The sequence below is a fragment of the Elgaria multicarinata genome, chromosome 2 (assembly GCF_023053635.1).
Source record: "Elgaria multicarinata webbii isolate HBS135686 ecotype San Diego chromosome 2, rElgMul1.1.pri, whole genome shotgun sequence".
NCBI lineage: Eukaryota > Metazoa > Chordata > Lepidosauria > Squamata > Anguidae > Elgaria > Elgaria multicarinata.
In genome coordinates, this window is record NC_086172.1 from 83,335,726 (window position 1) to 83,474,422 (window position 138,697).

At 42.1% G+C, this 138,697-nt stretch overlaps 7 protein-coding genes and 1 long non-coding RNA gene across 11 annotated transcripts; 3 read left to right on the forward strand and 5 right to left on the reverse strand.

The window, feature by feature from the left end:
• Window positions 1–1,064: 1,064 nt before the first annotated feature.
• LOC134393671 (secretoglobin family 1D member 2-like) lies at window positions 1,065–3,842 on the reverse strand. The gene is made up of 3 exons (XM_063118733.1): window positions 3,585–3,842; window positions 1,713–1,897; window positions 1,065–1,117 (listed from the first exon to the last, which is right to left on the reverse strand). Exons 1-3 carry the CDS (start codon window positions 3,637–3,639, stop codon window positions 1,088–1,090), a joined length of 270 nt encoding a protein of 89 aa, XP_062974803.1. The 5' UTR covers window positions 3,640–3,842; the 3' UTR covers window positions 1,065–1,087.
• A 34,825-nt stretch (window positions 3,843–38,667) lies between these two features.
• CIMAP1A (ciliary microtubule associated protein 1A) lies at window positions 38,668–49,416 on the forward strand. Its single transcript, XM_063118734.1, has 6 exons — window positions 38,668–38,776; window positions 39,341–39,538; window positions 41,259–41,360; window positions 42,385–42,506; window positions 45,052–45,189; window positions 49,327–49,416. Exons 1-6 carry the CDS (start codon window positions 38,668–38,670, stop codon window positions 49,414–49,416), a joined length of 759 nt encoding a protein of 252 aa, XP_062974804.1.
• Window positions 49,417–51,761: 2,345 nt separating this feature from the next.
• BET1L (Bet1 golgi vesicular membrane trafficking protein like) lies at window positions 51,762–55,347 on the reverse strand. Its single transcript, XM_063117029.1, has 4 exons — window positions 55,245–55,347; window positions 54,227–54,318; window positions 53,866–53,922; window positions 51,762–52,707 (listed from the first exon to the last, which is right to left on the reverse strand). Exons 1-4 carry the CDS (start codon window positions 55,261–55,263, stop codon window positions 52,540–52,542), a joined length of 336 nt encoding a protein of 111 aa, XP_062973099.1. The 5' UTR covers window positions 55,264–55,347; the 3' UTR covers window positions 51,762–52,539.
• A 2,089-nt stretch (window positions 55,348–57,436) lies between these two features.
• RIC8A (RIC8 guanine nucleotide exchange factor A) lies at window positions 57,437–82,157 on the forward strand. The gene is made up of 11 exons (XM_063117030.1): window positions 57,437–57,883; window positions 61,147–61,333; window positions 65,390–65,437; window positions 69,226–69,840; window positions 70,924–71,018; window positions 71,497–71,647; window positions 73,030–73,125; window positions 74,679–74,823; window positions 76,065–76,209; window positions 77,921–78,040; window positions 80,881–82,157. The coding sequence occupies exons 2-11, from the start codon at window positions 61,250–61,252 to the stop codon at window positions 81,014–81,016; spliced, it is 1,635 nt and encodes a 544-aa protein (XP_062973100.1). The 5' UTR covers window positions 57,437–57,883; window positions 61,147–61,249; the 3' UTR covers window positions 81,017–82,157.
• SIRT3 (sirtuin 3) lies at window positions 79,031–97,492 on the reverse strand. Of its 4 annotated transcripts, none has more exons than XR_010025049.1 (10): window positions 97,475–97,492; window positions 95,598–95,692; window positions 94,606–94,789; window positions 91,064–91,261; window positions 89,308–89,540; window positions 89,035–89,135; window positions 88,663–88,824; window positions 87,805–88,014; window positions 80,436–80,589; window positions 79,031–79,298 (listed from the first exon to the last, which is right to left on the reverse strand). XR_010025049.1 is itself a non-coding variant. In XM_063117031.1 (9 exons), exons 1-9 carry the CDS (start codon window positions 97,480–97,482, stop codon window positions 87,350–87,352), a joined length of 1,215 nt encoding a protein of 404 aa, XP_062973101.1. In that variant the 5' UTR covers window positions 97,483–97,492; the 3' UTR covers window positions 86,548–87,349. The 4 variants fall into 4 exon arrangements, 1 of the variants encoding a protein (XP_062973101.1); XR_010025048.1 differs by having other exon boundaries at window positions 91,064–91,264; XM_063117031.1 differs by lacking the exons at window positions 79,031–79,298; window positions 80,436–80,589 and adding an exon at window positions 86,548–87,370 and having other exon boundaries at window positions 91,064–91,264.
• A 2,309-nt stretch (window positions 97,493–99,801) lies between these two features.
• On the forward strand, window positions 99,802–111,771 carry PSMD13 (proteasome 26S subunit, non-ATPase 13). Its single transcript, XM_063117032.1, has 13 exons — window positions 99,802–99,979; window positions 102,157–102,235; window positions 103,787–103,821; window positions 103,924–103,979; window positions 104,825–104,868; window positions 105,099–105,185; window positions 106,712–106,883; window positions 107,738–107,817; window positions 107,904–108,029; window positions 108,777–108,839; window positions 109,492–109,572; window positions 109,892–110,008; window positions 110,936–111,771. The coding sequence occupies exons 1-13, from the start codon at window positions 99,885–99,887 to the stop codon at window positions 111,029–111,031; spliced, it is 1,131 nt and encodes a 376-aa protein (XP_062973102.1). The 5' UTR covers window positions 99,802–99,884; the 3' UTR covers window positions 111,032–111,771.
• A 4,112-nt stretch (window positions 111,772–115,883) lies between these two features.
• On the reverse strand, window positions 115,884–120,455 carry LOC134393673 (uncharacterized). Its single transcript, XR_010025093.1, has 2 exons — window positions 120,026–120,455; window positions 115,884–116,124 (listed from the first exon to the last, which is right to left on the reverse strand). It is a non-coding gene; the product is annotated as an uncharacterized LOC134393673 (long non-coding RNA).
• Window positions 120,456–121,365: 910 nt separating this feature from the next.
• LOC134392592 (veficolin-1-like) lies at window positions 121,366–134,919 on the reverse strand. Its single transcript, XM_063117033.1, has 9 exons — window positions 134,690–134,919; window positions 133,114–133,251; window positions 132,396–132,458; window positions 130,861–130,905; window positions 127,983–128,116; window positions 127,771–127,900; window positions 126,233–126,367; window positions 124,336–124,586; window positions 121,366–122,325 (listed from the first exon to the last, which is right to left on the reverse strand). Exons 1-8 carry the CDS (start codon window positions 134,802–134,804, stop codon window positions 124,336–124,338), a joined length of 1,011 nt encoding a protein of 336 aa, XP_062973103.1. The 5' UTR covers window positions 134,805–134,919; the 3' UTR covers window positions 121,366–122,325.
• Window positions 134,920–138,697: the final 3,778 nt, after the last annotated feature.

Below are 138,697 nucleotides of genomic sequence, written 5' to 3' on the forward strand. Positions count from 1 at the left end.
CTTTAAAATCGTTTCTCCCCACTGGCCAAGTCTTTCTTTTTTCTTTTTTAAACTCACATCAAGTAAAAGGGCACTGCCATGGCCCTTTAAGTCAAAGCTAGTGTGGCATGGTACCTTCATAGGAATGGGAAATCATTAAATCATCATCAACATCATCATCAAAACTGAAGTTGGTTCAGTTGGGATGGGCCATATATCAACCTACAGAAGCAAGTTAAGAACATAAGAAGTGCCCTAATGCTGGATCAGACCAAGAGTCCATCTTGTCCAACACACTGTTCACACAGTTGTTATTCTTTTATCTCTGTACTCCCTGCAGGGGTAAAACTACCCAGGCATATAAAATACATTAGTTCACTTAAAACTAGTTGCCTTCATTTCCCTTTTAAATGCCCTGCCCATAACAAAGCTCTATGATGATGATGATGATGATGATGATGATGATGATGATGATGATGATGGATCATCATTTCTAAAGTTGATATAGTGGTTTTAAATGGATGTGAATTTTGCATTTTTTTGTGGTTTGTAATTTTTGTATGTTGTTTTTAAATGTTTTATCTTATGTGAACCACACAGAGAGCTTCGGTTATGGGGCGTTATATATATGCAATAATAATGATGATGATGATGATGATGATGTCCATCTTGTCAGTAAAGCCCTAGATGGACCAGTGATTGGACTCAGTATAAGGCACCTTAGTTTCTCCCTGTTCTGGTAGGCAGAATTCTCTTACTCTCTGGCTTGATACTTTAGTGCACATGTGGGCCACCAGCAGCATGCTCTACCACACCCACATTTTCCCAGCTTGGGGAGGCGGGAGAAATGGATTACTGTTTCCTCATTGTTATAATAAAGGGGAACCATAAAAAGCCATTGATTTGTGTTTTCTTTATTATGTATACAGTACGTGAATTGAAAGAAGCATTTGCTCATTCAAGATCTTGAAGAAGATAATTTTGAAAAGTGATAACCCTTGAAGGAAATGATGTGATATATTTCTGCAGAATGAAGATCACCGAAAGGGAATCACACCCAACCAACAGCTGAAATTATCAATGTGGTTGATTCCTTGAAGCTTCAGGGTCATGCTGCACACTTTGTCATGATATTTCTCTGGAACAAAGATCACCAATAGACAAGTATGAGTTGTATTATCCCAGTAAATATAAAGGGCTGGATAAATACGTAAACGCTATGCATAAGTCATGTCTTCTTGTGTCAGGAACTGGATATATTCCCTCAACTCTAATATGAGGGTGCTTCACCCTGCAAGCCTGAACTGAGGTCTGATAAAGGCCCCATGGAATCCTGGGAGGAAGAAGCTGGTTTAGCCTTGAGAAGGGAAGATTAAGGGGAGACATGGGAGCTGTCTCCAAACATCTGACAAGTTCTCATGCGTATGATGGATAAGGCTTGTTCTTTATTGCTCTAGAGGTCAGAACTAGAACTAGTTGGGTGGAAATGGCAAGGAAGCAGTTTTCAGCTAAACATTAGGAGGAACTTCCCAAAGGTAAGAGTTCTACAACTCAGGAGATAGTGGGCTCTCCTACGTTGGACCAGATGGCCACCAAAGTCCCACCCACTTCCTAAATTCTGAGATTTTATTCTTTGAAATCCTTAAACAATGGAAATACAGGGGTGAATTCGCCTTGAGTAGACCCCAGAATGTGATCTAAGTGTTGGGGTGTATGGCGGTAAAATGAATTACCATCAGTTCGGCATTTGCCAGCCGATCCTCCACTGAAAGTCCAGCTGCGCATTGCTTCATCATAGAAGCTGATCTTCTCATGCTGGGAGTGGTTGCAAAGGGAGCAATTGCGTTCATGTACTCATCATGTGTGGCAAAAAGGAACTTTGTGTAAATTTCAGTGAGAAGAGGGCAGGCATCAGCAGCTGTAATGCAAAGGTTTGAAATAAGAGGTCAGCAGCAACAGAAGATCCATATACATAACTACCTAGGGTGCAATATATATCTTTTTTCCTTTTCCTGAGATTTTGAGTGAGAATATCTGAGGTGTAGTCATAAAGTGATCAGGCTCTGGATAAGATAAACCCACTTCTCCCAGCCTGGTTCCCTCCAGATATGTTGGACTATCAAGCTATGCTGGCTGGAGATTCTTGGAGATGTAGTCCAACCCATTACATGCCAAAACAGGATTAGCCTTAGGATGTTGCAAACTATGCTCCTACACACACACATACACTACTAATTGCAACCCCAACTGCTACTACTAGGACTCTTATTGGAACCTTCTGGTTAAAGTAGAGGTGCAGACTTCAGGCACATGGGCTGAAGACAGTCTTCCAGGGCCCCCAGGCTGGACTCCCAGATGTCTCCAGACAGCCCCGTCCCCTTTCCCTCAACCACTGATTGTTTTGGTGCTTTTCTAGCTCTGTGCAGTTTTTTTCCTACTGTAAAAGATTGAAACGCCTTAGTTATTGGCAATAAGAACTTCAAGCTAAAATATGCCGGTATTTCCATTTATTTGCCGCACCCCTCTTTTGCCCACCACTGGAGTGCCATCCTCAAGAGCTCCTCCAAAATGGAATTTGGTCCTGAGGCTGAACAAGGGTCAATGCCCGTAGGTAAAAAAAAGCTCCCCAGGCAAGAAACCTGCAACATTTCAGAAGAATAGCTGCAGATGCTACAGTGTTATGACATTTGAAAACCAGTTGAAGGCTTTTTCATAGTGAAGCATGGAGGCATGAGAAGAACGGCCGTCTCACAGTCCCATCCTTGTCCTCCTATAAAACACAGTGTTTGCAGCCAGTAGTAGAATGTGCTCTAGGAGCAGGTGCACCTGTACATCATTCCCTCTTCCCTCACCTTTCATCAGCTTTTTAATAAAGCAAAAGATGCTCCTTGGAGACATAAAAAGCTCCATACGACAAGCATTTTATTGCATGCTCATTACTGGGCACTCATGGAGTTTGCTCAGGTCCCTCACATGACATCTGCCTCCCCTGTGCCTTCCAACCCTTCTGGCCTTCCTTGTGTGACCAAAAAAAAACCCCAAAACCCTCATTAAGTCTGACGTTTTTTTAAACTCTCAATTGCTGCTCTCCTGCTGTGTGCAGGAGAAGCAGGGCCATTAGAGCAACGGACTCAATGGGCCTCCTGCTCGTTGTGTACTTCCTCTTTTGAAAAGAGGAAGTAACTTGAGGAAGGAAAACACAGGTGGAGAAGTGAGGTAGGGAGCATGTTAACACCCGGTGTGATGGAGCTTAAAGTCTCTGGGTGTGCATCATATTCAAAACACAAGCCATTCGCAAAGCTGAATTCTGAAGCAGCTTCCACTGCGATGGCTTTGAAAGAAAGCCTGTTTTGCCTTGTCGCCTAACAAAACCAGAACCCAGTGGTCAATTATCCTTGGGCTTTGGATGTTGTATGAATGCAATACACATACTTTATTATTACTAGCTAGTCTGAGCAGCATTTGAGAGTTACAAATGATAGGCATTTGAATTTAACATTGAATACTAACTTACCTACTTCTCAAGCTATTTATATGGAGGGGTATAGACTTACCCACACATGAGCCAGTGACTTCAGAAAATAACATTCATTTAAGCAACTCACCTGAATAGCAGCAAAGCATCAGGGTGACTAGCAGAAGGACAGTTGTCAGTTTCATAGTGGTGATGGTTGTTTATTGCGTACCAGATAGCAACAGGCAATGGACTCCCTTTGGAACCTTGCAGACCGAGCTTAAATATATATAGGATGCTACTGGTTGTGATCCGCCCCATTGAGTCTGTGCCAGGTTTTATGACTTATTCAGAAATTTCTTCAGAAAAGTTCTGTTTGCCCAAGAAGTGGATCTCAAGAAGAGGAAGTAAACAAGTACAAATATAACTCTGTTGATATTTCTGGAGAATGGATTGGCCCAAAGAATTTAGATATCCTAGTTCCTGTTCTGCAGAAACATAAAATAATGAGAAGTAATATCGTGCAAATAAGGTAAGTAATATGTACTCAGGTGCATTGATTCATACACTTAAAGGAGGACATTGTTGTTTTAGAAATACATGTCACTTTAAATACTATTTTGTGCTTTGATAGCTGTGCTGATAGCCTATGCTACAGGGCAACATGTATGTCCCATACTATATAGTAATAATAATAAATGCACTACATTGGCCCTCTGGCTGTAAAGCAGGTAGGCCTTCTGGATTTTCTGTCAGCCTTTGAGAACACCTGTAGCTCCTTTCCCCCTTTCCATGTAGTGGGAGAAGCTTCAAACTGCATCAGCAAACCCAAGGGACTAGAAGAATCTGCAAACCAATGGTTAACCTGCTTCTGTGAGTTGGCATGTGGTCCACCCAATTGAACCAGCTGCAGTTTTGATGGTGATGACTGTCAATGAGTAATGATTTCCCATTCTTATGAAGGGACCATGCCATAGTAGTTTTGAATTAAATGGCCTGAGAGTTCCCTTTTACTTCATGTGTGTTGTAAAAAAATAATAATCTTCCACTGGGGAGGAAAGATTTTAAAAGAAAAGAAGGAAGGAGACTGTTCAATAAGCAGAAAAAGAAAAACTGGAATGAATTGCAGAATAGCTGGGTTTCCTAGCACCATTGAGATTGTTGACAGTGTCAGTAATGAAAAATGTCAAAGCAAGTTTTGAAAATAATCTGTTTTTGATATTTTAAATAAACCATCATGATAATTATAGGAATTTTCCCAGGTTAAAAATTAAGGACTTTTTAATTTATTTGCTGAGGTCTAGAAATTGTGAGAGAGAATTCAGAGAGTTGTATTGGATATATGTCAATTGAGAGTAGAATGAGGTTATTTTTAGGACTGAAGTAGATGGATTGATCAAGTGATGAAGAGAGGATTGCAGTGGCAGCTGGTGTTCACTGGCACAGGTGGGGCAGAGATCAGGGCATACATACACTCATATATACATATTATTCACATACACATACACACACTGCAGTCAGTCTCTGTCTCTTACACACCCACACACCATTCTCTCTTTCTCACTCTCTCACAGAGACTGCATCAGTGCTGCATGGGGAGTACAAAACCAAGTGATCTGGACAGGGAGAAAGGGGCAGCTGTATCACTCTCCTTCTTCCTTTCCTGATCACTTGGACATCTGACTCTTCCTCTCTTTCCTTTTTCCTCTCCTCTCCAAAAAAAAAAATCAACTAAGGGCAAGAAGTTGGAAAATAATACAGTGTGCCGTGTTCTTCGGCCTGCCTGTTTCTCTTCATCCTCCTGAAATGATCTCTCTGAGTCTGAGGTCATAGCTAGACTGGGCAATATCCCGGGGATCGCCCTGGGATCATCCCTGTGCATTCACGTGACGCACAGGGCATCCTGGGAGCATGGAGGGGTGATCCCTCCATTTCCCCGGGATTTTGCCCTACCCTTCTAGCCCAGTTTTTCCACAGTCCCAGGCTGATCCCAAGATCACGGAACGTGTGGCTGGGTGTCGTGAGTTGTCCTGGCTCCTTGTGAGTGACCGTGAGGAGCCAGGCGTGGGGTGGGGGTGGGGGTGGGGGGAGGTTTTTTTTAAAAAAAAAATACGATTTTTGCATAAGCCCTTGTGTGCTCCTTCTCATTTAAAAAAATAAATTCAAAATAGTGACCGCGATGTCACGCGCCGCGTGTAGACTAGGGCAACAATCTCGTGATCATAAAATTGCGAGATCATCGCCCTACTACCCCCCTTGTCTAGCTGAGGCCTGAGTCACTCCCTCTTCCTCAAATGACTTGTGACACGCAGGGAGAGGTAGGTGATGATACTCCTGCTGCTGGGACCAGCTCTCGCAGGCATTTTGTCAACTTCCTTCCTCCTGCCTGATGCTCTCCCAATGGCCACGTTTGTCATATGATGTGGTGTGCAATCGAATGGCCGTGTCCAGGGCATCTTCAGTGATACCCATTACAAAGCCCTGATGAAGGCAGGTGCCTCCTCTTCTGATCCAAGAGAGTGCTGGATTCTGCCAGATTCAGGCATTCTGATTCTGTGTAAACATGTGACCAGATGGAGCATGCTAGCCCCTCGCCCGCCATCCTTACTGTTGGCCAAAACCATCCAAAGAGCTTCCTGGCTGAGCAGGGATTTGAAAATGGGTCTCCCCACCTCTAGGCTGACACTTTATGCCCTACTCAGATTGGCTCAGAGAATGATATTGAGAAGGCAACTGATGATGTAGTTCTATCCAAACCCACAAGCCACTTAAAATTCTTTCCAAAGTCTTTCCATTTTATACGCTATAAATGGGTTTTGGGGAACTTATATTGGGTTCATTCTTTGACCTGTAAAGTTCTATAGGGTCCAGCACATGAAATAATGTATTCTGTGGTATCGTCATACTATTATTGCAAACTAATTTAAGCAGCATGATACCCTTAGCTTGCAAATGTTGGGTATTTCGGAAGAGTGTAGAATAATGAATTGCCCTGTTGTGAATATATTTTATATGGAGGAGTGATCCTTATCACAAACAAATCAGGGAATTCAGAAAGCAACGTTTCTCTGTATAACGTGGTAAACAACTTATCTGAATAGTAGCAGATTATCAGAGTGACTAGCAGAAGGGCAGTTATTAGCTTCATGGTAGAGGTGGTTTTCTACTGTGTATCAGATGGCAAGAGGGCATAACCTTTTTTTGTGTGTGTGGAAACTTACAGACAAAATCTAACTATATACATGGGTGGTTACTGGTTACGTTCCAACTATAAGTGTCAATGCCAGGAGACATCAATTCTTCAAAATGCAATCCAGGCTTTGTTTGGCCATGAAGAAGAAAATCTTTGCAAGTTCTTGTTTCTTGGTAATGGAATCACCCAAATGGTTTAGATTCACTTATCTGTGTAATCCACAAACCCAAGATAAAGAGAAAAGATACTTTGCAGACAAAGCAAATAATGACTGGGTTCAGACAACACGATAACAAATCATAGTTTATATAGTCAACAGTTGGCTGTTTAACCCTCCATGGGTTATCGTGTCGTGGGGAGTTTTTTAACCACTGATTGGTTATTTGGACTCCATCTCACAGGCCTTCTGGTTGGGTCCTGCTATAGCCTTCTCCTCTATGCACTGAGGAAGGATTCTCCCTTAAGGCCTGGCCTCACGCCACAGAAAATTACTCTCCAGTGGCACCTCGCCTGGAATTCAAGCGGCTACCTCATATTTGCCGCTCTGCTTTCAGTGCACTCCTGCTCTAGTTCTAGGACCTCAGGGCTTCTCTAAATGAACGATTTATAGCATACTCGTACAAGTTTGTTGTCATTTTGATGATGTTGTGAACCTCCTGCACATCTCCCGCTCCTTCCCCTGGTTATTTCGTTACAAAAACCAAACCTAGCTTATTTATTTATTTATTTATTTAATAAATCAAAGCACAAAATATCAGCTATCAAAGCACAAAATAATATTAAATGTGTTAATTATTTTGAAATAATTATGTCCTCCTGTAAGTGCATGGATAAATGCACCTGAATACATATTATTTACCTTATCTGCAAATTCTCAGTTCCCATTATTTATGTTTCTACAGAACAGGAACTAGGTTATCTGAATTCTTTGGGCTACTCCATTCTCTAAAAATAGCAACAGAATTATATTTGTACTTGCTTCCTTCTTCCTCCTGAGATATGCTTCAAAGGCAAACAGAACTTTTCTGAAGAAATTTCTGAAGAAATCATTACACACACACACACACACACACACACACACACACACACACATATATATATATATATATATATATATATATATATATATATACACGCTCGGTCCATGAGCTTCCAAAGGGAGTCCATTGCCTGTTGCTATCTGGTACGCAATAAACAACCATCACCACTATGAAACTGACAACTGCCCTTCTGCTAGTCACCCTGATGCTTTGCTGTTATTCAGGTGAGTTGCTTAAATGAATGTTATTTTCTGAAGTCACTGGCTCATGTGTGGGTAAGTTTATAGCCCTCCATATAAATAGCTTGAGAAGCAGGTGAGTTAGTATTCAATGTTATCTTCAAATGCCGATCATTTGTAACTCTCAAATGCTGCTTAGACTAATTAGTAATAATAAGGTATGCGTATTGCATTCATATAACATCTAAAGCCCAAGGAGAATCAGACCACTGAGTTCTGGTTCTGTTAGGTGACAAGGCAAAACAGGCTTCCCTTCAAAGCCATTGCAACGGAAGCTGCTCCAGAATTCAGCTTTATTAATGGCTTGTGTTTCAAATACGATGCACACCCACAGACTTTTATCTCTCTAAGTCACATCTTTTGATTTCTTTAAAAGCTGATGAAAGGAGAGGGAAGAGGGAATTGGGTTGAATGATGTACAGGTCTACCTTCTGCTCCTAGAGCACATTGTACTACGGGCTCCAATCACTGTGCTTTATAGGAGGACAAGGATGGAATCATGAGATGGCCATTCTTCTCATGCCACCATGCTTCACTATGAAAAAGCCTTCACCTGGTTTTAATGCATCATAACACCATAGTCTTTCACCTGTGGTTCTGAAATGTTGCATCGAGATCTCCTTGGGAGATCTCTAGAATGTGTGCCATTTTCATACAAATTGAGCAGAAAAAAATTATCTGAATCACTTCCCCTCCCAAATCAGAGAAATCCCATTCTACATGAACGTTTCTTTCTGAAACGTTCCAGGTTTCTTATTTAGGACACCTCTGGGCTGCCCATAATTTTCAGAACAATGGTCCACAACACACATAGAAAGATGAACAAGTCCTCTTTTGGAGACCATCAAAATATACACGCTCTTGCACAAAGTCCCCTGTGGATATCCTTCTAAAATTTGGCTTGCTTAATCCTTTAACTAGGGGAAACTGCAACTGCAATTTCCATCCAATTCTGAAAATATATATATTTAAAACAGTTGGCAGTTCTCTTTCAAAATATATTAAAATATTAGCCATAAGATTGAGCTGTATTTAGCTCGTGAGACAGAGCTATATCATGAGTGGCCTTCTCAATATCATTCTCTGTGCCAATCTGAGTAGAGAATAAAGTGTCAGACTAGGAGTGAAGAGACCCACCTTGAAATCCCTGCTCAGCCATGAAGCTCTTTGGAAGGCCTTGGCCAACATAATCTCTCAGCTTAACCTCCTTCCAGGGTTATAGTGATGATAAAGTGTGAGTGAGTGAGTGTGTGTGAGAGAGAGAGACAGAGACAGAGACAGAGAAAGAAAGAGTGCCAAAGAAATATATTTATCCATAGGCAGTTATGTAAGTGCTGATGCTGCTGACCGCCTATTTCAAACCTTTGCATTCCAGCTGCTGATGCTTGCCGTGTTCTCTCTAATATTTACACCAAGTTCCTTTTTGGCTCACATCGTGACTATATGAGGGCGATTGCTCCCTTTGCAACCACTCCCAGCATGAGCAGATCAGCTTCTCAACTGAAGCAATGCGCACTTCGAATTCCAAAAAAAATTCGGAAAGCAAACGGAATACTGATGGTAATTCCTTTCACCTCCATACACCCCAACACTTAGATCCCAGTATGGGGTCTACTGAGGGCAAATTCACCCCTGTATTTCCATCATTTAAAGATTTCAAAGAATAAAATCTCAGAATTTAGGAAGTGCGTGGGACTTTGGTGGCCATCTGGTCCAAAATAGGAGAGCCCACTATCTCCTGAGTTGCAAAGCTCTTACCATTGGGAAGTTTCTCCTATAGCTGAAAACTGATTCCTTGCCATTTCCACCCAATCATATACATGAGAACTTGTCAGATACTTGGAGACAGCTACCACATGTCCCCTTAATTTTCTCTTCTCAAGGCTAAACCAGCCTCTTCCTCCCAGGATTCCAAGGTGTCCTAATCAGGCTTGCAGGGGAGGGTAAATCACCCTCATATTAGAGTTGAAGAAACACATCCAGTCCCTGACACAACAAGACATGACTTATGCATACAGTTTACATATTTATCCAGCCCTTTACATTTACTGGGATAATACAACTCATACTTGTCTATTGGGAATCTCTGTTCCAGAAAAATATCATGACAAGGTGTGTGGCACGACCCTGAAGCATCAAGGAATCAACCACATTGATCATTTCAGCTGTTGATTGGGTGTGATTTCCCCTTCGTTGATCTACATTCTGCAGAAATATGTCAGATCATTTCCTTCAAGGGTTATCGCTTTTCAAAATTATCTTCCTCTTCGAGATCTGTAATCAGCAAATGCGTTTTTGAATTTGCTTACTGTATACTTTATAAAGAAAAAGCAAACCAATGGGTTTTTATGATTGCCAGTGATATTAGCAGAGGAGAAACAGTGGTCCATTTCTCCCACTTCCCCAAGCTGGGAAAAACTGGTGGGGCCAGAGCAAGCCGCAGGTTGCCCACATGTCTACTAAAGCGTCAAACTAGAAAGTAAGAGAATTCTGCCTGCCAATATGGGGGGAAATGAAGGTGCCTTATACTGAGCCTGCTGCTTTATAATGGCTTATAATGGTATCGACAACTGAACACATTCCATATACTGTTTTCAAACTGATTTCAAAGTGTTATATCCTGTTTGGTGTAGATCTGGTCAGGGTGAACTGGCAGGTGCACGTGCTCTGCCATTAAGCTCCAGCCTTTCCTTCTCCCTCCAAACACACCTCAGTGCTGCAGACACACAATTTCAGCATAAATGGAAAGCAGACATTCTAACTGTTGGGCAACTTTTCTATTTCTTTTCCTTACACACATACACACATGGGAAACCTACAGCTGGGCCTTCTGCCCAGGTTATATAACCCTTTAGGAAAGCAATAAATACATTTTCCTCATTTCTTTCTTTCTTTCTAAATAAAAACAGGAGGGAGGAGGAAAGGAACGGGCCATTCCTCCCCCCCCCTTTTTTAAAAATGTTATTTGTATCTGTGGAACTCCGCAGATACAGATAGTAAAAATAAACTGGGGGGATGAACGAGGGAGCTAGAGGAGGATGTGAGGAGAGGGACTGGGCAAACCACGTCTCCTCCATCTGGCTGCCCTTTCCTCCCCGCCCACCCCTATTTCATTTTCTTTTTATTATCTGTATCTGCAGAGCTCCGCTCTGTTATAAAAAAATGTTATAAAAAAATAACATTTTTTTAAAAGGCAGGGAAGAATGGCCCCGTTCCACTCCCCTACCCCATTTTTTAAAAAAACTTTTCCAGAGGCACAGACCAGTCAGGGGGTGCCATGGGCTCCCCTGCCAAAAATGTCAGGGTAAGTGCTAACTTTTTTGGAGCAGAGTTTCCAGGGTTTGCCCCCAGATGGCTTCACAATGGCGGCTGTCATGTAGATGATGTGCCGCTACCACTGTGACCTTTTTGCATCGCACTTTGAGGACAACATCGCTTCTCTCCACAGCAAACTTGACACTGTTGTTAGTGCAGCTCCAGTTGAGGTGTCTGATGCCACCATCTGCCTGATTTTGTGGGATCAGTTCCAGTTATTGTGGCCTGATGATGTGGACAAGGTGCTTGCAGCAATGTGACCAACCATTTGCCCTCTCAATCCCTGTCCCTCCTGTCTTATAAAAGCAAACCGAGGGGGTTTGACTGGGTGGATCCAGGGGGTGACAAATGCCTCCCTCTGGGAAGGGGTGGTCCCTGCTGTCCTTAAGGAGGCAGTAGTGTGACCAATCCTGAAGAAACCCACCCTGGATCCATTGGTACTAGACAACTACCATCCATATAGACCAGTGGTTCCCAAAGTGGGCGGTATTGCCCCCTTGGGGGCGGTGGGATTGCATAGGGAGGCGTTAAGAGGCAAAGGGATGGCAGGGGGCGCTAACAGGCAAAGGGGGGCTCGAGGTGGTCTCTCCAGAAGGTCCTAAAACCCAGGGACCGAGCAGAAAAGAGCGGCAAATTCAGCTGCTCTCCGCACATGGCTCCTGCTCAGGAAGGACTTTCTCACTCACGCAGCCGCTCTCTCCTCCTATCTCAAGCCCACAGCGGCCCCACCAAAAGTAGGGGGTGGGGGAAGCACCCACAGGAGGCAGCAGAGCAGGAAACAGCGGCGAATTCAGCTGCTCTGCCCACTCTTCTCCTGCCTAGGAGGGCCCAGGGCTTCTTTCCTGCTGGAGCCACCACCGCCTGCACGCTCCCTCGGCCAGAGCTGCTCCCTTCTACAAGCTGCCCCGGCAGACCTCTCGCGATAGTTGCTGCACAAGGCGGGAGCAGCAGCCATGTGGCGGAGAGGAAGGAGCATGTGGAGGACGGTGGGCGGCAGAGCAGCTGCCAAGAACAGCAGTCAGCCGGCAGGCTGGATGGGGAGCAGGACTGTTTGTGCTGCTGCAAGGTATCACCAGGCTCCCTTCCCGTGTCAAGAGTTGCAGATTGGGGCCATCTTCCCTCTGAGCTGCTGCCCTCCTGTCGTAATCAGCCTGGCAGCTATTGTGAGGGTTGGGGAGAAGGGGGGTGGAGAGAGAGGGGGGGCTTGGAGGAAGGGGGGTTGGGAGAGAGAGAGACAGAGACAGAGACAGAGACAGAGAGATGCTGTGTGTCTGCGTGTGTGCTTCCAACCCCCCAAAAATCTGGACTACAACAGGATTGGGAGAGAAAAGAAAAGGGGGCGGGAGAGAGAATTGCAATTCCCCAGGTCCTTCCTGGCTAAAGAAGATTCAGCAGCACCTTTTCCCAGAATGTTTGCTGAAACAATTCCTATCTGCCCTTGCTTATTTCAGGGTATCCAACCCCCTTTTTTCAAGCGTTCTTTTGGTAAACATGGTATGTGTGTATCTTGTGTCACCATAAAAACAGAGCTGCAACACAATCCTAAGTATGTCTACTCAGAAGTAAGCCCCACTGAGATCAATAGAACTTACTCTGAGGTAAATGTGCATGGGATTCAGCCTGAAAACAAAGAGAGGGTGAAGAAAAGACAGGAGAAAATGAATTGTAGAAATAGAATAGCAAGGTAACTGTGGGATATTTAACCATATTTAAAGACAATAAGTACAGTAAAATTAGTGCCCCTCTACTTCAGTCCCAGCCAGATTTTCCATAGGAAAACTCTGTACCAGGTGGCAGATAATTATTTTAAAATTTTAATTAAAATACATTATCCTTTCCCAAAATGGTGCTTACTCCTAAGTAAGTGTGTTCCACTGAAGAAGGAAATCCTATTTGATTCCTGTATTCATGCTAGTGTGACATGATAAGTTAAAGGCACAATTTTATGCATGTTTAGACAGAAAAAAGTCCTTCAACTCCTAGAATCCCCTCTAAATGGGAAGCACCCGCCCCAGGCTTGCAGAGGGAGGGAGGGAAAAGAGAGCGAATGCCTCTGTTTGCAGCCAGCGTGGCAGGGCACACCAATTGGATTTTGAATAAAGTATTCAATTGTTACTGTTTTGAATTTTATTGTTATTATCTTCCTTGATGTGCCGTTGGTGTAGGGTAGGGGGGGTGCTGGGCATGAGTTTGTGGAACCAAGGGGGCGGTGACCTGAAAAAGTTTGGGAACCACTGATATAGACCCACCTCTAATTGGAGTCCATCAGTGTGGTAGCCTATGGAATTCCCTTCCTCTGGAGGTCAGGCAGGTTCCAACTTTGTATTCCTTTCAGTGCCTCCTTTTGGCACCTCCTTTTGGTTCATTTTGCTTCTTTTAAAATCTATTTTAAAGTGTTTTATTCTGTTTTAATTTTATCTTGAATATAAATATTGTAAATAAATAAATAAATAAATCCTGCAACTTTAACAGGGCTTCTCCTTCCGGATTCTTTATGGGATTAAGATCAGCTCTTTATACACACTTCCGCTCCTCCCCCCCTTGGGGTATTCCTTCATCTGCAAGTTCTATATATTTCATTATACAGCCACTAGATAACCTTGTGGTATAGCTTTTGATATAGTGCAACTTCCTCTTTACACGAAGAAATTCAACTTGCAATATTTAAATAGCTCATTAAAAATTGGGATGAAGGTCAGAAACGACGAGAGAGGCCCTGGAGCTTGAATGCATCATGTAAAGGACTTGCAAACCTCCATGGGCCAAACTAAATGTACTAATTATGTACAGCAGAGTTATGCATCATTCAGGCCACCAGGGGGCAGATCATGATCTCTTCCTTCTGTTACAAAATCCACCATTTAGCAATCCCTGTTGAATCCTTTTATCTCAGAGATCATTACGATGTTCCATAATTTCTCTAATCATTGTACCTTACTTAGTGGCTTCTGATATAGACTGGTGTCATTTGTATATATGGGAAACCTGGTGAAATTTCCTCTTCATCACAATAGTTAAAGCTGCAGGTGCCCTGCCCTCTTTTAAATCTGGTCACTCTAGTATAGCCCTGCAGCTTTAACTGTTGTTATGAAGAGGGAATTTCACTAGCTTCTCCTAATTATTATTATTATTATTATTATTATTATTATTATTATTATTTTATTTCTTGCCCACCTCTCCATTTTGATCCAGGTGGGGAACAGCAAGAAACGATAAAATACATAGCCTATGTGTCTTCAATTCTAAGATGCACTTTTTTCCCCATATAAACATCTCTAAAAATGGGGTGCGTCTTAGAATCGCAGGTGTGTCTTAGGGTTGTTGTTTTTTCTGTTGGTGGTACTGAAATTAATGTGTGTCTTACAATCGATGGCGTCTTACAATCGAAGAAATACAGTAATACTCAATTAAAACATAATACACATTGTTAAAAACATCCTAAAAACATCCTAAAAGCATTTTAAAAACATCTTAAAATTCCCCTGGATAGGCCTGCTGGAAGAGATCAGTCTTTATAGCTTTCTTGAATGCTAGTAGACTGTTAAGTTGACAAGTCTCCTCCAGCAGGCCATTCCACAGTTTGGGAGCAGCAGAAGAGAAGGTTCTCTGGGTAACAGTTGTTAATCTAGTTTTTGCTAGCTGAAGTAGATTTTTCCCAGAGGACCTGAGTGTGCGGGGCGGATTGTACGGGAGAAGGCGATCCTGCAGGTAGCCTGGACCCAACCAATGTAGGTTTTTAAAGGTGATAACCAACACTTTATACTTTGCTTGGAAACTGATTGGCAGCCAGTGAAGAGATTTTAAAACTGGTGTAATGTGTTCACCCCTAAGTGTACCGGTGACATCTGCTGAAATTTCCTTTTCTATGCAAAGGATACAGGAGCCCTGTCTTCCTTTTCATATGGTCACCCTAAATTACAGGAGTCCAGCAACTGGGGTGGCAACTGGGGTGGCAAGCTCCTAGTTTGGGGGTCCCCCCTTGTGGCCCCAGCACTGTGAAGCACCCTAAAAGTAACCCTACCAGAATTGTTCTCTGGATTCCCCAAGAACAGTCTCTGGGATTAATTGTGACAAAGTAGATTTCTCGTACATTCATAAATGAAACTGGAGTCCAGAAATGCAAGGCAATGAGTTTAATAAAACATGAAGTATGAAGGATTCAAGAACATTGCATGAAATTTCTCTAGGTTTTCATAAGCATAATGATTATTCCTTCCCAGGGAAGGTGAAATATTTTGATCGGTGAGAGTACAAAAGAAAAAAGAACGAATCACTGAGAATTATTTTTCATTAAGTGAAGTTGGTAATCAGTCTGTGAAATTGCTATGGCATCCTTCAATGACTAGAAACCGCAGAATCATGTGGACATCCACCCAATAGTATAGCCTGAAATAAAATGAAATGAAGGTCAGTAAAGAGTGCTGCAAGAAAAAGAAGCAGGTTAGGGGTTAGTTGGCTCTTGGAGAGCAAAAGGATCAAGCAGCAGCCTGCTTCCCTAACAGTATCAAATGGTATCATGAGGGACAGCAAAAATAAGCAGTGTCTTTGCTTTCTCCCTGTGGCTTGGCTCACTTGTCTGAACCATGGGAACTGACCATGATCTGGAGGGGATGGTGATATGTGCTATGGGTGTGAAATACTCTATGGAGAAGGCTGCCAAACAGCATCATCAGATGGGGGGGGGGAGGGATTTTTGTGTTTTCCTAGCATCGCTAAGGCTTCCTGCTGCTATCCCACAATAGTGCCAATTTCTTTACATGGGGAGAGAAAGAGGAAGCAGCAACAACCACATGGCCCATTTAGGGGCCGTTTTTATCATTCCACTTTTCTTGCACACAGCAGGAAATGGCGGCACCTTCTGTTTTAAAAATAAGGACAGATTAAAAGGAGTCTATTTTGCGATGGAAAAATGAGTGGAAGGAGCAAGAGGCACGTGAGAGGCGGATGATTTTGTCCAAAGGACACGCAAACATCCATAAGTGGGCAGACGGGAGCATGCGATAAAACGCTCATCTGACAACCCTTCATAGGCATTTGGATTCTATGGTCTTTATGTGAAAATTTTCTTTTTAAACTAACAGAGTGTGAGTAAAATTCTAATTGAAAGGTTCCTACTTTTATCATGGCTGTTGGATGTTAAGAGTTATTGCACTTTTAGGTCTTAGAATCATTTATTCTTTGTATTATACACCATTCTAGAATCTCATGTGATGAAGGGTAGTATATAATTTTTTAAGGCAAATAAATACAAATAGATTGATTGGATTTGGTGTTTGGTATGAATTGTGAATGCTCTTATTGTTTTGAAGTGCAAAACGCAAACAAGAAAAATGATAAAACATATACTTACCAGATATCGAAAGTAATCATTTCTATCCTTGTCTGTGAATTGCTGGACACAATCTCTCATCTTAATTGTTCCAGCCATCCCAGCTTTATTCTCTTTATGGCTTTCCAGAAGTTTCTGAAATTTTTCTTCTGGTAAAAACATTCCTGCACTGAGATATTTCCTAGCATGATCACACACAGTAGTAACTAGGAAGAAGCAAAACACAAAACAGAAGAGAGGATTAAAATACTTTAAACAGATATCATTTAAACTTTTAGCGCTATTTAAAATAAATAAATTATGATAAGAGCTTGGAAGCCATATTTCTCACTTGATCCAATTGCCACTTACACTAAAAGGAACCTGCAGGAAAGCGCTGACTTTCCACAAGAATTGAGAACATATTTAAGTGCTCCTTCTTATGTGTGCAAGGTTTCCAGGCCAGAGAGCGGCAGCCCTGACAGGAGGGAGCTACCACTGATGAGGACTGAATATGCAGTAAGGAACATTCTAATATTATGTTTCCTTTGTGACGCAGCAGCCAATGAAGTGCATTCTTGGACCTCCACATGGTTTATGTAAGGTAGCCCTGTAGCGAGCGTTTTACTGCACTCTCATTACTGGACACTCACGAATTAATCACTAGGGCTGTGCATCCCCTCCCCAAACCACTTCGGATCCTGATTCAGACCTTCCAGATCAGGCCCGAACCAGTTCGGGTTGATCTGAACCCCCCCACGATCTGCTCCAGAACTGGTTCCAGAGCAAGATCCGGAGGTCCGGATCGATATTCGGACACCATTTTGCCTCCCCTTCCCCACTAACTTGCCTCCGCAATTACAGATGCAGCAGTCTTGGCGGCTGGAAAAAAAGGATCCTGCAGTCACAATATCTGCTGTCAGATTTGTTTACAGTTGCTCTATTCACATCTTACATTTGGCCACAAGAGCCAATGCCAAAGGATAGGAGGTTCTGCTTGCATGGAGAATCAGATGGCCGAAGTGTCCTGGTTTGGGAGTTTATTTTGCAGAGATTCTACGGCATTTAATTTACAAATGCCCTCTCTGAAGACACTGCACTGAATTATGGTATTTTTGCTTCTTCAGCCTGTTTTGGCAGAGAGCCATACATGGACGTTCATCCCACGTACACTTTTGTTCTGGTTTACCCTTGAATTATCCCATTTCGGTTATATAGTGCTCTTATATCATATGAAAACTTGTAAACTTACACCTCTGCTGTAGCACATTGCGGAGATCCGTTGAGGTTCATGCACACATGTTGTTATCCCCATCCCCCAGATCTTCTTTGTACCTCATCCTACCATTTATTGGTTGTTTGAACTGGGGACAACTCCCCCTCGGACAACAGGGATTGGGATTTGCTTCTCTTGTTACTTAACACCAAAGTAGAACATTATGTAAGACTGCAGTCAACTCTTTTGCATGCTTACTCAGTAAATAAATCCCATTGAGTTCAATGGAATGCATTTCCAAATTAGAGCCCCTCAGATTGCAGTCTTAATTTTAGCAACTTTAAAAAGGAAAAAAAAAACAGGGTGGGTGGCTGGGGTGGGGGAGCGAAGCGAGGTAGGAAGTGGCCATCTCAACTCCCAGTGTACGGAGGAGGAGACTTCAAACGCAGCGCCAGGACCTCCAATGACAGAGAAATTGAGAGGTAAATCACAGTTAGTAAGAGGATTAAGCCATCCTTTCTCATGTGGGGGCTCCCAATAAAAACTGGACCCCCCATTGTTAAAAGGAAAAGGAAAAGGTGGGGAGATGCAGGATCCCCCCCACCATGGAGAATGTTTCCATCTCTGCTTCCCCCTGTTTGTGTCTCCTGCCATCCCCCACTCAGCTTCACATACTCAAAGGAATGGAAGTACGATCTGTGTCCTTCCTCCACCAACTCCCATTCAAATAAGAACAAGAGCAACACATGTTTTTCGGGAGACGAATCAATAAGGGAAGAGACACACAGCCTGTGTCTGTGATGTTGGGAGGAGCCCCACCCCCATGGAGACCAAGGAGGGGGTAGGGGAATGGGGCAAAGTAGGATGGAAAAGGACACACACAGAGACACACTGATTCAGAAGCAGCCAAAGGACTTTGCTTGAAACTGACAAGACATTTGGGTGAAACTGACCAACGTACAAACATGTTCATTTGCAGTGGAAAATGGTTAAAAGCACACACAGATCTAAAGAGTCTCTCCCCACACACAACTTCCTTACCTCCCTTGCTGTCCTGTCTGCTTGATTTGTATATATGTGGGTGAGGGTTGCTGCTGCTGCTTTTCACTTGTTCAACTGGGGGATTTAGCTCCTCCTGTTTCCCTGCCAGGAGGGAGCAGGGGAGTTCAGAAGCAGCAGGAGGAAAGGATTGGAATGTGCACACCCCTCTCCTTCATCAGCAATACTGCCCCTTGAAAATATGCCCACAGTACAGCACATTGAAAATGATGGATGAAAACACATGTTAAAATTTGAATGATGTGTTTTTGCATGCCAGGAAGAACGAGACTTTCTCCGCACCAAAATATTTCAGTCTAGAGGGGGGAAGAACCGCAATCACAGCAGGACACAGTCAATGTCATCCGAGTCCTTTACAGTCAAAGCAGACTATAACATCAGCGTCATTTGAGTCTTTTGTGTAGATTTCTCTGCAACAGCACAATATAAAGCTGGTGAGATGAAGCTAATGGTATAGGTAGTACTTACCAGAGGAGCAGTAACATGCTGGAAAGAGGAGCAGAAGGACAAGTGCCAGCTTCATGGTGGAGAATAACACTCCGTTAAGAGTGACAGTATGCAGCCAAAGTGTTTGGGATTCTGAGCTACAGAGCAGAGTTATATATACAGCAGGGAACAAGTGCTGCTCCGCCCCCAATATGACACAGGAGGACACATGACCTTATTCACATTTGTTCTCTGCCTTACATCTTGAAGGAAAGAAAAGAAGGATGAGAGAAGAAGCTTTCCCTTGGTTTATGTCTCTTGAAAATCTTGGTCTAGAATGGAGTCTGAAGGAGATGAGGGGGGCATTGCTTAAGATGTTACAAAACAAATGGATACTGCATGGGTCACGAATAGTGTGATTTATGCTGTAAAAAGTATCCTTGGAAAATAAAAGCTGTATGCACAATATACATCTTTACCTATAATCAGAAAGTATGTGTGCGTTATGTATGTACACTTTCAGATGAGTTAGAAACTTGAAATTTGACACAGTGAGAAGTCTGGCTGTACAATGTACCAGAAATATCTAAAAACATGAATTTTGGGTTTTTAAGTATTTTTAAAGAATTTAATAAAAACCTAGGTTTATCCCTACAACTCCCAACATACCTTGAGCAGAACTCCCAGCATGCCTTGTGTGGGAGGCCAGAGTTACCAGCCTTTGGCAGCCATTGTGAGTGTACAGACAGGTGGCTGCTGCATTCCTTTCACAACCTAGATCCTAAGGTTGTTTTTGAGTAGTCAACCCAATTCCGCATAAAAGGAAACAAGTCACATAAATAGGCTGCATCTATTTGCAGTGCCTCCTCCCACCCACCATGCATGGTTTTAAAATCATAACTAGATACAACAGTTATGACTCTGAGAAGCCGAACTCTGAACAATCTCAAAGGTACCCCATCCTGATATTGTTGTTTTCTCAGATGGTAATGACCAAGCTACCCATGAGTCAGCCGGCCAGCTTCCTCAAGGCCTACATTAAGATGACCATATTTGGGAAACCAAAAAGGAGGACAACATGGCCACCCTCAAGGAGGTCTCCATTTTTCCGGAGGTCTCTGGGGTTTTCCTGGTCCTCTGGTCACCCTAGCCTACCTACGGGCACCAATTGCACAGTGCAGTGTGGACTGGCTCAATCAGACTTCACTTCCCGTGAGCCTCAGTGGCAGGACTCCTATTGGGCAAGTGAAAGGAAGGTCAGGAGTTGTAGTTTTTGTTTTCTATGGGGAAAAGAAATATCATGGAGACAGTTTCAAGGCAGCCCTGGCCATGTGTTAAGGGAGAGAGAGAGAGAGAGAGAGAGAGAGAGAGAGAGAGAGAGAGAGAGAGAGAGAGAGAGAGAGAGAGAGAGAGAGGAAACTAATTTGTTTCAAAGTTCCCTCACAGGCCTAGGACTGGCCAACCTTGCAGGGTTGTCATGACGGTGTGAGAAGGGAAAAAATGAATTTAATTTGTTTAAAGCTTAACTCACAGGTCTAGCACTGGCCTGCTACTTTAAGATGATTACCTCTCAGACATATATCTTAGGGGGGCTGAGCAACACCGGGTATATCAGCTAGCGGTATATAAAATAAAAATAGTCAAAATAGTCAATGAAGTGTCATGCTTGCTGGAATGTTGTGTTTGGATGAGTAAAATCACCACTTATATATGAAGCTCACTCGGTAGTTTTTGGGAAATCAATCTCTTTCTCTCTCTCTCTCTCTCTCTCTCTGCATTACCCACCTCAACAGTGGAATGTCACTCTGAGTTTCTTTTAAGTGTATGGTATGTAGCTTATTTACCAAAACTATAGTGGACACCATGCCGAGCAGAGGTGCAAATACCGGGGTGTACAGTATGAAAGAGGACACCTGGCCATGCGAGGTGTGGTTAGATACTGTACGGTCATCAAAGGAGGGAATATGCTTCTTGAAAGAAGGCCCCAAAGGACAGGCTGGCAGTGGTCATTTGCCTTTTCATAATGTGACTCATTGGTGGCAAAAAATTAGCATTTATATAAGGGCATTGCTTCTTTTCCTTAAAAGTGAAACTGTGAGGATGGGAGGAATATATACTACATTTTGATTAAAATTGGATAGGGCTACCAGGATCTGGTTCATCTAGTACAGTCTAATCCTATGCAGGGATTCAGGTGGCATGCCTAACATTTGGTTCTCTTCTCCCCTTGCATCTTTAAACTATGAACTCTTGTGCTTGGACAAAGCTCTCAGTATGGCATCTCCCATCTTCCAAAATGCCTGTGACCACAGAGATCCATTTTCCATCATTTCTGTAATCCCTCTGCCTTACTTAGTGGTTTGCTGTACAGACTTCCACAGTTGTCCAAAAAGGTTCTAGCGCATCTGATCATATCCTTCTCTTAACCATGCAAATAAAGGACTAAAATAATTTGTTAGGCATTCTACAACATCCCCCACCCCCCACCCCAAAAATGAAGTTTCCCTTTCCAGGGCATTCTCCCATTTTTAGTATTATTTGTGAATGTATTACTTTGCTGCAGGTTGAGTTCTTGTTCAGTTCATCAGGAAGGAATGTGAACGGTCCGGACATAATTTTTGGTGCTCTTCCTCCCTTGCGTCTTTTAACTATGTACCTTCTCCCTGCACTAAGCACACAACTTGGCATCTCCTGTCTTCCTGAATAACCGTCTTTCTTATTTCCACTACTAAGAAAATAAATGATTTCCCATCGGCTGTAGGAAGCATGCCAACTACAAACTGCAACTGGACTCAGTTATCATATGACCTCCTATGGGAAAAACAACAACTGCAGACAACGGTTCACAGAAAAGGGATGGGCGGGGGGCTCCCTTGGCAGGCTGCTACCTTGAGAGTGCCCTCCTGAAAGGTAGCCAAGGAAAAGGCTTTCTCTCTCCCATGCCTGTTAGCTTTAACCACGTACCCTTAAAAATGCTACAATTAGAAACCGTTAATAATACGTAGCGTCAACAAACTACAGGCATCTATTACCAACTGGCTGCCAAAGCATGAATGAGGAAAAACACAAAACGAGCCCAAATCAACAGAGAAGAAGAAATGTCAATATATAATGTGCCTTGGGCTGCAAGCCTATACCCATTTATCTGGGGGTAACCTGACTGAACTCAATGGGACTTACTTCTCAGTAGCCATGATTGCACTGTAATTATTTTTAATGATTTAGAAGCACCATTTATATTAGTGATTCTTGCCAAAGTCAATCTATCTTAGACTGTTAATATAACCTAAGTCTATACTTATCATTTGGATCCAGCAACAGTTTCCCCTGTTATGCAGTAATCTGCCTTTCCCTATATTTTGCAAACCCTTTGCTCTTCGTTGTCTTTGCAATCTTATGGCATCTGATCTTTTGCAAAGTTTACACGATCTTGTTCTACAGTTCTTCCACAAAGGTCTCCTTGAACTAACAAGATTTTTAGCAGCACTCATTGAACTTCAAGCACAGTAGGAAACAGTAGGAATAGCTTAGATATTTTAAACAGGGTGACCATATGAAAAGGAGGACAGGGCTCCTGTAACTTTAAAGTTGCATAGAAAAGGGAATTTCAGCAAGTGTCATTTGAATGCATGTACCACCTGGTGAAATTTTGTCTTCATCATAACAATTAAAGCTGCAGAAGTCCTGCCCTCTTGACCAGATACAAAAGACAGGAGGGCACCTGCAGCTTTAACTATTGTGATGAAGAGGGAATTTCACCAGATGCTGTATGCATACAAATGACACCTACTGAAAATCCCTTTTCTCTACAACTGTTAAAGATACAGGAGCCCTGTCCTCCTTTTCATATGGTCACCCTATTTTAAAGTTAGTCTCTAAGTAACGCATAGTAAGAGGAGATGGAGCCCAATAACAAATTGGGCACACATGAGTGTTCAAGGCTTCACAGACAGTTTCCCTGTTCCAGGGAAGAGGGAGTATTTCATGCAGTTCACATTTTAATGCACTTTTACCTAGTTTCTGCAACTTTCGATCCACTTGTGAACTGAAACTCAGTTTGAATGGAGTGCTCCAATAAAAAAATGCATATATTAGGGAAAATTCTGTTCAAAATGGCATTAGATTAGGAAGGTTTTTTTGTGGGGGGGGGCAATGTTAGGCAAAAATGCATACAGAAATACACATATTTCAAGAAATGTGCACAGAAATGATGAATTTCATTTGAGACAAACTGAACTTAATATTAGTGATTGGTGAACTTACCCCAAGTGAGTTTGTTATAAACTAGAGCAGTGGTTCCCAAAGTGGGCAGTATCACCCCCTTGGAGTTGGTGGGATTGCATAGGGGGCATTAAGAGGTAAGGGGGCAGCAGGGGGCGCTAAGAGGCAAAGGGGCAGCAGGGGGGTGCTCGAGGTAGTCTGTTCTGAGAAGTGCCTCTCCAGAAGGTCTTAAAACCCAGGGACATTTTTATGGGAGAAGGTAGTTTGATCCCAAGCCATACAGGGGGAAAATCCACCCATGTATTAATACCGTTTAAGAAGAGTCCTTTTAACGGTGAATTGAAATGTTTCAAAAGCACCAAAATGCTAATGAAGAGACATACTCTGTTTGGTATGCCCCGCCACGCCGGCTGCAAAACAGAAGCGTTTGCTCTCTTTTCCCTCCCTCTCTCGGCAAGCCTGCGGTGGGTGCTTCCCACTTAAAGGGGCCAAATGAGCTACAAAATGACATTGAGTTGAAGCCAAAGTTTAAGAAATTGTACCAGGAGTTTTGGTTACAGAAGGAAATTTCTGATCGCTATCCTGCACTATGGGGAGTGGTTCAGAAGCTCCTGGTTGCATTTCCAACATCATATTTGGTGGAATGTGGTTTTAGTGTGGTCTGCCTACTTCTCTCCAAGCAAAGAAATCAACTCCAGATTACTAAACATGGTGATTTAAGACTCATGTTAAGTGACTTTAAACCAGACATTGGGAAACTGGTATCACTTCATCAAGCCCATCCATCACATTAAGAATTTACAGAATAGTGAGGTACTCTACCCTAGTTACTAAATGTGATATCTAATATTCTTGCTAAACGACTATCAGACTTTGAAAAGATGATATCACTGGATCAAGTTAATCAATTATGTTTAATTAAATAAACTAAAAAATGTAATTGGATTTTGAATAAATATTCAATTAATTGTTACTGTTTTGATTTTTATTGTTATTATCTTCCTTAGTGGGTCGTTGAAAACCACTATTCTGAATAATGATTTTTATAGGGTAGGGTAGGGGGCACTGGGCATTAGTTTGTGGAACCAAGGGGGCAGTTACTGAAAAAAGTTTGGGAACCACTGTACTAGAGTGACCCTATGAAAAGGAGAATAGGGCTTCTGTATCATTAACAGTTGTATTGAAAAGGGAATTTCAGCGGGTGTCTTTATTATGCATGCAGCACCTGGTGAAATTCCCTTTTCATAACAAAAGTTAAAGCTGCAGGAGTCCTGCCCTCTTTTGTTTTTAGTCACAATAGTATAGGTCCTGCAGCTTGAAAAATCCCACTCTCATCAATGCTATTATGTTCAATGAATCAGTGCCACCCTAGTGGCAGAATTATAGTGCTATGCCAGCTTTACACACTGGAGAAATCCCACCATACTGCATTATCTCCTTTACCAGAGAAAATCGTGAGAGACTTCCTGGAGGTTGACGGCATCTTGTAAAAGACCTGCAAATGGGTGGCCATTCACGAGTGTGTAATAAATCACTCATGTAGAAAAACTCTAATGTACAACATCACCACCAAAAAGGGCTTTTCTCCAGGAATTCCGTAGTGGGCTGTGCACAGGTCTACTGTAGTAAAGCCACTTTGACTACCATTTTTGATAGAAAGGTGAGGTAGTCAAATAAATAAGTAAATAAATAAATAAATAAATCTGATCCTCAACAGATATTGAGAGACAATGCCTTATATGGAAAAGTAAAAGTAAAGGCAGGAGGAAAAGGGAATTTCAGCAGGTGTCCTTTGTATGCATGCAGCACCTGGTGAAATTCCCTCTTCATCACAACAGCTAAAGCTGCAGGAGCCTGGCCCTCTTTTGTATCTGGTCACTGTATAAAAGAGGGCAGGGCTCCTGCAGCTTTAACTGTTGTATATCCGCCCCCTCCCAGGTACTAAGAGTGGTATTGCAGTGCCCCAATAACTCTGTGAAGTGGGTAATACAGAGGGAGAGATCGAGATTCCGGAGGCTTCATATCATATGTCAGCCAGCCTCATATGACAGTGATTTTACCCATCCTAATACAACACACCAGCAACCACCACACCTTATTGGTTCTCTTGCCTTTCTTAATCCTATGTATATTGTGCATAGATGCCCCCGGGGAAACACACATGGCCCTAAGTCCCTGAAGTTCTCTCTCTCTCTCTCTCTCTCTCTCTCTCTCTCTCTCTCTCTCACACACACACACACACACACACACACACACACACACACCAAATGTAGATTTAATTTCTTATGGGAAACTATTGGTGACCTTCGTAGTATCTACTCATTTTGCAACATGTGAAACTTCCTCCAGAACTTGTTCACATTCTATTCTAGATTACAATTTTCAAGAGACACAAACCAAGGGGACAATTCCTCTCTCAGCTTTCCAGATATAAGGAAGAGAACAAATGTGAATAAGATCATGTGCCCTCTATGTCCTGTTGTGGGTGGAGCAGCACCTGTTGCCTTCTGTATATATACCTGTGCTGTGCCACTCAGGATCCCAAACACGTTGGCTGCATATTGCAACTCAAGCTGACCGTTCTTCTCCACCATGAAGCTGGCCCTCGTCTTTCTGCTCCTCATTCCGGCATTTCACTGCTCCTTTGGTAAGTACTACCTATACCATGTATGGCTCTTTGCCAAAACACTTTGATGAAGCATTTGTAAAATAAATGCAGTCACATCTGAGCAAAATAAACTCCCAAGCCAGGACACTTGGGCCACTTGATACTCCAAGCAAGCAGAAAGTCTTTTCCTTAGGCATGGGCTCTTAAGGTCAAATGTAAGATGTGAATAGGGCAACTGCAAACAAATCTAGCAGCAGATTTTGTGCCTGCAGGGGCACTTATCTCCTATAAACTGATTCTGGGAGATACTGAGGCCTTAGCTAGACCTAAGGTTTATCCCAGGATCGTCCCGGGGTCATCAATGTTCATGTAAATGACACACAGGATATCTCAGGAGCAGGCAGGGACGACCCTGGGACAAACCTTAGGTCTAGCTAAGGCCACAGTGTCACCATTTCATTGAACGGGGCTCAGAAACTCACAGTGCTGATGCCCAAGGGAATGAAGCTGCAGAGGGTATTGAACCTTTGCCAGCTCTTAGGAAACATACTTGGGTTCAGAGGAGCCATTGGAGAGAAAGGAGTATGAATCGCAGGGGGACGTGTGTTCAGGAACAAGACATGGAGGACAACTTGCACAAATGTTAGTACTAATATTCAGGAATGATGAAAAAACTCCCTTCTTCTGGAGAATTTGGTATATCTTCCAGTGCTGAGATTAAGAGGGCAAAGACTCCTTCTGTGTCAGCACAAGCCAATTGAGGTTTACTCAGAAGTAAGTCCCATTGTGTTCAATGGGGCCTGCTCCTTGGTAAGTGTGTTTAGGATTGCACCCTGAATTGTTTTAGGGTATGTCTCGACAAGGGGAAAACCGCAGGATGGATCTGCACTGGCACTAGGTCAGCCACCATCACGGAGCTGTCCTGAGGCATTCCCTCAAAGCTCCGAATTTAAAAAGTTGGCTACTTACTGAGGCTTTTTCCTGTGAGCAAGGCGCAGATGCGCATTTACCGTCTGTTGCCTTGCTCCGGTGTTACGCCGGAGGCATGTCCCAGCCAAAAGTGACCCCTGATTGGTCGCCATGGCCGGACAGAAGGAGGGGGCGGACCAGGAAGCCAAGTGGCCGCTGGAATGCCTCTGTGTTTCTCTGGATTGGGCAGAAGGATGCCCACACCAGAGAAGCGTGTAAATGTAAAACAAAGCTAAAAGAAAGATTTTTTTTTTTAAAAAAAGTGGAGGACACGTGGGTGCGCCACAGCGCCCGTACAATGATGCAGAGTTGCGTGGCTGAAAGGTTATTTTTAAAGAAAGAAACTGGGGGGAATCGCTGCAGTGTTTGTTCAGTCCGATGACCTGCCCGGGGAGGAGGAGGGGGAAAACAGCAGGGAGAGGAACGGGGCACATGGGGCAGCAACGACCCCTCGTCCTCTTCCCGGTGAGGTTTGAAAAGTTGCATTTATGCTCCTTGCTGTGGGGATAACGTGAAGGAATGCAAATAGGGGGATTCGAGGGCTCATGGCACCAATGCGCCATTGTCAAGACATAGCCTTAGTAGTGCAACATCTTACTATTTACTGTGTAATCTGTACAGCACCATGTACATTGATGGTGCTATATAAATAAATAAATAAATAATAATAATAATAATAATAATAATAATAATAATAATAATAATAACATGCTCTAACAATCCCCAAACATGATCAGCGTGTTTAAGTGTATTGCATGAGAAGGCAGTGGACATCTGCTCTACAGTGGCTATCAAGGTTCTGCTGTGAATTTGGGTATTATAGTTTGGGCGAGTTTATACAGTATATTCCCCAACCAATGTGGCAGTCCAAGAAATCCCAGCCCCCTCTTCTTTTTGGCTGGTGCATCTCAGAGGAAGCATAATTTGTTAATATTCCTTACTGCATGCTCCGCCCCCAGTAAGTGTAGCTATCTACCATCACGGTTGCAGAACCTTGGCATAGAAATGCTGCACTCATAGCAAGGAGCTTTTAAACATCACACACTAATGTTCTCAATTCGCACGGGAAGTTAATGCTTTCCTGTAGACGTCTTTTAAATTAAGGAGAAGCTGGATCAGAGCTCATATATTTTGAAGTGAGTCATAGTGCTTCTAAACACTTATCGCATAATTATTTTTTAAAAAACCATTTTTTTAAAGTAACAAATTTAGTAACACCTGTTTGGTGTTTTTTGTTTTTTGTTTTTGCTTCTTCCTAGTTTCTGACCTATGTGAAAAAACTGACAAATATATGAGGATCGGACTTTTTGGAACAGATGGAGAACTTCGGGATTATGTTAGTCAATATACAAAGGACAAAGAACTGCTAGATGCTGTAATTAAGTTGAACACATGTGTAAGCCACTTGTCAAAGCAGGAAAAAATCAATTACTATGAAATGTCTGTAAGTATAAGTTTTGTCATTTGTCTTGCTTGCATTTTACGCTTCAAGACAATAAAAACATTCAGGGTTTATACCCCCTCCCCCACCCCAGACAATCTATTTTTATTTATTTACTTTAAAACGAATTCTACACTAAATGCCACGTCCTACATCTAGGAAAAACAAACCAAATGAACAGTTACAAGATGGGGGATACTTGGCTCAGCAATACTACAAATGAGACGGGTCTTGGGATTGTTGTAGATCAAAAGCTGAATATGGGTCAACAGTGTGATGTGGCTGCATGAAAGGCAAATGCTATTTTGGGCTGCATTAATAGAAGTGTAGCTTCCAAATTGCCCGAGGTACTGGTTCCCCTCTATTTGGCACTGGTTAGGCCTCATCTTGAGCATTGTGTCCAGTACTGGGCACCACACTTCAAGGAGGCGCAGACAAGCTGGAGCGTGTTCAGAGGAGGGCAACCAGGATTATGAGGGGTCTGGAAACAAAGCCCTATGAAGAGAGACTGAAAGAACTGGGCATGTTTAGCCTGGAGAAGAGAAGATTGAGGGGAGACATGATAGCACTCCTCAAATACTTAAAAGGTTGTCACACAGAGAAGGACCAGGATCTCTTCTCCATCATCCCAGAGAGCAGGACACGGAATAACAGGCTCAAGTTACAGGAAGCCAGATTCCAGCTGGACATCAAGAAAAACTTCCTAACTGTTAGAGCAGTACAACAATGGAACCAATTACCTAGGGAGGTTGTGGGCTCTCTCATACTAGAGGCATTGAAGAGGCAGCTGGACAACCATCTGTCAGGTATGCTTTAAGGTGGATTCCCTGCATTGAGCCAAGGGTTGGATTCGATGGGCTATAGGTCCCGTCCAACTTTTATGATTCTACCCTTCATCGCATGAGGTTCCAGAGTGGTGTACAATATAAAGAATAAATTATTTTAAAACCTAAAACAGTACAGTGAATCTAATATCCAATAGCCATGATAAAAGACAGAAATAAACATTTCATCTCAAATTTCTATTACACCCCGTTGGTTTAAACATAAGAATTTTAAGATGTTGTGATTGTTATTTTAATATTGTATTGGTTTTATATGCTCTTTTAACTAATTTTATGTATTATATTTTATTTAGTGTTGTTCCCCACCTCGATCCAGAAGGAGAGGCGGGTAATAAATAATAATAATAATAATAATAATAATAATAATATTTTAACACAGAGATCAAAGGTTATAGTATACAATCTGAAGGTCTGAAAAGGATTCAAGTACCTTGTCAATCCCCGTATACTCTGGTAGTTTTCTCCATACAGTATTCCACACTCATAGCACATATCACCACCCCTTCCAGATCAAAGTTTTCGTAGAATGGCTGCATCCATCATGGCTGCATTCAGACAAGTGAGCCAAGCCACAGAGGGAAGGCAAAGACACCGTTTATTTTCATTCATCCCTCATGAGACCATTTGATACTGTTGGGGAAGATACTGCTGATTGACCCATCAGGCTGATTGGGTATCAAATGCTCTCCAAGAGCCAAGTAACCCCTAACCTGCTTCTTTTTCTTTCAGCAGTCTTTACTGACCTTCATTTCATTTTATTTCAGATGAAGAGGATGGCCTACTGTGAAAGTCCCAAACTTTAAGCTATGACTTTTTACATGAAGCCACACTAATTTCACAGGCTGACTATGAACCTCAGTTGATGAAAACTAATTCTTACTTATGCATTCTTCTTTTTTCTCTTTTCTACTGTTTCATTGATCAAAAGTTACATCTTTCCTCTGAAGCAATAATCATTAAGCTAAAGAAAATGTAGAGAAATTTCATGCAGTGTTCTTTGATCATTCATACTTAATATTTCATTAAACTCATTGCTTTGCATTTCTGGACTCCAGCTTCATTTATGAATGTAAATTTATTTGAATTTGTTAACATTAATCTCAGAGACTGTTCTTGGGGATCCCCCCCAAAAAAATTATGTTGCTTTCAGATGAGACTTTTTTTCATGCAATTGCCCTGACTCATTCACAGAACTTTATTGGGGGGTGTAAACTCTCAGCTTTGTCCCCAATATTCAAACATTGACGAGAATGTCAACAAGGGGTTGCGAAAACCTATGTGCATACAGCTGGCTTTCCACGCCTTTGAGCTTCTTTAAATGAGCGTTTTACAGCACACTCATTACTGGTCACTCACGGATGTTCACGGGTTATTTTGATGATGCAGTGATCCTCCTGCGCATCTCCCACTCCATTTCCCAGTTTTAGTGATTTTAAAAAAGGTTCAGAAAACCCGACTCTTCTAAAAATGTCAGTATTTATTGATATTTCCTGCTGTGTGCAGGGGAAGTTGTGCTATGAAATGCCCACTAAAGGACGCTGACCCATTAAACCACATTGAAGCTGTACAAACCATGTGGTTGCTGCTCTCTTCCTCGTGTAATTACAGCTTGTTGCACAAGAGATGCAAAGGCAGAGCTATGGTAAGGGCACGTGATCCCCAACCACCACCCCATCTGAAGGCGCTCAGTATGAATTCTGCACAATTGCTGTTCCTGCTGGCATGGTGTGTTGATGCATACAGAACTGTGCGCATGCAAAGGACCCCTTGTTCTGCTCACTGCATGTGTCTTCTTGCAAGGTGCATAGATGTAAGGGGGAAGCACTTTTGTGAACTGCGCTTTGACAATAAAGGCTTTGCCAGGTTAATAAACAAAGCCAAGGAGGCAAGGCTATCAATGGTGGTTATTACTCATTATGGCTCTAAGCTACCTCCAGTATCAGAGGGAGTATGTCTTTGAATACCAGGTGCTGGGGAGCAACAGTGAGAGGATGCTACTGCACTCACGTCCGGCTTGTGGGCTTCCCATGGGTTTATACTTGGCCATTGTGGGCAATAGGATGCTGAATTAGGCAGGCTTTTGGTCTGAACCAGCAGGGCTCTTCTTATGATCACTGTGATTAGATCCTATGAAATCATCAAGAGCGTAGGTGGGGGAGGGTTAATATACTTCCTGAAGGAAAGCTCCCCAAAGCAGGCTGGCAGTGGGCATTTGCCTTTCCATAATGTGCCTCACTGATACAATACATTATACTTATATGAATACAAACCCTGTGAAAGTCATTGTTTCTCTACTACACTCTGATTAAATTTGGTAAGGTCCCCAGGGAGCCCTTTACATCTGCTCCACGATCTGGTTCATCTGGTATAAAGACTACCATTCGGGCAGAGAGTTTTGGCTATTGGGCGGTATAGAAATGCAATAAATCGATAAAAATAAATAAAATAAATTAAGGAAAAGACCCAGCACCCTTACCAGGGTTTCTTCTTCTATGATCTTTCCACATTTGCAACTGGCTCCTTTAGAGAGTGACCATGGGCTAATCTACACCTACAGTCCTTTTGCAACAGAGGAGGGATGACCACACTGGTTCCCTACTTCCACGATTGCTGCTTACAGGGCACCCGGGAAGGAAGTTTCCCGCAAGTAAAGGAGAGCTGTTGTGGGAGGATGTGTACCCCCTGATGGTGCTTCCACATTTGGATCAGGAGTGGGTGGGGATAGGCAGATGACGAGGCTACAGGGATTTTTTTTAATGACTCCTCAGAGATGCGCAGGAATGCAAATACACAGGTACACATGGGTGAAGTTTTGTGAATATGCGATGCTGCGCAGAAATATCTATGTGTAAAAAAAAACATGGTCGGCACCAAAACACGCTGATAACCAGTCAGAACATGAGCCAAAAATGGTGGATGGTCCACTCCCACACACCTCTGAAACCGCTAGACATGCCCCTGACAGCAGGATGGCTGTTCACCAAGTTGAAAACTCAGGCCAAACAGCATCAGCTTCGCAAAGTGGGGGGTGGGGGTGGCGTTACCCCACAATTGATTATATTGTATATAATCTGAATTAGTATGTCTGGTAAGTATGGAATGTTAGAACTGAGTGGGTGTGATTTATGATGTAATGGGGGGAGGCGTATATAAGGAGAGTGCCGGGAGTTTGTGAAGGAGTGCATTTGATGGGGAGTTGTTTATTTGTAGAGTAAGAAGAGTTTGGATTCTAGGAACTTAGGACTGGCGTAAAGAGAGTGAGATGGTTGGCGTGTAGAGAGTTTAGATTAGGCAGGATTGAAAGTATTATATTTTTATTTAAAGCTTTTAAATAACAATAAACTTATTATTATTTTGTTAGCTACCAAATACCACGTGTCAGCTTGGCATTATTTAACTGCCTTAGAGTTATTAAACAACCACACCAGATTATACCCACAGTATATTTAGAGCAGATCCTATATTAAACCTGTTTCCCTCATAGCTAGGGAAAAGGTTTTACTTAACCCTTCCTCAGGTTTTCAAGTGGTGGTGCTTGGCCTGAGAAGAGTTTATGCGACAGGCCTAGTGTAAGGGTCTGTTACGTCGCAGGGGCCACACCAGCTGCATACATCAGGACTGTAGCAAGAGAGCCAAAAAGACCATGACAAAACTGGTCAGCGATATTCCGAGAAAACTGAGGGGTAGGCTCGTGATCACCACACAAGTAGGCAAACATCACGTGGCCCAGAAGGGACAACTTTGGTATTATGCTGGAATAAATGGTGTAGACATAGCCCATGTGATATTGAGTTGAAAGCTTCCCTTCTCTACACTGAATGAAACAGTGCCATCTGGTGGAGGAATTATAGTGTAATGCCAGCTTTAAATACTTCCGGTTTCACATCATTAAGGTTTATTCCAGTTTATCTCCAATCTTTTTCAAAATGGCATAAATAGGAGAAAATGTTGGAGACGTCTTGGAGGTTGATGGCATCATGGAAAGGACCCACAAACTTCCATGAGTGGCCAACTATGAGCATGCAATAAATCATTGATGTAGAGAAGCTCTTACTTAGTGGTTTCCTGCACAAACTTCCATTGTTGTTCAAAAATGGAACTTTGCATCTTTAAACAATGTGCTCTTGTACTTGCAATAAGCTCCCAGCATGGCATCTCCTGTCTTGCCATATAACCACATAAATAGCACTGTGATTTGGAAGGCTTCAGTGGAGTCTGATTTGTCCTACCTTCCCACATCTTTCTTATTTCTGCTAATAAGAAAATACCACTCTCAGAAGCAGTATGCCTATATACCCCAGTTGCTGGGGAACATGGGCGGGAGGGTACTGTTGCACTCGTGTCTTGCTTGTAGGTTCCTGGCTGGCCACTGTGTAAATGAAGTGCTGGACTAGATGGTCTGATCCTGCATCGTCTTCTTGTGTTCTTGTGTACATTTCTTTCTCACTAGCTACAGGACAAGTTGTGCCAACTACAAAGTGCAACTGGACTCAGTAATCATAGGGTCACCTACTGAAAAAAAAGCTAATTTCAGGCAACAGTCCTCAAAACAGCACTTAGAGAATGAGTTGGCCAGCTGCCTCTGGAGACTGCCCTCCTGAAACATAGCCTTTAACCCGCTTCACATGATCACAGAGGGGGTAATTAGCCACACAGGTATGAACCAGAACCAAGATGACAAAGAGGAGCAGATTAGATGCTATCAGCATTTAGGTCCACTTACGACCCTATGCTTGTACTACTATTAACTGCCCTCTCACCAAAATACAATAAATTCAGTTGTTTTAAGCAATGTAAGGTGATGGTTTTATAACTGATTAAGAAAAGAAAACCAACTTCAGTTTGCAAGACAAAATGGTTATCATGAGATGTTTGGAACAGTTTTTGTTGGTAAAAACAGCACAAAGATGTTGAAGTTACACACAGCTCTTCATTGGGCAAAACTGAAAAATAACGCTTTGCTTATCTAGAATTATATAGTGATTTGTGCAATCCCATCAGATAGTCACAAAACCTAATCACAAAACATTTTGAATATCAAATAAAATAGAGGTCAGTTGCCTGCTCACCCACTGGAAGCAATTTGCTTAGGGGAATTAGCATGGTGGGGAGAATTGAACCCCCTCCTTTAATGCTGCTTTGCCAATCCACCTTGGCCCCCGTGGCTACTTTTAGCAAAAGAAAAAGAGGTTGGGAGATCCAATCAATGGCTCTCTCACTTAATGTATAGTCTGACCCTAATTCATGACATACAGCCCAGGTTCCCCAGCCTTACCTGGTGTTCTAGAACACCAAGATGTACTATGAAGGGCAATTGTTTGTTTCTATGACAATTTCATGAAGGTTCTTCTCAAGCCCACATGGAGGAGAGGGTAAATCTATGCAAATAGAGATGGGTCCTGCCTGGCCAGAATTCCATCTTCTCCTCAAACCATCCAGAGCCCTGTTGAAAGAAAACAAGGAAAGACCCTGCAGACAACGAGGTTACCCACATAAATTAAATCTCTCAAGGGAAAAGGAGGTGAATTAGCTCTCAATCATTTAAGAAATTCCCCATGCTTCCTCTGTTTCATATGGTATATTTATTTTCTCAGATCCCTCTGGAAGTGGATAGCAACTAGGAAATGGAAGTTGCTGGCAACTAGAATCAGAGCAGGTGCCCACATCAGAAACTGCAAGCTGTACCAGTTTTCAATGATGAATGTTCCCAGCTAAAATGTAATCTAAATGCATGGTCACTAGGAATTGGCCTGCCCTCCCTCATCCCCCATAAATACAGTCTCCCATCCCCCCCCCGCCACAACAGATGAGCAGACACCAGCCATGCCTTTTTCCCTTCACATTCACTATGTTGTTCTAGCATTTTGTTTCACTGTACATCTGAGGTTTTATTTGCAATGGAATTCTGTCTGTTTACAAGTGGGTCATCTATGAGGATTCATAGAGAGTGGTGATCTCACAGAGGCTGCATATCAAAGAGCAGAATCAGAGCAAGAGAACTCTAGCAACCAACAGATTTGTGGAAGAAAAGCACATCCATACAGCTGGAGGTCAGATATTTGAGACAAGGATAGCCCTGATGCTATTTTAGACAGATGCCAAAGCACTGCAAGTTCTCAGGACGACATTAAGCATTTTTGAACTACAGTGTAGCCGGGTTTTCCTGCCCTCCTCTTTCTATGTACTTTCTGTATCATGAACCTACCCTCCTTCAGGCAGGGCAAAAGAAAATGCAAAGGAATAGGACATGAAAGGCCCCTTCCCACTCTACTATTCTATAATTCTATGCTCTAGAGGGAGCCCTGCAATCTGCAAGTGAAATATTTACATATTTACTTAATTACATATTATGATATTAAGTTCAGTACCACTTGGATTCTTCTTTACTTTTTATTCTGCCTTAAAGTGTCAAGGGCTAAACTGGACAAGATGACAGAGTTCTGTAATTAGATCAATCTCTTTAATACTTGGCCAATAGCAGCCATAGAAGTTGGGGTAGATGATGACAGAGACATGGACCACTGTCGGGGGGGGGGCTTAATTCATTTTCCTGATGAAAATCACCCCATCACATAAACTGCTATCAGCTCTATTAGGAAAACTGTATGCATATCAATTCTCTGTTAATCTCAGCACTCGCAACAAACTACCGTTCTTAGGATTCTTTGAAAAATGCTGGAATTTAAACAGAAGAATGTATTATGGATTATATAGCGATTATTTTCCCCTCCCCCTTTCAGCCCCACCCCCGATTTGCTTCTGTAGGCCAGGGGAACCTCCAGAGCAGATTAGAGGCACACTGCAAGGAGAGGAGAGTACAGGGAAGTCCGATTAGATGAGCAGACCTCTGCTTATATGACAGTTAGGTCCAACCCATATTACACACACACACACACACACACGCCTATGTTAGAAGCACCTGTGAGTGGGTTGTAGGGCAGCACCGGCTAGCCCTGTCAACGTGCACAGCAAGCCCCGAACGGCTGCTGTGAGAAAGCCCTATGCACTGCCAGATGGACACATGTGAAGGGGATGCTAATTGGCCCTGATCTCCATCACATTGAAACAGCCTTAAGCGCATAGATGTCGACATGCATAAAAACATAAGCAGTGCCCTGCTGGATCAGACCGAGGGTCCATCTAGTCCAGCATTCAGAGTGCTGGACTAGATGGACACTCAGTTCACACAGTGGCCAACCAGCTGCTGACCAGGGACCAACAAAGTAGGACATGAGTACAACAGCACCCTCCCATTGATAGGCTTTTCCTCCAGGAATTTATCCAAGCCCCCTTTAAAGCCATCCAGATTGCTGACCATCACTACATCTTGTGATAGTGAATTCCATAATTTAACTATGCGCTGTGTGAAGAAGTCCTTCCTTTTATTTGTCCCGAATATCCCACTAATCAGCTTCATGGGATGACCCCGGGTTCTAGATTTTGAGAGAGAATAACGTGGCACAGCTGTCAAACACATGTTTGACATGAGGTGTGGCCATACCCCAATACTAGCAGTCAACATCCTCACTTGCTTTTAACATATGACGGAGTTCGTTTGATCACTGCCACCCCTGTTATTTTCTGGTGTGATGATTGTACATGCATGACTCTTATGTATGGTGACCATAGAAACTATACAACCTGTTCTATGGCCTTCTCCCAAAAGATCCACAAACCTGGCCACCTTTTTCTGTGAGCATCTGTTAATTTCATGCTTTGCTAAGGTACATGCTACCTTCAATATGTAGCAGGTAGCTGACCATCACCATTTGATTACCTTAGTGTAAGCATGTGGGGGGCTCCGATTGAGATCTGGACCACTGTGTGTGGGTAGGGGAGGATTAAGCTTTTCTACTCAGTCACTTCCCCACACAGCCCAAAATTACCCACTATAACCACCAACATGGGGACTAAAAAATAGAGGGAAACATTCTATTAGCACCAATGGTGCGTGAGCACTCCCATGAGCACATACATAGCGAAAAGACATATTAGAATGGGAGTGCACACAAGGCTTGGATATAGGCAGCACTAGAGGGACGGGATGGTAACACACATCCCAGTTGGTAACTTGTGTTTTCATGTTTCCCCTGACAATTTCTGGTTCCATGTAATTACTTGAAAGAAAGGCAGTGCCATGCAACTACTCAAGGTAAAAAGAAGTGGCAAGTAGCTATTTAAATGGACATTTCTGAAGGGGAAATGAAACATGTTCCCTATTATTATTCACTAGCAAACCTCTCCAAGCACCTGGAAATTATAACTGAATCATAGACAAGAAATTAAACTAAGGCTGCAGACTTAAGCATGCTTACTTGAAACTTAAATCCAATTAGATTGTAAGCCTATGCGGCAGAGTCTTGCTATTTACTGTTTTACTCTGTACAGCACCATGTACATTGATGGTGCTATATAAATAAATAAATAAATAAATAAATAAATAAATAAATAATAATAATAATAATAACAAGATCAACAGAACTCATTTCAGAAAAAAATTGTTTAAGATGGAAGGGTTAGTATGAAATATCCTGATATTTCTCTCCCAGAAATCTAACATGTAGCACAAATTTCTGCCATCCCCAAAATGCACATTGCCCCTTCTGTGCTTCCTTCCCCCCCACCTTCCCCCTCCCCAATACCACCTCTAGTTCTAGATATCAACTGTCATAGGGAAAGGGAAAGGGAGTATTGTATGGCAAGTGTAATTCTTTCATTCTTAGAACTTCTACCTCCAAAATAATTCAGACAATGAAGCTTTCTAGAGTTTTGCAATGCTAATTCCATGGTTTATTTAACCCAAGGTTAAAGCATCATTTATTGCCCTAACCAGGGTCTTCTGGCAGATGATTGCCCACTCCCTCCCTATATCCCAAATGCCTTTGCAGCACTGTAGTACTGGCATTTAGATTAGCTGTTTGTTTTTAAATCAATCTTGCCCACCAGGCCTCTGTAGCCTTGAGAAACAACCCATGAACAACCCATGGTTTTGGGTTCACATGTAATGACAACCATAGGTTAAACAACCCAGAGTTTACAACCCAACCATAAACCATGGGCTCTCTTTCTGCACTGTTTGTGGTTAACAACCAATGGGGTTTTTTTTTAACATGACTGAGTTTGCACATCTCAACAACTCATGGGTTAAATAAACCATGGGTTAGAATTACATGAGAACAAGGGCAATGTCTCAAATTTATGTTAAATAGCTAGACACAGATTCTGCCAGCCCAGTGCCAGCCATGAAAGAATCCAGTGTTTCACTGAAATACACAGGAGAACATACCCAGTCTTGCCATTTAAAGAATCCACTCTACATTTTTCATTTCTTAGGCTTTGGAATAGGCTCCCATCATGAGTAATGGAGGATGGGTGGGAACATGGAGGCCTCATCGTCCAAGAGGTCCAGTCATGGCCCAGTATTCCAGCCCTGGGCCCAAGTACTACATACAAGGAGCAACAGGTAAGTTGATTCAGTCATAACTTTAAAATATGTAGTAGTCAAATGAATCTGTCTTATATCAACTCTCATAAGCAGGTGAAACATCTCTACTTTGGGAACAACCTTCTGAAAAGATATCTTGCACAAATCTTATTGAAATGAATGCAAGAGCTCTTGTATATTACTACTTCTCATTACGAATTTTGGAAATGGTACAGATTATGCTACTTCTTTTCTGATTAAAGTAGAATCCTACAGTTGTAGGGTGAAGATAAAAGTACAGCTTTGTAAACTGGCAGTGCAGGGGATGCTGGGATTTGGTTTCCAGCATAAAGGAAGTGGGGAAATCATCCCTGATGAGCAGGAGGAGTGTAGAGGGAGGAGAGGAGAAGGTGGAGAAAATAAGCTACACACAATAGCCTGTTTGCTCTATCATTTGAGGGATAACAGTAGCTGATTTTCAAAATAAGCTACCGTGAGTAGCTTATTAAGCCATTGTGGGTTAAAGAGATGTCCAAACGCAGCCAGTATGTCAGCTCCTTATACCTAAACTATTTGCATGAAACGTGGCTGTGTTTTTTTCAGGTTATGTATCACACATCCCAACCAAAAGGAAAGCCCCTGCCTACAGTATGTGTGGCGCAAAACCTCCACTCAGCAAAGACTGCCCTCCAGGTCCTTACGATGTGCCGGGCTATATGACTCATAGGGGAAGGAAATCTGCTCCCGCTTACACAATGGCTGGTCGACCCAGGGTGAGAGTGGAGATCACCCCAGGTCCCGGTGAGTAATACTCTCCCATCCACAGTATGTATTTATTGGATCTGCTCACCTAAGACAGAGGGAGAGGTTTAGTGTGAATGCAAAAACAACTTGTCTGACGAAGGGTTTCTCCACACGACTGGTTTAGTATCTCACCATAGTTCCACTGTTTCTAATCCCCATTCACGCATGGTTATTATCTTTTGGAAACATCAGTACTTTTATGGGACAAATCACTTCCTCCCAGGTACCTATCCTTTTCCCTCCCCTCGCAGATTACTGGTTGGTGGGTTGTGATTGGCACGCAATGAGGATGGACAGCAACCCCCTTGCCCCTTCCCTCATCTCGGCTCTCAGCTGCCTGGCAAACTTCTGGAATTGGTTCTATGTTAGACTGAGGCCTTAGCTAGACCAGCGGTTATCCTGGGCTGGTACCCTGGATCACCACTGTGCATCCAGATGACGCACAGGGGATCCTGGGATCAGGGAGGGATCATCCCTCCCTGACCCCGGGATGCAGCCCTACACTTTGGGCCCAGTTTTTCCCGCAGTCTCAGAGCCCAAGACCTCAAGCGTGTGGTCCATTTCCGCGGCTTTTCCTGGCTCCGCACGATTACTTGCGCGGAGCCGGGAGCTGCGCACAGGGCTAGGGTGGGGGGAGCATTGAAAGTTGGTAAAATTAATAAAAAAACACTTACCTTTGCACAGGATTGTTGGACCACTCCTGCCTCTTTAAGAATAAAAAAAATCTTCTTGAGGCCGTCGCGCCTTACATGTAAACGAGGGCGAGATCTCGCATTATTCATAACGCGAGGTCTCCCCTCCTCTCCCCCGGAACAACAGGTATGTCTAGCTAAAGCCTGACTTTTGCTCATGAGTTTGGCTGCCATGTTCTCAGGCTTCCATTGGGCTACCAGCCTGTCATGACTGCACCCCCAACAACCGGCATACAAAGCGGTTTTCGTTTTTGCGCTATGGGAGAAGTACACGGGCAGGCGATGGCATTCTGATGGTGCAGGCTGGAAAAACAACGCATTTTTCCTGTTTGGAAATAACACTGGAGAAGCAAGGGGAAATGGCTGGAGAACCACTGGAGGAACACGATATCATGTAAAGAAGCCACAAAATACCATGCATGAGGAATGACAATGGTGTAGAGATGCCTTAAAAGACAAAATTCATTCTGTCTTACTCAGTTTCACCTTGCAGGATTATTTTTAGTTGACAAGGAAGTTTTCTCAAAGAGTATATCTGGATGTTTATTAAAAGTGGCCTCAACTCATCCCCCTGCATCTGGTATATCTAGCACACTTGGAAATATGCTCAAAAAACAATGGATCACTCTTTGATCACAGCAGAAGACTTCTGGTAGATAATATGAACACAGGGCCATTTTCTCCCACCATTACTCACACGCACCGTTACATACACACACTGTACTTTTTCCTCTAGATTCCATCTGCTGACCCCATGAAGTTATTCTTTCAACCCCAACTCCATTTGCAATCAGAATAATTTACGCAAAATGTAATTAATTCTCCAGTTTAGTTTATGTATGTTAGACAAAATTTAGTGCGAGTTCCCTGTCTCTGGCCCCCTGCTAATCTGCTCTTAGAATTTGAACTTTTTAAAGTACAGAATTCTAGCCAGCTGTTCAAAGACTTTAGGACATAGCAATCATTCGATGGGACGAAAAGTGGCTTTTCATCTTATTGCAACCATTGCCTTCCCTTTTGCCCAGCCTCTTACTCACCTGAGAAGTCTCGAAGAATGATCTATAAAACTGCACCTGCGCATTCCATGTCTTTCAGGACTCGCAGTGCCAAAGTTGACACCACGCCAGGTAAGATGTATCCCTTGATCTTGTTTTGTGCTTTCCTGCTGTATGAAGGAATCAGGCACAGATCCTATTAAGCTCACCTGGTGCCCACACTTGCTATCTTTTGAGTACCAGGCTAAGACATTCTTGCTCTTCCAGGTGTGTGTTTTTAATTAGCATTTAATTTTTCCCCAAGTCTTTTGAAATGTTTCAGTAATTTTTTTGTTTTATTATGGTAGCCCCTGCTTTATGATATTGTATTTTATGCTAAAATCATTTGATATTGTTGATTTTATTGTGGCTTTACCTGTATTTTTTATCATTATTGTAAAAGGTCTAGAGAAATGTATTATATGAGGCATTTAATCAGTTAAACAAATATAAATATTAAGGAATTCATACCAATGGAATCCAACACAGTAGCAGGCATATCAATTTTATGCACATTTACATGAAAGCAAGACCAACTGACTACAGCAGGATTTACTTGGAAATAAGTCACCATAGGACTGTAGTGTTATGATTCTTTGATTTGGGAAGATGTTCTCTAATGGCAGTAAGGCCATGGTAAACATCTGCAGTGCTATATCCCCAACTGCAGGTTATGGCTAGGAGTGGGGCTAACCTTGTAACTACAGGACAGCATTAGTAGGAAATAGCTTTTTTTAAAAAAAGAAGTTGGAATTTGAGTACTGCAGAGAATGAGCACCCCCAATTAAGAAACTACTTTTGAAATGAGGGTGGTTTGATGTTCAAAGAAAAATAATCAAGCACTCCCTAGTCTTAACAAGCCCTTTGGCAAACCCAGGCCTTGGCTAAACCTAAGGTTTATCCTGGGATTGTCCTGGGGTCATCCCTGTTCATGTAAATGATACACGGGATATCCTGGGAGCAGGCAGGGATGACCCTGGGATGATCCCAGGATAAACCTTAGGTCTCGCTAAGGCCCCAGTGTAGCACTTTAGATCCCAGCCATTATCTGTCTCCTCTTCTGGTTCTGTTGAATGCTTCTAGCATCCTTCACATTGCTCAAATCTTCTTCTTTCAGGTCCTAATGCTTATATGATCCCTGGGGTGCTTGGACCACACACAGTGGCCACCTCTGCCAGCCCTTGTTATTCCATGATAGGGAAGAGTAAACTTGGGCGTTTTGATGAAGACCTTCATAAGGTAGGATGTTGGCTCATTTCATGTCTTCTTTCTTTGTTGGTTGCCAATAGTAGAAGTATGCCTATTCTGGTCCAATTTGGGGTTATTTGTTTGAATCTTTATTCGACATTTCATATTTTGATTTAATGCATACTACTATTTGCTAGTATAGTTCACACTTGTGTCCATCAGCCTCAGATTTTAAGAGGCGGAGAAATAGTACGGCCAAGTATTCAGAAAAATATCACATTATTTTCAATGGTAAAACTATACATGCTGATGCTAGGTAAAAATAATGTTATGCACGTCTGTCTGCAAGAAGAATTTATAGCTTTGGGAATGGATCCTAGTTTGTCTGTAAGATGTTTTATTGCTTACTATTATTATAATTCATTACTGTTAAAATGTATTTTAAAAGCATTCAAAATGTATTAACCACTGTACAATAGTCTTGTCCGGGCTTACAATCTAATGTACAAGACATACGTAGGAAGAGAGAGGGAAGCAACAGGAAAAGAGGAATATATTGTTTCGTAAGAGATTGGCTGAGCAATACTATACTCCTATTATAGTATGAACGGAGATACATCTACTGTATCCAATACCTTTTCTCCTTCCAGGAAGGAAGAGAAAAATGCACAAACAGAACATTAAAAAAATGATGTAAACATGGCAGACACGCCCAGTCTCCCTAGAAACTCCATCAGTGCCCACCAATCAGGGACTGTAAGGGTAATGATGTCCAGATGCTGCCCAATCACAGAGGAACCAGTGAAATCACAATAGCATGTCCCTAGAAGCATACACAGAGCAGCAGGAAACCCTAGGAATCTGACAGTACTAATGCAGAGGAGTGTTATATTCAAGCTTCATAAGAACATAAGAAGAGCCCTGCTGGATCAGACCAAGGGTCCATCTAGTCCAGCACTCTGTTCACACAGTGGCCAACCAGCCACTGTCCAGGGACCAACAAGCAGGACATGGTGCAACAGCACCCTCCCACCCATGTTCCCCAGCCACTAGTGCACACAGGCTTACTGCCTCAGATATTGGAGGTAGCACACAACCATCAGGGCTAGTAGCCATTGATAACCTTCTCCTCCAGGAATTTATCCAACCCCCTTTTAAAGCCATCCAAATTGGTAGCCATCACTACATCTTACATCAAAACATTATTTGAAGTGAAGGACATGAAAGAAAGAAAGAAATCATGAAGAACAAAAGGGGCAGGGAAGCAGATGCATAAACACAATACAGCAGTTTTAAGTAGGGCTGTGCATGGACACACACCCCTGATCTGCTTCAGGCCGATCCGCCTGTCCCCCGCTCCATGGAGCAGAGTGAAATCCGGCTCTGGTGCCGCATGGATGGCACTGGCACCAGCGCCAGGGGCCAACCCCCCCTGCCCCCTTACCTGTGTCTGTCGCGGTCTGTCGTGGGCTTCAATTGAGGCCCCGGCTTGAAGTTGGAAGAGGCCATGGCCTTCACTTCCAGCTTCAACTGGGGCCTCAACTGAAGCTCGCGATGGACGCAGGTAAGGCTCCCTCCTCCCTGCCCCCTTACCTGGCTCCGCCACTGCCGTCGCAGCATGGATGGTGGCACCAGCGGCGCAAGGTAGGCCAACCCCCCCGCCCCCTTACCTGTGTCTGTCACGGTCCGTTGCGGGCTTCAATTGAGGCCCCAGCTTCAAGCGGAAGAGAAGGCCTCTTCTGCTTGAAGCCGGGGCCTCAATTGAAGCCCGTGATGGACACAGGTAAACCTCCCTCATCCCTGCCCCCTTACCTTGTTCCATTGCCGTTGCCACAGGGATTGCGGCCACGGTGGCAGCGCCAGATGAGTCCCCCTCCCCCCACTTACCTGCGTTCAGAGCTCTGGATCGAGGCAATCCTCTTCGCCTCGATCCGCAGCCCCCGACTCACTTCTCCACCTTTTCTGGAGGCGAATCAGGCTGCCTCGCTATCACTTCTCCGACCCAAAGCCGAGCACAGCCCTAGTTTTAAGAATGTAATAATGGATATTTTCTGGCACTGCTGCCCTTATCATAACATCAAGAACTTCTCATGACTTTTCAGGAAAAGGGTACCTAAGTTCTAGAGTGATTTCTTTCATCTTGGAAACAAATTGGTGAACACTCTGTGGAGAGCAGCAGTAGAATCTACCAGGAGAGTCTTCAGCAGGAGAAGAGAAATGGAAATACTTGATCAGGGGTTAGGGTTTTAGAGGATCTTGGACTACTCAGCCAGCATAATTAAAGCACAGGATTGTGCCCCAATGCTGCAATCCTATATACATTTACCAAGGAGTAAGCTGCGCTGAACTCATTGGGACTTACTTTGGAGCAGACATGCAAAGAATGAACTAGACTGTGGAGGGAACTGAAAGTGAGAAGCAGCAGCTTAGAAGCTTAAACAAAAAGAGAAATACAGTGTTGCTAGTGAACAAAACTTTGTGTTTGATGTGTTACAATGCAACATAGATAGCAGCTCAATTTTCATAGGAAATTCCGAGATTCAGGCTGTACATTTTTTCTCCCATCCTTGGAAATCCTATTGTTTTGTTCTTACAGACCCCAGGTCCCGCAGCATATGAGAAGCCAGCTACAGAGATCTACAAAAAGAGAGCACCAAAGTATACCATGGCTGGCCGAAACATGAATCCACGACGTGACAAAATACCTGGACCTGCAGACTATGTAGTAGGAAAGGTGCGAAACAGCTTCCTTCTATGTTTGTTTTCAGTAGCTGTTGATTATCTACCCACGTGTATAGACATCCCATATTTTCTTGGCAAAAGAGCATGAAGTTTGCCGGGCAATAATGGAAGGGGGGTGCAGGGGGAGAGGAATTGTGAGTTTATTCAGACGTAACAGGAAGAGACGTGAGGAGCTGGTAAGATGTAGCTTAGCTTCACCCTTCATTTTTATGAATACGGAGGTAAATACTCTAGAACAGCCTTACGGCAGGTAAGTTCTAAGGCAGCCTACTTCAACCTGGTGTTATTGGCCATGCTAACTGGGAATTATGGGAGTTGCAGTCAAATACATCTGGTTGAAGTAGGTTGCCTTAGAAGTTACCTGCCGTGACCCATACAATAAACTATGTGATTCCCCCACCCCCTAGATTGGTCCATCTGACATAAGCCTGCTTCAGATGACACATTCCTGGTCCAACAACCAAGCAGGGACCAATGCTTTTCAACTTGTTCATAAGTGATCTGGAATTAGGAGCGAGCAGTTAAGTGGTCAAGTTTGCTGATGACACCAAATTAATTATTTAGGAAGGTTAAAACAAAAAAGGATTGTGAGGAGCTCCAAAGGATTTCTCCGAACTGGGAAAATGGGCATCCAAATGGCAAATGTAGTTTAATGTAAGCAAGTGCAAAGTGATGCACGTTGGGGCAAAAAAAAATCCAACTTCTAGTATAACCTTGGCAGGATCTACACTACTGCTTTAAAATGGTTTGTAACAGTTTTGACAACTGTTCGGGCCCAGGACACATTCCCTATACCGTTTTCAAAGTGTTATATCCTGCTTGGTGTAGATCTGGCCCTGATGGTATCTAAGCTAGCTGTGAGCAACCAAGAAAGAAATCTTGGGGTTGTGGTGGACAGCTTGATAAAAATGACAACCCAGTGTGCAGCTATTGTAAAGAAGGCAAACTCCATGTTAGGCATAATTAGAAAAGGAATTGAGAATAAATCTGCCAATATCATACTGCCTATACAGACATCTATGGTGTGGCCACACTTAGAATCCTGTGTACAGTTCTGGTCACCACACCTAAAAAAAGATATTGTAGAACTGGAAAAAGTTCAGAAAAGGATAACTAAAATGATCGAGGGGCTGAAGCATCTCCCCTATGAGGGAAGGTTACAATAGCTGAGGTTATTTAGCTAGAGGGAAAAGGAAGGGGAAGGGGAGACATGATAGAGGTGTTCAAAATGATGCACGGTGTGGAGAATGTGGATAGGGAAACATTTTTCTCCATCTCTCATAATATTAGAACCTGGGAAGATTCAGGACAGCAGTACATAGTTAAACTAAGGAATTTGCTACCATAAGATGTAGTGACAGCTTTAAATGGGGATTAAGACAAATTCCTGGAGAAGTCTATCAATGGCTAGTAGTCCTGATGGCTATGTACTACCTCCAGTATCAGGGCCAGTATTGCTATGTACACCAGCTGCTGGGAAACATGGGTGGGAAGGTGCTGTTGCACATGTGTTCCTAGGCAACAGCTGGTTGGCCACTGTGTGAACAGAATGTAGGACTAGAAATCAGCCTTCCTCCACCTGGGGCGCTCCAGATGTGTTGGACTGAGCGCCCTAGGTGGAAGAAGGCTGGACTAGATGGACCCATGGTCTGATCCAGCAGGGCTCTTGTGTTCTTATTTCACACTGTTATTTCACAGAGGGAGAAGTAATTAATCTACCTCAACTAAGGCAGTAGGCACATATTTCTTATAAAACTAGTGCATTCCATAAAATTTACTCAGTCACTCTCAATGGAAAAATGGAGAATGATAGTTGTTGCTCAAGGCTCATTGCATTTATTGTCTTTTACTCTGTTTTTTATTCTGGGTAAAGCAATGAAAGGTTTTTATCTTTATTTATGTATTTAGTACATTTCTATACCACCCAAGCTCTCTGGGCCTTTCTGAAATGTCAGCTGTTTTATCATAAATATCAGCTGTTCTATTGTAACTGCTTCTTTACCTGTTTTAAATTGTCTTTAAATTTTGTATGATTTTTTAAAAATATATTATGTTTTTGTTTTGTAGTTTTTGTGAACCACCCAGAGAGCTTTGGCTATTGAGCAGTATAGCAATGAAATTAATGAAATGAAGGAGCCCATAAATGCAGGCATCACATCTGTGCTGAACACATAGAAGTGAAAGTACATAACGTCTGAACCTGCTGTTGCAGGCTGTTTTTTTGTTTTTGTTTTTTAAAAAAAAACAGATTTCAGTCTCAGAATCAGTATTCCTTCCCTTCCAGATTCTAGAATCCATGGGTGGGGGAGTGAGGGTGGGGAGAAAAGAGAGAATGTATGGATAGCAGGGCAGAAAAGAGAGACTCCCAGGGGGAAAAAGGTAAAATCAGGACAGGGCTCCCGTATCTTTAACAGCTGCATAGAAAAGGGAATTTCAGCAGGTGTTATTTGTATATAGAGAGAACCTGGTGAAATTCCCTCTTTATCAGAACAGTTAAAGGTGCAGGAGCTATACTAGAGTGACCAGATTTAAAAGAGGGCAGGGCACCTGCAGCTTTAACTGTGGTGATGAAGAGGGAATTTCACCAGGTTCTCCTTATATACAAATGACACCTGCTGAAATTCCCTTTTCGAAACAACTGTTAAAGATACAGGAACCCTGTCCTCCTTTTCATACGATCACCCTAGCTAACCTTATACCACATGCATGAGACAGCCTTGTTATAACAGCATATTACAGTGTAGGTAGCTAATCTCTCTTGAAATCTTGATCATGGGAATCCTTTTTTTGTTGCCGTAATGAGTCTGATTGCAACCTTAAGAGTGTATTCTCTGGTGGATCTTTGTTGGCTTCAAAGGGGCTGTTTAGTAGGTTTAGGGATCACAGCCCAAGATTACCTTGTTCTGCACCTTATGTCTTAAACAACTATAAATTCCATCTTAAGTATTTCCTGCTGTCTTCAGCACAGCATTACATGAAACTTGAGATGTGTTCAAAGCCCCTGCTGTTTCCTTAAATCATAAGCTATGCCAGCTTCTCTGAATGAATGTATCAACTGTAAGCTTATTTCTTTTGCTTTTGCTTTGTTCACTGCTTTGCAATTTGCATGGCTGGGTTTTCAATAGATTGTCATTCGTTTAAAAACTGTTAAACAACTGTTAAAGATACAGGAACCCTGTCCTCCTTTTCATATGGTCACCCTAGAAAAGGTAAATCACCCGTGCCCGTAAACGTTGCCTACCCCTGCTCTAGAATAACCTGAAATCGGGCTTCAATGGAAGTCATTGGAACATTCCTAGCCACCAAGGGGCTGTCTTCATGGTTGGTGCTGCCTCCCTCTTCAACCCGACACTTTCCCTGGGAGGGAACATGGGCTTTTTGGTGGCCAGCCGGGTCCTGGAACAGCCCCTGCCCTCTTCCTGGTGGAAGGCGACCAATCGCTGGTCACCTTCCACTAGGTTCCGCCCCTGGGTTGGCCCCAGATTGGCCGCAGAGCAACATTTCATGGGTTGATGTTGCTCCCTTAGAAAAAATCAGGGTAAATCCCCAACTTTTTCAGAATGCGGCATTGCAGGGAAGCGCCGTGGCGGCTGCAAGCCTATGCCATCTAACCAATGTGGTGCAGATCAACAGCCACTGTGGGACTTCCCCCCAAGATGCCTTGAACTCTGGGGCAAGTTAGTAATGGTCATGAAGGCCCTCAAAAATGTAAAACACTCACCCATCACAACGCATGTGACCATTCCTTTGTAATGAGAGCATACTGGGAAATCTCACTTCATGCAAAGCAGCAGGGACTAAGGAGGAATCATAATTATTACAGCACAAAAATGAAAGGGTTCACATTTGTCTGTGAAGAGAAGGCCTCTGTCTTCACAGATTCAAGTTCTCCAGATTATCTATCCATCTGTTCCAGCAGTATTTTATCAATCATTGCCCCAGTTGAGTCCCCCAATTATAAACCATCTGTACTTAATTCCACTTAACATTCCTCATTCAGAAAAACAGCAGGAAGCAGCTTGTTTTGCAAGTAGAAAGTAGAGAATCGAGAACAAAAGGAATTAAGAACCTATTAATTAATGGAAGACTCATCTATTTCACTTTACATATTTTCTCTTCCTTCTTCTAGGTGTCAATGATCAAGTCCTGTGCTCCAGTTGTCACTTTTGGAATAAGACACTCTGATTATACAGCACCTTTGATTGTGGATGTCTGCTGAACTTGTTCTCTACACTGAAAACAAATTGATTTTTCTACTGCTATTTCTATATCATGTACCTTCACATTTTAAAGCTGCTTATTTGCATAGCTTCTAAATTCACCACCACCAGCTGTTTAACAGTATTTTTACAAATACCAGCACTGAAGGACCATTTCAAATATTCAGAAACTGATTATTGTTCAAGACTGAAATTCTAATCTCTGATGAAGGGATGCGCCATAATTCTCTCTTGTGATGAGGACACATTGCAAATTTGCCTACTGCTACAAGCCCATTGAACATGTTTCTAAATTCTAGTGCGTAGACATCGTCTCGTTCTCCAGAAATTGAGATTTGATATATTTTATATTTGTGTGTGTTTGTGAAAAATGCTACTCAGGTTCATGATCCAGAACCATCTCAAAGAACTTGTTTATTCTTGCAATAACTCACATAAAAGTACTTTGTATATTCTTTTGACTGTCTTAAGCTGCAAAATGTGTTTTAAAAGAAATAAATCAGGAAATCAATGTTTACTTTAATGTCCCATCTATTCATTAACATTTAAGTCTTGTTTTTAGAATGCACAATATACAAATTGTAAGGATGAAGCCAAAGTGGAAGAACAGGAATGTTTTTCATAGTAAAGATTCAGAGATTATTCACAGTGCAGTTAAAACCATTGTTGCTGGAGTGACAAAAATTACCACCCCCACAGAAATAAAAAGTAGAAACAGAGCTCCACCAGTTTCCTTTCTCAACATCCGTTGTTCATGTTCACCCTCACAGAAGGCCATTTTACAGATGGGCATCTGAGTTTGCAACAGCTATTTTCCCCAGAAGACCATACAACGAGTCCATAGTAGAGATGGAACTTGTATTTTATTATGAACTGCTTAAGGATTTTAATATATTAAGTGGTGTAAAAGTATAATATATAAACAAAAGCTTCCAGGACCCAAGTCCACTTGACCACAATTCATATAATGGGCTACATCCAACACTGTGTGAGTAAATCTCTTCTCAACTTCTCCTCCCCACTACACTCCCCCAAAGTCTTCTCCAGAGGGTTCCCCAATCCTCCATATTGGGGTGGGAGGTGGGACTACAGGAGGGAAAGAAAAGCTGCCCTGCTGGTCAATGCCATCTCATCAGCAGGAAGACACAATTGGATTTCACTCACTAATACACTTTGTTTCACAACATGCTGTAATAAGAATACATCATTTGAAATATCTTTCGAAAGCATCAACCTCTTTATGTTTATTAACCCAAAACATCTTAGGGCCAAAGTATACATGCTCAAGATGTCTATGATCAAATCTCCCAATATTATTTTTAGAGCTTTAAAAGCAGCCACAAGCCCTGAAAATTTGATAGGGACAGCAGCACTGAGGTGGCGTTTAACCCTTTCCCTCAAAATAGAAGCAATTAGTCCTATTGGGGGAAAGATAAACAGGTGTCTTTTCCCCCCAGCAGGACTAACAGCTTTTGCAGAGAGGATTTTGGGAAGATAGGGTTAAATATTCACTCCCCTAATGTTTCTGCTGAGATCTATTTTATTTATTTATTTAAAACATTTGTATACCACCCTTCATCCAAGAGATGAAGTGGTAAACAGCAATGATAAAATGAGGAAGCAACTAAAAACAGGCCTTAGTAACATCCTACTATATTTCAGAATGTATCCTTGGGACAGAGAGAGAGAGAGAGAGAGTGTAGGGGGAGAATAAGATACACTGTCAAATGTTTAAAACTGGTTTAATTTCATTTTCAAGTTAGAGAAATGTGAAGGTACTATTGCTATGGGGAGGGGTAATGGAATAATTGACAAAGCAAGGGTAAGATTCACACAAGGTAGAATATTCACTGAAGTCAGGGTCTGGCTGCTAAAGGTAAAGATTAGGAGTGTACCAACTGCCAAAACACAGAATGGATAGAAACTGGCAGCTTAATGTTAGAATGCAGGTCAAGATATGAAAAGCTTAGTCTGTAACCGTAAACACACTTGTCTGGAAGTAAGCATAATTGAACTTAATGGGAGTTACATCTGAATAGGCAGGCCTAGAATTGTGCTGTTAATTATACGGAGCAGCTTAGAGTCAGGTTTGTCGTTAATACCTTGTTGGCACTCCTGGTGTCAAAACCTAGGAATAAACATTAAAACTGAGGACTGCTGGAGAAAAAGTTATATGATTCCAGAGAGAAGGGGATAGTCATTAATAGCGAGCTACAAGTGCAATCCTATATATGCCTGCTAAGAAGTAAGCCTTGAGTTCAATTATACTTGTTCCCAGGACAATCTGCATAGGATTGCAGGTTTAATCTAAAATCAATGAAACAATAAAGCACCAAGCAGGAAGGATGATTCGGACAAACTTTTTTAAAAAATGAAGGTACATTAACCTGTTATATGGTCTGGCATAGTCAGTGACAACTATAAATAATCTAGCCAGGAAACTGACAAAAATAGGAGGCGGGGGAAGCAGAGGTTTGTGTAAATACTAAGTCTTACTTCTTTTCAGACTTTTTTAAGCACACTTCACTTAATAGCAAACAAGTCCTTGAGAGTAACACGCAAAGAGGATTGTTGGTAAACTTGCAAATGCTGGTGCTTCCAGAAGTAGACAAAAGCAACTGTCCATACGAGAGCTAGATTAGTTCTCAGGAGATGAGTGTGTCTTAGTATCATAGTCCTCCAGGCAATACTTTTTTGTCTAACTTGGACGCTGGAACATCTCTCTGCTTTGGACACTGGAACATCTCTGCTAAGAAATGTCAGGATTTTCTGCCTGAACCACAAAACTATAGGAGGCAACATTGCTAGCATCCTTTCACAGCAAAGAGAGAAAGGTATTTTACAAAGGCTTTATTTCAATGAGGTGAATTATGCTGTATTTAAGCTTTCAGAAGGAGAACGACAGAATCTTTTACTTTTTGAAGTAAAGAGATAAGTTCAGAACAATCTAGAGATAACACTGGATTCCATAGTGGAGCCTCTGGATCACTGTGAACATTTGAACAATCCTTCCCGGGGTGGGGGTGTACACATTTGAAAGTCTTCCAAAGCCTGTTTTTTTCGTCAGTATCAGGGTTTCTCCCCTGTTAACAAACATTCAGTGCAAATCCTGACAATCCTTTTCAAGTTCGTGCTCTTGTCACCAGATAATAGAGGATGAAGAAGACAACAATCAGTCCAGCAGAGACATAACAGAGAAGTTTTCGATTGTCCCTTCCTGACCGAGTCATAGTGGAGAAACGCTTCACACTCCCCGTCAGAAGGCCTGTCACACTCATGAAATCAGAGTCCTAAGTTAAAGAGAAGGTAAAATAAGATATCAAGAAGACATGGCTTTTTGAAACAGATAGTTCCTATATTCTTAAGCAGCAAAGGAAATGAGGCTGTAAATCCAGAATTCAAGTTTTTAAATTCCATTTTACAGGAACTAGACTACTTCAGACATAGAAAATTCAGTCCCAAATTCCATTTAATGCTGTTCAAATATCTGAAGGGCAATTCCTCCCAAATGCAGACACATACACACAAATTCCAAAATAAATACATGAGATAGATTCAAAATTTAACAACAATTTTATAGCACTTATTAGTGTACAAAGTCTGATCTCATTTCTCCTCACAACAACCCAATGAGAGATAATTACTTGTCAGATGCCCTACTAGTGACTGAAAAGAAACCTGAACCATAGTTCCCAGTACAGTTCAATGGATAGAGCAAGAATGCAAGACGACCTAAGTTGTTACATGCACAACATTACAAACATGTATTTTGCTGTATGCATGTGAGCTGACTGGCTTTGGCTTCCCAGAATGAGAATATATCACAAAATTCTTGTTAGTACAAAACTAACTCATATTGAACTCATCTAAAACAATTTTTGGTGTATACTTTGTTTGAAGTGTAGTGATCAACTATAGCTAGCTAGCTGGTACCCAAAGGCTTCCTAATACTGGAATTGTAAATTGACCTTTCCTGAGCATTTTCAATTTCTTAACACTGATCTTACTGTACAAAATTATTTTACAGTCATTAGATATTGGGTCACTAAATACCAGGGGAGCATCCAGATGGGGGTTCTCAATCACAAAACACTGTAGATATTCCATCTTTTCTTTCTTAATGAATTTCAGGAAAATGTGTGCCCACACAGGCATCATCGAAAGAAGGCCAACAGGTTCAAGCTTGATGCCTCTTGGTAAAGAGAAGCGTGCATGTGCCCTCATGAGCTCAGTAGCAGATTAAACTCTCTGGAATAAGGACAGAAACCACTTATACTACCAGGACTACAGGACGTGGAGTAGATTTTCTTTCCTCACAGTGTGTGATGGGTAGAATCTATTCACAGAAACCCTTTTTCATATAAATCAATTGTCCTTCCCTGTATGAGGGTGCATGCGTCTACTGGGCTTCACCAATAATTATTGATGAAGTGCAAATTATTGCTTACCACGCCATCCAGGTAGTGATTTTGATCGTCAACATCTTTGTCAATGTCCAATGCAAGCTTTTCAAAACACAGAAAGAAGTGATCATTATTCATTAATGTAATTATTATTTATACCCCGCCTTTGAGACCTTCTAGTAATAGAATCCTTTTGATGCAGAAGTAATCAAAATTGCAAAGAAAAGCATCATAAGGCCCTTCCCATTTCCCCAATGATATCATACAGCAAACAACAAAAACAATAACACAACAGAATGCAAAAAATAAAAATAAAATCCCAATCTCAAAAGCCTTCTGGGGTGCAGAAGTCATCAGCATAGCAAAACAGTGGTGAAAAATCAAGTCGGTTAAGTGATGTACGAACCGATTTTAGCCGGGTGACTTTAGTGGCTAGGTTTTCTGTCATGTGCTTGTTTTCCACATCTAACATATCATCCACAGCACTTGCATTCTGACCTGAAACAAAGATAAGAGTTCCACCACTTGTCAGCTGTACAGCTAAAACACACAGGATACAGGCAAGATTCGTGGGTTATTTTGCAGACTTCCCCCAGCTTACTCTCAGGCAGTTCTCACAGCCATAGGGCACTGCAGCTTCCACACTGCACCAGACTGGGAGAACAAGAAGTGCCTTGGGGAAAAAGGAATGAAGTCCACAACCGTGCCAAAAGCCACCATGGGGAAAGAGAGGCAGCTCCATGAACAGTGCTCCCCATCAACATCTCTGATGTAACACTGTTTGCTTCATTGTGCCCCAGCAACGTACTAGCTACAAGGTGAAACACTGGAAAACTGGGCAACCCTGCATGAGAGAAGAAAGAAGGGCGAAGGTTGCTGTGGTATCGTCGGTAGCCCTTCTTTTATTTCAGCCTTCCTCAACCTGGGGCGCTCCAGATGTGTTGGACTGCATCTCCCAGAACGCCCCAGCAGCTGGGGCATTCTGGGAGTTGTAGTCCAACACATCTGGAGCGCCCCAGGTTGAGGAAGGCTGTTTTATTTTCTTGCTGAGTTGCTGTGTCTTTCACAGCTGCCTGACAGAAATCCCTCAAGCAAAGCTGGTCCCACTCCCAGGACCGGCAACTGATATGTAATGGAAAAGCTGTGTCCCTTTATTTTTTAAACCGTCAGGCAACTATAAAAGCCGCAGGAGCCCCCGACAAAGAAAAAAGAGGCAGCCCTAAACCGAGGAGGGGTCGAACACGACCCTCTTCCTCTCCCTCTTTCCTTCCTTCACATCCAAAAGGGAAATCCCACCGAGGCGGCAAGACAAGCTGAAGCAGAAGCGCCCATTTCTCCCGAAGGCCGACCAGCTCCACATCACGCCCCCCCCCCCTCACGCCCTCCTTCGGCGTTTCCCCCTCAAGCCTCTGCTGAGCTCTCACCTCGGCCCCAGTCCGCCATGGCTGCTTCCTGCCTCCGTGTCCTGTTCCGCCCATCGAGAGACGGAGAAGGAGCCGACGACGGCGTCGGTGACGATGCGGAAGGCGCGCTCTCTTCGTCCCCACCTCCCGGGCAGAAGGAGGGCTCTCGGCCCGGCTGCGAAAGCGGATAGGTGCTCCTCGGGAGGGAGGGCTGCTTCTGCCTGGCAGGCGAATCGGAGGGGCGTTGCGCGCTGCCGCTGCCGGGGGACGGGCCTTCGCGGGGAAAGGCGGCGAACGTGAAGCGAGCGCCTCAAGCAAATGGGTCCAAGGCGACCCTTTTTTCTTTCTTTCTTTCTGGCCTTCCTTCCTTCCCTGCCCACCCTATCCAAGAGGGAAAGCCTGTCGAGGCGGCAGGAAAGCCGATTCGCAAGGCCCCCTTCATCCCAGCGAGGCTTGCTCAGGACGTCCCCACCGACTCCACGGCTTATTGGGTTGGGTGGATTTCCCGCCTCAGGCATCGACTTGACTTGGGCCATTCTTGTTTATTACGTCCGTCAGCTCTGTCAAGGTGGTTACGTATGGCTCTGGCTTGTTATGAATGTTACCTCAACTTCTGTTTGCCAGCTACCAGATAAATAACTACTGCCCTGCTCCTGTGCTTAACAGCGGGTTGAACAGCAGGTGTCGCTTCCCATAGTTTTGGTAACAGGGAGCTAGTGTTACCAGCTAAATTGCAGCAAATTAAAATGCTGTTAAAAAGGAATACAAGGAGCTTCCAACGTAGGGCAGGTGAAAATAGGAATACTATATAAGATAGGTGAGCAGGTACCTCAGAGCATATGATAAGCTAAATGAACAAGCTAGTGTGTGAGAGCTTGGTAACCTGTCGTACCATTCCCGTTTTGGGTGGTTAAATATTAGTTAAAAGAAACACATTTTCTTAAAGTGCAAAAAAACAAACCTTCATTTTCCCCAATCTATCTCTTCATGCCTTTTTCAGCTAAATAAGCTGGACAGTAATTTTATTGGATTTGGCACAGTACATTTTTGTGGCATTACTTTGGAATATAACACCAAGAACAGGTAGCTGAAGCTGTAATCATATATAGGAATTACTTTCATTCCTTTGAAGGCAATGGTATTTAGACTAGAATCTTACTGGCTGAATGCAAAGGCTCAGCCTGATTTGAGGGATCCTTCTTCAGCTGGGTCCCCTTCCCCTCTATGTAGCGTTTTCAGGGAGCTGGAGGAGCGAGGAGGGAGTTTGCTTCCATCAGCCCAGCTGCACACCTAAATCTGGATCCAACCTTGTACTGGATCGTGTTTTTTTTTAAAAAAATGGCAAGGTGCCAGAGGTGAGGATGCTTTTCATCCTGACAGCAGATTAAAATTTCCAAAATGGGGATCCAACATTTCCCCCTTTCTTGTTCTCAGCAACCCTAGGAGCAACTCTATGTAACCTGTAACCATCAGATAACTGACCTGTCCTCCCTCACTTCATCTTGAAACTCTGATCATGCAGACACTGTGATTTCACCACGAAGTCAGTTTTTCTGTCTTCCCTATTACACCCCCACTTTTTAAAATAATAATAATAATAATAATTAACGTCTTGCTTAATTAAAAAATCTAGAGATTTCAAAAGCATCATTTTTGTCATATTTTGTTTGGCTTAATAAAGGTATACTAGTGTGGATTTAGGAATATATTCATTTGGACATTGTTTTATTAGAAAAGTAGCCTAGAAATATTTTTAAAAATAAATGTTTACTTAGAGGTCCCAGAGGGAATTCAAGAAAGTGAACTCAAGACAGTGCTTTAAAATGTCACATTAAAAAAATAAACACATTATTGAATGGATGAGGTCGATAGTTTAATGTTTAGACAAAGTATCTATAAGTTATTTTGCCTTGAGTAATCCCTTTGACTACCCTGAATACAGCTTGCAGGGCAAGGTTTGTCTAATCATGGCATGGCTGTTAGGTTGCATTATTGCAATAAACCCCCACAATATTCAATTCAAGATTTAAAAAGGACTCACACATTCATGTACATTATTCAATTTTTCCACAGTAAATTTTTGTACATGTGGAATGTGACAAGTGAATGTTGAGTACAAGTGAAGTGATGTGAAGTGTAAGGAAAATTTTATCTGTTCATTCGTGTGTGTGTGTGTGTGTGTGTTATCACCTGATACAGCCATCAGCTGACGAACATCCATGTGTGAACCCGCCGAAATTCATTACGATTTGGGTGCCTTGTTAGATGCTGGTTACTGTTTCGTCTGTTGTCTCGGAAACAAGATCAAGCGTTGAGTGCAGCGAATCCACTGCCCAGTACCGTGACTTCTCACTTCCGTACAGTCGGGCAGTCATTCTTTCCCATCAACCTCGAGGAGAGCAGTAAGAGAGTTTGTCGAAGGGGTGGAACTCCCAAGAGATTAGTTCTTTCTCGGCAGCCCAGCATTATGATTCCCAACTGCGCCCTCTGTTTTTCTGCTAGCCGGATTTTCTAGCATAGGGACAACAAAGCCGCTGTCCGCTCTTGAAAACTGCATTTGAAGGATTGGGGGAAGGAGTGAGAGTTGCTGCGTTCAGGAAATGAAGCGGGAAGTCTGATCGAAAACGGCACGCACAAAAGGCGGCTAAGCTAGAAAGAAGGTAACGCTTTCTTATCCCTTCTAATTGGTTTGATGTTTAAGTTGCCAAAATAATTAAGGATAGTGGTACTAGCTAGAATGGCACTTACAGTGAAAAGGTAATTTTGGTTTTAATTTTTTTATATAATATAAACAATAACTATATATTTCTAAACCATGGAGGGTATTCTTTAAGCAATTAGCTTACACATTGTATCAAGACAGGCTGCGCTATTAATGGAATGTTTACAATATTTCCTAGCCCATACATTTTTCTAAAGTAATTTGGATGGCAGTAAGCCCTGGTAGATTTTGAAAGATACAGGCTAATTGTGTAGTCGTGGCTAAAGAGAAATAAGTCTGATTATGACCTTACAAATTTGTACATACAGTTTCATGCTGGTACACAAGGATATGTATATTTTGTAATGAATGAATGTTTTTGTTCCAATGTTTTTTTCAATGTGCGCGTTGAGAACTGCGATGAAAAATATACTGACATCGTGATTCCCAAATTACAAAATATGTACATAGTTCTACACAAGTGTGAACCTGTAGTGAAACTGGTAGTTATAAGCATAGGGGCAAGTACTGCCAGATGTCCCTTATTTCAAGGGGTATTACTTTATTTTGAATAATTTACTCTTTTTTCAGACTATCACAACATCATATATCGCAAAGGAAGTGACCTTGTTTCACAAACTGTTAGAAGCAGTGTCACTTGCAGTGTTAGGCTCCTGCTATGATAAACTATCACTTGTTCATACTGCTTGCTTCCATTGATGGAAGCTTCCATGCCAGTAATTGTCCTCTTATACAACCAGGCTTTTATGTGATAGCAGCCATTATAAGATGATAAACATGGACAGGTCCAAGGTTTTGCCCCCTCCCCCACTGAAAGGTGTTTAAATTATCCCAATGTGTAATTGCATAATAATATATGGTAAAAGATATATAGTACTTTTAGGATTTTCTGGCATGCTAGTAAATATAATTGGTTAGGTGTCATGAGGATTCTCACTCCACAAGTTTTCAGTGGTATAATGACAGAAGCCCCAATCCAGTTCTAGTTGCAAGCACCTGGTTGCATGTAACAATAAATGGGCCTTGCAGGGCCGGTGCTACCATAGAGGCCACTTAGGCAGCCGCCTAGAGCACCAAGCTAAGAGGAGGGGCGCCGGGCGCAGTGCAGCACTCACGGCCCGAGGATTCAGCTGGGCCTGGGCGGGTGAGATGGTGCCCTGCGCCCGCCCAGCCGAAGCGAAGCCAGGGATGCTGGGGTGGGGGTGGGGCGGCTCCACGTTCGGACTTCCGGAACGCGCCCGGAAAAGAGAGAGAGAGAGAGAGAATGTATGGGTGAATGGGGTGCATGAGGTCTTTGAGTGAATGCATGTGTTCATGCGTGTGTTTGTTTGGAGTGAGTGATGCTGAGTGTGCATGTGCACGCACGTGTGTGAGTTGGGGGGGATGATTTGGAGGTGATATTCCTGTTAAATAATGCATTTTAGACCCATAGACATTCCTTTCCAATTTGTTTGCTATAATTGGCATGACGTATTTCTTGCACTTTAAAATAAATTTAGCGGTTTCAAGTTTTGTGCTTCTTATTTTTTCCAGGAAACATATGTTCTTAAAAATCAAAGTTGACATTTTTTGGGGTGTGTGTGTGTGAAAGTAGCTCACCTTGCCTAGGGCGCAAAACAGTCTGGCACCAGCCCTGGGGCCTGGATGGGGGAGTGCATATTTTACATGCACAGAAGGCTGTAAAATATTCTAAAACTCTGGTTTTGCTTTCAGACTCTCTCTTCTCCCTTCCATAAGTGTAACTATGAGGGGTGCTTAACTGTCTTTTAAAAGAGAGCAGAATGACAATAAGATGAGGCATTTATAATCTACCAAATGAATCTAAGAGTGGTGATATTTTTCCAGAATTGACAATGCATGTGTCTGGTCATAGATATACATATTTTGGCATATGGGTTAATTTTCCTTATTAATTTAGATATTCTTTTTATAGATGGCAAAGACAATTATGTACATGTAAATATGCATCAAATTTATCTTAGAACCACTTCACTCTTTATGCGGCAGCTGGGTTATTTATTTATTTAAAATTATTTTTAGACTGCCTTTAAGATGAAGCCCTCTCAAGGCGCCGTGCAAGAATAAAACAATTCAGAATGATACAAAATACAATAGATAGGCAATAAATAAACATTCAATAAAGCACTCTCCATGTGTTCTATAAGTGTTTCCTTCAGTTATTCATGTGAAGTGTGAAGGGCAAGTACCTCATAAAGTGAGAAGTGACTCTTTAACAGTACGACTCATGGTGTTCTGGGAAAGTTATCAGGCTTTTGTAATTCTGGTTTGAACATAACTTGCAACTCTAGATGGACGTGCATCATGTCCAGACTTTCCCAGCTATGGAGGCCGGGTGAGATTCTATATATGGAATGCTATGGATCATAAAGCAGAGGATATGGAGCAGGTTCGGGATGGATTCTGTGTCTCCTCTCCAAGCTTGTGCATTTGCAGACTGCTGGTCCCCTTCCCCTGTCACGGTTTCTGCCATCATGTAAGATGCACTGAGATTAGAATGACTCCTAGAGGGAAACAAAAACATGCCTCCCTTTAAACAGCTGGCAACTTTGTAGTGAATATTTTGAACACCGAGTTGCGTGTTCAAAACGTAGTGATATAGAGAATTGTGATGATAAAATTAAAGGCCTGAGGCAGCATACGGTACAGGCCAGTCTTTCCTCCTCCTCTCCTTTTTCATGTTCGTAAACAGGTTCAGATATTTAGATACAAAATGTGAGTCCATTGAAGAGGACCACAGATATCTGGATACAGATTTACAAGGCTCTCTGACCTCTCATCTTCCTTCTATTTTCACCTATGGATGATATTCCTAGCCAGAATTATGTATGTGCATGTCTGTTTGTCTATATGGTGCATTCATCCTTTTTGTATCAATGGGGCAGTTCAGGGTTTTTCTGTGCAGTATCCAGAAATCAGGACAGTGGGTGGAGGGGAGAGAGGCTATTTGAGGGAGCTGCAGCATGCAGTTATCTGTTCTGAGGTAATCCTCAGAGTGGGGGAGGGGAAGACTTGCTTGGCGCTTGGGCAATTATTAAATGCTGAAAAGCTCAGAGAGGAAGAGGATTAGTGTGAGAGAGCAAGTGAGCTACTGGCTGGTTTTACTGGGATCGTCCATCTGCTCGATGCTTTGGGTGTACTGGAGTGGGCAGTCTCATTTCCTTTCCTCCTCCTCCTCCTCAGCTGTGTGACAACAAGGCCCCTGCGCATCTGTGATTATCCAGCCCGACGCAAAGCCTCCTGCCACGCTTCACAGCCCTCCAGGCCACCTCCACTCTGTGGAGAAATGGCGCTCCAGACTGTGCTAGAAACCGTAGAAAGCGGGGAGCAAGATACTGTCCTCAAGGTGTTGCAGATCTACAACCAGGAGGTGAGTGTCCATTGGGAGCTGTTTGCCTGGTGTTACTGTGAAGGATTTGCTGGAGAATCTGTGTTGGGCATTTTGCTCCCATTCTTGGCATGCTGCCTTCAGTTTCATCTGGTCTGTAAAATGTTATTAACCTCTGTAAGCAAGCATCTGTTTTGCTTGAAAAGATAGTGGGTGGTGGTGGTGTGTGTGTGTGTGTGTGTGTGTGTGTGTTGTTTGTAACTGCTCTCTCCTTTGCTTGCTTAAAATGAAATGTAATGGGGAGATTAAGCTGTTTTGGCCAGAGTGGGATGTGCTGGAAAGGTAGATATTAGTAGTGGGGGTGGGGGCAGATTTCAGACAGCAGAAGGGAAAAGAGGAGCTTTATATGGCAAGCAAATGTGTGGTATTAACAAACACGCAGCCCCAGGAATTGCTCTACAAAGGGGAGAAATAGTGTGTGTCATGTAATTTAACCTAATTAAAAAATAATTTAACCTAAGGGTTTGCCATAGCTAGGGCATTTGAAAGCTGATGGGGAAGAGAAATAAATAAATGGATGTTGAGAGACCAAGTATTCTAAAATATTCACTATTAGATTTGTTTCAAAATATTGCATAGAAGTCATCCTCGATAAAATAAGCATATCTAAGAACTTGAAATCAAGCCCCAATGAAATGTTTGCTTGTGACATTAATTTATAGTGAGTTGCATCAAGGATGCTTTTGGCTTTTCATGTCTGTAACTCTTCCTGCAGCAGTCCTCCGAAGTAGCTGCACATATGATATATAGCACAAAATGGTATTTTCTAAGGGGAAAATGCATGTGAGTTGGAGGATTGTATGCATTTTATACTTGCATAGGAAGATGACTTATATTGTGTCAGACGTTTGGTCCCTCTTGCAGAGTACTGTTTACTCTGACTAGAAACAGCATTCCAGGGTCTCAAACAAAGGTCTTTCCAAGTCCTGACCTGAATTCCTTTTTAATTAGAAATGCTGGGAATTGAGCTTGAGACTCCCTGCATGCTTTTGGATTATAGTATTTTGAAGTGATGCTAGGTAAGAAACACACAATGGTCAGTGGTATTTTTGACATTTTGTTATGGGCAGTGTATCTAGGTTCAGTACATAGAAGAGCACAGAAATATAAGATCTCATTAACAACATAACATTTTCAAGAACTGCATATTGAACTCAAAAGTTTCCAGTGCAATAACTAGCAGGCTTCAGCAACTGAGTAAGCATTTGTATGAATAAATTCTGTAAGCAGATTAGATAGTATATGCAGCAGTTGTAAAAGCAGAATGTTTCTTCTTCAGGACCTGACTTCTAATCTTGGCTTGAGAATGCGAAGAGACCTTGCTCAATCACACCTTCCCCATCCACTTGGGAGGATATGGAACCAAAATCATGAAGTTGTCCTAGATGTCTAGGTTTTTAAAACTGTGGACTAGGAATCCCATAAGTTCCTTGGAAGCTTATCACGAATTCCTCAATTGAAGATCGGTAACAGTGGGCAAGCTTCCCTGAAGGATGGCTTGCCCGCCACTGCCAAGGTTCCCCTGGAATGTGCAGCTATAGGAGAGTGTTAGTGTGTTTTATGGTGCATTCGTCATTTAAATAGCATCACTAAGCCTAGCCAGTGCACTCCATGACCTGACTGTCCACTTTAAAACATGTCTCAGAGTCTTTGACAATGTACAGGGGTTCCTTAGCAAACAAGTCAACAGGGGAAGGTTTCCCTGAAGGTGGGAAATTCAAAAACCACTATCCTAATCAGCATGGCTATTCAGGCACTTATAGTCAATCCTTCCTGTTTCTTTCCCTCACCCCATCTTCCCTAGAAAACAAGATTGTCCATAATATGATTAAGCTATTTGTCTACAAAGCAAACTTGTTTTTTAATAAGACATTATGTGTTATCAAATCCCATTAAGACAGTAGTTATTCAGGATGGTTAGTGGAAGAAACTAGTATGTTCAGTTTATTTGTGATCAGTTCTTGGCTTTTGCACTTTATAGTGCAAAAGTTAAGATAATTCAATTAATAGAAAAAGTCCCCAGAACTCCAGGGAGATGTGCATCAGGGATGCAGGTTCCTCTCTCAAGCATAGACAGAAAGATCCTGTTTGTGTTCTCTTAAAAATTATTTGCCATGTTTTGCTTTCACTATATGAGGTCACCAACAGGAGGCCTAATATTTCAGATCTTGTGATTTTATTTATAATAATAATTGATGTCATAAATGATGTGTTTGATTAGGGAGGGCAGTGGTTTTTCAAACAGTGTTCTGTGGGACCCTGTGGTTCTTTGGGAGCTTATCAGGGGTCCCACAGTTTTATTGATATGTATTCAACTTTTTGAGTGGAATCCCCAGTGTGGCTTACAAAATGGAATCATGAGGGAAGATATTGGGGTGGGTGGGCAGGGAGAATAAGAGAACAGAATGAGAAGCAGAATTTTCAATGAGAAGATCAGTAATGACAGACAGGTTTCCCCTGAAATTCAGCCTTCCCATCAATTATTACTGATCTACCAGTATAATATACAGCTACAAGAGACTTAGGTGTGTTCTAGTCTGCATTCTCAGGTGATGAGAGGCAGTGGTTGGTGAAACCCAGCAGGCTTGCAGAATATGTGTCCTAGAACAAACCCCAAAATTCTGTGTATGTATTTCATGGCAAATGCAAATCTTGCCTCTGCCATGAACTCACTAGGTGGCCTTACGCAAGCTACTCTCAGCATCCATCAGCAATATGTGGAATAATAATACTGACCTCCTTTCAAGGTTGTGGTAGGGATTAGAACTAGATAATTAATGTGAAATGCTTTGAGCATTTGCTATATAAACCTTAAGCATTATTAAGTATTATAGACCATGGTATCTTTCTGGACTACCTTTTCAGAGGGGGCAGGTGGAGTGATTTTGCTTCTTTCAGAAGGTGGTGTAGGCAGACTTTTGCTTCTTTCCATGGGAGTTGTGCAGTGGGATTTTTTATGGGTCAGTTTTTCTCCAGTGCTTACTTATCTACATGGAACTTCCTGGGGAGGTCAGCCATGATTACGGAATGTGATGCATCAACACCCAACTTTATGAGCCAGACTAGATATTATGTGGGAGCTCTGTGACTGGTGCTTCTGATGTGTTTTTCTTTAAGAAAACAACGACGATGACAATGCTCTGGAGGCCTGAATTTAGAGTGTGACCATGGAGGAAGGGGGTTTAACTATGGTGACCATATGAAAAGGAAGACAGGGCTCCTGTATCTTTAACAGTTGCATAGAAAAGGGAATTTCAGCAGGTGTCATTTGTATATATGGAGAACCTGGTGAAATGCCCTCTTCATCACAACAGTTAAAGGTGCAGGAGCTATACTAGAGTGACCAGATTTAAAAGAGGGCAGGGCACCTGCAGCTTTAACTGTGGTGATGAAGAGGGAATTTCACCAGGTTCTCCTTATATACAAATGACACCTGCTGAAATTCCCTTTTCGAAACAACTGTTAAAGATACAGGAGCCCTGTCCTCCTTTTCATACGATCACCCTAGCTAACCTTATACCACATGCATGAGACAGCCTTGTTATAACAGCATATTACAGTGTAGGTAGCTAATCTCTCTTGAAATCTTGATCATGGGAATCCTTTTTTTGTTGCCGTAGTGAGTCTGATTGCAATCTTAAGAGTGTATTCTCTGGTGGATCTTTGTTGGCCTCAAAGGGGCTGTTTAGTAGGTTTAGGGATCACAGCCCAAGATTACCTTGTTCTGCACCTTATGTCTTAAACAACTATAAATTCCATCTTAAGTATTTCCTGCTGTCTTCAGCACAGCATTACATGAAACTTGAGATGTGTTCAAAGCCCCTACTGTTTCCTTAAATCATAAGCTATGCCAGCTTCTCTGAATGAATGTATCAACTGTAAGCCTATTTCTTTTGCTTTTGCTTTGTTCACTGCTTTGCAATTTGCATGGCTGGGTTTTCAATAGATTGTCATTTGTTTAAAAAACATTTTGTGTATTTACAGTAAGTTTATTTTCTCTCCCCCCCCCCCAACTATTCTTTTCCATTGCATTCCCAGAAATCTCAGTGTTTTACCTTTGAAGCTGAGGAACAGGAAGAAAGGAAGGTAAGTCCTTGTTTTATTGTGCTCACTCAGTCAGGAACACTGAAACTGAGATATTGTGTAGCTTGCCCCTGGACACTGAATGAGTTAAACTTCTGCTCCCTGTGCAGCAGCAGCTTTTCCTTCAAAACAAAAGTGGCCAGCTGATGCACAGTTGTTTAAAATTGTGCTTAACATAACACACTGTTTAGCCTTCAGGGTTTATGAAGTCATGCTGGCAGCAGCCAGAGAGCAGCTGATGCTGTCTCACTGGAATTAAACCACTTATGGGGGAAAGTGCTGGATAAGAAGTAAAGTATACTTTGATAGCCGGACACGATCTATAGCATTCAGGTACAGTGGCTATTATGAATTTCTGTATGAACATGTAAGGCTGCCTTATGCTGAGTCAGACTACTGATCCATCTTGTCCAGTATTGTCTTCATGAAATGGCAGTGGCTCTCAAGGTGTAAGGCAGAGGTCTTCTCCAGCACTGCTTCCTGAGATCCTTTGTAATTGGAGATGCCAGGATTGTACCTGGTACCTTCTCCGTGTAAAGAATGTGCTCCTGCTGCTGCTGAACAGTGGTCTCCCCTTTTTATTCTTGGAAATCGTTAGAAATACTGAAGAGGCTCCAGACCAATGTAGGATACCTTTATTAGTGGCTACAGTCATGGAAACAAAAAGAAAAAGCTATCCTTTTCCATGTCTTCATCACAACCTTTTGACAGCCATTTATGCTAGTGGCTCTTGTGTTGCTTTGGCAATAAGCGCAATAGGATAAGTGCATGTTGCGAATGTAATGTTGTGCAATGTTTTTCAGTTTTCTTAAACACTGTGTATAATTTTTCACCTGGAAATGGTGCCCCTGCATCAGGAGTTCAGTGGGACACCTTCTGATTGGCTTGTCATTCTTTTATAACTATATACCTATTGATATATTTCTATTAAAATGTGTGCATACCTAGCATTGTAGAATTTCCAGAAATTCTGAAAACATGGGGGGAAATTGGTTTTTTTCCATTTTTTTCCGGAAGAAACCTGAAATTTTTGGAAAAATTTAAAAAAAAAGCAATATTAGTACTTTTTACGGATTGAAAGTCACTTTGTTACTTTAGGAACATAAAATCTGATTATGTACAAGTTGGTTTGGCATAAAATTGTTATATTTGGTATATTAAAAGTACAGTGTATTCAAGCAATTATTACAAATTGAAATTAGTTTTTTAAATGCTTACCTTTTTTTGGTAACAAATGGAGCTACAAGCTCCTGAACTGTAAGGAACCTCTTTGGTTTTACCAGTTTATGAGGAGCAGGCAAAAAACAATTAAAACAACAACAACAACAGAAAAAAAGCATCAACATTAGTAACAAAGAAAATTATTTATGTCTCCGCTAGTCCTCCACAGTGTCAAGCAGACACAAAGCACCCATTCCCATAAAAAGAACAGAAAAAGGGGGGGGGACCAAGATTCAATGAATGTGCATGAATTTTAATCAGACTCATTTTCTGAGCTATAGCTATCACGATCAGTTTAAATCTCTGCTTCAATGGCAGTGCCCCCTAGAGATGGAAATGCATCTTGCTCTTGCATTTGAGAGTTGTAGTCTCAGTATGCACCCTAGGACTTGCTTGTCCTTAGTGCACAGAAATTGTAATAATCTGATACTGTACATAGTTTTTAGAAATCATTTGAGAAGTAAATATCTGAACATCTTGTCTTAAACATTTTATTCATCATGCTAAAATAAAACATTCCATAATCCATTTTTTCTTATTATTTTTTCAATTTTTCCAATTTGGGGGGGGGTGGGGGAAGCAAAAAATGGCTTTGGAAAAAAACAGGAAAAAAACTTGTTTTTTCTGATTTTTTTCCAGGGGGGTTTCTGGGCCTTCACATCTCTACCCCAGCTGCCTAACTAAGGTCTATTCTAAATAACATATACTCTAGTTTTTAACCATTAATAATAATATTTTAATAATAACCGTGACAATATATTACTATTTAACTGGTTTAAATAAACACATAAATAACTGCTGCTGTTGTTTTTACCTGGCTGTTTTATTGGTCTGTTTTTAACCGCTTGTTTTGCATACATTTTTTGTTTTATGATGTATTTGTTGTTAGCCACTTTGGGTACCATTGTGATACATTCTTCAGTAGGCATAGAGACCAATGAAATTTTATATTTGTTCAAGAGGACTTTCTTAAGATTGCATGCCATGCTAAAGTGTGGAAGAACCGTCCCCACCCCAAATTACTATTCAAAGATGGGTAGGAGAAATCAAGTTATGGCTACATACAGTGATTATGCAGACACCTTTCTTGCACTCACTCTTGAGGAAGAAAGCTAATACGTTTTATTCTCTTCTCTTTTCCTAACATTCTACAATCTCTTCCCCAAATTTTGATCCAGGCACAAAATGAACTAGCAGTCTTCTGTACAGTAGTATGTTACATAAACAGATCTGTTCACTAATATTGGTTAAAATGGCATTTAAGCAAGAGTCCGACTCAACATTTATTAATAATGTTCCAAAAATAGATCTGTTCCGCGACTTTGCAAAATTTGGATGAAATTACACCATGATGTGCAGAACAAAACCATTCAAAGAAAGGAAACGCAAAAAAGCAGCAAGCCTGCCAAAATACATACATGTCCATTTTTTTAAATATCTGTATTCAATTCAGCTAAGCTCCACTGTGCAAAAAATCACTCTGCTGCATCATTTTGTTGATATATTATGACATACAGAGAGCAAAATCCCACATATCATTAAAACCAAATCTGAATGTGCTTCCCTGTCTTGCTTCATTCCTTAGCCTGACCAGCCTGATTCTGTGGCTTAACTCATGACTGCTCAGCCTGCCTAGGCCAGTCCTCAGGCTGATCGGTCCGTTTGGTGTAGGTCTTGCCAAAGCAGGATTGACTTAGTGTTGTAATAGGTGGCTCATTTTATGGAAAAGGACTTGGGCTGGTTAACGATATAAAATGCTAGTCCTGCTTCCATCCTCCAAACTGTAATAATGGGGCATTTTTTGTCACTTTGGGTCTGGAGCCTATACACAGATATTTCTCACTAGGACTATATGTGCATGGTCAGTTTGCTCAGGCTGGATGAAGTCGAATGGGCTATGGGATAAAACAAGTGGTACCTGCAACAAAATGTTGCATTGTAGAGTGCTGCTGTTCAGTGTCCTAGCTACCAACGCACACAGTTTTCCATTCTCTCCCTTCCAACACTATCATTTAGCGACCACTGAGTATGTTCACTCATCATTGGACTGTTTTTTAGGGACAGCCCTCTCCTCCTTTAGAGTTTTTTCCTAAACATTTTTGGTATTTTTGCAAACCTTGAGGTTCTCCCAAGTATGCTGACACCTCCCTCTTGTGCATAGGTGGTATTATTTTGACTATATATGCAATGGCACTCACAAACTGCATATCATAATTAAAGGGAATGGGGCATGTGCTTAACGTGCTGCTAAATGTGTCAGGTCTGCTCCTGTTGTTTTGCTACTATCGTATGTTAATATAGTTTATATCGTTTGTAAACCGCCCAGAGAGCTTTGGCTATGGGGTGGTATATAAATAATAATAATAATAATAATAATAATAATAATAATAATAATAATAATAATGGGGCTGGGGAATACATGGATTGTGAGGGTTTGGAGAACATTAATTTCTTGGATCCCCTGCAATCCACAAGTACAGACATGGATTGATCCTTGTTTCTCATGTAAAAACTTACTGCTTCACTACTAGATTGGTTAAGCGTCTCATTTTTCCCTTCTAATGCTGTAGAAACTGGCCATGCTCCTGATCAAGTTCTTGGAGAGGGTGCTCCAGCCATCCTGCCAGGTGACATGTTTGGAAAGCATACGAATCCTGTCCCGGGACAAAAGCTGCCTTGGCCCTTTTGCAACCATGGAAAGCTTGAAAACATTAGCCAGGCATGCAGGGATTGATTACATAGAGGAGCAGATGCTAGAAGTTCCAGACCTGGATGTGATTCTGGAGGCACTTAAGTGCCTGTGTAACATTGTCTTCAGCAGCTCCCAGGCTCAGGAACTGACCTCTGAAGCCCGGTTTGTGGTGGGCCTCACAGACCGTATCAAGCTCTACAATGAGAGAAACCTCCCCCACGATATAAAGTTTTTTGACTTGCGTCTTCTCTTCTTGCTGACGGCGCTAAGAGTGGACATCCGTCAGCAACTTGCGCAGGAACTCCGGGGTATCGGTCTTATGACAGACACCCTGGAACTTACATTAGGAGTGAAGTGGATCGACCCTCATGAGGTTGCTGCTATGGGCAATCCTTCCCTGCCTTTACCTCGGCAGGAGGCAGAACGTGCCATGGAGATCCTGAAGGTGCTGTTCAACATCACTTTCGATACCAACAAGAGGGAGGTGGATGAGGTAAGTCACCCAGAACTGGCTTTTGGTATCTTGGCTTTATCAGTCTTTGTTTTATTTACCACTATCTTTCATCCATAATTCCTATAGCTAAGGATACCATTTAGACTGAGTGTCCATTTGTGTTTCAGTTACGTATTTGGCCAATTCGCTGCTTCTGTGAGCTTACTTACTCTTGTTATTAACAAATCTGTTTATTTGGTACAGAGGAGAAAGGCACAGGTCCCTTTACTTCAACAAAAAAGAATGACTGACTGGTGATAATATTGCTATAACTATTGATTTCTAAAACCATGTAGTGTCATGTTTTCTCTAAATGCAGTAAAATCAGATACGTTGCAATCTGATTTAACATAATTTCCAACAACATGAGGCCACTGAAAAACAAAGCAAAGTGAAATGCCTGTTAAATCAACATGTAGCAGCACTTAAGGCAGCATTTCCCAAACTAATTTGGCCACAGAACACTTTTGACTTTGAAATATATTGATGGAACCTATAAATGTTAGTCTGTGGGGTATGGAACACCCTGAGGATAAAGGGGGGTCCTGGAAATTTTGCAGCAAAATAGAGGAAATGAAGCCTGTTTTCAAATTGAAAAGAGAATATAGGAAGCTGCCTTATACTGAGTCAGGCCAGTGACCCATCTAGCCAAGTATGGTCAACACTGACTTGCAACGGTTCTCCTGAGTTTCTGGCAGGTGTTTTTGTAGCTCCACCTGGAGATGCCAGGGATAGAACCTGGGACTTTGTGCATGCCAGGCATGTGCTCTACCACTGAGCTATGGCTCCTCCCCTCACACTCTATCATGCAACCCCACTTCTATTGCTCTGCTCACACATTTGTCCATAAACCTGGGAGCCCAGAACTTTGAATTCTATGCTGAGGCTGTATTCTGAGCAGTCATTTGCTATGCAGATTCTCAGATTCCTTGTATGCATTTTTTCTCTTGATCCAAATGTCCAAAACCACAGTCAGTTATGAGAAAGTGCAGTAACAGTGGCTTGTTGCAACCAATAGGCTGTGCAAAAGAGAGAGATGCCTTCCCTCTCATAATCAGCCTTTTTATTATGTTTTGGGGCCAGGAAGATGCTGCTCTGTACCGACGCCTGGGTGCCCTCCTCCGTCACTGCCTGATGATTTCAGCAGATGGTGAAGACCGGACAGAAGAATTTCACAGGTGATTAACCTGCTGTGGGATTTGGATCCCAATATGATTCTTATTTGGATGAGAAAGTGCCATTGCTGAAATTGACTTAACATTGAGGGATCATTATCACATGAGCTATGCAGCTTGTGCAGAGTATTCAAGAATCAGTGCTCAGTTCTGTGTGATGCACCTGACATAGTAGATGATGATGATAATAATTGCCTATATACATGACAGTTTTCATACAACAGGTTTGCCAGACCCAAACGGGTTTACAATCTAAAAATGGATCTAGGGAAACGACAGAGGAGGGGCAGGAATTAATGGAGAAAGAGTATGTTGTTAAATGTTCTGTGTAGTGTTTATGTCCCTATCACAGTGTCAGGACATCTGGGGATTTTGTTCTCATGTTGCTGGGATTCTTGTCAGGGTTTTAAAACAAAACAGCCCTTCATTCATGTAGGCTGCTAACTCGTCTTCTCTGGTTTCCTTTGTGTTGTATGTTCAGCCACACAGTCAACCTCCTGGGCAATCTGCCTCTCAAGTGTCTGGATGTCTTGCTGGGCCCCAAAGTGCATCCAGGCTCACTTGAATACATGGGAGTCAACATGGATGCTGTCAATGTTCTGTTGGATTTCCTTGACCGACGTCTTGACAGGGTGGGTGAAACAGATAGTTTTCCCAATTCCTCAATGCTCTACAAGCGCTTTTACTTCCAGTACTTCCCATGCTCTGTATAGGACAGGTTTTGCCATCAATCCCATGCCTGGATGTTCTGGCTTTAGCCTTCTGTGTTAAACATAAAAAATCTCAGCTACTTATTCCTCTCTTAGAAAACTGCTGAAGTAGTAGTCAGCATGGTAGAAAACACAAAACTGGCTAAAAGATGTTATGTTAAGGATGAGTAGGCAGGGAAAGATGATTCACTGGTTAAATGGAGGACTTTCCATGATTAGATGAGTGTTAAAATGTAATTGTTTCATCGGTTGTTTGGATGATGCATTTGGTTGACTTGGATCTGATTAGTGATTACCAAATGATTAATTTAAATGTAAAATGCTTGTTGGCTTTTGAGATGAAAATTTTGCTGGTAGAATAAGAAGCATTAGTATTGATTAATTTCTGTCTTTTGTTCTGTGTTGCTACAAAATTGTATGGATTCCAGAGTTTCACCATAGCCCCTTTGTCTTGTTTTCCTCACAGCCAAGTATATTTCTACCTTTAAATCTCCTTTTCTGTATCATAGAGAGTGGTAGCAGGATTCTGCAGAGTCCCCAAAAGGGAGTTGACTGGAATAATGGCTCTCAGACTACTTTCTGATGGATGGCAGGCAAAGTTCTCTACAGAAAAGTGGAAACTTATTCATTTCAATTCAGATCTCGTAGATCATGTCACAGGCAAGATGCAGGAGTCCCACTTTACTCATTACCATTGAAGTATGTAAAGTAGAAATGCAAATCACTCATGCTTCTGATTTTCTGTAATGCTTGAAGTCACTCTCAGCCACAATCAGGTGATATGACATTCAGCAGAAACGACCTGGCTTTTTGTACTGCGGGTGACAGTACTCATTGTAAGAAATGTGGGACTCCTGCCAGCAGGCCTGGATTGTGTTCTCACATCCTCCCCTCCCACTTGTCCCCTGTCCCCTATATGTAATACAACTTATCTTGTCCAGTGGTGTGGAATGAGTACAAGTAAACAATCAGCATATTGATGTCAGGTCATGAAATATGTCTGTAGTACTTGTTACAGAACAACTTGGGCAGGGAGGCTTTACTCAGGGATGCCATTTTTGGTGGCAGCCCCAAGTTCTTATAGAGTTTCACCCTGAGAAAAGGATGAGACATGGCACTTGTATACTTTGAGGATTTACTGTACATAGTATGTGATAGCCTACAGCTGATCTGCAGTTACCTGCGCTGTTTCAGAGAACTGGAACTAGCATAAAAATCTGTATTACCATGAATCTTTTCATACGTGGGAAACAATATATGATTATGACACACCCATACCCCATTTCTTGTGGACTCTTCCACAGGGTCACAAACTTAAGGAGAGTTTGACTCCTGTGCTGAACTTGCTGACTGAGAGTGCCCGGGTCCATCGGCAGACAAGGAAATTCCTTAAAGCTAAGGTACTGTATTTTAGTCAAGTTGGATCCATAACATAAAACGTCCATTGAGCCAGCAAAAATACAAGGCAAGCTCCTCCTCTGTCGTAAATCTGGAGATGTATATTGGAGATGCTATGAAACTGTCTCTCAGGGATTGTGTGATATTGGTTGCTGCATTACACATTCATCAGGTACAGAGTATTCTTATATTCTAGCCCCATCATAAGTTGTGAAATGGTGTCTTTGGACATGTGGGAATGTTCTTCATCAAGTACTGAGGGAAACATTTACCTTCCCCTTCCCCCATATTTTCTAGATGCCATTACACACACAGTTTCCATGCAATATGTGATGTGGAGAGTGAGGTACTCAAGGAGCACAGCAAGTGGTCAGAGAGGGAAAAAGCACTGTGGCTACTGAGTATGCACAGCTGCTTGATTTGTCTGAGCGCTGATTCACAGCTGTGAGAGATTCTGCCTAAAATTACATGTATCTATTGCATATTAGTTGTTTCCTATAATGTGCCTTTGTTTAGTGGCTTACAGTCTTTAATGTATCTCTACTTAGCATTTTGCTGTCTGGCTTTTGTTTGTAATGGATACTAATCTAAACTGGATGGCTACCAGCAACATGCATTAGGAAAACTGTGGCTTTACATGGCCTCTGTAAAAATCCTTTCTCAACCCTGTCCTGAAGGTTCCTGAGTCTGTGTGCATGGGCACAGCAGGGGATCTGGGGTTCACTCTCTACTTCCACTGTACAGAAAGCAAGTTGCTAGCTTGGTCAGCATCACTAGCACTCCTTGTGGCTCTTTTCACAACATCCCTTCATTCCACACGATTGCTCCAAAACTACTGAGCCTGTTGCAGAATATCCAAGGGATACTGAGTGAGAGGGCTGGTTCACATCACCATTTAAGATACAAAGATTGGTATATTTGGATAGAGCACCGTCCATAGTGAAGCAGTCCATATGTGATTGTCTTGCACAGCTGCTGTTTACTGCTCCATGCATTACATTAGCTGTAATGAAGCAAATATGTGCTTCACTCATGCATTTGTGGTGCAGTGAAGCAACTACATTATTACTTATGCACTCACCTAGGGGGCTTTCCATATGATCAGCTGATGGTAAATGTGCATTTGTGACCCATTTGCTGCCTAGTTTGTATATCTTCCTTCAGTGTTGTGTTTCAGATCATGGAGATGCACCATTTTCTTAGTATTCAGTGGCATTCAACAGGGAAAATGTCATTCTTCCCTTTCCCCAGATACAGCTTTTATTGTTATGTGATTGTTAGCTGGAATATGGTTGTGGGAGTGCTATGGGCTTTATGTAGCGATTAATGACATGAGCCTCTCCACCATGCACACATTGCTGCAAACCTATTTTTAAAGAGTCTTTGAAATCTGCACTCGCTTGTACAGTTAATTAAAAAGCATCAGTCATTACAGTAACAGTTTGTACAGCTGACTTCTTTTGAGACATTTTGTACCTTATTTGTTAGGCTGTATAAGAACCAACTTAATAAGAAGACCTTTTAACATATCTCTTCTCTTTCCGTGGGTTCACAGGTACTCCCTCCACTGCGGGATGTGAAAAATAGACCAGAGGTGGGAAACTTACTGAGAAATAAACTTGTGCGCCTCATGACTCATATTGATACTGATGTGAAGCATTGTGCTGCAGAGTTCCTCTTTGTTCTTTGCAAGGAGAGTGGTGAGTGTCCATCATTTTTCTTGTTCACTTAGTGCAAATTGTCTTGTAATCATATGTATTGGCTGTCTGAAACAAATCAGGCAAATAGGCTAATCCATCTAGCGTTACAACTGTTGTAAGATTCATTGTGTCAGGGTGGGCAGAGCTAATATGCTTTAATAGTGGTTCAGCTATTAAGAGCTGAGGCAAATCAAGAACTCATGAGTCATAGGTTAAATATGCACCCGAAATGTTCACCGGAGATATTCTTAGAAAAGTAAAAAAAGAAGAAGATAAAAATAGAGCAAAATACAAGACCAGGCACATCCAAGCTCACATACCCTCTGTAGTTCACAGTTAGGTTACCACTTGTTTTTCTGAACTTTATGACAGTGACAGCATATTTTCAGGTTTTGTATTCCAAAGTAGTATGAGTATCTGTTTCCCTCCTAATTCATGTATCGGTCTGTAGAAATGTGTACAACCATTTTAATGTGACGTTTCACGCATTACACTTGCATAAGGAAAACCTAATATAATGCAGCCCATTCTTTGGGCTGCATTAATAGAAGTATAGCTTCCAAATCATGTGAGGTACTAGTTCCCCTCTATTCAGCACTGGTTAGGCCTCATCTTGAGTACTGCATCCAGTTCTGGGCACCACACTTCAAGAAGGTGCAGACAAGCACGAGGGGGTTCAGAGGAGGGCAACGAGGATGATCAGGGGTCTGGAAACAAAGCCCTATAAGGAGAGACTGAAAGATCTGAGCATGTTTAGCCTGGACAAGAGAAGACTTCGGAGAGACATGATAGCACTCTTAAATACTTAAAAGGTTGTCACACAGAGGAGGGCCAGGATCTCTTCTTGATCATCCCAGAGTGCAGGACACGGAATAATGGGCTGAAGTTACAGGAAACCAGATTCTGGCTAGACATCAGGAAAAACGTCCTGTACGACAATGAAACCGATTACCGAGGGAGGTTGTGGGCTCTCCCACACTAGAGGCATTCAAGAGACAGCTGGACAGACATCTGTCAGGGATGCTTTAAAGTGGATTGGTTGGACTCGATGGCCTTTTAGGCCCCTTCCAACTCTACTATTCTATAGAATCATAGAATCTCTTCCCTATCACATGTGACTGAGTGGCTTGCAAGTATCTGGTTCCTTGAAAGTTGGTCTGAAAAGCCAGAGGCAGCTGAATTCGTCACTTGTTTCTGTAGCAGCAGAAGAATGTGACCCACTTTTGTCTTTGTTTCAACAGTGTCACGGTTTGTGAAGTATACTGGATATGGAAATGCTGCTGGACTCCTGGCAGCTCGAGGCCTCATGGCTGGAGGTCGGACAGAAGGAGAATACTCTGAGGATGAAGACACTGATACAGAGGAATACAAGGAAGCAAAACCCAAGTAGGGACCCATTTGTATGCATTGCTTCCCTTAGTGTTACCTTTCCTGTTCCTTTTTTAGCACATGTGCCTTTCTTCTTAGGCCACAAATGGACTGCCTGTGTCTTTTCTGGCTCATCCCATGGCTAATGACTGTTTTTTTCGTGGTGCCCTCTTCATTTCTGTGTGTTTAATGCTCTGGTTACCTGCTTCAGTGTCTAACGGTGTTACTCATTCCTTGCTAGCCTGCTTTTAACGTTAAAAACATAGCATCTGTCCAGACCAATAGTTTTTCTTTTTCTTTATTTTGAGAATCACACAGGAAAGTGGCACCTTAGTACTATTGGGATATGTTGGTTTTATATTTGCAACCTGATTTAGTTATTGCCAGACTGGGCTTCTGGCCAATAACCATATAGCAGAGTTTTTGCAGCGGTTTCCAGCAAAGTCAGCACAGACACAGATTAAGACTGAGACTTTCAGTAGGTTTAAACAAACCTTTACTGGCATATAAAAATATAATTTAGTTATGGCAATCACAAATACAAATACTTACATACGGTCAGTCAATACAGCTCTGATACATAGATGGAGTGATCATTTCTGAGTGATCATTTCTGAGTGATCATTTCTGATACATGTACATGGGAATACATTCCTTTTTATAGGCTAACTGTACAGTGATGCAACTGCTTGCAATCCCTTAATTGAAACAATCAAGTTACCAATTATTCAATCATGACATCAATGTCCAGGTGCAACGTTGACCTTTAAGTTTTCTGCTGAGTCTTCTGATTCCTCCAGCTCCTCAGCAATTAGTAAATCCATGGAAACATAACCAGGATCCATTCCAGGATCCAACAAGTACTGTGTTTCATTGTCACTGTTCTGCATTTTAGTGATTGGGCTATTTATGAAAAGCTTACATGTCATTAAAGAGGTACTGACTTCCTCACTTATGGTCTGGATGATTCTCTCTCTTTTTTCCTGGCTCTTCTCCCATCCTTCCTTCATTACCTGAAGATTCTCTGCCTGCCCCTAATATATATAGATATCTTGCAGCTTTCCTTGGCTCATTACTTTTTATCAACAGTCACTTCACAATTGCATTTCAAGCTTCTCTACTCGCCTGCTTCTCTCCCTCATTTTGCCCCTACACATTTGTTGTAATGTTTGTGAGTGTAACTGCACATACACAGCATCTACTAAAGAAAAATAATGTGTAATTCTAGGAAGAATAGCAGTACTTAGACATGAGGCACAAGAGTGAATTGTATCAAAATGTGGCAAGAGTGCTGTTCTAGACACATATTTCAAAGGGAGACACAAAAGCACTTTTGTCTTCTTTGTTGCTATCAGTTTTAAAGTTAAAGACGTGTGTTGTGTTAGCCAAGTGAATTATAACATTAAATTTATAGAGTACTAACCTCCCCATCTCCCGCTACCTCCATTAAAAAACAATCTAAATAGGAAAAAAAATGGCATACATACATTGATAGTATCACCATTTGTCCTGTGAAAGCCCCTGTGGCATTTTCCATTTTTGGGTATTGGGGAAATTGAACTATATGATGGTCCAGGAAGCATTCAGTTTGAAGAATGTTGGCTACATCCCTGGCAAAGCCAAGAGTGAAGTTGGTTAATTCACTATGCTTGTAGTTAATATCTCAACCTACATTTAAATTAACATGCTTCTTTCTGTATGTTGTTCTTGTTCTGATTTACCTATATAGCATTAACCCTATAACTGGACGCGTGGAAGAGAAACTTCCCAACCCGATGGAGGGGATGACAGATGAGCAGAAGGAGGTTGAAGCAATGAAACTAGTGAATATGTTTGACAAACTCTCCAGGTATCAGATTATCTGGAAATGGGTTGGATATTGGGAGAGGGAAATGAAAGAGGTCAATTATTTAAGATCAAAAAGTCTGAAATGTCAAACCTGTAGTAGATTCAGACCAAAACCTGAATTATTTAATTTCATTTGGCCTCTTATACCCCCTAATGATTAGGTCCTAATCATTTGATTGCCTTAGAAAGTGGACCCCTACAGGATAGAGGGGGGTATAAATCTAATTAGTTGACTGATTTTGCCCAATGAGCTGTTACTTCTGCAGACACTGTGGAAATACTGTCAAACTACACCTTTGATAGAATCTGAGAAGTTAGATCTTGCCCTGCCATCATAGCTTCAACAAGCTTATCCAAGGCAAGGTGGTTGTTAAGTATATCACTCAATGAGTTCTTTCAAATTAGCTCCCCTAGATTTCCATAATTTAGTGACAGCAGGGCTTAATTCGTAGGTATCAAAACATGATTGCTGGAACCTTTTAACTTCTCAGATCTCTTTCTAATATTTCAAATGTTTTGTACATGTTTAGATGTTACAAGATAAATAGATGTGTGTGATGGCGAACTTAGTATTGAAGAACATGAAGGCAGTGACAAGAAAATACAGATTTCTTGACCCTTTAACTACTGGAATTACAGATCTATTCAGAGTGATTAGGCTGCAAAAAAAATGCTGCCTGCATTTCATCAGACCTTCTTCCACAACAATGAGGACTAGAAATATTTAAATATTAAATATTTAAAAATATTAAAGTAAAGATTCCTAGAATCCTGATAGAGTGCAAAAGGAGATCACAGCTCAGCATTATAGGTGATAGTTAACCTGTACTAGAAAATGAACATGGTAGATAAACTGGGTGGGACAACTGGAAAAATATGAACAACAAAGTCAGTGGGATTGAATTTCGATAACTCAGGTAAATAGCTTGAGATTTACCTTTAAGCTGTTAGCAACTGATTTGGGCTGAGAATGCAAGGTAGAAATGTCAAGAAAAAAACCTCAAGGAACCCAAAGCAATAGAACACCTTCTTTAAGGATTTGCACAATATTTATCCACTACATCCATTTGAGTGCTGTTGCCTCCACAAAGTTCATTCTGCAGTCTCTGTAGTGAGCGATCTCTAGATGTCTACTGTAGATTGCAGAGACAGATGGCAGCTGATGCCACCAATTCTACTTCCCAGCAGGCAGGCATACCCCCTGTAGTAGTTGCTCATACATCATTTAGGAGCAGTGCAGGCAGGAGTCCAGGAACTATCTGAAGAGTTCAAAAGACACCTTGGTGGGCAGAAAAAAAAAGGGCAACAGACAGCCTGTTCAATGCAGATGTCTTATGTTTCCAGTGTGTATTAGAGGGGCATAACTGCTAGCCTGAGCATTGCATTAACAGTGTTTTCACTGCAGTTTCACTTCCCCTTGTCATTGAAGTTGCCTAATCAGAAGGAATTCCCGCAGCATTTGCCAGTTAGATTGGCAAGAAAATATTTTAGAGCAACCACTTCCTGAGTTCCCAGTGCTAATTCTAGCATTGCTCTGGCTTTGCAATCGAACCATACTTTTCTCAAAATCACATCCCTGTTCTTTAACAGGGCGTCTGCCAGGAAGGACTTCGGAAGGCTGATAACTGCCATATGGTGCTTGGCAAGGATGCTCCTTTAAATAGCAATGCATCTGAAAGAGAGCTGTGCCACATAGCAGAATGAAGAGAAAGCAAAACCAATAGGTGCAACATGGGTTTATTAACAAGTGGGTTTCTAAATATCCCACTGCGTTCCAGACAATTATCTGTTACATTTCTGTACCTCCCAATAGCCAAAGCTCTAAAAATATAAATGTGATGGGGTTGTTCCGGGGATATGACTCACCATATAAATTGAATTTAAACAGAATATAGTACGTTTGTTTTAGTTTTTGAGTTCTGTTCAGGTTTTTGAGCATGAAAAGCTGCTTTCTAACCATGTGTGGAGAGCATATCCGTTGTACTCCAGAAACCTTAATGGCATTCTCAGACTAGACAGACTAACTACTCAATTTCTTTTTACTTTGGAGTAAGATGGAAGAGATTAAGAAATCTGTCTTTTGATTGGATTAATTTTATATTTCATAGTTTCCTCTGAAGAACTTGAAATATTTAGAGAAAATTGGAAAGCAACTTAAGAAAATAGTTTTGCTTTTCATTTGACTGGAAAATCTTCATAAGTCTGAGACAATAGCCCTTGGTCAAGTTCTTATGATAAATTAAGATGGTCCTAGAGGGTCCTAGATGGGAAATCTATGGGAAAACCCTTTCAGTAAACCTTGATGGAGGCCATAGTTCAATGACAGAGCACATGGTTTGCCAGTATATCAGTCCCATATTCAATCCCTAGCATCTGCGGTAAAAAGATTGAGGTACCTGGGCTGGCAAAGACATCTGCTTATGGCCCTGGAAATCTGCAGGCCATTGGGATGCTGCTTTTTACATAAAATCAGTAGCAATTGAGTCTTAATATGGCTGTGTAGAGCCTACAGCTTCAAACCCTCTTCCAGAAATGGTGGTGGAGAAACACCTGTATTTGGGCAAAAGGCAATCCTCAATGCTATTAGTGTGTATGTTCTGGATGTGAGCAAAACCAGTGCCAGCAGAAGCACTGTAGGCCAACCTGAGGGTGGGTTGGGCTCTTTTTACTGGTTGTGAGATGGATATATCCATTTTAATAATGTCTAAGATAACCAGATAGAGTACTGGACCAAAGTGAACAAATCTCTGATCTTAACATATGGCTACCCTTGATGGTGGTTCAAGGATTCCCTCTTGGGGAGCCCTTATAACACTGCTTTTTATCTTTTTTCCATTGCAGACAGCAAGTCATCCAGCCAGTGGGGATGGGTCAAGGTGGAAATTTAACTTCTCTGAATTTAACCTCTCTGGATGATGCTGTTCATCAGATAGCTGAGGAGAGATTATCATCTGACTCTGACTTGGAATTGGACTGAGCCAAGCTCTCCTATTCCTGAAAAACCTATGGACCCTCTACTCCCCTTCCAGGTGCTGTATTGGAAGATCAGTTCCAGGAAAGGACTCTTCATGGGCTGGATTCCCAGGCCCAGGCTGGTATATCTGCTTCTTCTCTAGCCCTATGATAACCCTACCCTTGAGATTTTTTTTATAGCTTGACTCTCTTGCTCTCTATTCCCCTCTGAGTCTTGCACTCTTGACTCATTCCAAGGATTTTCCAGCAGATTTTTTTGAAGATTGGGAAGGAGGGAGAGAGGAGAGCAATGTTCCATTGTATCTAGTAGCACATGGAATGCTGTGAGTGTACGTGTGCAATTATTTGTATGGGAAGAATGTGTGGTTTGTGTGTGTATGTTTGCAGTGGGGATATTACTTGTGCTGAGCACATAAGGTAGCAACAATACAGTGTGGTGGTCTTTAAGAACACATGGATATTCTAGGCAAATGTGAATGCGTGGTTGCAGATATGACTGGGAGATATTACAGAAATGTGGGAAGCCTGCACTTTTTTTACATATGATATGTACTGCTGGAGGCATATATATATTTGGAATGTGGGTGGTGATCAAACACATTTTTAGGCAATTCCCTTTAAGGCACATTATGTATGTAGGGAAACATGCAGGTAAGGAAACTTACACATTATTTAAATAATAGGTATAGTTGGGGTAGATGTCAAGAAATATGTTTATCTGGGATGTGGGGCGATATGAGAAACTGATACATCCTTTGCTCACACTGACATGCCTTTGGTATTTACAGATAATCTGGGAGCAGAAGTACTCTGATCCCTATATAGTCTGACGCTGTATTGTGTTCCTCATTCTACCTAGTTTAGTTTTCTGAACTAACATTGCTCTTTGCGCTCTCCAAACACAAGGCAGTGACCAATTGCTTAAACACACTCTAAATTATCTGCTTCAATTCCCATATTTCCATAGCATTCTGCATTCACAGGTTGCTCTCAGGCACCTTCATCCCTCACCCCGTTTTTAGACTTTTCTGTTTAAAAGGAAATCACATTTTCCACCTTGTTCCCACTGTACCAACAGTTTCTGAATTTAGCACAAATGTAAATGAATGATTTTCATTAGAATAAAGGAAACCTTCAGGTAACAATGTCTGCATCTGTGATTCTTTGGGTTTTTGTGTCTCTGAGCAATACAGATATTTCTAGGGATCAAAGATGTAGGCAAATCCAAACTAGGATAAGTTAGGAAACTTATTAATGCTCAATGTTATATGGATGAGCTATGGGTGAAACTTTCTGTACCTGCAACAAACTAAACCCCAGTGAATGGATTATAATTTATATGGTAGTGATTGTATGTGTAGAGAATCCTGCCTAATGCATGGGACTGAATATTGATCTTCCTGATATTTCTGTGCTTTTGTTAACACAGTATTTATTTATTTATTTATATTTATTTATTATTTATTTAAATAATTTAAATAATTTATTTTGTTAACACAGTACATTTTTTAAATGTTCGAAACTTTGGGGTGTTTTCCCAATTACTTTAACCTTGGACATAATTATGGCTGGTGCTGCTGTATGTCCTATCCCATCTATAAAATGCAGATAAAAGACCAAGAACTATGATTTACATGTGTTTCAGATCAATTAGTTTGAGCATAAAGGAGCCCTGCTACAACAGACCTAGGGGCCAGCCGAGCTAGCATCCCGTTTCCCACAATGACAAAATAGGTGTTTCCAGGAAGCACACAGCTAGGGCATCCCCTGCTGTCGATTCCCAGCAAATGGTGTTTGTCTTCTAACCAGGGTGGATTAGGAGAAATACAACATAGCATGGCTCCTAAAAAACATTTCTTATTTTAAATTTATAGAAGCAGGAAAGAATTCCATAAATCTCACTTGTAACTGAACTTTGTCCAAAATAAAGAAGTGTTTGGAACTGTTCACCTAAGCACATCCCTTGACTTATGAATTAGCTGGTTCTCTATAGTATACAGTTAAAAAAATCTGCTCTTCTTTGGGTTGATGATTCAAATGTCTCATTTGAATGGCTTACCCTAAATGCAAGAGCTTTCCAATCCAATATTTGAATCACACTTTCAGATAAACAAATCTGTTAATTTAAATGTGTAAACACAATCTACTTGCTGCAAATATAGCTTTAGAGAAAATTTTAAAAATCCAGCCTCTGAGGATGGATAATACTTGGAGAGAAAACAACAGAGCTCTCCCAGCTGGGGGGAATTTGCCAGAATTTCTGAGAGTGGAAGGGCCAGGCTTATGTGGCTATTATTCAGTGACTGTGATTATAGGCACAAAAGTTAACATTTAGCAATACGTGTTTCTTATGCCCAAAACGGTGAAATTACAGACATCATGAAAGTTTTGCATCTGGGTTTATTGATCCTGAATCAATTAATTATCACAAAAGAGTTGGCTGTGTACAGACAACATGGTAGTCAGCAGTGGCGTAATAATCAACTCGACAGTTGTTTATCTCAGGGTACTCCCCACACAACATAATTATCAACAATGGTGTGGATTATGATCAGCATTGAGTTGACTATTAGTCTACGCTGAGTTGACTCACTCATCCCCTGCCCTCTTTCCCCACTCAGTCCTCCTGCTAGTATCCTATCAGCCATTGCTGCCAAAAATCTATCCTGCCAGCTGGACTAGAGCGGCAGCCACCACTTTGACCTCTCTTGCCTTGTGACTCTGTGGCTGACGAAATAACCAGTGGTGGCCAAGGAAATAACCAGCAATGCCCTCCACACAACACAATAACCAACTGTGGTTCAAATAGCCAACTCTGCACAGCATTGGTTATTTGCATTGGTTATTTTGACCAAATAACCAACCACTGGTTAAAATAAACCCTCCACACAACACAATAACCCATGGTGTGTTAAATAACCAACCATCGACTATTTAAACCACCACTGGTTATCGTGCTGTTTGAACCTACTGACTCTGGTGCTGGTCAGCTGTGTAGGACAGGGTCTAGGGGTTTATGGTTAGGCTACCTCCCACTTTCTTTCCTGCCAAAGACATGATCAGTGTTAGTCAGAGTATCTGATTGGGGTTACGCACAGTTCTAACTGCTTTATGAGGTTCAAGTTGGTTTGGGGCCATAATGTTTTTCACATATTAAACTCAAAGACTATAAAAGTCAGTCAGTCGGATATATATTTAGTGATCTAAAAACCTGCCAGTTTGAACACATGTTGGCTCAAGCTCCACAAAGCCAGAAAATTGGAAGCTTAAGCTGACTGACATGCCCCATGATCAGTAATGATATTGTGCAGTGTCACAAATTGTCCTTTTTTACAACATACCCTCCACGCACCCACACTTTTCTTGGGTCTTTCAGGCCCAAATCCAGATTCGGAGGGTGGTGTGGTGGGACCAGCAAAAATGCTCTATGTTGTCCTAGTCCTTTATTGCTTTATGAACCTTACTATATTGCTAGAGGAATCCTCCTGCGAGTTAACCCATGCCTGTTCGTTGCTTGTAAGCAAGCACAATCTGTGACATTGCACAACATCATTACTGATCAGGGCCATGTCTGCTAAGGCAGCAACATAAGCATGCAATTTCCTGGCTTTGTGGAGGTTGAACCAACATGAGATAACTTTAACTCTGATCTTAAACCAGCAGATGTTTTTATCATTGAATTATCGTGGTTTTTAAAAAGGAAATTTATTACAGTATTCTGAAAAACACAAAACACAAGCAAGTCATTAACTGACTTTTCAGTGTTCTGAAAAAAACAAAACAAGTCATTAACTGAGTGGATGTCTACTTCTGAGTAAGCCTGCACAGGATTCTAGCATAGCAGTTAATCCTTTTTCTCCCTCTCTTCATCAGTGATCCGTCAGGCAGAATGACTCCTTCAGCTCTCAAAATGACCTCACTCTTGTCTGAATAGACGGTTTCCTGCTACCCCTCCCCCACTGTGACAAAACACTGACGTACTAGCACCAGCATTCTAGCATCAGAGTGAAACTGAGCATGCTTAACATAACTTTGCCAGCAGTTGCTGCCATAGGAAATATACAACAGGCTGCTTACACCGCCCACTGATTCTCCTGTGCCCCACCTATTCCCATTTGCAAGTGGTGCCCACTGCTTTGCAGAATGGAGATTTAGCACTCCCAGGCTGTAAGTGCCCTCTTGGATACTGCGATAGGGCACTTACATACTGTGTAGGCAAAAATGCTAGTTCCTGGGAAGAGACAGCTCAGCTGTCTTGTCCCCAGCGAGAAATGAATGTTTCCGCTCTTTTGGGGATTTCCTTGGGAAGGGTTAAATTTTGTTGTCAAGCGGTGGGTCCCACTTAAGCAACAGAATTGCCGGCAGCGTAAGTGCCCTATTAGTTTGGTTTTCATGGGGCAGAAAAGCCTTGATAATGTTTAATCTGCTGCTCAGAATTTCATCAAACCCACGAAAGGTACAGTTCCTCCACAAGCTTAAATAAAGTACATCAGTAGCTTTTCCCAGAATTTGAAAGAAATATGAAATGTCAGCTTGAATAACTTTAAGTTATTTTTTAGGGATGTGCTCCGCTTCTAATCGGACCGGAGAAGCAGTAGAGGAGCGGGGGGCTTCGCCTGCCCTTAAGGCGGAGGCGAAGAGGATTGGGGGGCTGGCGGAGCGTGGCGAAGAGGATCGAGGTGAAGGCGGATCCTTCGCCTCGATCCGGAGCTCCGCCGGAAAGGTAAGTGGGGTTTACCGGGCCCTGCCGCTGTCGCTGTCGCCCATGCGGCGACGGCAGCAGGGCCCGGTAACGCCCCCCGCCCTCCTCTCCCTTACCTGCCTCCGTCCGCGGTCCGTCAGCGTCTCCAATTGAGCCCGTGGTTCCAGCAGGAAGTCTGGGCCGCACTTGCGGCCCAGACTTCCTGGTGGAACCGCGGGCTCAATTGAAGACGGCGACGGACCGCGGACGGAGGCAGGTAAGGCCCCCTCCCCCTTGGTCCCTTACCGGGCTCTGCCGCCATCGCCGCATGGGCGGCGATGGCGGCAGGGCCCAGTAACCCCCCCTATGGGGGGGGACCGGAGCTCCGATCCGGATCCGGAGCGCCGAGCGGAGCGGAGTGGGCACAGGCGGAGTGGGGGCGGGGCGGAGCGGGCCGATCCGAAAATGGCGGATCTTAAAGTGAAGCGGAGTGGGGGGTCCGTGCACACCCCTATTATTTTTGTGAACCGCCCAGAGAGCTTTGTGAACTGCCCAGAGAGCTCCGGCTATTGGGCGGTATAGAAATGTAATAAATAAATAAATAAATAGTATCAATTTTTAGCACTTTTTATCCTTGTTGTATCTGTGGCAATCAATATTGGATTAGTTTGAAATTTGGCACGATTCTAAAATTCAACAGGTAAATATGGATGCCATTTTCGTAAGTAGTATAATTTTGAGGCTTATAACAGTCTTAACTTAACTAAAAGGGCCCTGCTGTGCCCCTATAATATTGCACATAGAGAAAAAAACACTATAGTGGTGATTTGAAGTTCATAATTTAAACACCCTCCTAATGTGTAAACAGATAATTAACAAATCGTTGAAAGGTGGTTTTATTTTGATTATTAGTTATTGCTGCTAGATGAATGTTTATTCAAATTCAAACACCAGCTGCAACACACCTACTGTATATTGTAGTTTCTTGTCGCTGTACAAACTTCATCTTATCTTTCAATATTACATAAATGTTACACTGCAAATTAATATACATCACATCATTTCAAGAATCCCTGCTTGCAGGTTAATCTTCATGTTACTGCAGCAGAAGGTGGGTCTCAACAGCCAGACTGCCATCTCTTTTTACGAAAGTTGCAATAAACATTTGACCTCATCCAAGTCCTTTCACCACTGGGTAGCACGTTGGCGAATTCAGCATGAATGTGTGATGAAATTAACAGTTAAGGCTCTTAGTGAAACACCACAAAACATGTGATGCTTTATAAAGCGCTCAAAGGATCCAAGTGGAAAAAATAGAAATGGGAGACAATGAAGGCCTTAAGTGGCAGACAGCAACAATGCTGAACACCCATCTCCCCATCTGAGACGCAAGGCCTCTCTTTATTGCAAAAATCAGTTCACTACCTATCAATTGATCACCATTTCACAAGAGCACGTCACAAGGCTCCAGTCCTTCGCAAGTGATATTAAAGTGGCTTTTCAAACAATTCTTAGTTCTTCTGATCTATTAGGTGCTATCAAGATGGATAGCATATTTCCTCCAGACCTCTGTGCTTATCACTCTAACCTTTGGCTGGGATGAAATGTATTGTTTTAGGAGGTAAACATCATTTCCAAGAGTAGACATCAGATTTTCTATTTGTCTTTTCCATCCAGCTAAAAATAGAAACAACATACATTGTTTATGAAGCTTGCATGTTCCAAAGTCAATCAGTTCAACTGTTGATAGTGACTAAGGCCAAAAGTGTTTCCGCTCACTTGAGGGCTTGCTCCACAAGTGGTAGGGGGCTAGTTATGGTACAGAATTGGTGAGGCTGGCCACACGCAGAAGAGAACTGGCGGCCAGTTCCACTAGTGGACGGGCAGTATTGGATTATGCCCTTTCTAATTAACAATAATTAATGCCTGTAAAAGTGAATATTGGGATGCACAAATTGATGAATAAAACAATTATGCAGACCGTGGTATCTCAGGTCAGACCATTAATTTTGTTCTTTCATGCAGTTTGTACTTGTTTACTCATTAGAGACTTCATAACAGAAATGGAGAACAGGGTTTGGCAAGGCAAAGTTCAAATCAAACTTTCATACCTTTTCTTTTTCTTTCTTGATTAATTCTTGCAATTCCTCTTTCCAGCCCAACAGTTCCACCACTTTTTCTACTCCACTGACGACATCTCCCAGTTCAGCCACATCATTGTGCTGTGGCTGATATGCAAATGGTCCCACCAAATCCCGATTAATCAGTACACGTGGAACAGAGACACGTACTGCTCCTGCCAGACTAGCAAACGGTTCAACCTAAAATCAAAACACCGGAAGAAAAAGAAAAAGGCTGCATCTGTCTTAAAGTAAAGGAGACTTATATAGTTCTTATTTGGGGAATCAGATGTTCTGATATACCACTTCTGATCCCTACAGTACATGTACTGTATGTAGGTAGATTCAGCCTGCACTGGGGGCCCCACCTGCTGACATAGTTGTTGGTGGAGACAACTGGAGGACCAGAGCAGGTTGTACATGTAGGGATGATCATATGCCAGAGGAAAAACTACTTAGATTTCCAATATTCCTGACTTTGTGCAGAACCCTGAGCTGGACCCCTTTGTCATCTATATGTACTAAGGTCACATTTATTTCTTTTCTGTCTCTGTGGTTACAATATTCATCTTTACTATCTCTGCTTGTCTGAACTCTACAGAGGTTCTTCATATTAATTACATTACTAGACATTCAGAATCCCTTCTTAAATTTTAGCAGTCTATGCTTCCTAAGCTACAAACCCATTCCATGCATGATGCACTTGATATATTTTTTTAAATCCCTGAATTGCCAGCCCCTCTTTCCCTCTGTATTCTCATTGCTTACTCTGTACTTTTCAGAGTCCCTGAACCACTTTGTCTCAATACCCCAGCTCTCATTCTCTTCCCATGTTCATGAAACCCAGACCTCAAGGGAGGTTCCGATGACAAAAAGCAGGTCTGCCATAGGAAAATCTGTCACATGCAAGAAGAACCGATGAGGGAGCTCCTCTCCAAAGAACACAATGTCAGGCTTGACAATTCCAGTGCACACAGGGCATTTGGGGATCTTGTCAGCCATCACATCCACCTAAAATGAAATCACACGTAACAGGATATAAGTCCATGGCAGGCAGCATAAGCCAACATCGCATCACCTGAAATAACAACACGTTCCTTAAGCACTATTGATTGTACACACCAGGCTGTAATGAAGCCAAAAGCAATGCTAGGAGCCCCTCAAAACAATCCTGGTGCTGAAATGCAATATTTCTTGAGTGGTGTATCTGCTGTCACTCACTCTGAAATCCTCACCAGGGTATGATCTTCGACAGACAGTACATGTAGCAGAAGCAAATGTGCCATGCGCCTCAACTAGTTTATCTGGCGGAATCCCAGCAACTACAACACAAAAGATAGAGAGATCAGTTCAGCCAAACCCTTCCACCAACCCAGGGTTAGTAAAGTGGATGACATTCTCCCTACCACCCAAAATCTCACTGATGCACTCTGATTCCCAACTTGTATTTTTTTTTGAAGCGAAATGGGGTGGGTGGGTGGGTGGGGGTGTTACCTCTTTCCAGTCCATCAATGTTCTGTGTGTACAAGCGCAGAAGGAGCCCTTTGTCAAGCAGAAGTCGGAGGAAGTAGTGGGCATAGTTGGGCCTGTAATTGCCAGGGTACAACTCCTTAGCTAACATAAAGAAAGGTTTAGGGTTGTGGAAAAAGTAATTAAGTTCAAAGATGGCTTCTGGATAGGGAATATTATACTGCTGGAGGTTACTGTAGAGCCCACTCCCAGGGGACCTGCAGTGACAAGAGAGAAATAAAGGGTGAATGATATACCAGGAAACCAAACCACTGCGAGGTATCTTATGGCATTATCAAATTGTTAGGTTTGTGTATGTTTTTAAATGTAGTTATATTTCCCTTTTAGAAGTAAAGTCCCACACAGGAAAATACAGACAAAAACAGAATTAGGAGCACTTCAGCCCAACTCAGTATAGAAAAGAGGATGAAGAAGATGGCCTATCATGTTCATCTTCTTTTTATATATTGGAAGGAGACTCTGGGGATAGTAGAGTCTACTGCTCAATAAGCTATGATGCTTTAAAGCACAGTCACACAACCTTTTTGGTATTGAGGGTCACATTTGATACTAACTTGGGGATTGGAGGCACAAGCACCCACCCACACCAGCAACCCTGATACAGATGGCGCTTTCTAGCAGTGGAGAGCCTCCTTTCTCCACCCCACAGGGGGCTCATGTGGCCTACAGGCTGTGCAGGCCTGCTTTAAAGGATGTGGGAAAGGGAAGGCCAAATTATGACTGGGGAAGCAGATAAATCAGGCTTCATCAATTTCACTGAAACTTACCTGAGGAAAAAGTCCTTCACATGAGTATTAGGTTCAACACAGCCTACTTTTCAGATCAAGTTCAGGGTTGTAATTTTGTTCAGGGGCCTGCTTTTAACCTTACTCACATGGGGCAATGAGCAGCTGGGCCATTCTGGCAGCACTCTCACTGCACTCAGCCTAAACATACCTTCCCTCTCTAGAACTCAGAAGAAAATGGTTTTGAATGTTTGGAGCAGACGCTAAAGCTGACTGCATGGCACCGATTGGCTGGCTTTGCCAATCACCCCAAAAAACCTCCCCTGCCAAATCCCCAGAGTAGTATGTTGACTAACTTAAAAAAAATCATTTTAAAGAAATTAACAAGGCAATGAATGAATCATGGCTGTAGGGATAAGCATTCATGCAATGCTTTCAGAAAGCCTGCTTGAAGCTCAAGAGGGGAGACGCATTCTGCTCGCTGAAACATCTGTCATTTTAGTTCCAAAGCTGGGAAGAAACTGCATTCACACACCAGCTGCTGTACTTGCTGTGAGTTCTGTTTTTATTTTGTGTCTTTCAACCATAGGTTACCGTCCGTATAAAACACGACACCGCGTGATGGAGTCAGAACATTACAGAACATATTGTGGCATCATCCACATAGCCCAAGACCAGACTTTATTTCTATGGCATCTTTTTACTTCTTTGGTAGCAAAGTTTAGGGTTTTAAAGTTAGGCAAACGGGAACAGAGACCTAGTATGGTGCTTCGTTGGGATAGGAAAAAGTTTCATCACCACTGGCCCCCTCTCCCTACAAAAAGAAGCACCCTAGTTTACTCTTACTGCAGGTGCTCTACTTATCAGGGCTGCTTCATATGTGATATGAGCAGTGCAAAGGCTGCTGAAATTAACTTCTGCAGATGACGACTTCATGGGGGATGCAGGTAGTCATATTTGTACAGTCAAGGTCTGGAAAGCAGCTTGGATGTTACCTGAAATCCGGGATGCCACTGGGCGTGCTGAGCCCTGCTCCAGCCATCACCAATACTCTCTGGCATTCTTTCTTTTGAATTAATTCTGCCACATTCTTCAGAGTGAACGTGTCCTTCCCACCATTATTTCTCCCTCTGCCAACTCCAAAGGACACCATTGGAGCAGTGGATAAGGAAAAAGGCCTTACTCCCTGGATCCTGCTGGCAACATAGCAAACATTGTTGTAAACATTATTGTAAACCGCCCAGAGAGCTTCGGCTGTGGGGCGGTATATAAATGTAATAAAATAAATAAGAATAAAAATAAATAAACATGCAACAGGTTGCAAAGAAGTACATTTAAATCACTGAATTATTGAAACTGAAAGAAAATTCTCTACAAATGGATTAGGGAAATTAAGAACGGGTCTTCCAAATGGATTAAGTTATACATGGGAATACCCTTCCATGAATCTGACTGGTGATTATCCAGTCAGAGTGAGGAAAGTATCTACAGGAGCTCTCCTACATAATTTTAATATCAGTATACCTCTGTTTGATCCTAGCCCCCATCTTTACGGTGGCATTTTGGCGGCGCGAGGCACCTTGCACCCGCACTTGCGTTCCTTCCTGGCATCTGCATGGGAAGGAAGGCAAGTGCGAATTTTCTGGCCCTGTGCCTCTGGAAAGGTTTTTTTAAAAATGGGGGGGAGAAGAGGAAAAAGGCTGTTCCTCCCCATTTTTTAAATTTTACAATCTGTATCTGAGGAGCTCCGCAGATACAGATAATAAAAATAAAAAACTTGAGGGGGGACGACGAAGGAATGAGGCAGCCAGAGGAGGATGCAAGAGGGACTGGGAGAACTACTATTATTTGGCAGGAGAACCACTCCCTCTGGCTGCCTGTTCCTCCCCACCCACCCCCATTTCTTTTTATTTTTATTATCCGTATCTGCAGAGCTCCGCAGATATAGAAAATAATTTTTTTAAAAGGGTGCGGTGGAATGGCCTGTTCCTCTCTCCCCCCCCATTTTTATTTTTACTTTTCCAGAGGTGTGGGGCTGCCCATGGAGACCAATGGGCTCCACTGCCAAAAAAGCTGGGGTAAGTGCCCGACTTTTTTGGAGTGGAGTTTCCAGGGTTTGCCCCCAGATGGCTTCACAATGGTGGCTGCATCATGTAAATGACGTGCCGCTACCGCGAAGCCACCTTGGGGCAAACCCTTCATATAGTCATGCCCCTAGTCTTTCTGGGCAATGGAAATAAGCAAAGCTTGGACATCCAAAGCATCTTGTTCCTATGATCTCTACAAATGTGTTGGATGGCATTTCTATAACAGAGTTGTGTGTTGCTGTTTTTAAAAGAACTACTAGACAATTCCACATATAATTAGGGCCAAGGCAGCCAAAGTACGGCATCCTTTTCCACAAAGTATATCTAGCCTCTTAGGGTCAGAAGTTGAAACAGTATTAGGAAATGGTGTACTATGTATCTGGTCTGGGGTAGTTCCAGAGTGGAGAGTAAGTAATTACTTTTCAGATAAGTAGCTATTTCTCAGAGTGGAGTGGGCTGCTGGACCCCTACTGTTACTTGAAGGAAAGGAACTTTTCACATATTTAGAGTGCTTTTCTATGTTATCTCTCTGGTGTGTGTGTGTGTGAGAGAGAGAGAGAGAGAGAGAGAGAAGTGCCCCCACGGGCACATTTCCTTCTCTCAGCAATGAATTACAATGGGTATGAGAGCTTTGGAGCTGGAAGATAGCTGACCATAGGCTCCCTTCCAAGCCACAGACACCCAGCTCTCCTTATAGTTTAATGGAGCTAACTCCCAAGTTGCAGTCTCGGTTAGTTACACTGCAAGCTTCTGAATAGGATCTTATTCCTTGCTAAGTGTGCATATGGTTGCAGCTTAAGAAACTGCATCGTAATATAAAGGCATAATTCATCAGTCCTGAGAAGTAAATGATTTGACAGCAGCACAAATGCCCTGCTGGAGTTCTTGCTAAACCCCATTTAGTCTTGCAACACTCCCCTTCATAATAGAGGTCTTACAACTAAACCATCTCTGCTACAACAGGGGAGGGGACCACTTTACTTAAAACTAGAGATAGAGGAACTACAAAATGCTTTATACAGGGTGGCTTAACTCTGGCTCAGGAGACACAGTTCAATACATTTCTTGAGCCAGCAACGTCGTCCAGGTATTTTGCAGCTCTTGGCCTCCTCCCTGGGATGCTGATGGATTGGGCTGCAGGCACTGCTGTGGGCAAAAGGGGAGCAACTGGCATGCAGGAGAGAAAAGTAATTAAAGAGGCAATAGAGGACAAGCGGCAGTGCCAAAAGCAGCAAAGCTTCAGCCATCTAGTACTCCCTCAATCCAGTGCTGGGTGAGGTGACTACCACTGATGCCATCATCTTCCTTATCCCCAATGCCTCTGGGCTCTACCCCACAGCAGACACATTGGGGAGGACTACAGGCACTGGGGATAAGGAATACGATGGTGGTGGCAGCGGCTGTAACTGCCTTACCCAGCACTTCTTTTTGCAGTATTGGGCTGAGAGAGAACCGGGTGGCTAGAGCTACAATGCTTTCAGCCCTGCCACCCCACCCCACCCCACCCTCTGCTGCCCACTGCCACCTGTCCCCATCAGTTCCCTAGTAAGCTTGGGTGGGGGCATACCAGGTAGGTGCTGTGGTGGTGGGGCACCAGGACTTGGTCAAACTTGGTGCAAGCCCTGGAGGCACTTTTCCCAGCCATATTCCGCAGAAACAGAACCTGTGCATTTTAAATAGCATTTACTATTCTCCAGCAATCATATTCTCAGTATTGTTTGAGAATTAGTGGTGCTAATGATAATGATGCCAGATTGGGCAAGTTATGGGATACTGGTGTTATGTGCTTGGTATTATGGTTTGTGTTTGGTAATATGCGAAAGAATTAGGCAAGAGAGAGCAAGAAGAGCTGAATCCAATAGCTTTTGTACTAAGGTAGGGAGAAAGCTTTCATGAGCAGAACAGAAGTAGCAGGGATAGGTGAAGTAACAGTTGTGGAGATTTTTCAAAATTAAAAATATACATAAGAACTTAAAGGTTAGGAAGAAATCTGGAATGTAAGGTATGAACCTTATACTGTCATATCTCTTTAAGCCCTTAGGTATACTAAGGGATTAGATAGGCAAATAGTTTTAAAACATTGTATGCTTTGCTGAGTCTATGGAACTATACATTCAGTTTATGAATGATAGATCTCTCAGTTCTGTTAGCCATGATAGTTGAATATTTATTTATTTCTATACTCCCCAATAGGCTCTCAATAGAAACTCCATATTCAGAGGCTGTATATCTAAGTAACAAATAGCAAGAGGGGGAATAGGAAATGGCCAGTCACCATCATGCCCTCGCTTGCAGAGGCATCACAATGCTTGCCTAGATGATCTGATCAAACAAGGTAGTTCTTCCATTCTTATGGGCTAGGGAGCCCACGCTTATTTTGTTACAGAAGGTGCCAGCATTCAATGTCACATTGACCAGAAAATGTACGAAAAGGAGAAACAATGCCATACCTGACTTTAGACATGCTTGCTATATTTTTCATGCAACGTTCTGGAGTCCTCTTCAGCAAGAGGTTTCCATTTGATGGGCTGAAGACAGATCTCAGTGAAATTAGGGGCAGATTTTTGCAGGCCATAGAACCAGAAGAACTCCTGTAATGATGCTGCTGGATACATATCCAGAGATACCTCCATCCTAGAAAAACACCATCACTTTCAAATGCAGTTCATTGCCATAGTTGGTTAAAGGAAGCTTCTGTAGAGCAAGGGCAGGCATCTTGTGGCCCTCCTGACGTTTTAGCCTACAACTCCCATCATCCCTCACATTGGCTATACCCACGGCAGAGGAATGGATAACCATTTGACATAGTTAATTGAGCTTTAAATGGTTGGTGTTTGCTGTAGAACATACATTTTTGTTAAGTGCTTACCATTTGCTTTCCATGGGACAAGCAAAGGAACACTTTCTTGCCCCCAAACAGGCTCATAATCTATACCTCAGGTTACAATTTACTTTTTTTTTATGGCCTCTGGGTGGTTCTTAGAATTATAAACCATTCTGCATACTAAGCATTTTTCAAACATGCATAGATGGAAAACAGTACTAACAGGCATAGATGGAAAACAGTACTAAACCTGAACTAGGGAAGAGGGGAGAAGCCACAGCTCCGTGGAAAAGCACTTGCAGCAGGGGCCAGGTTCAATTCCTGGCATCTTTAGTTAAAGAATCTCAGGCAGCAGGGCAAAGTCCCCAGGCCTTGGAGAGCTACTGCCATCAGAGTAGTTACTGCCATTACTGGGCTAGATGGACCATAAGTTCACCTCACTGTCAGGCTGCTTCCCACATTCAACTTTCCTCCTTGTATAATTATACTAAATTTAGTTTCGACCAGTCTCTCGAAGCACCTGCAAGCTTTTCCACCCTACTCTTTCTTACTTTCACCAAAGTCTCCTTGTGCCCTTTCCAGATCATTCACAGTCTTCTGAACTAGGCTGCTACTTACCCATTAATCTCTGAAAACTTGCAGCATGAAGCACATGCCTTCCTGCAGAGACTCTGAAATGTAACCTCCAGTTCATTTTTCTCCAGCTGCCTAGTCTTGTACAAAAAAAAAAGGAAAATCAAGAGACAGTTCCTAGATTTGCTTCTGTCTTTCCCTTTATTGTCCCTGACAAATCAATGTCTCTGCCAGCACAGTGGGGCAAGAGCCTGAAATCATCCTGTCCCTCTCCCCTTCCCCGTTGGCATATTATACTAGAGATTTGAAGGCTGAGGAAGATCTGGAGCAGAGGGCAAAAGCACCACTCTGTTTGCTTTCTGTAATCCTGAGCCAGGAAGAACAGCTGAAAAGCTCTTTACCATAATGTTCCTAAAAGAAGAACCTAGTTCAGCTCATGCTAAATGTCACCCCTGGTTTTCCTCCGCAATAGCTTAGCTCCTGGAAAACAAACAAGGAAGTGAAATGCAGCAGCAGTTAAGTTATTATTCTACAAAACAGGCTTTTAATACACAAGAGCTCTGAACTGGCAATAGCTTAGTCCTTTGCAACTCCAAGGGAAAGGCAGGTACTGAGGGACATAATCTCTGCGATATTTGGAAATCGCAATGGCTTTGTTTGATGTGTTATTTGGTCTGCCATTGCCGTAATTGCCCAAGGAGCAGAGCTTTATATTTCGTTCAGTAGACAATTCTTTCAAAAAGACAGTCTCCACATTGGCAAAGCCTATTGATGTCACTTCAGTTGCCATTTCATTAGACACATCAAGGTCTCTTACATATCTACATCCATCACATTCTTTATTTTGAATGCTGATTAACTGCAGAAACCTCTGTTCTCTGACATATGCCAAATTAAAATGGGTAGTTTATTTTACAGTCATGAAAAGACTGGTTCACAATGCCGGGTTTAGCAAGGAAGCAGAATGAGCAAACTGCTTCTATCTGCGTCTGGGGACTGACATATGTCACTAAAATTTTGGAAATCATAGAAGTAGAGCTGGATGGGATCAGAAGGTCATTTGTTCCAACCTTCTGTCACAATGTAGCCATTTATCCATCAAATTTCCAAAGATCAATCAATCAATCCAGGCCACATTGTACTTCAATCAATGAGCAAGCACATCACAGAAAGGTGTACTAGAAAATGTTTCTTTTTACAGAAAGGACAGATTATTCCATTTAAGATCCCATTCCAGACGCACTTTGAACTCAACAGGCCTAGCACCTGCTGCTGCACTCTAAGATCTCATATACATTCAAAAATATTTTTTCTCAACACTGTCTGCTCTTACACCACTGATCACCTGTAAGGCAGTTAAGAAGAGGCACAGGGATTAAGAATGGGCACCGACTTCACCTCTTCTCACCTCAAGAGGTGATCAATTCTGTCAGAGTTGACAATGCTAATCAACTTTGTTAGTGGTAGGTGTGCAGTGCAGGAGCACACGTGTGGAAGAATGTGTCTGAAACGCCTAAGTGACATACTGGATCAGACCAAAGGTCCATTTAGTCCAGCATTCTGTTCACAAGTGGCCAACCAGCTGTTAACTAGAGACCCACAAGCAGACATGGTGCAACAGCACCCTCCCACCATGATCCCCAGCAATGTGTGTATTTTTAGGCTTACTTCCTCTGATACTGAAGGTAGCACATAGCCATCAGGACTAGTAGCCATTGATAGCCTTCTCATCTAGGAATTTATCCATCCCCCTTTTTAAAACAAACACACACTCAGGGCAGATTTTTTTCACTCCTGGTTGTTGGGGACTGGCAACTGAAATCCTTGTTACAGATTGCCCTGCTAAACATACACACACACACATTCTGTGCCATACAAATTTAGCTCCCAAATACAACAGTTTTCAGAATGTTAACACTTACAGCTCCATCACACCAGCAATTTATTGCACACTCACCATGCCTCATCAAGGTAAACTCACCTCCCCTGTAAACCTTTCCCAAGGGGTGGGGCTTGACTTTTCCACCGGCATAGCACTCAAGGTGAAAAGATACATGAGCTGAAAGAGCGCAACAATGCACAGATGGGAAAATGCTCAGTGCTTGACTCGCTAAGGAAACACAGGGGGAAACCGTGGATGAAAACTGGATAAAAAAAAGTAGGTGTGATGGAGCCCTTAGTATATCTCAGAAAAATTCTTAGCAGTTGTGCCAAAGAGTAAAACTAATATTGGTAGACTTTTTATGTAATCGGTTAAACTAAAACTGCAGATGTTAACAAATATATGTTGAGCAAGGCAATTCAAAACATTTTAAAAGTGCAAAATAAATAAATCATAGAAAACTGACAATACAATAAAACAATAGTAAAACAGTAACGAATACACCAATTCAAAAGGAAGGGGGTCAGTATTTAAATTCCTCTGTTTGAAGAATTATCAGTATATTTTCTGCTGCTGCCATTCACAATACAAGATGAAAAATATTACTGGGCACAATCTCCCCACTAACATGCATATAAGAGAATACTTACTTCCTCAGTAATGATCACTGCCACCTTTTTTTCTTTATACTGAAATGTGTGTGCATTTAAATTAAATCCCTGAAAAACAACTGAATACAAATAAAGCAGCAAATGTTAGACATATGAATTTTTTAAAAAAGCATCTCCAAATAAGAATCATGACCATAATTATTTCAGTAGGTGAATTTATCACTTTCCCTTAACTCAGCTCTATTAATCTGATGAATCTATCAGTTTCAGTTACTTACAAGGCCCTTTTTAACTATTCTAATACATGAAGTAGTTCTTTAAATCTGTAGCATTTAGTAATTATAATCTTAGCAGCCATGACAAGATTTTCAATAAGCACCACATACTTAACAATAACAGAGAATTTTAACCAGTTCACAGGATTGCAGCCATATTAAGTCTGTATGTCCTTCCCAAATTCATGAACTAGTGACCATTTTCATTTTTCCAAAACTAATATGGTTATGGCCATAAATATTATCCTGCTACAAGGTACCACCTATACAGTAATTTGTATTGCATCTTTCTCAAATTTTGAGGTGAAAGATGGAGGACATTGGGGCTTCCTGTTCCTCAGGGATGGGAAATGTATGGCCCTCCAGCTGTTGTTGAACTGCAACTCCCATCATCCCTCGTCATTGACTATGCTAGTTAGGGCTGATGGGAGTTGTAGTCCAACAACATCTGGAAGACTCACATTCCCCACCATTGCTCTGCAACTTCTATGTTCAAATATCTTTCCCACTTTTCCTTATATGTATCTTCTTTTTAAAGTTTCTTTGCAAGGTTAGGCAACTTGTGGTCCTCCAGATGTTTTGGCCTACAAATCACATCAGCCCTAGCCAGGCATAGCCAATGGTGAGTGATGACAGGCTTGTAAGCCAAAACATCTGGAGGACCACAAGTTGCCCACCCCCACAGGGTTTCAGCCATACAGTTTCTCATTGCCACATTTTCACTCCACTACCTTAGTATATGTTGATGCAAACAAAACATGGGCTTTATTACCGAGAACAGCTCTTCCCCTGTGCAAAGGGGTATAGTACTGTCTACCATGCCTAGATAGCCTTATCATCACCTTCATCATCAATAATAATAATAAAATGTGGTAGCAATGGATGCTGGTAGCTCTAATTTCGGTGGGGCTGTGAATCCATTCTAGGTTTCAGTCGGAACCAGCCAGAACTATCTCTATTCAAGGTGCTAGTCCCGTTTTGGAGATAGGGTTCAGCACGTCGGATAGCCCCTTAGCATTCTGGCTAGAATGGATGTACAGCCCCACCGAAATTGTAGCCACAAGCCGCCACTGAGTGGTAGCATTTTTTAATTATTATTTAATAAATGTGTCCGCGCTTGTTGACCTCGTGACGTGAGACGGCGGTGAATGACACGAGACGTTCGCAATGTAGGCCCGCCCCCCGTTCGGTGGTGTTCGGTGGCAGCTAGGCCACTATGGCAAGCGGCGTCTACAGACGGCAGGGGGCGCCCGAGAGAAGCACGGAGTTTTCAAGCGCTCACGGCTCGGATGCAAAGTTCAGGCCTTTCGGAGAGGCCTAGGCCACTGTTTCCATGGTGACCAGCGAGTCTCCTCCTCGGATTTCTTGCCCCCTCCTCCCGCGGGGGCGGAATTCTGAAGTGATGCTGCGCTATGCGGGGCCATACGGTACCCGGCATGCCCCGCGCCGAAGGTACCGGAAGTGAGTGTGCATTTCCGGCGGCAGGGCGGCCCGGCCTCCTGCTTCTGCTGCTCTTTCGAGTAACCGCGCGTTCGTTCCTGCTGCCCCCTCACCCGGCCCTGCCATGAAGGACGTACCGGGCTTCCTACAGCAGAGCCAAAACTCGGGGCCCGGCCAGGCCGCCGTGTGGCATCGCCTGGAAGAACTCTACAACAAAAAGTGAGTGAATGTGGAGGGTTGGCAAGCGGCGGGGGTGGGGGGAGCGGAGCGGTCAGTGCGTGTTGGGGATGGTCGGGGAGAAGCCTGTGGTAGTTGCCGAGCTGTGCTTTGCGTTTTCCCTGGGCGACTGGATGTCTCATTCAGGAAATGTATAAGGAAAGGGGCGCAGTAGGATGTCCTGCAGTTGAAGACAGCCCCCCCCCAATTCCTCATAACAGTCTATTTATCCACAAAGTGTAGATAGCCTTTGGCTTCTGCCTCTCTTTCTTTTCCCGTTCCCCACTGAAAACTAGTCTTGCTCCCTCATTTCTACAGACCTGGCAAATCTTATGCTATTATAAGGAAACGTCCCTATAACAAAACAAACTGGTGTAATGTGCTTCAGTCTGGAAATGTGTAGGTGGCCTTAATATATAGCCTATCTCCCCAAACAAAAGTGTATTTGCCTTGGCTTTAGCTGTGGTCACCACAGGCTTTGAAGCACCCGAGAGTCTCTTGTGAAGCTCTGCACTTAGTTTGTGCTTTACAAGAGTTTCTTCTGTTATGAACATGTTCATTTGGGTGAATGCATGGATTTGAGTATTGACTACTTTGTTTCTCCCTTTTTCCCTTTATACAATTATGCATATGGTTAAACTAACTTATGTTGTCTGAAGTGTTTAAGCCTTCACCATCACCCTGCAAACAGATACTTGGAATGCTTATACCAAAATAGAAACCTGCGTTCTTCAATAGCTTTGGGACGCATTCCAAACAGACAGTTATTAGATTATTTCTTTGTCATAGTAACAATAAAATAGCCTTGTTTTTAGCTTGGATCAAAATGTTAAGCTAGGAGTGGGACATTGGTATGTGGTAATGCTTTAAAAGTGACTCTGGTTTAAGATGTGGGGGGAGTTGCTATTTCCTTGGACACTAAAAACTGAGAGGTATTGGCTGCCTTCAAGGGCAGTATTGTGCAGCACTGTGAGGTGCATTAATGAACATATGAAGCAGTCCTATAATGTGTCACACCATTTGCCCAACTTCAAGTATAACCTGTGGGATCTGAGCTGGCGGTGACTGACCAAGAAAGAGATCTTGGGGTTGTGGTGGACAGCTAGATGAAAATGCCAACCTAGTGTTTGGCAGCTGTAAAGAAGGCAAACTCCATGTTAGGCATTATAAGAAAAGGAATTGGGAATAAAACTGCCAGTATCATATTGCCTTTATACCAATCTATGGTGTGACCACACTTAGAATACTGTGTACTGGTCTGGTCACCACCCCTAAAAAAGGATATTATAGAGCTGGAAAACATGCAGAAAAGGGCAACTAAAATGATTAAGGGACTGGAGCATCTCCCCATGAGGGAAGGTTACAACAGCTGGGATTGTTTAGCTTGTAAAAAGGAGGCTAAGGGGAGACATGATAGGGGTGTACAAAATTATGCATAGTGTGGAGAATGTGGACAGGGAGACATTTTTCTCCTCCTCTCAAAATACTGGAAGCCAGGGTCATCCCATTAAGCTGATTGGTGGGAGATTCAGGACAAATAAAATGAAATCACACAGTGCATAGTTAAACTATGGAATTCACTACCACAAGATGTAGTGATGGCCAGTAATTTGAATGGCTTTAAAAGGGGGTTGGATAAATTCCTGCAGGAGAAGGTTATTAATGGTTACTAGACCTGATGGTTATGTGCTACCTCCAGTATCTGAGGCAGTAAGCCTGTGTGCACCAGTGGCTGGGAAACATGGTTGAGAGGGGGCTGTTGCACCATGTTGGACCCTGGTCAACAGCTGCTTGGCCACTGTGTGAACTGAGTGCTGGACTAGATGACCCTTGGTGTGATCCAGGGCAGCAGCCCTTTCAGGCCTCTGTTAAAGATCTTTCCCAGCTCTGCCACCTGAAATGTCTTTAAATGATCTCATTACACTTAAGTATTTCTGAAACTAATTTGTCATTGTCATGTCCCCCCCCCTTTTTAAGTGCTGTGTTCTGGTGGTAGGTTTGTGTTGTTAAGCTTTAAACTGCTCAATTTATATTTAGACTAATTCTCAAATACATGTATTGATTCTTTGACACATACAGGATTTGAATTATTATAGACCGTTAGAATTCTTAAACTGGATTTTCTCATCTGTACCTTTGTCAATACTAACACTTGCCATTTCATTGTCTGTGTTTTACAGGCTCTGGCACCAGCTGACTCTTCAGGTTCTGGACTTTGTGCAGGACCCGTGTTTTGCCCAAGGAGATGGACTCATCAAGGTAAAATTACATCAGTTTTATCAAATGGCATAGCACTTCTTCTTATGATGTGTTTTGAACATTCTTATTTGCTGAAATTCTTGAAATTGTCGTAAGTAAAAACCAATCTTCAAAAAAATACCAAGTCAATCAGCTTTCTCAGTACTGGAGAAGAAGAAATAAATGTACATTCCTAGTGTTTTGTGATACAAACATTGCTTGTGATAAGGCATCTTAGATGGCAACTACCTAATGCATAACTTCTCAGGACTTTATGTTCTAATGTATTTACTTGAATGTAAGTTCTGTTCATTTCTGTAAGTTACACCAAGATCCACAGTTCTATTCTTAATTTAGAGGTTAGGGGTTGTACTTCGTAGATATAATGCTAGTACCAGCATTGATGTAAAATGGCATGTAATGTCATTGCAACAAGGTAAACTGCTAGATTATAGTCTATGTTTTGAAGTGGAGCTATGAAGAAGGAAGAATGGATTTAGAGGACTACAGCAAATATGGTCAGTTTTATAGAAAGCAGCTCTTATGAAGAAAAATTTAAGGAACTGGAATATGTTTAGCTTGGAGAATAGAAGACTGAGTGGTGACTTGACAGCATTCTTCAAATGCTTGAAGGTCTGTCCCATAGAAGAGGGCAAAGACTTGTTCCTGTCTGCCTCAGAGGACAGGACAAGATCTAATGGGCTTAGGTTACAGGAAATAGACAGTTGCCTTGGGTAGGTCTTCCAAGGACTTCAATCAAAGGTTGGACAGCTATCTGGTGGGGATGCTGTAACCCTGGATTTCTTGCATCAAGCAATGGTTTGGGCTAGATGGCTCCCTACAGGGCACCCTCCAACTCTGGGTTGTGTCCCTATTGCCGACGAAAGGCTCATTGATCCAGCAGAGGCTTATGTCAGTTCAAGTCTACAAAGAATATATTCAGACTTGAACTTTGTTGGTTATTCAGCTTTTTAATAATTCCTTTGAAAAAATACAATTACATTTTTGGATCACGAAATGGGTATGAAGAACAAAAAGTAAATATTTGGTTCTGAAGACAAACTCTGTTGTGTTTTTAGCTGGACTGTCTTAAAAGGTGGGGTTAGAGCTACTGACAGATACACATTTCCTAAAATACCTTACAACTATGACTGGCCACACATTTCACCAGTATCATTTCTTTTAAGAGCAATTGCATGTCTCAAGTTTTAGAAGAATTTATTATCATTGACAATATTCAATTGTTTGAGCTCTTTTTCTGTGACTGGGGGCTTATTGATTATAGGGAACTTGCATACACACACTAAACATAAGTAGCACTACAAGTTGTTTTTTGTCATCTATAGATTTTGGTAATTGATATGATTAAAAAGTTGAAGACATTTATTATGTTGTAGTTCATCAAATCAGTTCTATTGGTACTGTATCTCCTGCATTGTTGAGTTCACTATATTATGTATGCTGGTTAAGAATTCTTCATCTGTAGGTAGGGGCCCTATATAGTAGTAGTGTAAACTTTCATTAATCAAAATGTCTCTTGCTAAAGTTAGCTGCTTTTTCTTTGATTCACAGCTATATGAGAACTTTATCAGTGAGTTTGAACACAGGTAAAACTTTTAAAATACCTAAACATTAAAAAAAAGCCTTATATTTTAAAATTATTTTGTTTTATAGCTTCAGCTATTCATATTCTCTCCTCTTTATTTCAGGGTGAACCCTTTGTCCCTTGTAGAAATCATTCTTCATGTAGTGCGGCAGATGACAGGTAAACTACCTTATTTTCCTCATTGTTATCTTTTCCAGGGTGAATTGATTAAAGATGTTTCCCTGTGGCCAACAACAATAAGGCCTTTGGAACATATCCAAATAATCAACTTCATCCAAGAAAGGCTGGAGTTACACTGCCACCACTTTTTCTGAAATCTTTAAAAAGATTGGAAACTGGCTGGTAGTTGTCTAAGGTGGTGGGATCCAAGCTTCTTCAAAAAGAAGCAAAGGTTTTATATCTGCTTCATTTTAGAAGGGGTGGAACATAATCCGCTTTCAAAGAAACATTTACAGACACCCTTTCCCTATGGGCCAGCCCTCCTCTGGCAGGTCTTACTTGCCAAGATGGTCTGGGGTTTAAAGAACACGTGGTTGGCTTCACTCCTTTCTGCATCCTCAGGACAAATGAAATGAAACTCATCCCTCAAAATTTGTACTAGCAGTTGCTTCAATTACTTCATCAGAATCTATCAGTGTGGAGTCTAAATTGGAGTGGAGTGATTCGAGTGAGCTTGCACAATCACTCTCCTCGATGTGGAGAGAAATGGAAAGATCAAACAGCAAATGTAATGTTTATTTGTACATGAGTTCTCCGTTGTCTTTGGGACATTAAACAACAACGTCCTTGAGATCAGAGATCTGGGCAAACACTTGATTTTTCACTCTTCTTCAGAATAGAAAGAGAGAATGTGCTTGAGGCCCCCTGCTTTTGACCAATCCCCAGGGATAATCTCAAAAGGAAAATACCATCTAAACAAGACCTCAGTTCAGAGACTTTTTAAAATAGTGTACAGCAAGAGATTATGTGTATCTTAATGTGATTTCTTGTTTACACCCTTTTAGATCCTAATGTAGCCCTTACTTTTCTGGAAAAGACCCGAGAAAAAGTAAGTTTGTTATCTGACCCTTTCAGGTAAAACTGTATTTAACTCATCTACTAAATCAGCCAAAAATCTATTTTTCATTCTCAAGAAGGGAATGACCCAGGATAGGAATAAAGTCAAACCTGGGACTAAATTAAACTGACACTGCTTGTGCTCTATTTGACAGGCACTAGTTGCATGCCTAGCTGAAAAAATAGCTGTTTTATTCTGTGTAATTTGTATTGTGGTTGCAGGTGAAAAGCAGTGATGAAGCTGTGATTCTATGTAAAACAGCCATTGGTGCTCTGAAATTAAACATTGGTGACCTACAAGTCACAAAGGTGAGACAATATTAATAATTGTGTGTCAATATTAATGCAGCCTTGTCTGCCTATGTTGTATTAGATGGTTTCTGACTTTTTTTGTGCAGCTCTTAGTATCTCTGTTTTCTAGTGCATGTGTGTATTAGTGTTGAATTTGGTGAAAAGACTAAAATCCATTTGATTTTTGTGTTCAGCTTTGCATGTTTCTAGGAATGCCACACTTTAGAAGAGTATTCGCTTTTCTGACAAGTGCATGTTACTGAATGTGCAATAAAAATGCTTGTGCTTATGGCATGTGGTGTGTTCAGTTCCCTACAGATGGCTGGAGATCACAGCTTTTGCTATTTACTTGAATCCTCTTGTTGGTATAATTCAGTTTCATAACCTAAAGCCCATTTAAAACTGTTCGCTTTTGTTTTGAATGAACAGCTTACATGGTATTCATTCTTTGTATAAATGAATAATGATAAAGAATTTACCACAAGCAAAGAATAGGTAGATGGGAGTTCATAGTGTTTGATTAGTCAGGAAGCTGTTTCCTTTTTCATAATCGTAATCCACTCAGTGGAAAGGAGCGGAAATGCTCATTTCTGGAAGGGGCCAGACACGCCCCTTTCAGAAACAAGCATTTCTGCTCATTTTGGCAATTACCCCCAGAAGTGCGATATTGGACCTGGTCGCAGTAGGGGACAAGAGTTTGCCGCCATTGGTGGCCCTTGGGTGCCAGCAGAAGTCCCCCACTGGATACTACCCAAAGTTACCTACTTAAAGCACTCTGAATCTAAATACTCATGTGCTTATTTCTTGAGCCACTGCAGAAATTAATACCGATTTAAAATACAAATTCAAAACAGCAAAGTTAAAATTAGTTTGATAGACTGTTAAAATGCTGAGAAAATAAAAAAGATCTTCGCCTGGCATCTAAAAGAGTATAGTGCAGGTGCCAGACAAACCTCTTTAGGGAGCTCATTTCACAGTCGGTGCCACAGCAGAGAAGGCCCTCCTGGTAGCCACCTGCCTCACTTCCTTTGGCAGTGGCTTACAGAGAAGGACCCCTGAGGATGACCTTAGGGTCTGGGCAGGTACATATGGGAGGAGGTGTTCCTTCAGATAACCTGCCCCCAAGCCATTTACAGTTTTGAATGTTAATTCACTTTGAATCGGGCCCGGACCTGGTACAAATCACTTAATCTGATTTGCACCACTCTTTGGAATAGGGGGTTCTTCTGCTTTATTATAAATATTGCAGTTAACTGTTTCCTTGCTGTTGGACAAGGTTTATTTATTTATTTATTTATTTATTTATTTATTACATTTCTTTACCGCCCAATAGCCGGAGCTCTCTGGGCGGTTCACAAAAATTAAAACCATTCAAAGTATAAAACAACAGTATAAAACCATAATATAAAATACAATATAAAAGCTCAACCAGGTTCTAGAACATGCTTATACTTTTAAGACACCATGACAATAATGATAATAAAGCAGATATGTATAAAATATCTGTGGTGATTTAGAGCTGATATCTCCTCTGTTTTCTTTAGGAGACCATTGAGGAGGTAGAGGAAATGCTGAATAATCTTCCTGGTGTGACATCTGTTCACAGCCGATTCTATGATCTCTCCAGCAAGTATTACCAGACAATTGGGAATCATGCCTCTTATTATAAGGATGCACTAAGGTTCCTGGGCTGTATAGATGTTAAAGATCTGCCAGGTAGTGCTCTCTTTTCTTTCCATGTTGAACATATTGCAACTATTGCGCTTATGGAGATTTGTGTTATATGAGGATAGACCCCTGTCAAGATAGTTGCTGGAACTAGGTGCCGGAAAAGTAGGCCTAGAAGAAGGAAAGATTTAGCTTGCTATTAGTGAAAGATTGTTTATGGTGTAAAATTTTATAGAGGCAGGGCTGAGTATATTAGGTTGCAATCCTATGCATATTTAGACAGAAAAAAAGGCTTACAACTCCCAGCATGCTGCAGCCAGCATGGGCATGCTGGGAATTGTAGGCCTTTTTTTAAGTCTAAACACACATAAGATTGCACCCTTAAGTCCTCTCCTGAAGGCTATCTCCGAAGCCTAAAGCTGAGGCAATTTTGGGTAAGACTTCTATTTATGGGATGTGATATTGAATCCGTTTACATCTCTTTTTGTCTCTTAATGACTACAGTTATCTGTTTGTTCATGCAGCTGGCCATCAATCCCCAATTCACATCCCTTTTCCTCTCCTCTCTTACTCTGTTGACAAAGTATCCCAAACCAGTTGAAAATCTGAATCATTAAATTGGAATAAATGTAAAAGTGTGCATTTTTTTAAAAAAAAATCCAAGTAGAGGAATTTGGCATTTTTGTGTGTAGAATGCTCACAGCTTGCTTTTTTTTTTTTTTTTTTGGTAACATAGGGAGTGTAGTATAATGAATGCTACATTAATAATAGAAAATGTCAGATGTTCCAGTTTCTGATTCAAAATGATACAGATGCCACTCAATGGTGTCTCAGCCATTATGGGGTTGGGAAATTGGGAGATGATTCTAGGACTGTCACTTGAACCACTTTCTTCTTTTTAGTGTCAGACCAACAGGAAAGAGCCTTTACTTTAGGCTTGGCAGGACTCCTGGGTGAAGGAGTCTATAATTTTGGGGAACTGGTAAGTAGAATTTTATTAGTTAAAATGTTGGGAAAAGAGGAAGCTGGCTGCTATATCTCAATGCCATGTCTTATTTCCATTCTCAGCTTATGCACCCAGTACTGGAGTCTGTGAGGGACACTGACAGACAATGGTTGATCGACACACTTTATGCCTTCAACAGTGGTAATGTGGAAAAATTCCAGGCTTTCAAATCAGCATGGGGCCAGCAGGTGGGTACCTGGTGTGATTTGATAGTGTACTGAGCGAGTATTTCAAATAGCTCTAGAAGACTGTCTCTTGACATCTTTTGACACACATATATGTGTGTGTGTGTATATATAACATATTTGAATTTTTGCACCGATCCAGTATAATTATTAAATAAGTACAAATTCAAAGAGACTGAAGAGCTCTTACAACAGGTTGAATGAAGACAGTTAGATTCTTCTGTTACGGAGAGACAGGCCTGCACAACTTGTGCTCTTCTAAGCCAAACACAACCCACTAAGGTTTCAAACCTCCTGTTTTTGCTGCCTGCTTGGGACTATAAAGTTGGAGGGATTGCCAAGCACTCGGCAGGTGACAGTACATAGCTGGTCACCTGTGTTCTGCTTAGAGGGTCACAACTTGCAAGGCCTGTCCTAATTTCAATATAGGACAGTGCAGTTATAGTGAGGCATTATCTAAATAACTCCGGTGGAGTAGGATAGTTACTAATAGTTTCCATTTGTGAAAGCTGTTCACCTGTGAAAATCTTGACATTCATTCCACAGATGAGATGTTGATTCAGTCAGCCTGAATGGTTGCATTGGAAATTAAAACATCTCTATTGAATTGTTTGCAGTGCGTTCATGGCCCAAAAGAAAGACACCTGATCAGTGTTGTTGTTTTTTTCTGTGAGAGGGCATTTTTTAAATTAAAGAAAATCCAGAATAACATTTTGGAAAGCTGATATTCTGAACTGTCCTGTTTTACAGCCAGATCTGGCTGCAAATGAATCGCTTCTCCTACAGAAGATCCAGCTGCTGTGCCTCATGGAGGTGAGTCCAAAGCCAAGTTAGCACTGCTGCTCCCCACATGTGTCATATGGAATCCTTTTGACCCAATGTATTTCTATGAATTGTGAACTTTGGTCGTGCATTTTCATTCAAGTCTTTTAGTAGATCATTTCTCAAATACATGGTGGCAGGATGTGACTATCCAATTAATTATCCAGTAAGATAGTCAATTTCTAGGACTCTTAGTAGTGCCAAGAATTAATAGACACATCTGTCCATTACCCTGGTGAAACAGCAGGTCCCTTAGGTTGTGCAGCAAAAGAAATGGTCATATTCCCTGTGTTCCATAAAGAGGTAGTCCAAATTTGAGAGCCTACATCTGTGTTCACAATGCCACTTAATAGCCCAGCGGTGCTTGTTATCCTGCCATATACGTGGCCCTGTTTAATCTGACTCTCCTTGTTGCAGTTTCTGTTTTATAGAAGTAGTGAGTTTCCCTTCTGTAAGTGAATCTTAAATTTGAACATTTGTCTTGTCCAAAGCCTCTTTAAGCCACTGTAATGCAAAGGAAATCATGGTGGAGTGTTTTGGAAAGGTTTCTCCTTTGGGATGGCAATCTGTTAATGATATAATTGCAGACAATTGCCCTGGAGAAGCCTAGGTTAGCTTTAACTCTAGTTTTTCTTGACTGCAGATGACCTTCACTCGACCAGCTAACCACAGGCAACTCACTTTTGAGGAGATTGCTAAAAGTGCTAAAGTCACTGTCAATGAGGTGAGTTGCTTTTGGAGCTAATACATGAGGGAACCAAAAGTTCTAGGCTGTGTTTAGTATATTAATTCACTGATTAAAATCTGTGGGGGTGGGCTTCCAATTTTACATGATATTTTCATTTTGAATAACTTGTATTAAATTTGGCTTAGTTACATTTCCAGGCAGGTTTTTACAGACACCGCCTTTTCTGTATTTATGAACTGCTTCATTTTGAATTTTAGCAAGTGCTCAGACCAGTAAGCTGCAAAGTGACTTTCCTGGAAACAACTGGATGTTTCGTCTGAAACTTATAAAGACTCTTCGTTTTCTTTTCCTGCAGGTGGAGCTACTAGTGATGAAAGCACTTTCAGTGGGTTTGGTGAAGGGCAGTATTGATGAAGTGGATAAAAGGGTTCACATGACATGGGTCCAACCACGGGTGCTGGATTTACAACAGGTAATCACTGCCGAAATCTCAGTGCAACACCCTTTTTTTCTGCACGTCATGGAAGGTTGTGGAAAAGACAGTTCGGTAGGGTGGAAAGTAGATGGGACTGTTCTTTGATAAAGGCTTTGATTTATTTAAACATCACACTGTTTATGTGTACACCTTGACTTTAAAACAGAAGACTTTATAAGCTCATTTAATTAATGAGCAGGTGGAATGATCATTTTCATTCCATTTGATTCTGGCATCTTTGAATCTATAAAAAAAATACCTTGCTACCAAGACAAGTGGAAACAGCAGACATCATTGGGAGACTAATTTTATTTTAACGTCTTTAAAAGAGAAGCTTACAGTGCTGTCCAAAGTGGAGTCAGGGGAGTGAAGTGCTGAATCTTCCATCTCACCCCAAGCCTTACTGGCTTGTACCAGCCAAGGCAGAAGGTTCGGATGATGCTGGGTTTTTCTTTTCTTTTTTTCCTGGCAGTGTGTTTAAAAACAAAACACCAAACCTTTCCCTACCACTAGTCCTGTCCCTCCCTCTATGCTGGGACAGGTTGGAGGATTGGTGGAGCTTTGGATCCAGTAGACCCAAATTCATCTGTGCCTCACCCCCACAATGCCCCATTACTGGGGCCTACACTATCTACTGCTGCCTGGGGGGGATATTCTTGTGGTAGCTTTATGCACACAGAGTTCTTGGTGGGGTCCCCTCTGCAATGGCAGAGCTCACCACCACGGGGCAAAGGGGTGCCTCCACTTTATCCTAATGCCCTCCAACAAGCTAGATCTGGGGTTTAAGATTATGTTAGTATTGGCTGTTGTAGAATATATTTTGAAAAAGAGTTTCAATTTTGTCTCATACCATTTTTCCTTATCTTGTGTTTTCTCCATTTCCTGTGTCCCAATTTCTAAAGTGCTTTTGGATTTGTTTCCTAGATAAAGGGCATGAAAGACCGCCTGGAGTTCTGGTGCACAGATGTGAAGAGCATGGAAATGTTGGTGGAGCACCAAGCTCACGATATCCTAACATAGAGGACCTTGCACTGGCTGAGGGAATATCTTGTACTGTTGCTGAAAACTGGCAGTGCCCTGACCACTGACTCTGTACTGAATTCTATTAAAAGGGGGGCTAGGGGAGGAAGGGACGAACTACTTTTCTGATGCTTGTACAGAGGACTAAGTGGCCTTTGCTGTATAACCCTTTGGTGCTTGGAGTCGGGAATTCCCTCCTACGCGCTAGCATTTGATTAGCGCTGTCCATGGGAGCTCCCATCCTGCTGACACCAAAGGGGTGGGTGGGGATAAGGACTTCATAATGGTGGATTATAATCAGTCTTGGTGTGAGGCTGTTGCAACGGAGGATGCTAGGGGCCTATGTGCTAAAGCAGTGGAGGTCACTAGCTCAACAGTGGGATGGCAGCAGAACTTCCATTTTGCACTTGGTGTGTAAGAAGGAAGGGACACCATCAACCGTTGTCAGGCATTTCTGATGGACGTGGGGGATGGGGAGAGCATGACCTCCTCCCTGGAACCTGTCTCCTTGCCAGGCCAAAGGCAGCATAACCGAGAACACACACCTCTTTCCCCTAGCCTCCACTATTTTGCAGTAGAGGAAGCTGCTCAATCCCATCAATGAGTTTTCCAGGAATAAAATCATAAATTTAGTGGATTTGTTTTTATATTCTCCTTGGGTTTGCTCTTGTCTTTTATGAACATTTTATCCTGAAGTGTGATGCAGTAAAATAACTGCTGGAATAAACTTCTCTGCCTTCCCTCTTGTGCAGTTCTGTTGGTGTGCTTTTACGCCGCGTCTTGGATTGAGCAGCAGTCCTATTTAAGAAGTCCTAAACTAAGTGTCAAAGTAGTATTTGTACCCTTCAGCCCTTCAGAGATAAATTGAGTTAAAGTAATTATTGCTGATTGTGTCTATGGAAGACATGATTCTGTTCTCGGTGCTCCTGCCGGTCTCTTTCCAGCAATAACGTGATGAGTCTTGACTTGATAAAGGAAGGGGTTATGTAGTGCTATTTTGAAATATGTATATTTAAAACGTATCTTCTAAATGCTAAAATTCTATTGAAAAAAGCAGGATACAGTGACTATTAAGTTTTATTTTCTTTAGCTGGGATAGATATCTAAAGACCTGGGCTTATCTGGTAAGGCTTTATCATCAAATATGCTCACCTTCTCTAGCATTCAGCCACAGCCGGGATGTTCACCCATGCTGGACGGGTCCTTTGTCAGGATGACTTTTGACTTGCACATGTGTTGGCTAGTTAACTAAAGCTGTGCTTCTATCCAGATTCCCATTCAGTGTATGGGATTGGGGGGTGGGGGGGCTGGTATGTGTGTGGTGGTGGGATAATTACTGTGGTGTAGAGTTTACACCACCAGAGATTTTTCTCTAAATCAGCATTATATGGACTGTTCTGATGGTACAGAACAATTGCTCTTTTAAACACACTATAAGCAATTATAAAGAATTGAATAGCTTGCTTCAAGTAACAAAATCAACAACTGGAATTTACCATAACTATTTGTCATCTGCTAATTTTGCAAGAGGGAAGAGGCTGAGGAAATGCAAGTCACAGGGTAGTTGAACAATCAAGCCTGAAAGTCTGTTAGTCAGCTGCTGCCTTCTGTATGTAGGAGGCTGATGTTTCAAGCAGCCTTCTGACAGCAGCGTCACAGCCTTGCTCCATGATGGTTAACTGAGAGTAATGAAAGATGAGAGGCTGAAGACCACTTCACTCAATAACTCTCATAGGTTGTGTTGGCTGCCTGTGATTTGGATGCGGTGAATTTCTCACTCTTGTATGACTGCATCCCATTTCTGTGAATTCTAGCAAATCATGTGTAGCATATCATTGCGTACCCCACCTGCAATCTGGAATGGTGCAGCCCAGATGGAGGCTTGCTGTCTTTGTGAGAAGTCCAGAGTCACATGTTCCTTGCTGTTTGCAGCCATGAATTTCAGTTAAAAGCTGTCACATTGAGATTGTGTTGAAAAACATGCATTCTGGAGGACTGACAGTACAACCCAATACAAGTTTAATTGGAAGTAAATCTCACTGTGTTTATGGGGCTTGCTTCCAGATAACTGTGTGTAGGATTGCAGCCTGAGTGACTTGTGAAGGCAGTGCTAAATTGAAAAGACAGCTAATTGTATTCTGTTCTTTCTGTTGTGCAATCTCTAGGTTACCTAGATTTAGATTTTAGATTTTCTAAATGAGCTGGGAGAAGAATAAAAATGGTGGGGTTTAATTTGTGTCAGGGCTCATCATGACTGTGCAGTGTGCATTTTCCCTCAGAACTGAACTTATTTGAAAAATCTACACACACCAGGGAATGGCAGAAGGGCTTCAAAGTGAGAGAGTTGTGTTCCCAACATCTCGTTCTAGAAATTAACAATTACTGTTTTATTCTCAGCTTTTTAAAAACAACAACAACACCCACCCCTATTCCAATAGAGCTTGCTTCTTCTCTAGTTCCATTCATTTAAATGTGGTGGGGAACATGGGTGGGCTGAATGACCTTTACCTGGCTCTCCACGAACCAGCTGAAGTCAGGTTGGTAGCTGTGTCGCTGCTGTCTAGGGCCCCAGCCCTGCTGCTTGTACACTTTCCCCAGTGAAGCCACCCCAACCGAAGTGGCAGCTGGAGGGATGCTCCAGCTGCAACCTTATCTAGGACACTTCACCTGCCCCATTTCCTCAATGAGATTTTAAATGCAGCTTGTTTTGCAGCAGCTGTTACCAAGGTAAAGAAATTTGGTGTACAGATTTCATTATAGCCCAGGTTGAGGATATCCTATGATTCTCTGGCCGTGCAGTTTTAGATTTTTTTAAAAAAAATAGAACTAAGCAATGTGATACCTTGTTTTCTTTAAAAGGCAACTTTCTAGTCCTTGAGGCTGCAAAGATGAAAGGTGTGGGCAATACCCTGTAAGGTAAGTCAGTATTGCTTCCATATTGCATTGAGCAGGGGGTTGGACTCGATGGCCTTATAGGCCCCTTCCAACTCTACTATTCTATGATTCTATGTGAGCATGGGTGTCTTGCCTAGGGTAAGCTAGTGAATTTGTGATAGAAGCAACATTTGAACTGGAAGCTATCTAATTCACAGCTTAGTCGCTTAGCCACTCCCATATACCAGCTGAAGATTTCTTTCCAATTTTTCTTGACACAGATGTTACCATTTGTAGTACAGCATATGCACAGATCTGACTAGCTACTTACACTTTTATATGTGCTAGTGGCTCTATTTGTGAATGTTGCCGGATTATTTATTTATTTGAAATAATTTCTATGCTATCTTTCAATCCATAATTTACAGGACAGTTTACAGGAACAACACTATTTTAAAAAATAGTTCCAGATGTAGAGAATTGCATTCCTCTTCAGCTTTTTTGCACAAATATGGTGGGTTTGATTTAGTTGGGTCAGCAGGCACTCTTGATTAAGAGCTATTTGTGTCACATTTCTGAACTACAACTTAAGCAGGCAACAACCCTCTTGGGTTATTAGTGCCTACTAAAACACACACCTTTTTCAACAGGCATTGCCAAGAAGGTCATCTCGTCCTCTGTTTGAGGACCTGTTTTTGTAGATCACATAAAAATGTCAATGTTGAATTTCTACTCAACTATGGTCAGTAGGGTTTAAAACACTTGCATACACATAGTATCTTAGTCGTGTCAGTAAACCAGGGATCGGGAACTTCTAGCCTGCAGGCTGTATTCAGCCCATCCAGCCTGCAGAGGCCTCCACCCTGTCAGAACAAAGGGAGGAGCAGGAGAGCCACTGAGCTGCAACCCTGCGTGCTCCTTGAGGCCGTGGCTCAGTCAACCTCCTTCCCTCACCTTCCCCAATCAGGGAAGGCAAGAGGGAAGCCAAGTCTGGTCAATGCTCAGGCCAGTGCTTTGAGTAACTGTGGCTTGAGACATTGGCTGAGTCCACTTTGCTAGCTGCTCTGACATGACGCACCGTGAGCAATGCCAGGGGGTGACTCAGCCAGCACATTAAGGAATGGCTCCTTGGAAGTGTGGGTTGCATCTGATGTGTGTGTGAGGGACAAATGTGTCGGGCACAGTGGAGTGGCCCTGATGTGCTTGTCTTGTGCCAGTTCTGGCCAAAATAGATTCCCCCACCCCTGCTTTAAGTAATTATTTAAACATGAGGGGGGGGGCAACGGTTTATGCTACCTGTTTCTGCAATTGTGTAATGTCCAAAGCAAAACATAAGTATCTTGCCTTGTGGTATCAAGTGTGAGTTCCAAAGGCAAAGACAGCTCATGCAAGTCAGCGGAAGGATGGGGAGAGGCATCCACGAGTCCTGCTTCAGATATTACAGGGGAGGTGAGTTATCCATGTTTCCTATCCCCCTGCTTCCCCACAAAGCTACCCGCTGTCTGGATTTTGAAGCCAAAATACAAATCACCATTTCATGTTTCCCAGACTTTCTGGAGGCTAGGATGAAGCAGTCTAGCTTGTTATCCTCTTTCCCCTAGTAATACAAATTGCAAGGTGGGACACTACTTAAGGGCTTTTCCCCCTATCCTACCACCACTCCAGTCTATTAGCTGCCAGGTTCCACATTTAGCATTAGTACAAGTTTTCATTGGGGCGGGAGGGGGGAGATGAGGAAAGAGGAGGTAAGAGTTATTGTTTTGCACGCACACCCGTGTGTGTGTGTGTGTGTGAGAGAGAGAGAGAGAACACCTTACATTCTCTGAAATAAGCCATGGGTGGATTATTTAAAATAGCACAGGTGAAATTGGCAATGCCTCTCCCATAAAGTCCCTTTTTTAAAAAAAATAGGAGCAGTGAGAAGGCCATTATCCATTTCTGTCATCAGCAATGTGCACTCTTTCTGAATAAAATCCTGTTTTGGCTGTTAGGATTCTTAAAATTTATTCATTATAAAAACTTCCAGTGATAGCTTCCCATCAGAGAAGATACAAGTTTCTTTGGGGCTTTCCCTTCTTTGTGACCATATTCATTAGTAGATTTCTTCTGCTTGTCCTTCAATCACTGGACGGGCGCTTGTAATCCTCCAGATGGCTCAAAATCCAACCGGACGGGATCAAGAAGGCAGCAAATATTACTGTCATTGCAATAGCTTGATCCTGTAAAATGAAGAAATAGACATAAATACTGTGAGCAGCATTCCAGATGTAGTGTTTTGCTCTGGTTATTGACCAGTTGTCATATAGACTTCCATGTGGGGGAGGTGAGTTTGTGTGTAAGTTATCACTTATGAATGATTGGGTGAAGTTGAGATAGTTTATTCATTATTTGAAAGGGCTCTCAATTATCTCACTAGTACAGAAAATACTGCAGATGAGTGAAAGAGCTGCTTCTGAGGGATGACATCTTCACCATCAGCCAGCCAGAGCTCACCTGTAGCTCCTACCCTCTCTCGGAAAGGCCCTGAAACCTGGCTTTTATCACCAACTGACAGATGTGAATGCATATATTGAATAATATATTGAACCTTTGTGTGAATTTGAGTTGTAAAAAGCTTTGGGAGCGAGTTTGGTGGAACAGCAGGGTATAAATAACATACTAGCAAAAGGGGAGATCTCCAAGATACTCCTCACGTTAGCTTGGGAACCTGTTCTGAGTTTCACAGAAAATACCCAGGACATTTTTCTGAGGTAACATGCAGGCTTGGAAAAACAATGAGTTCCTTTATGCAGCCCCCAAATGATCTCCTCTCCCCTTTAGCAGCACAAACCTTGGGAGAATGCCATCATCCATACTCCCCTCCAGACTATCACTGTTAGCAACAGAACAGGAAGGGACAGGGCATCCCCTCTGCTCTTCACCCACAACTGTTCCCACAACTGCTGAGCTAAGGCAAGGGAGTTGGTTTGGTGGGTGATAATGATGGGTGATGCCAAAAATGGGAAATCAAAATCTGAGCCAGAGGGGCATGTTGGATCTTGTAAATATCACCTCAGTTTTCAGGAGGGCTTTATCCAGCACCTGCAATTTGTTTCGGAGTCTGGCTCAGGAGAACTTTGCCAGCAGCTGTAATAACTACATTTATATGGCATAATTTGGCTCCGGCTGTACAGTTCATACAATGTCCTCTATTAAACTGGTGCCATTGCACTTTCTGTTACTCTATGTGTCACTTTATTTGCAACTGTGACTTCCATCATTCAACATAAATAGGGTCCAGTCTTTGGAGCCTCATTGTTGCTAGCCATAAGCAAAGGCTTCATTCAGCTCAGAAATGTGTTGCTGAACAGTGCAGTGGTCTTTGGCACTCCCGGCCGTTAAATTACTTCTGGGTCTGCAGCCTAATCTATTTGCAAGGGCACACTGGCAATAGTTTGACCTTCAGGTCCGTCCGCACTGAGAGCAGTAGTGCACGCCTGCTTGAGCTACCCAATCATAAATCACCTGAACAAGTTGTAATGTAGAGAATCAGTGGCACCGTAGCGGCCATGCATATTCTTTTGTGTACTGCGACATAAGTGAAATATGGTTATCCTGTTCAGGGTATATGTGAAAGTGATTTTCAACCTTTGTTTAACTTCACCTACATAATTTAATTGAGGTGAAAGTCGTCTGATCAAGGAATAAAGGGGAAATCTTTCCAGAAATTGGCACTTTCTCAAAAGTTGTTATTAGCCTGGCCTGGGCAGTCCATTGGATTAATAAAAATAAAAATCGTCAGCAAGGAAATCTAATTTCTTTGCTACAAAAAAGCAAAGACCAGAATAATTGGAGCAACTTTAAAAAATATGTTTACATTTATAGATTTATAAATATAAGTCTGTATGCTTTATTCTGAAACCAATAAAATTGTGGCAGCATCTGGAAAAACTATGCAAGGAGTAGTGTGAGGGCAAGACGGCATTTCTTGGTAAGTAATGAGCACCAGGCATGTGTTATGAAGAAAGGGGGGCATGACTGGAGGCCACAGAAACATAACCACTGGTTTATAGGAGCAAAAGTTCCGTGTTTATTAGTAAGGCCTTCTGTAGATACTACCTATGGGTATTTAAATATATGTGTGTGAGCATTAATTTTATTATGTTGTGAATACAGTTTGTACTCCAAGGAGGTCATAGGGGCAGGAATAGGGTTACCATGTCCACATACTGGTCAAGCAGATCTACTTCGGCATAAGGGCAAGAAACATTTTTTTCTTTCACTATCAGATTTCCTGCTCAGTTTTGGAACCTATGCAAAATTCCATTATATGTAGTATTTCTGGTATCAGATAATACTCAAAAGAGAGACACACAAAAAAGCCAAAGATCTTTACATACAAATGTGATTTTGTATATGTTTGCTTTTGGGGGCACTCCACTTGGAAATGTGGGTGATGTTTCCTAAAAATGAAGGTGCTGAAATGAAGTATCTACACTTTTATTTTCTTTGTTCTTAATTTCTCTACCATCAACCAATGAATATCTATGCAAATCTTGTTGAAGCAATAGTCATGCAGATTTGGATGATGTTTGTGGGCCAATAGGCTTTCATCATAATGGAAATAGTTTGGCTTATGCTTTTAATTTTAGCATGTCATAAATGAGGCATGAAGTTCTTGCATTTCAGTTTCCTGGTACGTGTGCCCAGAGGAGGATGGTGGCTCTGATTTTGGTGGGGCTATGAATCCATTCTGGGTTTCAGTCAGAACCAGCCAACGCTCTAAAGAAGCTATCCAAAGTGCTGAACCCTATCCCCAAAATATTTTTTTACCAGCAGCTGGGATCGCTGTGAAATAGGTTTCTACTGGTGGTGAAAAATGTGGGTTCAAAGGAGTTTTTTTACTGTGTTGGAGCTCACGGTCCACTTCTGCCTTGTACTCAGCCTTTTGAGCAGGTTACTTGTCCTTTGCCACGCTTTCCATGGCAGCTATGTTGTGGCCGTGCCCAGGACAGTTTTTCAAATTGACAAATGTGTCGAAGGCCCTAAAAGATTGACTACTCCGGTTCTAGGCAGTTATAAACCTGTTATGTCCCTTGAGTGAGGTGCAAGCTATATGTTTCCTTAAGTACACTATTAAACATGCAGTTAGAACCTGCAATGGTTTTTTCTTAATAAAAAAGCCATGGGGAGGGGGGGGGGATTTGGCCCTGGATCCCAACCCTGGGCTGTTTTCCCATAGAAAATGGCCTCAATGGAACTGGCGTGCTCCTTAAGGTGTTAGGTGTTGTAAATAGCAACTCGATAGATTTTCAGTGGGCAAATTACATGAGGGAGGGAGAAAGGGTTAACTCTTGCCCCCTCACACTATGGTCAGGATTTGGCCACTGCAGGTGCTTTTCACTGAGGAAGAGGAAGAACTACTGTTAGGCTACAAACATGTATAGGTTGGCCCTCACCCTGAAAGTGAGTGAAGAAAGTGTTTAAGAGAAGATGGTTAGTGAAAGTAGGAAGGCATTAGTGATAATGAGAGAATGTCTGCTTTGTTTAGTTTCAATAACAATTCAGAAGTTCCTTGAAAACCACTGTGTCTGCCTCGTCTATAAAGTCTAAGGTAAACTTCTATCCGCTCCTCTGCCAGAATATGGCAAGCGTTTTTTCACGGCCAGTTTGTGCTCGAACATTGCAAGGCTGGGAATGCCTCCTCTTATGTGCTCTTTCTATTTTTGCTTTCAGTTTAAGCCCATTTCAGTCAGTCTGAAAAAAACATAAAAGGACCTGGGTTTCTTTGCCCCTCTTTGACAGACGATTACCCTAAGTAGAATACTTAAGAAACAGGTGACTTCCCTATTTTGTCCCATAATATATACTTTCCTTAACATAGCCAAAACCATAGTTTTAGTTTTGTGGTTGAATACAATGAATACTTCCCAGTTTAGGCAATTCCATTTTTACTGTTCTCATCTTCAGAAACCTGAATAAAATATCTATACATTTCATTTATTACATTTCTATACCGCCCAATAAAAACTATTTACATACAAACATGTAAACAGACAACACACACACACACATTATATGTAATGATCAAGCTTATATATATTATACTTTTCTGACTTCCTGGTGGGAAAAGGTACTTACAGCTGCAGATATGTTCTCTTTTGGTGGTTTAGTAACAATATTTGCTCTAGGAACAATCTGACTCCTCATTGTTGCATTCAGGAACCTGAATGTCTTCTGAAAACCCAGCATGTTCTCTTGGTGCTTTGCTTTTCAGTTGCTGAAGCTCTTGCTGAAATTGCGTGTATGTGCTACTGCAGGGAGTGTTAACTGGCTCAGCCTCCGATATCACAACAAGTGCCTTGGTCAAAGGCAGTTGAAAGTTTGCAAGAGGTTGGAGCGATAAACAAGTCCAGTGTCTCAGTTCCTGCAAGATTAATTTAGCATAGCTTGGCTCCAATTGGTGGCTGGGTTTCCTGGCTACTTCCTCAGCAGCATGCAACCACACAAGGTTGCCTTTACATGCAATGTGAAATGTTGAAGCTAACTCAGAACCTCTGTAAAGAGTGAGTTCATGTAGGTGTGGCTGGTTTTTGGAGAGCCTTGTTCCAAAGAGCAACACTAAAAAGGAAAAGGGGAAAAAAAGCATGACTTCACTGAGTATAAAACCATGCTGTGCACTCTGAGGTCAGTAAAGGGTGGCTGTGTTAACTCCAAAAGAAACAGCACAAGATTAAAACACAATAAGCATGCTATTTGAGAATGCAGTTAAGATTAGCCACTTCCATTAAAAGAAGTTCCCCCTCCAAACTGAAAAGATGGCATGGAGGTGGTGGTGGTGGTGGTGGTGAGTTTAACCCTTGGCTCCATTTCTCCGCTTAAATTACACACACCTACTATTTTCTGCATAACATTGCTAGATCTTGTCTGCTTTTTATAATTTCACATGGCACAGGCATGGACATCCACAGGGATTTTTTCCAGGTGGGGTGTGTGGCAAAGTTTGCACAGCACTTTGTAGTTGTAATTCATGTGCATAGCATGCACTACTACAATGTACATGTGTTTTCCTTGTGAGTGCTCTTTGTTATTTATTGTCACGTTCCATGACATTTAGAAGCCCACACAGGATAGAAGATCCTGGGAATTGAACTTCTCTAATATAGAATAGTGTTATATATTCCAGAAGCATCGTGAACGCCAACAAAACTTTATTTGAAATTACAGACAAAACAGACACCTAGGAACAAGAGAATAAATACCAAATGCACAAACACATTACAGCTTTTTTTAGCATATCATGTCAGATATTTTATGGCATTACTGCCCTTATTGAAACATTGAGAACTTCACATGAGTTGTCCCAGAATAATTTTCTTCATCTTGGAAACGTTGGTGAACACCCTCTAGAGCAATCTTCTCCAATTTTGTACCATCCAGATGCTTTGGATTACAACTCCCAGCATGCCTGACTAGAAGTCCAAAACATCCGAAGGAAGCCAGCTTTGGAGAGTAGCAGTGAAGTCTACTTACATTGTTATCGGCTGCTTTTTTACATCAGCTGACAATACAACTTTGCGTGTATTACATACATATTATTACAAATAATTACATATTTTTCTTGGAACTGAACATTTTGTTTATGGTTGCATTTTTTTAAGCCCTGATTACATCAGAGAACCAGTCTACCATTTCTGGTAGAACTGGTGTCTGAACAGTGACAAGGCACCAGGTCTACCAAGACAGGCAGACAGGATTATCCCTCTGTTGTTTCCCAGTAGCTAGATCTGGTGTCCACCAGCAGCGGAAATCCTTAATTCTTTCCCTGACTCCCTTCACCTCTATGCTCTGTATGCAACACACAATAGATTCAGGTAACAACAAGGGCCCTATCTACATAGCTGATCTTGTGAAGAGTGAGAGTATACCAGGGTTGTTTGTGACACATGACATTGTTGCTACTCTGGAACAACCATGCAGCTTCCCTCTCAAAGAGGTGCATTTTCGCAAAGTTCTTTTAAGTGCACCTTTTCCCCTCAAACGTGGCTCCTGTGAAGTTCCGCTGCAGTGTGCCTTGTTTCCCCAAATTGCATCCTGCATATTGGGCATGCCTTGGGGTGTGCCTGTGATCTGGTCAAGGGGCAAGGCTGTTCCCTCCCCACTCCATTGGCTGTAGCTGCTGGGGTTTTGTGTGTGTGTGTGTTAATGTATTCTCTTTTCTTGCTTCATATGCCAAAATCTGGATATAACCAGAAAACACTGCTGAAACAGTTTTCATTTATTTATTTATTGCATTTCTGTACCACCCAATAGCTGAAGCTCTCTGAGTGCTTCACAAAAGTTAAAATGTACATTGGGCTCAGGGTTATTTATTACTACAAGACATGAGAAGGCACTTCTGAGGAGCTGCATGGCACACTGTCTCAGCTCCAGGACCTGCACTGCAAAAGAAATGGGGAGAGGTTCCACTTGGGCCTTCTACGAGAGCTATAAATGGCAGATTCTCTTAAAGATATAAACATCACAACAACCTACTCCAGCCCTTAATAAATTGCACTGCTGCTGCTGCAATTGGCCTTGCAGCCCCATCTGCAATTCCTTAAAGCATCAGCATACCAGGAGACTGGATAACCAAAGTGGATCACAGGCATCACTTTAACACAGAGATAACCTGCTGCAAAATGGGAGTAACCCCTGGGCTATTTTAAGGACCAGTATAACCCCCCGTTTCTCTGTGTAATAATGATGAACTGTATCCACACATATTTTTATTGTTTATAAGCCCCATAAAAATTATTAGCACAATATTAATTAGAAAGGTCATGAATTCCTGTCTTTGCAAATACCTTTTGTTTTTTGTTGGACCCACAGCTGCCCAAACTCAGCTATGCTAAACTGAATATCTATTTTATTTTAATGTTCCTGCAATTCCTAAGAGATAAGTCCCGAAAAATTCTTAACACACCTAGAAGGGTTAACACATTCAGATAGTGGAGTGCTATGACTTTAATTGCCTAAAAACACGAAGGTGGGAGCGGGCTAGTTTTTCACAAAACAAATGGGCAGAATAGTGGCTGCACATTTTCCCTCATATCTCAGGGTCTACAAGGGATAGAGATTTGCATCATCAAATGACAGCTAGAAGAGTATGGCTTATCCAGGAGTGGGGTCAACTGCTCACCGTTGCTCCTGCCTGTGGACACCCACAAGGTAGTATTCAATGTTAATCCTGTACAGAGTAAGCCTATTGAAAGGAATGGCAGAAGTATATCTTGACCAACTTAAGTCTCGTTCAGTTTATTTAACCATACACAAATTTGTCCATTGCATGCTGTTGAGATGGGGTTTTGGGGGGCATGTACTCTATTCCTTACCTTAAAATGGGCAATTAAGCTGACTATTTGGGTTGTAATGCCTTGCTAGCTACATTTTGATCAATCACGGAAGTGGTAAAATCACAAAATTTTCATTGTGCATGGTATGTGTAAGACAGTTGAATACAGGAATTAAGCAGCATTCCATATTTGTGCCTCCTAGCAGACCTTGGACTTTGGATTTGCACACATTCCTTCCTTCTGTTTGTATAACTCCTTTCCTCGACATGCTGGTTCAAAGTACATACACAGCAACACTGCAGTAGCTCAGGAAGCAGTATTGAACAGTTGTGACACAGAATAAGGAAAAATGCTGCAGCTTCTGTGACAGCAAGGTGATGATAGTAGTCATGTATATTGGAAAGGGACACATTGCACCTTTACTCTAAATACGGGGTGGGGCGATCTCAGGTATCTACCCAGGCATTATGTGCAGGGTGGGGGCTGCCTCTTCAGTACACTATTGATTGCGTTATGGAGCCAGGTGGAACTGGGCTTGTGTGAATACTTTGTGACAAGTAATGGGATTACAGCCACCTGTTTTCGAAGGAGGCCTTGAGGAAAGGAGCTAATGCTGCATTGAGTCTTCCCTGCCCTGTCCTGGTAATGTCAGACGCTCCTGGGTCATATGGGAGGAGCCCAGTGTGCAGCAACTTAGCCTTCCAGCATCACCCCTTCCCAGGGGCTGAGGTTATGGTAGCTGGGAAGGAGCAGAGGCATAAACTTCTCCCATGTGGAGTTTTGGACATTAACATAGCAGATCAGCAAGGGGAGAAGTGATGCAACCAGCCTCCTACTGAATTGCAAATGGTGCCAATTGATTTCTCTCTTTAGCCCATGTATGTGTGTGGATTTGGGTAGGCTTGGGGGAAAGGTATAACCCCTCCCCTAATGCAGGGTGCTCCCAATTTTGATTATGGCCCTGTATGCTTGCTCTAGGGTAAAATGAAATGTTAGGATCATCTAGACATTACACATTTAACTTAACATCTACTGTATCCCAAAGAAGGAAGTTCCAACTGCTAGTAAACCCATGGAGCAGATCTATTAAAGAGTCTGAACCGAGAGAGGTTTTACCTATTGAGGTCTAATTTTCATGTCTGTGTATTTGTAAGAATAATGGTGCCCCTTCCCAGTGGACCAGTTGATGCCATTCGCATAAGAAGTGTGTTCGCCTTTGAGGTACAGGCCATTTAGGTTGGAAGAGTGACAGGCAGTGTACCACCAGGCACCCTTGAAAGACACAGCACAGTTTGCTATTTCGTAGACATCGTTGTCTCTGTCTCGTGTGGTGAAGGGCGCACCGTTGTGTCCTGACAAAGAATCGCCTGAAAGAAGAAAACAGCAAGGACACGTTAAATTGACTTCATTCCCTTCTGCAATATTAACTTGCATTTTTCACTGCCACAGCACTGTAAGAATTAAGCAAGGGACAAGAGTGGCAGAGAGCATGCTTTGCATGCAGAAGTTCGTAATTTTAATCCCTGGAATGCTGAGGTAGGAATGGGAAAGACTTCTTTCCAGTGGTAAAGTGGAGCCAGGGCTAAGGACACAGCACCGCCCCTATTTGATGTACCCAGGAGGGACACTGATGCCATCTTCCACAGCCCTCAGATTTCCCTGTTCCATCCAAGTTTAACTGTAATCTTCACAGTAGCTGGAGGGGAATTGAACTTCTCTGCAATGATACATTGTTCCATGTTGCGATGTAAAGTATTTGGGGGTGGGGGTAATCTGGGACTTGACCGGGCAATTAAGATCCACTACCTTTACAAAACACTTGCTCATGTGGAGATGAAAACTGCTAGAACGATTGTTTAAATATGGATTCACACCAATGTCTAAATGTTTGAAATCTCCTTGGGAGTCTGCTAATGCAGACTGTCATTGTTGAGAGATGGCACTGCAAAATTTACCACTGGACCATTGCTCCTGTCTGAAATCCCAGACAGCCACTACTAGTTTGCATAGACAAAACTGAGCTGGGTGAACCAATGTCTGACTCGCATCATCATCATGATGATTCTATTAAGTTCAGGCACATTTAGAACCCTCTGTACAGCACTTATGTTGTCTTAAAAAAAAAGAATAATCACTGAAATGCAAAAAATAAATGCAAAAATGGCACCAAGTATCATCAAGAGTTTGGAATACCTAACCTGTAATGAAAGGCAAAAGTGTTTTTAGTTTAGAAAAAAAGATGAGTGAGGGATGATATAAGTTTAGAACATTATATATAAAAATACATTACAGATAAAGTGTACTTATTTATAAAATTATTTCTATTCCACACCTTCCACCCAATTAGGGTTCTCAGAGTGGCTTGCAAATCATCTAAACACATAATATTTGATTGATTGTGTTATTGTTTCATTATTTCATAAGATGAGAACTTGAGAGTCACCCAATGAAATTGATTTGTGTTGCAGGACTGATAAAGGAAGTATTTCTTCACACAAAGCATGGATAATTTATAAAATTCAAATATGAGATGTAGAGATGAATTGCCCATGCCCTTAGGGGCTGCCACGGTGTTGTTGTTTTTTAAAAGATTGAACAAATTCATTGAGGATAACTATATTAGGCTGCATGCAGTTGTTTTGTACATCTGTACATGCCCTATCCATGGTTGCTACATGGAACTTCCATGTTCAGAAGCAGTATACCTCTGATTATCAAATGGTGGGAGCACATGGCCATCATCTTCCTATCCTATCCTGCCAGAGAACTACTAAAATTATGGAAGACTGCTGGAGTAGATAGACCAGCTTTCTCCAATGTGGTGCCCCTCAGATGTTTTGGACTGCAACTCTCATCAGCTCCAATGGCCAGGGATGTCTGCAATTGTAATCCAAAACATCTGGAGGGCACAGGAAGGCTGGAATTGACCATTCTAACCATTAAGGCAATCTTTATGTTTTTGGTCACCTTGAGGTAAATGCCAAAGTGAATGAGCATTCTCTGCGTAACTCACCCATGTCGCCATCCAAATAAGAGCCTACTGCTAGTGTGTAGTTGTTGTTCTCGTTCAAGATTTTGAAACTGGTATATTTAGCGTAAGTTCTAGAGTTGTTGAAGTCCGTTACATCTATCCGCAGTTGTTGTGTTCCTGATCCCCAAAAGAATGGAAAATATCAGAGAGTGAACGTTGCTGACAAGAGAAACCCCTGAATAGAACCCTGACTAGGATTATAATGGAGACAGGGGACTTTCATTAGAGGGGCACATGGTCAGAGTTGGATCATGGGCCATTTCAGTCCAAAGCCATGAGGTCTGGACCAGAGAAGGAATGGTTTAATGATTCTCTTCAGACTGTGCAATGGTTGACACGACCAGCACAGCTCAAACAAATCACAGCAGCCTGCTTAAGTTGCTGTGCAGGCCGGGCACAATTTGAATACTCAACACCCAGGCTCAGCTTGTCATATCATCTGAACCCAGGTAGCATTGCTTGTTGGAGGGTTAAACCACACTCAAATAACCCAGTAACAGCCCTTGAGTTATTTGAAGGTTATTTAACCCTCTAACAAGCCATGCCATCTGGTTTTGGACATCATGACAAGCTGTGCCAGAGTGGGGACTCAGACAAATGGAGCCTGGCATGCGGTGTTTAAGCCACAGTGATTGGGTGAGCCAGGTCAGTATCTCTATATCAGACAGTCTGGGTGAATCACAGCAGCAAACTAGGATCTGTGGTGACACAGATGAAGGAGGGTATTGAGGTGGAACCTTTCTGATTGCCCCTATTCATTGCCATTTTATTCTATACTCCCATCTAAGTGGATCAAATAATAATTGCGTAACATTTCACTTGTATATAATGCGTGGGGGATGAGGAGGGGCATATCCTTGCTGCTGGCTTTCCTGTTGTTTCCCCATAAATGATTGCACATTTCACCATGTGTGAGAGAACAACTTTCTGCTCTTTACCTCTTTAATTTACCACTTAAATTAATTTGCCACCTATACATGAATTCAATTCCTGGATAGGTGACCATGCCTGTTGTACAAGTACATTGCACATCTATAAATTCTGGGGCAACTTTCAGGCTGCTAAAAATAGAGAGCTGTTTTACACCCCCAAATTTACATTGTTACCCTGAAATGCACTACACATTTTAATCTCAGTGAAAGCAAATAGAATTTCAGTCTTATAAATAGTTGTGAGCAGAACACAGTTGTGCCTTCATGGCTTATTATGTGGCTGTGTCGTAAAAGGTCTCATTTGGCGGGTGGGGTGGGGTGATATATTTAAGGGCAGCATCTATATGGATGACTATAATTCTCTCTAGCAGTGTAGTTCCAGTAAAATAAGGCATTTATCCCACCGTAAAAACCTTCAAGTACTTGATTCTAGAGCTTTTATTGCTAGATTCTGTGAGTAATTGTATGTTATAGAAAACCATTTCAACAATCCACTAATTTCACCACAATTCCTTAAAAATCCCTGGGTTACTCCTGATTTCCCTGGAGATGCTCCAGCATTAGGTAGAAAAGGAAACATAGCCTTACCCGAGCTGGTGAGAAGGTGGATTTTATCATTGCCCAGCCAGAATTCTGATGTTTGGACCCCAAACCCTTTCTTGTAGGACTCCCAGTCTCGGTAGAAATCCACTGACCCATCTTGTCGTCTCTGGAAGACCTGGGTGGGGACAGAGAGATGATATCTTGGTGTTGCAGCTGAAAGACAAACCAGTTTACTCCATTGAAAGGGTAAGGCTCACCAGCCAGCCTCCTCCATCAGTCTCCATGTCACAGAAGACATTAATTGATTTCCCTGTGGTGGGGTAGATCGTGTACCAGCCAGTCAGGGTCTCTCCGCGTATCAGGAGTTCCTTGCAGTCTTTGGCTCCCGCCTCTAGGAGAAATATTAGGAAGGAAAGTGAGGGCCAATTCATGCCATCTCCAGGCTAGAAATATGGAAACAGGTCAAAGCACATGACTCCCTTCTTTGTGGACAATATTACGTGTGACGAGGTGTGCTCATGTTCATGTACATTTGCATGCCACGATTCAGCAATGAGATCATGACGATTCCCTATAAAAAATGACTGAACAAAGGATGTCTCTTGTAGAGAAAACTGCTAGTGTGGAAGCAGCTTATGTGTGCATCTATCGGTCAATTATGACCCATGGTGTGTAGCTGCTGTACTAATAATGTACACTACACAATTATTGAAATGTGTGTGTTGGGGGTTGGGGAGGACTGGTTTACACAGGATGCCCTTTGAGGATCTGTGTTCTCCACAGCAGGCCTATAGTAGCTTCACAGGATATCTACACAATTGGTTTAAAGTGGTTGACTTGTTGCCTTCTGGAATCATGATTACTTTGATATATCTTGTTTTGTGCAGACTCCTCCTGTGATTTTAGGCCAATCATACAGCTTTTCAGTTTCCGTTTGATTAAGTAGACCACCTTCTGCAAATGGGGAATCATATCCGCAATCTTTTCTCAGACATAAATCCTGCTATGTTCAATGGGACTTGCTTTTTACTATGTGTGCTTAGGACTGCTGCCCTGGGCCAGTACTTCCCTAAAAGCTTGTCAAGGAGTCCTCAATGAAAAGATCAGTAATGGTGCACAGGATTTCTTGAAAATCAGTTTGCTCCTTGCTCCTAATCTTCCCCTGCAATCTTTAGCCACAGTGGATGCTTCGATTTTTTACTCTACATGAACTGAGTATGTGCTCTGGAAATTGAAAATGATACCCCAGAATCCTATGTAATCAGGGATCCTGTGGGAGACTAGCTGATGCAGAATGTGTTCCGTAAGGATTGAAAGTTTGAAAGCCACTGTTTTAGATTATCATAGTGTTATTGTCACATACACATACCACGAACCAGAATGGTCTTCCATCTGAGACTATAGTGGCTCAAAGGTCGTTCTAGACCTGGCTAGGTTATCACATTTTTACTGCCCTGTGTATTGGCAAAGAAGGGGTGATCTTGAGAGCCTTGAACTCCATTTTTTGGTGGAAAGTTGGGGGCATATAACAAACACACACACTGATATGAGTTTAGGAGAAGTCCTGCTAATGTACTTGCAAGCAAGAAGGTACAGATATACTCTTCATTATCAGACTGGAGCAGTCATGTTTACATACACATTTGTACATCCATCCTATCCCTATTCCACCATTCACACAACGAGGGAGTGCAGGGATGAGGACTCTACCCACCTCCATCACGCTCTTTTCATTCTCTACACATTGGAGGCAAATGTATGTAGCAAAGAGACTTCTTTGCTCTGGGAGGCTCCCCACATGATATAGAACCCTAGTGTGAGTAATTTGAATGTCTGAATAGGGTTTCTGCGTTAAATGTGTAGATAAAAATCACTGCACAGTTGGGACCTTGAAAGCCTACTTTATAATCTGTTATTGTTGCAGGACAGTGCCTGCATGGATGCTCAAAATCACTCTCTCGTCTGTTTTATTTTGCCTTTTCTGCTAACCACCATTTCTGGTGCCTTCTGCTGTCTCCCTCTATTAGCTCCAGAACTTTTCCACTTTCTGCCAAGAAGCTGTGAAGCTTATTCCTAAATGTTTACCAACTTCATTTTTGGATGGTTTTGCTATAAGCCCAGCCAAGCTCATGGGCCTTTCCATTATTATTATTATTATTATTATTATTATTATTTTATTTATATAGCACCATCAATGTGCTTTCAACAAGGCTTTTGTTGTACTCATGGTAGTTTGTTAGTCCTCTATGTGACATCCTCCTCCAGGGCCTCTCCCATACTTTGCAACCATTATTGCTGGGTTTTCCCCCATCCCCAAAAGAGAAAACTGTGATATTTTCTCTGATTGATGTTATAAAAGCCTTATGTAATTGCACAAGTCCACGATACCACAGCACCACCTAGCGGTGGAGTAATGGAACATATAGAAAAGCAGAGAAAGAAAAGCCTCAGGAAAAAACACATGTAAAGGAGCCAATCTTAATCCCGCAAAGAATTCAGAAGTAGAAGCTTCAGTAAAGGTGTAGGTTAAAAGCTTCATGCAGAAAAGCCTGAAGAGTCTTTGAGTGATTCCATCTTGGAATTGAGTCTTCATGGCTTGTCCCAGTCTGCTTAAGCCATGAATCAAACTGGCACTCACTGGTCTTATCTATACTACAAACAACTACTGGTCTTATACCAGTTTAACCGTTGCAGCTTCCCCCAAAGAATCCTGGGAATTATAGTTTTGGTGAGGATGCTGAGAATTAAGATCCTTAATCCCCATTTGCACCAAACTGCAGCTCCTAAGGGTACTTGTGGAGAAGGAATGACTTAAACCCTTTCAAATTATGTTATAGATATGCTCTGTGCAGCTAAAAGATAGAAGACCTTACAATTTACAGATTTTTTTATATGATCAGCAGTATATACATGAATTAAACGAACAAACAAACAAACAGCTTGAACTTTAAAGTAAAAACCTACTAGGTTTTTAAGCTGTATTTTATACTTCCTGCAAGGAGGACTGGAGCCATGGAGCACCCTCTTTCTGTGGCAGGCATTTCCCCCTCATAAAGTCTTTCTTGTGATTGATGTTTGCAGCCATGTTGCATTAGATTAGACCCCCAGCTAACCAAACAAGCAGACTAGACATACCTTGCTGTGGACAGCTGCCAAGACTCTCCAAGCTGCAAACTTCTCCTGTAGGAAGAAAAACATGACTTCTAGTGAGATGAGCAAAAACAGTACCCAAGCCAGTGAGATCAGTTTCAGAGGCATCATTTATGTTTTTATACATGTTTGTTTCCCCTCTCCTCACATGGAGAAGTAGAGATAAGTGATAGCTCTCATCTTCTGGGCCTGTTTTGCAGAAACCTTAAGCAAACTAAAGCACAGAGTATGTCGATTGTAGAGTATGGTTGGGAGCGTTTGAGTGGGCCAGGCTTCACCTGTGGCCTTGCTCTTGCATTCCCCACCACACCCTCTAGGGCAGGGGTCCTCAAAGCAGCACCCATGGGTCCCAGGGCACCCACAGACACATGAATATAATATACATGTGCCTGCAGACACATGAAGATAGATAGATAGATAGATAGATAGATAGATAGATAGATAGATAGATAGTTTTTTAAATATACATTTATGGGTTTGCATGAAATGCATACAACTTTCTAGCAAGTGTACATGGACTGCAACAAAACGGACCAAATATCCAAATAAGTATCCATTTGAAGGTGCATCTATGTGCCAGCCTTTCAAATATTGGAAGTATTGTAAGGTCCTCAGTCTATTGAATTATAGGTGTGAATGTTTATCCTTTCAGTGTTGTAATATCAGTCTCTTAGCTGTCAAAAGGGCACAGAGAATCCATTGATGCTGACCATTTACTAATTTCCATGCAGCCCATAAATAATGTAAAAGAGTGTGTACATCAGTGAATATTAAAAACTGTTCCATTACAAAAAATTCCTATGTAATAATCTCCCCGCAAAAAACAACAACTACTGGACATTGCCAAAACATATCTTCAAAAAGCGTGTTAGCTGTATTGCACTTCCAGCAATTAGCTAAATTAGACAATCCCTTATTAAAGAGATTTTGTTGTGTCCAACAGACATGAAGCAAAAGTTTTTGGTGCATAAGAACATTTCTACATGAGGCTTTTATTACACACTTGTGATTGGCCACCCACAGAAGTTTGTAGGTCCTTTACATGACATTGTCAACCTTCAGGAATTTTCCCGTGCTTACCCCCTTTATCCCACTTTCAAAAAGATCAGAGATAAAATGTAATAAAAATTAATGGTGCCATATTGGCAGCGTGAAATGCTGGTTTAGTGCTATAAATCAGCTACTAGATGGCACTGTTTCACTGAACATATACATTATTGTTGGGAAGGGAAGCTTTCAATTCCAAATCATGTGTTTGCCATCTAAAGGAACCATCTAAAGGGTAAACCTGGGAAGACTTCAGAAATGAAAGCCCGGTAAGGGTGTGGGGTTTTGCTTAATGTAGAGAAGCTCTAAGACTCAGCCTAAGATCCATAGACACAAAAGGTAGATGCCAAAGCAGCAACTCACTTAGGCATTTTGTGGGGTTCCCACAGCAGTATCTCAAAGTACTAAATGTGTCTAAAGGTACCAAATGTGTCCAAAGGTTTAAATGCTCTATGGAGTTGTAGGTGCATTACCTTTGTCTCCTTTATCACCCTTGGGTCCAGCTTTCCCAAGTGCCCCAGCAGAGCCCCTCTCACCTGAGCAGAAAAAATAAGTGTTATTTTAGGGAACATTTAAACATTTCTAGGAATGGTCTTTCCAAGCCATGTAAAGTACAGGCGGTATCTAGAGAGGAGAGCATAAGATGAGAGGCTGAGAGAGGTAGGTTTAGTTTTGAGATCATTGGTTCAATTTCAGCTAAAGGACCCTACCCCAACCTTCATTTATGTCTGTGAGAGGGGATCACTCGGGGTGAGTGAACAGTGTTGATCCTTCCCTCTCCAGCATTGCCAGATCCCAGGAAAGGAGAAATTCCTCATGTGAGGGAGTGCCATTGTCCCCCTTTCCTTAGAGATATCACCGGAGCACCATGGGATCCAGCCACGGTAGCAGTTAATTGGCCAACCTGTGAAATGGCCCTTAGGAACGTTCTTCTGGAGCAGAAATGCAGGGCTGTCCCAGACACAGTCCCTCTTGACAAATATTTTGGGGAAAGGAAACCACTTTCATCCCTCCAGCCAGCCACCTCTGCTGCCCCTGATATCCTCTCTCCTAGTTGTGGGGTTTGTAAATGCAGAGCATAATGCACTAGATCAGTGAGTCCAATTCCCTCATTGTTATGATAAAGCAGAGCAAAGCAACTCCTGGATCTGCCTGGCAGCAAATCTCCAAGGGAGACGGGCTTGTTCTTACCTGGGGGCCCCTGGGGGCCTGGGTCACCCTTAGTCCCTGGTAGTCCACTTGTTCCTGGCACACCTGGAATTCCTGGTATCCCTGCCTGGCCCTGGAAGATGATCTTGTTTGCTCCGCACTCTGATGAGCCCTTCAGCTCTGAAACAGGAAAAAGGGTGCAAATGAGAAATTATGTGATAAGCTTATGTGAGGCAAGGTGGTTTTCCTTAGGGGCAGGGGGTTGGACTCGATGGTCTTATAGACCCCTTCCAACTCTGCTATTCTATGATTCTATGAGGGATGGGGAACCTGTGGCCCTCCTGATATTGTTGGACTACAGCCCCCATCATCTCTGCTGATTGGCCATAGTGGCCAGGACAGATGTGAGTTGCAGTCCAATGACATCTGGTTGATTGGTTCCCTTCTACTTGCTTCCATGAAACCAGACTTAAAACTCCTTGAGTTTCAAGTATTCACTTCTAGATAGTGTGAGAGTTGGTTATGTAGACATGGGGGATGTCTACACACAGGGAAAGCCCTGCAGGGGCTCTGGATTTGCACCCCATCAGTTTGATGACGCAGGCGCAGCTTCACAGCCACTGCAGGGCTTCCCCGCGATGCTCTGATTTGAAAAAGTTGAGGATTTACTCTGACTTTTTCAAAGGGCACAACATCAACATGGCGCTTCTGCCATGTAACCTCACCCCACAGCTAATCCGAGGCCACAGGACGAGGTTACACGGTCCTGTCCTTTCACATGGACCAATAGAGTTAAATGGAATGCCCACAAATTAACTAGTTGTAAACTAACCACTTTATGATTCCACCACTCCTGTATTAAAAGGCAAGAACCTCCCCTAATGTAGTCATCTCCTTGGTAACAATAAGCAACAATATCAGTTTAACAGCCACTTGGTAGAATGCAAGCATTACATTTACTCTTTGTATCTCCTCTCTGACCCTAACCAAGAGTAAAAGACACAGACCCTATTCCGATGACACACCAAACTACAGTCATTGAATATTTTGAGCTAAACATTATGGCTTAGCGCGTCATGTGTAAATGTTGTAAACCGCCCAGAGAGCTTCGACTGTGGGGCGGTATATAAATGTAATTAAATAAATAAATAAATAAATAAATGTGAACCATTCCTAACCATGGTGGCTACAACCACTGTTTAAACATGCTCACTAACAATTGCTGCAAAAGGTTTAGTGGTCAAACCATGGCTTAGCATGTTGTCTGAACAGGCTCACAATCACTCTGTTCAGATGACACACCAAACTACGGTGGTTAAGCGTTTTGAGCTAAACATTATGGCTTAGTGTGTCATGTGAACTTAGCATGTTGTGTGAACTATTCCTAACTATGGTGGCCATGGTGGCTATAGAACTACCGTCTAAACACACTCACTAATCTGCAAAAGGGTTAGCAGCCTAACCATGGCTTTGGGTGTCATCTGAACAGGGTCAGTTTTTTCTCTTCCACATTTAACCATTCTTGCATCCATCCATATCTCAAAATTTAATACAGCAACATACTAACTTTTACCTTATGAAAATACAGTTTCTTTGCATTCTCCCATTTTACACTCACGTGCACAGCAGCTGGCTTCTGTCTCTTGTCCAAAGCTTCCTCTCTCCATAGACACAAGAACTAGGAATGACAAAGCCAGGGGAAAGCAAAATGAGGCAGTCATCTTGTCTTGCATTACCTACTTTGCTCTCCCTCTAGATGTCTCTCTGAGCCCAAACTAATCAGTCACTTATATATGTGGCAATTCCAAACAATTCTGTAAACTGCAAAATGAGGAAATGCTATTATTTCCTGGCTAAGAGGACTCTGCGGAATCCCTCTGTTTTGCAATGCCTGCTTTCATAAGAATTTGCATAGATTGTGTTTAGGGATATGGGGTGTTTTTAGAACATTGGTTGAAATCCCCAAATTGTGCAATTGCTGCCACCATCAATCATCAAATGTCTCTTCACGCTGAGCTATGTGAACCTTTCAACTGCACTTTCTTTGTTTTGCATTTGTTTATATTGGGGAGTTTATATTGCTCTTCTAACTATAGGTGGCACTGTGTCCAAACTAAGGTAGTCAGCTATGCCGCTGTTCTAGATAGATCTTGATAATAAAGTGGTAATTCTGTTAGATATCCATTTTGGTCTGGCATCTTGTCTGAAATAACCTGACAGCATTCTTCTTTCCTTTCCTTTAATGTTGTATTATAGTAATGCTAGGAGTAGTATATATAGTCAACTTGATTAGTAGCCATAGATACCCTTATCACTTACAAAATTGTTTAATCACCTTTTAAAGCCTTTTAAGTTGCTCACCCCATCCTATGGTAGTGAATTCCATAGTTTAACTATGCAGTGCGTGATGAAATACTCATTTTTTGTATCCTGAATCTCCCATCATACAACTTCGCTGAATGACCCTGGCTTCTAGGATTTCTCCACACTATACATAATTTTATACTTCTCTGTGCCCCTTACTCAACTTTTTTTCTAAGCTAAAAATCACCAGACATTGTAATCTTCCAAATAAGGGAGGTATTCTAGCCTCTTGTTAAATTTGCTTATCCTTTTTTTCTTTTTGTGTGTGCACCTTTTCCAGATCTGCAATATCCTTTTTCAAATGAAGTAACCAGAACAGTACACAATACTCAGTGTGGGTTGCACCCAAAATTAGTTTAAAGACATTTTTAATTTTGATTCCTTTTCTAAAGATCCCTATGATGTCAAGCTATGTAATGTGAGTTATATATATATGTGTGTATTTATATGTATATTTATGATAAGGTTGTTTATGAACATCATCAGACGAGTGTTTTATTGTACGCTTGTTACTCCCCACTTATGGATGTTCGCGGGGCCTTTGGACATCGTCATCCACCTCCCATGTGTCTCTCGCTCCTTCTTGCCTTCTTTCTGTCATAAAATAGACCCTTTTAAATCCTTTTTAAAAAAATGAAATGTGCCACCATTGCCTTTTGTGTGTAGGAAAAGTGGCACAATAAAAATGGCCACATCGTCATTGTTTACTTCTTCTTTCTTCCCCTGCATGAAGAAAAGGAAAGTTTCGTGGAACAGAACTGGGGTGGGTGGGAAGTGACAATAAGGAAACATGATTTCCCCTCATCTAATGACACTCTATGTCTTTTGTATAGAGTTAATATGGTAAGTTAGTTAAGGTGGGAGGGGGAGAGAGTGTGAGTGGAATGTTGGTGTGCTGGCATATGATTGGTGGAGAGCATGAGGTGAGTGGGGTTTAAATAGGGGTATGCTTTAAGGTGGATTTCTGCATTGAGCAGGGGGTTGGACTCGATGGCCTTCTAGGCCCCTTCTGTGATTCTATGAGACAGTTATTTAGAGTCAGCTGGGGTTTAGAGCAAGAGAATGCAGGAACACTCTGATTCTTGCTTTGGGATTAAGTTAGGGTAGGTTAGGAAAAAAACAAACGTTAATTTCAGAGCTTTTATTGAACACACAAATACATCTTTTTTACCATCTTATGTGTAAATAATAAATTATAAGCTCTCAGGTAGCCTCTCAGTGAGACCAAAGGTATTAAATAAAGGTTATATGGTGGCAGCGGTATTAAGAGAGTGGTAGAGCCTAGTGGGGAAAACAGTGTTCCTTCAACTGGGTGTTTGAGTGTATAAAGGGAAGAGTTGAAGGAGAAACCCCCTTCCCTCTTTTACACAGAACCCATAGCCTCAGGGAAGGGATCCCAAGGGGAGGGAATTCACCTTTTCACAGCAGCTGCATACTGGGTCAACATTTTCATCAAGCTATTTGCCACAATAATAAGTTCCCTTTCCTGGCCAGTCACTGCCAACTTAGTCCCCATCAGTATATATGCAAAGTTAGGACTTTTTTGCCCCATGTACATCACTTTACACCTGTCCATACTGAGCCACGTTTACTCTCTGTAGCGTGTTGGAAAAGACTGAGAAAAAAGAGGTTCTGCTCCTCAGGTCCTGGTAATTTTATAATGAAAGAAAAGCATCTGGTGGTAAGAATGAATATCAGTGTGATTACATCTGATTTTTATGGGGATTTTAAATATTTTTAAAGAGATTTTTAGAGGTCAGTACTTCTTGGGAATTAGCTGGGTGCAGCAACCTTGGCATTAGGTTCTGATGTAAAACTTGGGCCCCAGATAGTGTCCAGTAACTTCCACATTTGGGACAGAGTCTGTATGTGGGAAGCATTGTTCCAGCTAGTTGGGAAGTTTTGCGTTTTTCTTGCTTGCAGATGAGCTACCCAAAATGAAGCTTTCTTGGACACTGCAACCACTAGTTTGGAACACCTGCTTTTTATTCCCAGATATTTGAAGGGTGATTTGTGGCTACTCAGTGGAGAAGCTTATTCTCTTTGCACATGCTCAGAGGTCTGTCATCATTATTATTCACATCGTTCCTCCACCATTGCTGGGTTATAGGTGAATGATGTGAAAAGGGCTTCTTTGGGCCAGGGGTGGATGTAAGAGTTTCCGAATCATCATGGATTAAAAATCACGAACCAGTTCCTTCACAGCTATGAAGAAAACCATCATTCTTTCCAAGTAGTATGGAAAATAGTTTGAAAGCTGATGCACACTGACTGTACAAGAATTCATGAGCAGGTATTGGTGGAGGCAGAGAATGATTTAGAGGACCCCTGAAGGAATAGCTCAATTTCACCTCTAATCTTTGAAAGTGAAGGGAACAACCACTGGATGGCACCAAATGTTTCAGAAAAAAAGCCAGGCGAGGGAAGGAGGAGCATTAAGGGGAAAATACAGTTGTGCATTCTGCCTTCCCCACCAGATTAAATGACTCTGCCTTTTCTCCCTTCCTATCCTATCCCTTCTGCCTGAAATTCTTTCTTCTAACACCTGTAAGATTTCCTGCCTCCCTCTTCTTTCAAATCCTTCCTCAAACCCCACTTTTTCTCTAAAGCCTTTGACTTGTGCCCCTAGTACTTATCCTCTACAGAAACTAACCCTAAAGAGGAAAAACTGCACACATATTTTCTCATTATCCTCATCTGCATCTTTCTCCCCTCCCTTTGTTACCTCCCCATACCCACTGAATTTTAAATTTGGAGCAAAGATCCATCTTCATACACAATGACAGCAAAATAAAAATGCTATAACAACAATGGGCCTGTTCGGACAACATGCTAAGCCATGTTTAGGCCACTAACCCTCTTGCAGCAAATAGTGAACATGTTTAAACCATGGTTATGTAGCCACCATGTTTAGGAATGGTTCACACGCTAAGCCATAACGTTTTGTTCAAAACGTTTAACCACCATGGCTTAGCATGTCATCTGAACACGGTCAATACTTTGCAATTACTTGTAGATTTTGTAATTTTACTGAGAAGAGAGCATGACATAATAAACCAGACCTGAACAAACTTTTTTCTGCAGAAATAGAGGAACTCTGTTTTCCTAGCTATCAAGTTAAGACCACAGGGGGAAATATGACAGGAGATTCCAACCTGGTCATTGCAGGGAAAGGAAGGTAGGCTGCAGTTTAGCCTTACCTCCTTTCAGGTTGTTTTCTACCAAAGGAATCCATGGTGACAGCAAAAGTAGTTCTCCAAGT

Bases quoted from the DNA above. Each gene is read 5' to 3' on its own strand.
- PSMD13 (XM_063117032.1), top strand. From the start codon at position 99,885: ATGAAGGACGTACCGGGCTTCCTACAGCAGAGCCAAAACTCGGGGCCC. The intron at 103,980-104,824 runs GTAAACTACCTT...ACACCCTTTTAG, and splicing joins TGTAGTGCGGCAGATGACAG to ATCCTAATGTAGCCCTTACT. The intron at 104,869-105,098 runs GTAAGTTTGTTA...TTGTGGTTGCAG, and splicing joins TGGAAAAGACCCGAGAAAAA to GTGAAAAGCAGTGATGAAGC.
- LOC134392592 (XM_063117033.1), bottom strand. From the start codon at position 134,804: ATGCAAGACAAGATGACTGCCTCATTTTGCTTTCCCCTGGCTTTGTCA. The intron at 132,459-133,113 runs GTAAGAACAAGC...TTTTCTGCTCAG, and splicing joins AGGCCCCCAGGGGCCCCCAG to GTGAGAGGGGCTCTGCTGGG. The intron at 124,587-126,232 runs GTGAGTTACGCA...TTCTTCTTTCAG, and splicing joins TTATTTGGATGGCGACATGG to GCGATTCTTTGTCAGGACAC.
- CIMAP1A (XM_063118734.1), top strand. From the start codon at position 38,668: ATGAGTAATGGAGGATGGGTGGGAACATGGAGGCCTCATCGTCCAAGA. The intron at 38,777-39,340 runs GTAAGTTGATTC...TGTTTTTTTCAG, and splicing joins CTACATACAAGGAGCAACAG to GTTATGTATCACACATCCCA. The intron at 41,361-42,384 runs GTAAGATGTATC...TTCTTCTTTCAG, and splicing joins CAAAGTTGACACCACGCCAG to GTCCTAATGCTTATATGATC.
- BET1L (XM_063117029.1), bottom strand. The intron at 53,923-54,226 runs GTTCGTACATCA...TGTTTTGAAAAG, and splicing joins AAGTCACCCGGCTAAAATCG to CTTGCATTGGACATTGACAA. The intron at 52,708-53,865 runs GTAAGCAATAAT...TCTTTAACTTAG, and splicing joins ATCACTACCTGGATGGCGTG to GACTCTGATTTCATGAGTGT.
- LOC134393671 (XM_063118733.1), bottom strand. From the start codon at position 3,639: ATGAAACTGACAACTGTCCTTCTGCTAGTCACCCTGATGCTTTGCTGC. The intron at 1,898-3,584 runs GTGAGTTGCTTA...TTTGCATTACAG, and splicing joins GATGCTTTGCTGCTATTCAG to CTGCTGATGCCTGCCCTCTT. The intron at 1,118-1,712 runs GTAATTCATTTT...TCTTTGTTCCAG, and splicing joins TGGCAAATGCCGAACTGATG to AGAAATATCATGACAAAGTG.
- SIRT3 (XM_063117031.1), bottom strand. The intron at 94,790-95,597 runs GTAAGTAGCAGC...GTGTTTTTCTAG, and splicing joins AAGTTTTCAGAGATTAATGG to GATGGAGGTATCTCTGGATA. The intron at 88,015-88,662 runs GTCTGGGTTTCA...TTTTGATTTTAG, and splicing joins TCATCGGAACCTCCCTTGAG to GTTGAACCGTTTGCTAGTCT.
- RIC8A (XM_063117030.1), top strand. From the start codon at position 61,250: ATGGCGCTCCAGACTGTGCTAGAAACCGTAGAAAGCGGGGAGCAAGAT. The intron at 61,334-65,389 runs GTGAGTGTCCAT...TTGCATTCCCAG, and splicing joins TGCAGATCTACAACCAGGAG to AAATCTCAGTGTTTTACCTT. The intron at 71,019-71,496 runs GTGATTAACCTG...TTGTATGTTCAG, and splicing joins CGGACAGAAGAATTTCACAG to CCACACAGTCAACCTCCTGG.